Source organism: Phyllostomus hastatus, unplaced genomic scaffold (genome assembly GCF_019186645.2).
Source record: "Phyllostomus hastatus isolate PE091 unplaced genomic scaffold, TTU_PhHast_1.1 phas_contig_62, whole genome shotgun sequence".
Taxonomy (NCBI): Eukaryota; Metazoa; Chordata; class Mammalia; order Chiroptera; family Phyllostomidae; genus Phyllostomus; species Phyllostomus hastatus.
Window position 1 is genome coordinate 15,111,153 of NW_025333921.1, and position 144,179 is coordinate 15,255,331.

Here is a 144,179-nt window from a genome sequence, read left to right on the forward strand (position 1 = left end):
ATGAGAACCAGCCACGTAGGAGAGTCTTAGAATCACTGCAGCTGTTCTAGAATCCCTTCCCACCGCAGGACTCAGAACCATTCTCCTGATATTTGAGCTGGAGCTGACCCCAAATGACACCATATGTGAGCTGAGACCTAGACCCAGTTGAATCACGCAGTGGGATTCTCAGTGGGCCATCCAGCCAGCTGTGCTGTCTTGCCCAGTTATTAAATTTGGTCACAATAATACAGCCCACAGTTAAGGAGACTTGAATACTGGAGGGGACTTACTCATAGCACAACAACATGGTTTTATGGTGTTGGATAGTAAAGGGAAACTGGTAGATATTTGTATTTTATTTGTTTGATCTTTGACTTTGGATTTAAGTCCATTTCCATCATTGAGAAATTCCCACCTTATGAGTCTCAGTATGAGGCAGTGCTGATGATGCCCAATGCTCACCTTCCCAGCATCCCTCGGAGTCGGCACAGTTAGGTGCCCAGGACCTGGCACTGGACCAGTTCTCAGACATGGTTTGGCTGCGTAGCCTTGAGACATCTTCCCAGTGACTCCATGAGCTTCCTAATATTTTTTTCAATAAACGACCTTACTTCTTAAATCAGACAACTATTCTTGTAGCTGAACTCTTTGGTTAATATTATATAAATAATTTCCAAGGGGAAGTAGCCAAGTTTCATTCTAACTTTTGGAAGAGTGACCCCAGAAGCAGGGCCACCCACTGAGAGTTCTGGGCACAGAGTGGGTTGAAGTGAAATGAACAATCACTGTGCGCAGCTATGAAATGCTCTTGAATGAGTCTGCTTCTGGTATCAATTTGCCGCCTCCTTGGTGAGCTCTTTGAATCCTCTGCCTTTAATCTCGCCTTTCAAATGGCCTGTCTTCCAGTCACTATTGTAGAGGCAGGAGAGGAGCTCTGATATCCGCAGCAGCCCCATTCTCCCCTGTGTTTTTTGCCAGCTTTGTTCATGCACATAAGCGAGAGCTGACTGCATCTCAGCAAAGGGGAGGGGTGAATGGACATGCATGTGAGCACACGTATATCTCAACCAAACTTAGTGTCAACAAAAGCAACCCCGAAATTCACAATTCAGAGAAAACAGCAGGAACCTGATGGGTCCATATGCCAAAACAGACAACGACCACCCCACAAACGGAACCTCATAAAACTTTGGTGCTCAGAAGTAATTTTGTAATAATCGAAGCCTCTCTCTTTCTTATCAGGTCTAGATACTAGAATTCAGTTATTTATCTGAGGTCACACCCATTCTCAGGAACATGCCCAGGTGCCAGGACCAAATCTTGCTCACAGCTATACATTTCACAAAACCTTATAAATTCTCATCATTAAAGATGTCCTGGAGGGTCCATAGATATTACCAAATGTGATCTCACATGCACATTCATTCCCATTCTCATTCTTTCTTTCCCTCTCTCTGTCTCAGTCTCCAGCAAGACAAAGAGACTTTCTACAGAAAGAAAAATCCCGACTTCCAATGAAGTGCATTCATCACTAAAGACCCTTCACTTGATTTAAAGTTAATTCCCCCTCCCCCAGGACATGAACTTCTTCTCTGGAACAGGGCCATTTTAGAATGCTCCCAGTAAGCTTTGAACTGTAGAAATTCACTGTGCTAGTTTTTCCAGCATAGGCCCTGGCTTTCCCTGCTAACCGTCACAGCCGAGGCATAAGGACAGACCAACCTCTTGAACACACCCGGCTACGAATGCAGAAGGGAGAGGACTGGCATGCGCTGCTGCTCAATGTTTTCATTGTAAAGTAGTGACAGAAAAAGCTGTCTGTTCCACACAGGTCCTAAAGGTGCCCTCCTCTGGTGTAGAGAAGTGACTCAGTGGCAAACACAAACGACTTTACAGACTTATGTTTTTCTTTGGCCTTTAGGAAGGTCAGAGCTGACTTTGCAGCCCAAGTGTAGTTATGATATGGGGAGTTTCTCCTACTTTATCTTACCCCTCAATTTTCTAATATAACTACTTTTACCTTGTGTATATATTTCTGTAAGTTATTGCTTATTTTTATAGAGTCATTGAAAGTTTTAAAGGTATTACAGAGAGGACCTGCTTACTATGTGCCTAGTTTCCCCCATTGGTTACACTACATAAATACAAGGAATTATCAGAACCAGAAACTTGATTTTGGTACAGAGGGTATGCGTAATTCTAGGTCATGTGATCACCTGAATAGATTCATATAACTATGTAACCTCACCTGCAGCCAAGATACAGAGCTCTTCCACCACCATGAAGTTCTCCTCGTGATGTTGCTTCCCGCTCATACCCACTCCCCCTAACCCTGGCAACCACTGATCTGCTCTTCACTGTCATTTTGTCATTTTGAGGATGTTAGATGTTCTTTTTTAAAAAAAGATTTTATTTATTTATTTTTAGAGAGGGAAGGGAGGGAGATAGAGATAGAGAGAGAGAGAGAGAGAGAGAGAGAGAGAGAGAGAGAAACATCAATGTGCGGTTGCTGGGGGTTCTGGCCTGCAACTCAGGAATGTACCCTGGCTGGGAATCGAACCTGGGACACTTTGGTTCCCAGCCCGCGCTCAATCCATTGAGCTACGCCAGCCAGGAGATGTTCTTGAAGTACATTTACTTGCCCACTCAACTCTCTTCTTTAGATCGTTTTCATCTGCTGTTTTTTTGTACATTCGCTTTTTCACGTGGAAGTCTCTGGGCTAGGGCAGCCAGTTCCGGAGAGAGCCAAAGTTTTCTAAGCACCCCTACAGTCAGTAGCTTTTAATTTGGCTTAGGAGATTTAGAAACAAAACCAAGTAAAACAGATTTTGGAGTTCTGGCTTCCAGAACAGTGACAGAATAAATTCTATTGCTTCAAGCCACCATATTTGTGGTAGTTTGTTACAGCAACCATAGGAAACTAATACAGTCCCCAACAATCAGGACACGCCTTTCTGATACAAGGTATCTTTTGCAAACTTCTCTGAGTTCAGAATAAAAGTAAAACTCTCCCAAAAGAGAATCTCTTGCCACATGGCTGTGCTTTGATTTTGAAAACTGACCTGTTGTCATCAATAGTAAAATATTAATGAGTAAAGAAGGCTGCACAGAAGTAGAATTTGAGTTGTTCCTTGAAGAATTAGGTGAACTGTGGTAGGAAGGAATGGGGTGAGAGATGGCTTCAGGTGGTGGGAATAAAGGGGTCTAAGCAAGGAGGCTGGAAAGCCTCGGACTGTGAGGTCATGACACGGGTCCAGTGTGGCTGGGAGAGAAGAGGGTCCTTATCGGGAAAAGCGGGAAAAGCACTTAGTACAAATGCCTTGGCTCCCTCCTTTATCAGTCCAGGCATGGGTTTTCACTAGCTTCCCTCCTATACGAGTGACCCCAGCAGTGTTGGAAACTCCTACACATTATTTTTCTAAGATCTGAGCCTAAAGAGTGGTGTTCTGTGGTTTGCTGTAAATCCCACCTAAGTGAGTCCTGTCGACTCCCGTGCCAGGAAGCTATTTGGATCCTAGTAGGATAGAAGCTTTCTCCTCCTCTGGGAAATGGCTCCGTGAATTACTGACCACCTGTTTATCACTGTCTTAGTTATCACTCTGTGATAGTTCTCACAGTCCAGTTTGGGGTGGGTGCGATAATTCACAAAGCAAGCTGATGGACTTGTCATCTGTCTCCAAGGACCCTGCCACTCACTTCAGTCCCATGAGCCAAGAAGAAAAATATGGTGAAGTCTGTTTTACCCAGTATTCTGCTCAAGCCGTTAATGAGCACATCCGCAGCATGACGATGGTATCCGCGGTGTTGATGAAGACCCTGCAATGACATGTGGTCTTGACAGGACTTGTGAATTCTCAAAGGCAAAGTAAATTGCTTTAATACAGTTGCTTATTTACAAAAAATCTGCATTAGCCAGAATGTTGAATTCCCTGCCCACAATAAAGAAAAAACTCGGTTCTTCACAATCAATCCCCAATGGGCAAGTTCCCCCCAAATCCCTGCCTATTTATCCAAGACTGTCATTTGTTTTCTTACAAGAAATTGCAGGAAGATTTGGAATTTGAAAGACTACGTAGGTTTTGAAGCAGAGGGAGGAGCTGCGTAGACCCATGGAACACAGTGAAGAGTCAAAAACCAGCCTGGGACACATACAGGAGTTTAGTACATCTCAATGTGGCATTACACATCAGTGGAGAAAACAAAGACTTTTGATTTAAAGATAAAGGATAATTGATTAATTAGACAATCTGGCTAACAATGTGGACAGTAATCAGACTGAACCTGCACCTTACATGATACCATAAAAACAAATTCCAAATGGATTATTTGTTTAATATAAGTAATAAGATAATAAAAGCACTAGTAAAATATAGATACACATGTTGGGGAAAATGTGTATGGTATGACACCAATGCACAAACCACAAAGGTCTGACAAATTTTATTCTCTACAACATTGAACCTTCTGAATTAAAGAAAAAATGAAGTTAAAGGACAAATAAGAAAATCAGAGGGAAACACTTGCCACTTATATGGCAAAGAGTTAACATCCTTTATAGCTGATTCTTAAATTAGCTACAAGGGTTAAGAGCAATTCTTGCCCACAGAGTCCAATTCAATCAAGCACTCAACTCTCTTTAAAAAGAAAAAAAAGGTAGGAAGCCTATTTATTGGATTTCCTGAACAGAGAAGGAAGTGGCCCAACATCCTGTGCCATAACCTTCTAAGGACAGGCTTCCTTGGAAGGGATGCATGCAGTGTTATTGAAAAATACACACCAAGCATTAACAGCTATATGTAGGTTTGGGGTAAATTATTTTTTTTCTTTTTCCCATCTATATTTTCTAAAAGTTTCTAAATTGAATATTCTTTGCTTCGAAGTAAAGGGAAATACGTATATCAGCCCATGTTCTTAATTGCAAGTGAGAAACTTCTGGCTGTTTAAGCAAACAGAGGGTGTGTTAAGAAAACACTGGGTAGCTCACTGAATCACAGAGAAGCTGGGAAACCAGGTGTAGACCTCAGTAGACAGGAAAGGCTTCCAAATGCTACTTGAAAGTCTCTCTTTTCGGAAACAGCAGCTGCCCCATCAAACATTAGATGCTAACCTTTGGGCCACCTCCATTTTTTCAGCAGGAACTTGGTTTTGGAGCACATCCAAGCGCCCCTGTTTTGGGAGAGAAAGGTCAGTACCACGTCTGTGTGGGCCCTGAGAAAGAAGATACCTACTAAGAAGGGTTCCTGGTGGCTAACTGGGCCCAAATTTTTAAAAACCAAGCCTGGCAGCTACTTCTACACAGGGGCCTCTCGCACAAACTTCACCTCAAGGACAAGCCTGCACTGAGCTGCCTGCCTGCCTGCACTGTGTTTCTGCCATCTGAACCAGCCCTTGTAGAGGAGTTCCTGGAGTCCTATTTCAACCAATAGGACTGAGACTTTCCCCCTCCAGTCAGAGCTGTGCAGCTATATCCCCCATCAACATCTTCATGGAACAATCAGCAGCTCCATTCTGACCACACAAGACAATGCTTTTTGGACCAATCAACTGTGAAGATTTGGAGCTCTCATTTGCATGAAGAGGGACCAACTGGAGACCAGGGGTGGGGATTTCTGTCTATATAAGCCAGTTCCCCACGGGCTCTAGGAGTACACTTTCTCTTTCCACATGAAGACTGAAGATTGTGTTTTCCTGGCTGCACTGAAACAGCAAAGGTGTGTCACTGGAACAGAGCGGAGCCAGCACATCAGAGCGGAGCAGAGTCCAGGGCAAAGCAGACCAGCACGGAGCAGAGCAGAGCTATCCAACTCTAGGGGCCTGGCCCCAGGGCTGCCTCACCAACGTGCTGTATCACAGCTGAGCTGTTTTGCACTGAATACAGTTTTCTTCTTCACCACACCTCAAACTGGAGATTTGTGTTGGCTTTGAATTGGCACCAACAACCACTGGTTGACATCTGCCTCTTACTGTCACTTCTTCCCCTAGTCAAAGTCAAGGGCACTGATGGCAAAATGACCACCTCTGGGTCATGTGCTCACATCCCCGGATATCGGGAAAGCAAACATTGGGCATTTTCAGCCTCTATAGAGGGCAGGTGTCTGTTCCTCTCACTAACACTCATAAGGCAGAGACAGCGCTTGCAGGGAAGCCCCACGGCCGGCTAGAGTCCAAGAGCAGGAGCGTGCAGGTCCCGCTGCCGTAGCCACGCCCTCATGCCGCGGGTGCCAGCGGTCTGCTCCAGCTACCAGAACCAGAGCGCAGAGGGGCACAACATCCTCAGCAAATGGAAATTCAGCTTCTGGTCCTTCGAAACAGTAACTCACGCGAAGCTTCCAGGACCCAACCCAAGCCAGACAAGCCCAATGTTTGTTTTCCAAGCCACATATGATCATATATACAATGATCTCTTTAAGAAAGACAAAGAACTGTATCCCAGCAGGTGGCCCCTTTAAAGTCCCCAGCGTGGTTGTCTCCGGTAGGTGTGACCTGTGGAGCAGGCATCACACTGACCCCAGGTCCGGGTGTCTGTGTAAGGCGGGCGCATATGCTGAGTGTTGTGCTGAGCCTGGCACGTGCGATGCAAACATCCCCTCCTCTTACTTAAGGGAAAGTTTGTGTCCCTGATGCTGCTTGGACAGTGGAAGGGCTGGAGCCATTTGGGGCAGCGAGCAGGCTTGTAGGTCGTACAGACGTAAACATGATGTCCACATTGACAAAGTCAGGGGAAGGTTCTGACAGGATACCACACAGCTTAGAAGGGGGCGTGGCGGAATGCGCAGAATTCCATTTCTTTTCACACTGTGGGGCTGCCTACTTTCCTTTGCAGGCAGGTGTGTGCCTGGATGTGTGGTATGGTGTGCACTGATACACACGTGGGCCGGTTGCCTCACACACCTCTGGGGATATGTTGGATCTGCTACTTAAGACTCCTGAAAGGAAAGGTACTTTTAAACAGATTTTTAGCAAAGTGACACCAGGTTGTATAAGGTTAAGATAATCATTGCCCGGGTTTTGCCCATGCACTTGATCACTGGGTGCTGCTTCGAAACTCCCAGGCTTGCCATTGTTACCGTGAGGGACCACGGTCCTCAGGGTGGGGCTTGATCATACTCAGGTGAATGACGCCAAATGGAAAACTTGGTCTTCACGTTGTCACACTTGCAATTTTTTTTTTTAAAGATTTTATTTATTTATTTTTCGAGAGGGGAGGGAGGGAGAGAGAGAGAAAGAGAAACATCAATGTGCGGTTGCTGGGGGTTATGGCCTGCAACCCAGGAATGTACCCTGGCTGGGAATCGAACCTGGGACACTTTGGTTCCCAGCCCGCGCTCAATCCACTGAGCTACGCCAGCCAGGGCTACACTTGCAATTTTTAATAAACTACTAAGTTTTCTGTAAAAAAAGGATTCATAGGCAGAGAATTCCCTAAACATAGAGAGGTGGTTGATATGTTGTGTGGTTATGGCTCACGGCATAACACTTTTTTTAAAAAAAGAGAGTTCTATCAAAAATACAGAGGGAAGGGGAAATCTGTGAAAAGCAACAATAGTTTAGAGGGAATTGTGAATTCAGGGTGGGCGGATATAATTCATGCAGAATTGATGCCTCCACTTGTTGCAAATTATCATCCCCTGAAAATACGGTTTTAACTCTTGATTAATACATCATTGGGGGTTAACATGCTTTTTTTAAATGAAAATTCATTCGTAATAGTTAACATGCTATAATTTACAACTGTTATAAATTAACCTGGTGAACTGTTTTCTAATTCCTGTCTCGGGAAACTACAGCGTTTTCTGTCCTGGAATGGAGGCGAGGGCAGTGCGAGCACCCGCAGGCCCAGACTCGGAGGTGCGCGGGGCGGAGGGGGCGGGGCCCTGAGGTGCGGTGAGAGCACTGGAGGCCTGCAGGGACACAGGAAACAGAACGCAACAGAGAGGAAGGAAGGCAGAAACTACCCAAGATAAACATGTGCCTTTTAACAACCTGTTTGAAACATCTATACACCAAGAATAAGGCAGGAGAAAAAAAAAAAGTTCTTCATGGACCCAAAGGACTCAAAATGTGGACTACCATTAGTCTGAGTTCAATGATCTCATAGGCTACAAATTAGTCCAAAATAAAATTATTTAAAAACTAGCTTAAGCCTCTTGCCATCAAGTCTGACAGAAGTGTTTGGGAAGATGCCCCTGTTCTTGCACGGCCCACGTCCTGGAGGGCGTGCACGCTCCAGCAAGAAGTGTCCTGACTGCTGGGCTGGGGCCACAGGCCATGTTGGCCGCCTCGGAACCAGGGTCCCTGTGCTCTTACTAACGGATGCTGGGCTTCGAGTGTGGGATGCCCTCTGCCTGGCACTGGCTGCTGGGAAATTGAGTCAAATTGAGGTCAGCTGCAGAAAAGTAACCAGAATACTTGATGTTCACGGTATGTTTTCTGCATCCCCAGCTGCTGCTTGTTTTTCCTGTCCTTTTAGTATTTACCATCTCCCTCCCCCCGCCTTATTAATGAAAAATTGCATGTCGCCTTAATTTACAATCCTTTCTGCAATGAGGTAAGGTGAAAACACTAAATATGCATATTGACATTCACTTGGGAACCTAGAATATAAGTTCCAGGCGCTAGCTCCTTTTTCTCATTAGCATCAGATCACAATTGAAATTACCTCAAATTCTCTGTTGTCCTGGTAACTGCTCTCTACTTAGAGAACACAGAGGCCGAAATTGCCTGAAAGGGTCTGGAAGAAAGCAAGGGCTTATTAAGGAATGCTTCCTGATGTTCATAAGCAACGCAGCAAGCTGAGCCAGATGGTGGCACGCAGTCAGAGAAAAGCCCTCCTCACGGTCATCCCAGTTGCTGTGATGTATTGGGCTTTGCCACTGTTAAGAGGCTATGCACATTATAATAACAAGATTGGCTATGGCACAGCAAAAATATTGACAATGAATAGTATTTTGGATCATCACAGATTGCAAATCCTCTTAAACACTTTCAACTCTAACAGATATATTTAGGCTTCGAGGAACAGTAGCTGGGGGAATTTCTTAAAGTGTCAATTGGTGTGAATGAATAGAGATGGTTTTAGAAGAACTATATTGCTTAGGGATTAGGGCCAACTGGAATAATTCACTTTAAAAAAAAAATAAGAGCCTCAGAGCTCCAGGGAGCAGCTCCCCTCCATGTGACTGAGGCAGGCACACTTCTGTCCTCAGGGCTGTGCTTGCAAGCCCTTCGGTGCTTTGCCGGCCGGTCCCCCCTCCATCCCACAGAGAACAGTCTGTAGTGATGCATTGTGCATACATGGCAGCTTGAAACTCCTGTAAGTGAGACAATGTTTCTAGCAACAACAGAGAGGAAAAAATTTAGGTAGCAGTCATTTTTATTTTGGCTCAACGGATTTTTAGCAGGAATACTCTGCATATGAATTGGCTTCATTTTTAAATCCTGAAGAGAATTTCTGAAGAAGCCCATAAGGTGCCACTTTACTCAGAGGCAATTTTTAAAAAGCCTAGAATAGCCAGAAAGAAAATCACAAAATTTGTTTGGACATTGTAGGGGAAAAGTTACAAATTATAACACTATTCCTTCCCACATGCTCCGGGTCTATGTGCCTTTATCCTCCTACGTAACACTGGCCCCCCAGTTTCTGGAGGTGGGAATGGGATGGGAGGCATAATGAAAACAGCAAGAAAAGTCTATGTTAAGGTGTTGCTCGTCATGTTTTAACTGCAACTATGAAAAGTGTGTTACCAGCACTTAATAAGCAGCACGGTGCATACGTTCCCCCCACAGGTGAGTGGCTGTTCTGCGCGTGGAATTCCAGTCCTTTCTGGATTGTTGGGGTATCACTAGTAAAAGCAACACTCATTAGAAGTAACTTCTCTTCAGGTCTTTCCCCACCATGGTCTTTAAAGACCACTGGAGTAGGCATTTTCAAACTCAAATTCTTTACAATATAGAGTGATCTGATGAAAACTAAGAGACATGTGGTGTCTCAAAATGAAGTATCAACAGAGGGGTCCCGGCTGCTTGGATCTCCTGCAGGCACCACTTTTAAAGGGGCCTTCGCCACATTCTTCTAGCCTGTAAGAAAGCAACTTAATGATGCATAAAACTAGTTATTATAAAATAACTAGTGAATCTGCACAGTAGCTATTCACAATGTGGACAATGACACTCCTTCACGGCCTATTTTCTTTTACACGCATGCCCCCTCCCCACCCTTAATGCAGTCTGTATACGTAAAGCAAATACTCCGTGCAGCGGGGCCTGGGCCTTAAAACCACATAAAAGAGTCCTGTAGTTTAATGGTCCTTAAATGCTCAACATCTTTTTCACTTAATGTAAAATCCATCTGATCTAATAGCCGTGACTGAATTATAGATATATAATTTTTTTCTATTAAATGTTAATCTTCTGACTTGGCAGAGCAATAGAAGTCTTCTAAATTATTAAGAAGGCAATAACCTCTCTACACTCCTTCCCGATTTCAGAATATTCCCAGGACTGTTATCTCAAAAAAATTGCAAACCTGTTTAAAATATAAAATTCAGGCCCAGTAAGTACAAGTTGATGCTAAATATCAATTATAAGGGGCACGTTTTCACTGATGCCTCATGTCACTGAATGGGACACACACACACACACACACACACACACACACACACACACACGATGGGGAAGGCAGCCCTCACAGCCTTGGCTCCATCTCACCTACATATGACACTTTTGTAACCTTCCCTTTGGTTGAATTCATTCATCATCAGTGTTTGTTCATGCAGATGTAAATAATGAAAATGCCCTCTAATGAGTAAGTGATGCCACATGCCCAATTATGTTACATACAAGTGCGCTCACTGCTGAGGGGGTCTTACTGGAATGCCATCTCTGCTGCTTCATCTTAAAAAGAAATCTCTGCATTCATGACTCTTGCCAGCCAAAGGCCCCCATGTGCTATAAGAAACAGAGGTGATGCTAAGAAGCAGATTAGTATGTACCTGGAGAGGTCGGTCTAGAAGGCCTTGTTTCAAATAGCCAAGGCCCAAAACACAGGCAAGAATTTCCAACAATGAAGTGTCAGCTCCAGTTCGGGGGGAACAGTGGAGCAAGAGCAGGACTGCCTAGTGTCCATTCTGTATTGTGTGCACGATGCATTCTGAGCATGATGCATTCTATGGTGCCATTCCTATTTTTCTTTCTGAAAATTATTCACAACATTTAGCAGCCAGGAGTAAGGTCCACGTTCTTTTTTTCTGCCAGATGTGAGCAGCCACACTCTGCATGCTCATCACAGGCAGTCTTCTTTCAACCCTCATTTTAGCACCAGAGGTATGTCATTACTTAGATGAACAGAATGTGCAAGAGGAAAAAAGATCATCACAAGGCTGAAGAATCCAGTGATGAGGAAAACACAGAGGCAGTGAGAAGTCATTTTCCTCCACCGTGGTGAAGCAGACATAACCACTGCTGGCTAACGGCTGGCATCCGTGTAAGCAGTCACCATGGACACCAACAGCTCATCTGAACCTCTGCCCTATTCTATCTTGAAACAAGTGAACCAAGAGCACGCCCTTCAGACAGGTAAGAAGCGTGTGTATACGAGAACAGCACTTACATCCCCGTTAACAGACAGCTGGGACCACTCGGGAAATAGGGGATCACCTTCTAAAGCTGCAAGATTTTTAAAGCAGCAATAATCCCATGCCTTTAGAATAACAGAAAATTTTAAACTACAACATTTGGTTGGGAACAAGAGAAAAGGTTAAAATAAAAACCAAGCCATCAGAAAGATTAAACTAATTTAATCTGTAGTTTTAGAACAACACAGGTATAGTGAAAGATTAGTCACTGTAATGTGAAAACTTAAGATGTTCATCGGATGAATGTTTGATTTTATGTGAATAGTTCTTTACAACACTGATGCTCTGTGGAAAGGAACAAGCTTTTCTGATGAACCAGGAGCGACAATAAAGACTAAACAATGGAAGTGTAATAGAGCTTTCCACAGACGGGACCGCACTCCACAGGAGCTCGGCAGTCCTTCCAGAGAGCACTCACGTCTTAGACAGCAACACTTCTTCTCTCTCTTGGCCAGGAATTCAGACCTCACAGTCCTTCTGAGCACAGGGCAGCAGAGATCAGCATCACCCGTTTTGTATGTTCCACTCACTTACTGTCTAAAAACATCAGCTGTCAGTGTTGTAAATGCAGTCTCTGCCTTTGATATCACAAGATGAGCGAATGAGTGGTTGGGACGAGTTCAAGAGTACCTGGTGCTTCCTTCACTCTACACAGCAGCTGCAAATGGGTATCACCAGCTGTACTTTGAACCCCATGGATCTCTACACCAAATTCTCCAAAGATAGTAAATAGACTTTGGTTCCTCACAAGGATGCTGAAAACAATATTCCACAGAAAACACTTTATTGATGGTTGAAGACAAAATAAAATACAAATAAAGTTCCCTTTCCAGCCCTAATACGAACAACACAGCACCGAGATGTGACTATTCAGTTAGGAACTTACTCCACTGTGGGGCTTCGGCAGGAGACCTGACACTCGTGAGACAGAACCCAGGCTGTACAACGGGGTCCCCAACCTCCGGGCCCGTTAGGAACAGGCCACACAGCAGGAGGTGAGCTGGAATGTAACATGCTTGAATCATCCCGAAACCATCCACCCCCTACCCCAGGTCCATGGAAAAATTGTCTTTCACAAAACCGGTCCCTGGTGCCAGAAAGGTTGGGACATTAAATATAAAAATTAAAGAATCCAAATATTGCTTATGTAAACCCTGCACTTCCACCTAAAGAGCTAAGAGTAAATCCTGTCCTGACCTTTCACTGTTGTCTCCACACGGAAGAACCTCGATGACTCCTTTGGTGGGAAAAGCTACCCCGACGGTCCTGTGCCCTCGTTATCACACCAGAGTGGGGCCTGACATTCCAAGATGATTGCTAATGTACGTTTTGCAATTGAAAAAACTGGCAGAAATAATTCATTTGTTCAGTTTATTTGCTAATAGTCAAATTAGTAATTTTCAATGTGAATGGTAAACAAAATTCATAAAAATATCAAAACATATAAACTTTAATGAGATGTAGTTAATAAAAATGGTTGGTTACAACAGAGTATTTACTATAAACATGTCCAATTTTATTTATTATTTTCTTGCTAACTACATTCTTAAAGTTTACTATATTATTGCACTTTTGTCTAAAATCTTAAAGATCTATTTTCATGCTCTTTTGCAAAAAAGTTGCATTTCACATTATTAATTTCATTAGTGCAATTTTCCTATAAATAAGCACAAACATTTGGTGGATGCATGTGTAACGAATGCTTGGTTATTACAGTTGCAAATATCAACATAAATGAGCTAAAATTTTTGACTCTGAAATATCTAGCATACCACTTATACTTCTCTAAATACTGCAGCAAGAACAGTCACCACAAGTGAAAATCAAGGTACTGTTGTGGAGATTACGAGGCAATTTTATTATAAATTCCTGATATATTCCACCCTGGCCTGTTCTTAATCTAAATGTAATTTAGCACTGCAAACCATTATGAAAAGAAATTTATTTTAAAAGGCATAAAAGTTACTTGTGTAAGAAAAAAATCTGTAATTCCAAAAGAAGTCAAAGGCACTCAAGTTACTTCAGTAAAAATGAACTTGGCCAGCCAAGTTACAACGCATTCCTTGAAACTGCATCAGTCTCATGGCTCAGACTGAAAATCTGAGAGATCTTTTGATCCACTTGAAAGTGGCCACCGACCAAATTAATTTCTCTGAGAGAAATCTTTAAGCAATTTTTTCAGCCTAACCCCTCTTCAACCCCACTCAGACGGCTCATGTTTTATCAGGGATGCAAGGTTTGAACGTACATGGCCAGTCCAGGGCAAAGCGTTATACTGTTTGCCTAACTGTAAAACTAACACATGTGGAAGATAAGATTGGAACTGATATTAAAAAAACTCAATAACATACTCATCTAATTTTTAAAAACCTATTGATGGAATAAAATATATTTTATTTCAATTATACTAGTACAGAAAGGCTCAGAAAGGCCACGCAGCTGCAAGAGAACACTCAGCACCAGAGGGTGAGGCGGACGCCGTGGGTCAGCGCTGACCCTAGCACACGAGCCCCTGCCGCATCTGTATGATCTGGAGCAAGGCTGCCTGCACATCCGCGTCCATGTGACCCTTGAGACAAAGAAGAAAGGGGAGAAATAGTTCGTGTCATCTTCATTTACACAAGAGTTCGAATGAAAGACTAAGGCTTTATAATAGGGCGCAACTGGCTGTGATTTACCAAATGCCAAAACCTTACCACCTTGGTTATATTCTAAAGGATTTACTGGAAAATGGAGTAGAGCTCTATCATGGAAACAAAGAAACTCATTTAAAAGTTGTGCACACCAGTTGCTCTTAACATCTATTATCAGAAAACAGACACACTTTTCTTTTATAACAGCTTGGATAATAAGGCACAGCGTGAGTTATAAATGAGCAAAGTAAACTGCAAGGAAATTTTTATTCTTGCTCCTGCTGAGAGGTTTTTATTTTAATTAGAAAGGTTATTAATGAAAAAATCCCCATATTTATATATTTTACATAAATAGAATCATACATGTAATTTTGCAACTTGCTTTTCAGCTGGTGTCATAGAAATCTATCCCAAGTTATTCCCCTAATTACTTCAAAATATTGTATAACATACCAGTATATGGCTATATCATAACTTCTTTACCCATTCCCCCAGTGATGGGTATTTTAAGATGTTTGCAATATTTATGAGCAGATTCCTAGAAAACAAATTGATGGGTCAAAAAGCAAGCTCAGCCCTGGCCGGGTGGCTCAGTTATTTGGAGCACTGTCCTGTGCACCAAAAGGTTGTGGGTTCAACCCCTGGTCAGGACACATACCTAGATTGGGGGTTCAACCCCTGGTTGGGGTGCATATGGGAGACAACCAACTGATGTCTCTCTCTCTCTCTCTCTCTCTCTCTCTCTCAAATCAATAAGCAGGTCCTCAGGTGAGAACTTTTTTTAAAAAAGCAAGCTCAATTTTTAATTTTGCTAAGTACTACAAAGTTTCCTTCTATAGAGATTGTAACAGTTTACACTCCCACCAACAGGGAATAAATGCCTACCTCTCACAAAGCCCTGCCCAACAAACACTACAGCCCGGCACCTTGTTTAACATTTACCAATCCCGTAAGAGAGAAATGACACCTCCTTGTTTATTTCCATTTCCCCCATTACTGGTGAGGTTGAGATCCTCTTAGGCATTTACTCACATATTTAGAAACACTTTAAACTTAAAAAGATGGCAAGCAGGTTGATTAAATGCAAGTCAGTATGTGAGTTTATTACAGTTCCCCCTCCTTTTACTTGCTGGAGTACTTGAATAGGTTTCAGCATAATGCTTCCTATTAATATAAAAAGTTTTGCTTCCAAAATCTGTTTCTATAACAGCAGGGTGTTTAAATTTCAAACATTAGCCATAGTTGACTAAACTGAATTTCTTAGTTAACTTTATGATGCCAGAAGGTAAGACTATTTCAGATGCCAGCTGCTTTTGTTATGTTTCATTAGGAGTCAGTGGAACAGTTTCAGAAGCTTGTTAGTTTGCAGCGTCTCTTGGGAGAGCATGCTCTTCCTCCCTCTCTAATACAGATCTATACACTTTCCTGCTATTTCCCCTCCTAAACTTCCCGTCCTGGTCCCTCAACAGCCTTCTCCAGTAACTGTAGCACACTTTCCAATTCCAGCTTACCTTCTACCCACTCAAGAGAAGGCAGCCCGAGGCATTTTCTTTTATCATCGCAGTCATTCTCTCCCATTGGTTTCCCATTCACCTCTTATAGGACCAGCCAGCCTTTTTCTTTTAAGAATTCTATGTCGTGGTTTCTTCCTTTTTATTATTTTATCCAGTTCTTTTTTAAAAATGACTTTTCTTTGACCTTTGCTCTGAATCCATGCTTTTGTTTCTTTTAACAGTGTGGCCTGACACACTTCAAATCCTAAACAATCCACTTATGTCTCACCTGCTATTCTAACATAGTCTCTTTTAGTACATATTCCTGAAAAACCTATCATGAGAATCTTGGAGATGCTGATCATAGGGTTTCTCCAGAGCATTAAGGATAGTATCTTTCATGTGTTAAACAATTTCTTAGTGAGATTTATTTTTTTAAATAGAGCTTTCTCATGAACCCAAAGAAGGGAATTCTTAATCGTATGCTTCACTGAGTTTAAGACTCAATACATAAGTATTATTGATAATCTCCTAACAGAATCAAATTTTTTCCTTAAATTATTATAATTCTGGGCACATCTTACTTGTCATTTTTTACTCTTATAGTGCTCTCTACATTTCAGAGAAATGCTCCCGCGCTACCAAGAGACAAGGAAGTCTGTCCCACTCTCCTCGTTACGCCACGTGTGGCCGTCAAGGCACCATCTCTGGCCAGCAACACCAGTAGCGTGTGCTGCTGTCGTGTGCTGCAAAACTGTGTAGAACACGGGTGATGAGCAGATGGTGATAACACTAAATTTAAGACGCTGTGTTGCCATATAGCTTTGTAAATTTCCCTGGGAGATGTGCAAGCCATGGTTAAAAGAAACACAATTATTTTTAACTAAGCATATGGGGCACAACTACTTTAAACATGACTTTCACATACATTTACTTGAACATAAAAAATTATTTTCTCTAAAATAATATCCTTTGAAAAGGAGAAACTGCTCTTTACCTGTGCAGCACTAAGAAGGTGTGTCCGATAAATTGCAATTACTTCTTGGTGCTGTCTGTCAGCATCCTAGAAATGTGGAAAGACAGGCAGATCAGAATTATCAGCATTCATGTTTTCAGACACATGGAGGCTTGTGACACTGCTGCCCTTGGGCCTGAGGCTACAAAACAGCAGTATTATTAAAGTGCTGCTGCTGCTGCTTGTAACAAACCACCTAGGACCCACCATACACAACTCCACAGCATAACAATAGTGTGAACTTTTCTCATGGCTCTATGGGAACATCCATAGTGAAAGCAACACTATTTATCCCAAGTCACATGAAATTACTGCTTTAGTTCATGCCTAATGCCGCTAAATAATATGAATGCTTAACAACTTATGCTTTAGATTACTGCAAAGTTTCTCTTGTCCCCATCTCTAGACTTTACTCCCTATCATGCTTTAGAGATAGAGGCAGATCTTTCCTCATATCATGTTTGGCTTAAAAACCTTGGGTGATACCTCATTACATATAAGAGAGAATCTAAAATCATCAGCTTAGTTCTCAATAGGCTCCATGATTTGGCTGCAAATACAGCTCCTGGTACTGGCCAGGCCCATCGGCCTTTTACTGCTCCGGGCCATGCCACTAGCATTCCACCTCCATGCCTTGCTTCACACTACTGCCTTTGCCTGGAAGGTTCTGTTTCCCTTGCACCTACCAAAACACCATCTGTCTTACAAGTTCAGCCCTTCCTCTTTGAAACTAGCTCCTGCCATACCAGTAATCATTCCTTCCTGGGACTTGATTATCACTTAGAATCTGGGACTGTATTCACAATTCTATATTTGGTATTTTTTGTCATTACTTTACTTTTGTTGGATCTATATTTTGCCCCTAAAACTACCCAGAACTCCTTGGGGATCAGACTGTATACTCTTTTTCCCTGACAGTGTTTAGCACAATGTCATCATGAACATAATAAATAACAAGCACATATTTCCAGTTATTGAAGGGACTACCATATCATATCCCTTTGATAAGACCCAAATCAGCAATTTTAACAAGGTGCTATAGGCCTACAGTGTTATAAAGTGAACACTTAAAAAATAACTTTTTTCTATTAAAAAATAATTCAGTCAATTCCTATAGAGTAGGAAAATATTAGCAACAATTTACATTTGATTGGACTATGTTTCACTTAGTGCTTCCATGCATATAATTTCATTCCATTAAAAAGCAAACAAACAAACAAGCAACCAATTCTTCTTGTCCTATTTTTATGGATGAAGAAGCCAAGTGCAAAGGGTAATGTCCCATGTCACTTGCTTTTAAAAGGTAAGGCTTAGAACTGAGCTCCCATCTTCAGCTCTAAATCCAGATGTTTCCTTTAATATATAAAGGAGATATATATCCTTATAGATATTTATATGGATATAGGTACCTATATGAATATATATATCCAGATATTTTCTTTTAATATATAACGATATAAGGTATAACACCACAGGAATGCCTATCTTTACTCATAAAGATAAAAGGGTGTAAGAAAACTTCCTTTTAGTTGAGTGGACTGATACTTTAGAGAGTGTGCCGCAGCTGGAAAAACACCAGATTTGGAGTCAGTGCGTCCCAGGATCGAATCCTAGCCATAAGGCTCCAGGCATTAAGTATCTTCATCTTTGTTTTCTTAACATGGAATGTTAAATGAGGGGAATAAAGCCTTGTAAGGCTGTGATGAGGATAAAGTTTAAAGTATGTAAAATGTGTAGTGTAGTGCCTGGCAGATAGTAGGCACCAAATAAAGTATATTATACCACTAGTGTAAGTAACTTTTAGCAAAAACGATTACATTCTTGGATCTGAACATAGCCACAAGTCCATCTGATTTCTCAATTGGCTCTTATAAACCAACAAGCTACTGTGACCTGCGCTGGCAGCCCGAGGCCCTGCGGGTCTGGTACTCACAGCCAGCTGCTGCTGCAGGGACCGCACTTGCTGCTGCAGAGTGTCAATCAGTTGGCTCTGTCTCTTGCTCGGACTTCCGCTCGTGTAGGTAAGTTGTGAGAGGCCATTCAGTGCCTGTTTTAGTCTTTCTACATCATTAAGCAGCTCAGTTATCTTATTAAAAAAAGAAAACAAGTTGTGGGAGAAATATATATTACTCATTTACAATGAACATCTTTACGTAGTATATACAAACATATTTAATTTCTTGAATTATACTCATCAGGAATTCCTTACAAAAGCATTACAAAATTAATAACGAATATGGTATATGCCCTGAGATTTGAGTGTGACCCCAGTGTTCTTATTTTTAGATAACACACAAGTACCTGTGAATTTATACAGACTATCTTCCAGGTTGTTTGAAATAAAGGAAGGTAGAGGTTTTCCCCAACAATGTTTGAAAGTAAAAAACCTGGCTCATGTACCTCCAGCACTAACTTATGTGCCTTGTTCCTCTCAAGAATGTAGGGTTTTACGCTGCTTTGTCTTAAAGAGGGAAAAATCAGGGAGGCTGTTTAGAATAGTACAGAGTATAGGCTTTAAGGCTTTAAATTAGGCAGATCTGATGTTTATCAGCTGTGTGAACTCAGTTGATTGATTTTCTTTCTTTTTCTAAGCCTTAATTTCATTATCAGTGAAACAGGGAAAATTTGTTATAATTAAGAAAATCAAACATTATCATAAAGATATGCATGTCTGGTACATAATACACACTCAATTAATGGCAACGATTCTAAGTAGAAATTAATAACTTGCTGTTATAATGATATATTATTATATTCATAACTGCCTTCCAAACAAACAGGGAGCATCAAATTCTGGGCCGTCGGTGCAGCTGTGTCGGGCTAGTACTTGCACCTACCCAAGGGCTGGGGCTGTGTCTGCTCTCCTCAGGGCTGCGTCCCCAGCACTGAGCACGGCACCTAGCATGTAGAAGGCATTTAACAATTATCTGCCAAACTGATAAAACTGCACTCAGTCTCCCTGAATTCTCATCTTCACTGTACATCCTTTATGCAACTACCACTTCTGAAAATACTGTTGAGCACTTATTCTGTAAACTATACCATGAGAATGGATGATAAAAAGAAAAGGTAAGTTATATTTTTCTCTTAGCTGGTTGGGAAGATTGACCACATAATTCTGACACTGTAAAATGTATGTTTTAAGTGGACGGCATAGCCAAAAGAAAACATGCATTTTGGAAGAGGGACGGTTTACTGTGGACTAGACTGGACAGTGAAGGCTTCAGGAAGGAGGACAAGTACTGACATGAGCACTAAGGAGAAATGAACAGAATCTGTACAAAGGAAGGGCAGCACATTCTGGATAATGGGACCAGTCTGTGGAAAGAGGTGGGGAGAGAATGTACAGTGGAGAGCTTGGTGTGCTGGTATGGGTGAGTGCCAAGATTATGTGTGGGTGCTCCCCAGCGTCCTTGGTTTCTTGCAGCCCAGAAACATAGTTTTTTCCTTTTTGTCCTTCACTGTTCTTCAGGTACCCTGAAACCCACTGGACCCACTATGAGGTACATGACCCCTGCATCTCCTCATCTTTCCTCAATTCCTGGCTGTACCAGCTGAGGAAACAAAACTCAAAATGCTTTTGATTTTCCTGTGACTATGCTTTTTTATTCAATTCCAAATTTTCTTGCATACCAGTAGTTAAATAGGAGGATGGCATTTAATGGTCACTACGTTAGTGCTTTTGTTAACCTGCCTGCAGGATGCTGAAAAAGTCCCTGTCTGCTCTGCGGTTTCTAATGCAAAGGCACACAGACTACACAGAGCCTACCTTATTATCTTTCGCTTCGATCTGCTTAGCAGATTCATGTATTCTTCTCTGTAACTCTGTGATAGTTGACAGTGATTTATCGCACCGCTCCTGCTGATCCTTGATTTCTTGCTCAATGCTGAAATGGAGTAATTCTTTCTCATCCTTTGCAGATAGTTCCTTCTTTTTTGCATGCGAAACCTCCTCACACACTTCCTCATACTTTCTATTCAGATTGGCCAGTTTTTCATTTAAGTTGGAAATCTGTGTCTCCAAATCACTTTTCGTTGCTTTATATTTAGACAAATCAACCACCTCTCTGGTCTCTAATTTTTTTAGTGCTTGTTTACTATTCTGAACCTCTGACTGGAGTTTGGAGACTTCTTCAGTTTTCTGTTGGTTTTCTTCTTCCTTGGCTCTCAAGCTAGCTTTCAGGATCCCAAGCTCTTTCTCAAAGGCTTCCTTCACCTGCAAGTGCTCTGCCAGTGGCACAGAGGCGCTCCTTTGGTTCTCAAGCAACTGATGCAGGGTGGTCACTGTCTGCTGCTCCTTCTCATAACACTGCTGCTTATTCTTCAGTTCTTCCTTTAGCTTCTCAATTGTACCATTGAGAGACTTTTTCAGGGCCTCCACCTGTTCTGATGGAACATACTGCTTTTGCAAAAGTGTCTGTGCTGTAAGCATGTCAGAAGTCTGTTTGGCATTTTCTTCTACTAGTCTCTCCTTCTCGTTCTTCACCTCCATGTATTTCTGTGACAGGTCTTTTAACTGTCTGTTCAGCTCTTCTGTCTTTCTGCTTAATGCTCTTTCTGCTTCGTGAGAATTCTCAATGAGAGCATTCTTATCCTTCAACTCCTTCTGAAGAGTGCAGATCTCCTTCTTTAACTTGTCATTCTCCTGTTTGCACCTCTTGTTCTCCCCGTCCCTGACATTACACTTTTGTGTCTGCTCTGATAACTGTTCTTTTAGTTCTTTCTCTATTGCCTTAAATTTCCTCTCACACTCTTCAAAGCTGACAATTGGAGCATATTTTAGTTTAATGCATTCCTGTATCGTGTCGAGTTCTTTTTTCTGGGCTTCAATTTCACTCTGCAGTGTCACAATCTCTTCTTGGCCTTTCCGGTAGCTGGCCAGGATTTCAGCACTGTCATCCAGCGCCTTCCTCGCACTCTCACTGACCACGCGCACCTCTTCCTCGTGCTCTCGAAGGCTGATGTACTCAGCTTTTATTTGGTTCTGAGTGTTCTCCAGGTTTCTTTTTAATATTTCATTCTCATCTTTCAGTTTCATAAATTCTTGATTTACGTGTTCAAATTTTTTCTTCATGTCTAATAATTCTCTGTTAGTTTTATCTAATGTGCTACTCAGTGCAGTTTTAATCTCTTCATGGGTTTTAACTGGCACATACTGATTACTCATAGTCTTTTTCAATGCAGTGTTTTCAGACATGAGTGAATATACTTTCTCTTGGTCTTCACCACATTTCCTATTAAGTTCAGACAGCTGTTTGTTAAGTTCACTGATACTGGATTTCAGAGCCATTATCTCTTTTTCATGTTTCTCAGGAGGTATGAACACAGTTTCCAGGCGGCTAACATTTTTACTTAAACTGTCATTTTCCATCAGCAATTTCTCCATCTCCAACTTCTTCTCTGTGTATTTTTGTGTTACCTCTAAAAGCTTTTTATTCAAATCACCAACAATTATATCATGTGACTTTTTCATTTCTTCACTCACTTTTAAAGGAACATAATGATTTTTCATTTCAGTTGTTAAGTTATGCACTTGCTGGTTGAGGAGTTTATTATCCAGATAAGTCTTTTCAATTTCCTTTTGTAAGGCTTGATTTTTCGACGTTAACTCAGTGACCTTCTTCCCAAGTTCTCCTGATCTTTGTTCCAACCTGCTCTTGAGCTGCTCATGTTCCTCTGGCTTGACATGATGAGAAAGCTTGGCCTTACTATTCTCAAGTTCTCTCTTTAACTGTCTAATTTCACTGAGTGACTTTTCATATTCTCTTTCCATATCAATTAACTTTTTTGTCTTCTCATTTACTTCGTTCGATAATAAGCTCTTCATGCTTTCAAATTTTTCTGCTGGCACGGAAAGGGCCAACTTTGCTAGCAATTCTTTTAACTGGACTTCCATCTCTGTGACCTTCTTACCTTTCTTCTCTCGCTCCATTTCACACATACTGAATTCCTTCTGCAGTCTCTTATTTTCGTCTTTCAACTTGCCTTCATCCCGCTTAAACTCTTCGACTAACATCTCATTTTGTTTGATTTGGTTTCTTAATTTTCCCACTTCTGCTGAAGCACCTTCATATTTCGCTTTCATGTCTTTCAGCTGATCCTTCAGTTCCTCTGTTAGCCTGTGATTCCCTGTAGCTGCTTCACTTGTAAGATGCTCTTTAAGGGCAAGAAAATGCGTCTGCATTTGTTTCACTTTCCCTTCTGACTCATACATTCTCTTCTGCACATCTTTTAAAGCATCTTCTAGCTGCTTTATCTGTTCATCCGAGTCCTCCTTGACCCTCTCGCATTCGAGTGCTAGCGCTTTGCACTCAGCCACCTTGTGTGCCAGTTCGTTTTGGAGCTTGAGTCGGTCCTGTTTTGCTGAATCGCAGAAAGTTCTCATTGCTTCTAACTCTTTCTTTAAAATTTCATTTTCAGAATATGAGGTTTGATTGGGTAAGGACAGCTCCAACGGTCTTAACATAGATCTACTTTGCATATGAGCTGGCATACCTGTGGAAGTACACTGAAAAGGGCGGGAAAGGTATCAATCACAAAAGCCAAAGACACTTACTTATTTGCCAAACTTACACAGTATCCAGAACATCAGTAGTCAAAAGGTTTTCAGACAAGTATTTTGGAAAAATATAGTACTGATGTTTGAGGTAAGAAAAACAGTTTTGGGTATGATTTCCTTAATACACACTTAAGCAGTGACATTCTGGAAGTCTGTTCACTTACGTGTATTTCTAACAGAACAAAGAAACCAGTTGTGGGCTCTGGAAACTGTCGTAACTTTCCCCATTCACAATACCTGCCCCACACATGACTATTAGCTCAATCAATACACATTCATTACCTCTATATTTTACGACATATAATGTGCTTAGAACTTCCAATTCTGAAGCCATCAGAACCCTTGAAAAAAAGTTAAAAATTATTTAATTTCTAAAACAAATCTGACTTCTGACTATCCTCATTGTTAACTCCAAGACAATGTTAAGTTATAAAAATAACACCAAAGTAAACCTAGCTAGTATGAGAGTAGTCAAGAGAATGATGTTAATCAACCTGTAAAAAATCAACAAGTTTTCTCCTCTCAAATAGAAAGATAAATTAGAACTTTGCATTCAATCTTACTACAATATTTGATTGATATCTTGTTCCCTTCTAGTAAATGCTGAAGTATAATTAAACTTGTCAGTGAAACTTATAATCATGAAAGACTAAATTTAACAATTTATATTTTTTCCCACATAGCCTATTACAATAAGGGCTCTTTACAAGTACCAATTCATTGATAAAAGCCATGTGTTATGCGTACATTCCACTATTTTATTTTATTTCTGTTATGTGAAATACAACTTTATTCAGATTCTAAATGAAAAGGAATGAGAATGACAGGAACAAACAAGGTTTCACCACTAAATATTGTGATACACCTGCAGCAGTCTTATATTTGAAACTCAATAAGGAAGCAACTGCATTCCAAAACAGCTAAATATGCAGGTCCAAAAAATGAAGGTATTTTTAAACTGCCACATTCAGTCCAAAGTCCGTTCATTTCCTTCAGCATCCCGAAGATCAAGCACAGGTTCTGCTTAGCAATATAATAAAGTGGCAAATACGCTGCACCACTGACATCACAGAACAGCTGCCTATAAAACTAAACTTCTGATGCTGGGCTCCGGCTTCCCTTTCTCACAAGGTGTCATCCTCATCTGGGGGAGCAGTGGTCTGAGTAACCTCAAGGTCATGTCATACTCAGACTCTACTACCAAAGCTGGGTCCATGACAAGCAAGAGCAGGCATGGAGACAAATTTCAAGTTAGGGTCTCTAATTAGTTTCTTTCTTTAAAATATTTTATTTATTTCTTTGTGGAGAGGGGGAAGGGAGGGAGAAAGAGAGGAAAAGAAACATCAGTGTGTGGTTGCCTCTCACATGCACCCAACTGGGTGCGTGGCCTGCAACCCAAGCATGTGCCCTGACTGGGAATGGAACCCACAACACTTAGGTTCACAGGCTGGCACTCAATCCACTGAGGCACCAGCCAGGGCTCCAATTAGTTTTCTAATGAGCCAGAGGGAGGGCTTTTCAAAGTTGTAGTTACTTCTGGCAGAAATGTTGTAGTACTGAAAATTATTCTTTCAGTGGAAGACAATTGATTTTGCCTTAACTTTCCTGTCCTTAACATCCACTTTGTTGTCACACAAGATGATGGGGATGCTTTCACACACTCGTACCAGATCTCCATGCCAGGTAGACACATTCTTGAAGTGACATCAAACATTATAATGGCACACTGGGTTTGGATGTTAGTAGTCATCTCTCAGCCTGCCAACTTCTCCTGGCCCACTGTGTCTCATGCGTTGAACTTGATGGACCCTCTGTTGGTGTGGAACACCAGAGAGGCAGACCTCCACGCTCAGGGTGGCTACATACTTCTCAAATTCACCTGTCAGACTGACATTGCACAATGTGGTTTTCCCAGTCCCACCATCGCCAACCAATAAAAGTTTGAACTGAACTTCGGGTTCTCTTTGGGCGGCCATGGGGATGTGACTTTCAGAATGCCTTCCAGTCCATATGACAGAGAGCTGGAAAGATGGCAGAACTGCAATTCAATCACCTGGAGACGCAGCTGACCCATTCTACTATTTTAGCATCGTGTGCAGTTCAAGCTACACTACCCTTCCCTGGATTAAGAAGAAAATTTACAACATGGGATAATTTCCCAGCCTCAGTCTGCTTCTAATTACCTTTCAACCTATCGATTATCTTTAGATTAAGACTACTATAATTTACCAACAAGTTACTTACACAGCTTCCGAATTTCCATACTTGTTTTACTATGATCAAATATTATCTAATCTTCTTATATATCATTCAGTTGATTGATATCCATTTTCTCACCTTAGTAGTTTCCAGCTTCAAGTGATTTTAGACATCATGTACACTAATTCACTGTGTCTACAGATGAAGGCACATAAAAAGGCCCCTAAAGCCCAAATATTTGTCAGTTCTGAAGTCCATAAGAGGCATTAGGAATGTAAACCTTGTTACTACTGGAAACTAAAAGTGAGGAACAGATAAACAAGTAAGAAAATCAGACACCACTACCTTCTTGGAAGCTTTATTTATTTTGAGGTGAATTTCTAAAACACAGTATATTTGAAAGCAAGGAAATATACATATATATTTCAAGGTCAAAACAAATGGCTCTTTAATTATTCATACATGTTTTCCTCTTTTTATGGGAAAATATGAAGAGTTAACCACTGCTGTAATAGAGGCTTACTATAAAGACCATGCAATTGTTCATTCAAATCTCTTCTTTAAGCCACTGTCATCACACACACACTAGGGGGCACCAGAGACAGCAGTATCTGCTAAAGAATGCAAGACCAACTTCATTTTTTATCACGAAAGCTGTATTCAGCATATATAATTTTGATAAACACAAAAATTATTCTTTTTAAAGACAGATATATTTTTTATAATTTTTGTATTAAAAAGTAGTATTACCTGTGAGTCTGTCATGTACATTTGACCTTGTTTAAGAAGCATATCTTCTTTTCCTAAATAAATCCAAATAAATGGTATTAACTTCAATATCCATACCAAAGTAGGCTAAATATTAATTTGGTTGTTATTATCTCTCCTTTACTTTTCAAACAAAAGAGAAGCATGAGTTATAGTATAAAATTCTCTGTTCTAAGATATCCATTCTTTTCCTTTTTTCTTTGTATATAAGGAAAGTATATTCTTCTGAATAGATTTTAAGTTTGCTTTTAGAAATATATAACACTGTTAAATTAAATAAGCTCCACAATTATTATATATGTACCTTGTAATCAGTCAAAATAAAAATGGTGTTATTGCAATTTACTGGATAAATATTAATACTCAATGAGAAGCAAAAGATGTTCTAGAGAAATTGTTTAAAATTGAAAAACAAGAAACAAAAGTGAAGATTAATTATGTATACTCTAAAATAAATGTTTATGGAGCTTGTAAACTAATTTTAAAATCATTACCTGAATTTAGACTATATCCATAGATTTCTCCAAATCAGAAAACCATGTATATTTCCACAAAAAACAAGCCCCAAATATCACAAGATAAATGTCTACTAACCAACAAGGCAAACTTGGTAATGCATACCATATACAATTTTTAAAATATGTGCTATGGAGAGCCAGAGTCTCAGTGATGACCAGATTTTACGTTAGAGGCTACACAGTTCCATGTGTTGAGGTAGGTAACATACAAGCAGTTGGATGAAGTTCAGCAACAGGAGTAACACATACAGTTACACAAAAAATACGCATAAACATTCTTTGCTTAAACTGGGTGAACTGTAATGATAATCTACATTTTTACACTTACGGTTACTGAAATGACTTCCTGATCCAACATGATCACTCTGAAATCAAAAGTATAAATTTAAACATTTTAGGTGAATACTGGTTCCTTTTGTTATATTTTGTATCTAATTTATCTCCAAACGATCCAGTCATTAAAGCCACATTTTAAACATTCCTTGTTTCTCCTGAGTATTATTATTCTGCTAGAACCCACGAAGACCCAGCACCAGCAACAATCAGCAGGGAATAAATTACTTCACTAAGCATTTTAATAACAGCAGCCAAGTGTTCAAGGAAAAACTTTATTGTGCAACAGAAAAAAAAAGAGCTCCAAATGAACTGAAATAATTTTCAATGCATATTCTTTGCTGCTTCTTTTCCTCAAAAGGAAGGAAATGTCACATTTGCACCATATTACTTTAAGTTCCCACTGCCAGGAGTGGGAACCCTGCCTCACCAACTGTGAAATATTAGTATTAACCTCTTCTTTCAGAATTTATAGACCCATTATTTTTGAAGGCACAAGGAGACAGAGAACAGGAAATGAAATTGAGGCAAAAACCGACACTCATTAATACACCTATCAGTGCATCAGGAAAAGGAGAAGAGAGAAACTTTACTCTGAATAAAATATATTTGGGTTGCTCCTTTTTTCAAGTAAGCCAAATACAAAGAATCTAACATGTAAGTTTAAAACATTATACCTTCAAGAGGGAAGATATGGATATGTAAGTTAATGTTTGTGTATTTGTGTGTATTAGAACTCTGATGTAGGTAACCACAATAAAAAAGGGTCTATGGTTCTCTAACTAAATTAATGCTACCTCCACCAATTCTTATTGCCCCAAAGGTATGGAAATATGCCTGCGAACTTAGTTAAGCTCTTTGTTCTATGTAATATTTAATAGTAGAGTTTGAAAAAGCTACCAAATGGAGTTATAAATGTGTAGGTGGGGGAGGCCTATGAACATAAGTGTTTCAAAAAACTTAGTTTGGGTTTATTACCTTTCCTTAATTATGCAAATGAAACAAATGCTTTTATCATAACAAAATTAGCCTCATTCTAAAATATTCATATTTTCTCATATTTTTCTATAAACATAAGAGAAATACCTACATATTAAATATTACACATGATACAGCAATTGTTTGAAGTTTATGAAGATTTTTATCCATGTGAGATAATACAGTAGAGATGAATTCTTAGTTGTAAATGGCTGCTTTATAAATACTAAGTCACATACAAAGTGGACTCTATAATTTTCTTTTTGAAAGTAAAAAATCTTTTCTAGTGTAAAAATTGACCATAATGAATATGTATTAACTGGACAGAATGACACCCACAAAAGAGAATGCACAATATTCCCACGACTAAATATGTGTGAGGCACAGGAGGAGGTCTGAGAGGGCGCCAGCCAGGTGCTAAGAGCGCCAGATGGCAGGAATGCTTACTTTCCGCTTTTAGTTTAACTACATTTTCTAATTTTTCTAAAATAAGTATGTATTTTATAAGAAAAAATGTTATTTTTGTATATTTTATTATAACCTCATTGAAAGTTACAGACTTGCTTTAATTTCATCTAAAATTACATAAAACCATTTTATTCTCAACACATGAGGGGCTGCTATTAGAAAAAAAGTAATACATAAACGGTACCCAATTATAGGTGCCAAACTTTGATGGACACTTCAAAGGGCCCATATGCACATCTGTATTTTCTTATCCAAGCTCTTCCGAGTGTGGCACTGGTATAGTAGTTAAGAGCACAGAGGAGCCATTCTACCTGGGGTCAAGTTCTGGCTCTGCCACTCCCTCTTTGTGAAACCCCTCATGATAGATCACTCTGCGCCTCAATAGCCTCACTTATGAAGTGGGGATAATAATAACACCTACCACATCTATTCCATGTCTTTATTAAATGCAAGTAAAGTGCACAGAGAGGCTTCTGGCACCTTGCTGGAATTATGAAATGTTAGGTACTAATAGGTTCACTACTAACATTAAACTATCTTCAAATGTGGAAAAGATAGAGGCCATCATACTAGATAATTCTTTAGCTTATAAAACTGTGTTTCTAAATAATCTTCAGAATTCAGTCACATAAATAAAATTACAATTTTTATTTTTTTAAATGTATCAAGGCATAGCTCACTTGCAATAAAGTACACAAATACTCAGCGTACAGTGCAATGAAGTGTTGCGTATCTCTACTTTGTGCAATCCCAACCCTGATCAAGATGTCCATTTCCAGCACCATCACAACTTCTTCCTGCACATACTCGTCAGTAACCCCTTGCCAGAGACAGCCTCTATTCTAATGGCCATTACCATGGATTAGTTTTGTCTAATTCTGAACTTCACAAAAGTATAATCATGTATTGTATACTCTTTGTGTCTGATTTCTTCCATGCGACATTATGTCTGTGAGATTCATCCATGTTTTTACATTCTTTTTCAAAGCTATACACTTATTTTTTTTTATATTTACAAAGAAAAAAATTATTGATTAGTCATGGAGGAATCCAAGAAGGGAGTAGGTGGAAGTTGCACTTAGCTCCTCCCATGACCATATCAAAATTACAATTAAATTATGGAACAATAAACCTGAATAACCATTGCAAGACTATCTGAACAGAAGACCTATAACTAAGCATTTGCCAAAGAAACTACATAGAGATTGGTGGGGGGCTGGAGACATGAAATGGGCTGGCCCTGTACCTAGCCCATTGGGTGTGGTGGTGGTGAATCAGGAGGGATGTCTCAGCTGCAAAGGTTCCCCCTGAAGAGCAAGAGGCCTCCCCAGCCGGGACCACCAGTGCCAGGAAGAGGAGCCCACAAAACATCTGGCTGTGAAAATCAGTGAAGTTCCATCCACCAGGGTGAGATGGAAGGCTGCTGGAAACCCAGGCATCTCTTGCAGGGCCAGTGCACAAATGCTCACTTCCAGGCACTCACCTTGGGCTCCAGCAGTCATACAGAGAGAGACTAATTTGTGTGGCTTCAGGGTAAGGGCTGGAGGGACTGCCACCCATGTCTTTAGTGTTGAGTTCTCCTCCTGCCCAGCCCAAGGCTGCTACCTTTCCTGGGTTGGACCCCCCCCAAACATGGCATCAGCCTGGTGAGCTAATGCCATGTTTGGGGACTCCTCTAGCTCCATCTTGACGACTCCCTCCGGCCCCACCCTGCCCAGCTTGCCTACCACCTAAGGCTCTGTCTGCTGCAACCAGCCTGGGCTTGCATGCAATCTGTCAAAAAACTCTCAAGAAATTTCAATCAAGCTCTGGGAGTGCTGAGACACAGAGGGAGAAACTGAGTCACATCACTTCAAGGCAAAGGCCACCTTTCTTTTGTTGAGCCCTCCTTCTACCCAGCCAAATCTTAATCTGCATTTGCCTGTGAACTCTACTAGCGCCAACCTATCAACACCTTGAGATCCCACTGCAAAGGTCCACAGGTCCCAGGCAGGTGATGGCTGGCCTTGATGTGCCCTGAGACTTATATTGAGTGGCCTCAGATCCAGCAAACTGCAAAATCTGAATCTGTTTCAATCTGGTGAATACTACTTGCACCACCCAGGTGACTCACTGAGAAATGCCTCACCCAACTTGAGTACCACCCTAGGCTCTTTCAGTGGTTGGGCCTTGCAGATAGCCAACAGGCGGCAGAAGGTCTTAGAGTACCAGTACCTTGTGCCTTTTGCTGACCTGATCCAGGCCTGGTACTGGTGGCAGCTAGCCTCAGTTCACAGCTCAGCACCTTCCACATGCACCCAGGCCCAGCATAAGCAGCTACCAACCGTGGACCACTTTGTAACTCCTAACAAGTAGCCCCAGGCTTGGTCACAGACAGCATCTGATATTAATCTGCACTGGAGTTCTTCCCCAAAGGCCCCCAGGACCAACACACCACGTGATGACTCCAGACACTGCTGTGGCAAACTCCATTCCGTGGGGTCAGCCCCATGTAACAGCTCGTACACTGTCGTCATGACCAATTCTCATAGCCAGCCAGCCCTCAGGAGGGTCAACCACCACCCACGAATGTGCCAACAGCAACCAATACTCAGCTACACAGTAGGAAACACATGACCAGCGTACCTCAAGCACCTGGATCAGGTGATCAGAAAGACTAGGTCACCGGAGCCCACAGCATACCTACTACATAAGGCCAACCTGCCAAGACTGGGAACCATAACAGATCTACCTGATACATAGAAACAAACACAGAGAGGCAGGAAAAATGGGGAGGCAAATAAACATGTCCCAAATGGAAAACAAGAAATCTCCAAAGGAAGAACTAAATAAAATGGAGGCAGGGCTACCAGACAGAGAGTTCAAAACAATGGTTATAAGGATGGTCAAAAAACTCAGAGAAAACTTCAACAAAAAGATAGATAACAGGCATAAAAAAGGGCACAGAAACCATAAAAAAAGAACCAGTTGGAATGGAGAATACAATAACCAAAATAAAGACGACACTAGAAGGAATCAACAGCAGAACAGATTAAGCAGAGGATTTAAAATACATGGGAGTGGAAAACACCCACTCGGAGCAGTAAAACAGTAAAACAAAAAGTTTTAAAAATGAGAGAAATAAAGACAGTTTAAGGGCTCTTGGGACAACATCGAGCACAACAGCATCTGCATCACAGGGATACCAGAAAGAAAAGAGAGAGAACAAGGGATTAAGAACTTATTTGAAGAAATAATGATTCAAAATTTCCCAAACCTGGTGGAAAAAAACACACGCACACAAGAACAAGAAAGCACACAGGATCCCAAACAAGATGAACTAAAAGAGGACCACAGCAACACACACCATAATTAAAATGACAAAGGTTAAAAACAAAGAGAGAATCTTAAAAGCAACAATAGAAAGACAGTTAGTTATCTACAAGAGAGCACCCATAAGACTGTCAGCTGGTTTCTCAACAAAAAATTTTCAGGCTAGAAGAAATGGGCACAAAATTCAAAGTGATGAAAAGCAGGGACCTACAGCCAAGTCTACTTTAACCAAGGCTATGATTTAAAATTGAAGGTAAGATAAAGTGTTTCACAGACAAGAAGAGCTAAAGGAGTTCATAATCACCAAAACAGCATTAGAAGAAATGTTAAAAGTACTTAAGAATAAAAAGGAAAAAATAACATAAATATGGATAATAAAATGTCAACAACTACATACCTAACAATAATCACTTTAAATGCAAATGGCTAAATCCTCCAATCAAGTAACATAGGACAGCTGAACTGATACAAAAGCAAGACCCATATATATGCTGTCTATAAGAAACCCACTCCAAATCAAAAGACACACACAGAATGAAAGTAAAGGATAGAAAAAGATATTTCATGCAAATAGAAACAAAGAAAGTGGGGGTCACAATACTTATATCAGACAAAATAGACTTTAAACAAAGGCAATAGTAAGAGACAAAGATGGATATTACATAAACAATAAAGGAATCAATCCAACGAGAATAAACTCTTGTAAACATTCATGCATACAACAAAGGAGCACCTAAATGTGTAAAGCAAATCTTCATGAACATAAAGGGAGAGACTGACAGTAGTACAGTTATAGTAGGGGACTTTCATACCCCATTGACATCAATGCATAGTTCTTCCTGACAAAAAATATCAACAAGAAAACAGCAGCCTTAAATGACACATTAGAACAGATGGATTTAATTGATATTTTTGGAGCATTTCATTCCCTTGCAGCAGAGTACACATTCTTTTCAAGTGCACATAGAACATTTTTCAGGATAAACCAGAAACTAGGCCACAATACAAGTCTCAATAAATTAAGAAGAATAAAATCAAATCAAGCATCTTCTCTGACCACAATGGTATGAAGCTAGAAATCAATTAAAAGAAAAAACTGAAAACACACAAACACACGGAGACTAAGTAACATGTTACCGAATAATGAATGGGTCAACAATGAAATCAAAGAAGTCAAAAGATACTTTGAAAAACAAATGAAAATGAACACACAACACAAAATCTATGGGACACAGTGAAAGCAGTCCTGAGAGGGGAGTTCATTGCAATGTAGGTCTACCTCAAGAAACAAAAAAAATGTCAAATTAACAATTTACTCTTACATCTAAAGAAACTAGGAAAAGAACAACAAACAAAGCCAAAGGGAGTAGAAGCAAGAAAATAATAAAGATCAAAGTGGAAATAAAATAGAGTCTAAAAAAAAACACAAGAGATTAATGAAACCAGGAACTGGTTTTTGAAAAGATAAACAAGACTGATAAACCTTTAGCAAGACTCATCAAGAAAAAAGGATGGAGAACCCAAATAAATAAAATCAGAAATAAGAACAAGTTACAACTGATACCACAGAAATATAAAGGATTATAAGAAGATACTATGAATAACTATATGCCCACAAACTGGACAATCTGGAAGAAATGGATAAATTCTAAGAAACATACAATCTTTCAAGATTGAATCAAGAAGAAACAGAAAATCTGAACAGACTAATTACAGCAAACACAATCAAAGCAGTAATCAAAAAACTCCCAACAAGCAAAAGTCCTGGACTGAATGTAAACTTCACAGGTGAGTTTACCAAACATAAAAAGGAACTCACACCTACCCTTCTTAAACTATTAAAAAACTTCAAGAGAAAGAAAAGCTCCTGAGCTCATTTTATGAGGCCAATATTATCCTGATTCTAAAACAAAACAAACACATTATAAAAAATCATTATAAGCCAACATCCCTTATGAACATTGATGCAAAAATCCTCAACAATATATTAGCAAACTGAAACCAGCAATACATTAAAAAGATCATACACCACGATCAAGTGAGATTTATTTGTGGGATGCACAGATGATTCAATAACTGTAAATCAATTGTGATATACCACATTACCAAAATAATGAAAATCATGGTATCAATAAATGCAGAAAAAGAATTTGACAAAATCTAGCATGTATTTATGACAAAAGTGCTCAACAAAGTGGGATAAGAGGGACTATACCTCAACATAAGACCATATATGACAAACACACAGTTAACATCATACTCAATGGGGAAAAGCTAAAAATATTTTCCTTAAGATCAGGAACAAGAGATGTCCACTTTCACCACTTTTATTCAACATAGTATTGAAAGTCCTCACCACAGCAATCAGACAAGAAAAAGAAATAAAAGACACCCAATTGGGAAAACAGAAGTAAAACTGTCATTATTTGCACATGACATTATACTATATAGAGAGAACCCTAAAGATTCCACCAGAAAACTACTAAAACTGATAAATTATTTAGTAAAGTAGCAAGATACAAAATAAACATTTAGAAGTTGACTGCACTTTTATTCACCGATAATGATCAGAAAGAAAAAATAAAAAACAATCCCATTTATGGTTGAATCAAAAAAAAACCTAGGAGTAAAGTTAACCAAAGATGTAAAAGACATGTACTTGAACATTACAAGCCACTGAAGAAAGAAACTGAATAAAATACAAGTAAATGGATGTATATACCATGTTCATGATAGGAAGAATTAACATCATTAAAATGGACTATTCAAAGCAATCTGTAGATTTAACGCAATCCCTATCAAAATACCAATGGCATTTTTCACAGAACTAGGACAGCTCAAAATTTTATATGAAACCAGAGAAGATCCTAAATAGCCACAGAACCTTGAAAAAGAATAACACCTGGCTGGCGTAGCTCAGTGGATTGAGCACAGGCTGCGAACCAAAGTGTCGCAGGTTTGATTCCCAGTCAGGGTACATGCCTGGGTTGCAGGCCACGGCCCCCAGCAACTGCACATTGATGTTTCTCTCTCTCTCTTTCTCCCTCCCTTCCCTCTCTAAAAATAAATAAATAAAATCTTAAAAAAAAAAGAATAACAAAGTAGAAGGTGTCATGCAACCTAATATCAAACTACACTACAAGGCCACAGTAATCAAAACAGCATGGTACTGGCATAAAAAGGGACACATAGATCAATGGAACAGAATAGAGAGCCCAGAAATAAACCCACATGCACGTGGTCAATTAATATATGGCAAAAAAGACAAGAACACACAATGGGTAAAGACAGTCTTATTCAATAAGTGGTGTTCAGAATATTGGACAGATACATGCCAAAAAAAGAAAAAAACAAAAAAAGAAACTAGACTATCTTCATACACCACACGCAAGAATAAACTCAAATGGATTAAAGACTTAAATGCAAGACTCAAAAGCATAAAACTCCTAGAAGAAAACACAGGCAATAAACTCTCTGACATTTCTCTTAGCAGTATTTTTTTCTGATATATCTTCCCAGGCAAGGGAAACCAAAAAAATAATAATAGTAAAGAAATGGGACTACATTACACTAAAAAGGTTTTACCCAGCAAAGGAAACTATCGATAAAATAAAAAGACAACCAACTGAATGGAAGAAAATATTTGCCAATGATATATCAGGTAAGGGGTTAATATCGAAAATTGATAAAGAATTCATACAACTCAGCCCTGGCTGGCGTAGCTCAGTGGATTGAGCACAGGCTGCGAACCAAAGTGTCACAGGTTCGATTCCCAGTCAGGGTACATGCCTGGGTTGCAGGTCATGACACCCAGCAACCGCACATTGATGTTTCTCTCTCTTTCTACCTCCCTCCCTTCCCTGTCTAAAAGTAAATAAATAAATAAATAAATCTTTAAAAAAAAAGAATTCATACAACTCAACACCAAAGACATACACAATCCAATTAAAAAATGGGCAGAGGACCTGAATAGACATTTCTCCAAAGAGGACACACAGATGGCCAATAGACATATGAAAAGGACAGCAACATCAGTAGAGAAATGCACAAACTAAAACTATGAGATACTACTTTATGACTGTCAGAATGCTTATCATCAATAATTCAACAAACAAGTGTTGGCAAGGATACAAAGAAAAGGGAATCTTCATGCACTGTTGGTGAGAATGACGACTGGTACAGCCACTATGGAAAACAGCATGCAGAAATTAAAAACAGAACTATTTTATGACCCAGTGACTCCACTTCTGAGTATATGTCCAAAGGCACCCCAAACACTAATTTGAAAAGATATATGCACCCCTATGTTCATTGTGTGTTATTTACAATAGCCATGATATGGAAGCAACCAATCAGTAGATGAGCGGATCAAGAAGATGTAGTACATACGTACAATGGAATATAACTAATAATGTAACAAAGAATAAAATTTCACCATCTGTAACAATGTGGATGGAACCAGAGGGTATTGTGCTAAGTGAACTATGTCAGAGAAAGACAAATACCAAATCATTTCACTTATCTGTGGAATCTAAAGAGCAAAATAAAAGAACATGAACTAGAAATAGAGTCACAGATACAGAGAACAAACTCATTGTTCCAGAGAGGAAGGGGGTTGGGACGCTGAGGGGAAAGGCAAAGAGATAAGAACCAACTGGTAGTAACAAAACAGTCATGGGGATATAAAGCACAGCATAGGGAATACAGTCAGTAATACTGTAAAAACCGTGTATGGTGCCAGGTGGGTACTTAAATTATCATAGGGACCACTTCGTAAATTATACAATTGTCTAACAACTATGCTATATACCTGAAACTGATATAAAGTAATATTGAGTGTGAACTGTAACTGAAAATCAAAATTTAAAAAATTACTTTTGTTATGTACTTTAGAGGAACTGTATTTTTCAGACCATAAGACACACCTAGGTTTTAGAGGAGGAAAATAGGAAAAAAAATTTTGAAGCAAAAAATGTGGTAAAACATTTAATAACATAAATAACATAATATTTCACCAATGTAAATATAAACACAACTCAACAGCAACATTTATGACCATTATTCGTCCCAAATGGGGGGGAGGTATGTCTTATGGTCCGAATAATACGGTATATTCCCCAATAAGGATAAAGAATGACACTGAATAATCCACCCTCTTCAGTGATCCCCAGTGATGAATGACATTTATAAAACACATATTATGTCCTTGCACAATGAATCTATGCAGTTAAAAGTCAGGAGAGTGGTCACCCTTGGCACAGAGAGCATGAGTACTGACAGGAGACAAGTGTGAGGAGCTTTGGATACTGATAGTGCTGTTTCTTGACTGGGTATGTTCAATTTGTGAAAATTTTTCAACTAATACTCTTGAGCATGTGTACTTTTTAATATTTCAATGCAATTTTTTTTAGAAAAACATAGCCTTGGAGAAACTAGAAGTTAATTGATCCAAACAAAGATGAGTATATGATCTGAGCCTTCTTAACACCCTATTCTTCATCAAACCATGTGTTCTACTTAATCTAGGTAGGTACGAAATTTCTCCTGAGACAATCCTGGAAATACCACTATTCATTGATATAATGCCTTGTTATTACTGCCATCATAATCATTGCAAATTTACAGGTAAAAAAAACTTTTTTAAATGGTAAGAATGGACAATGAGGAAGGTTGGGGATGAGAAACTGGAACTAAACTAAATGTCAGTTACATGCTAGTCAATATCAATTATCTCCTTTATCCTTTACAACAACTTGGGGGAAAGGCACAATAACTCCGATTTTGCAAAAGGTAACAAGCTCAGAAATTTTAAATAAAAAACTGCCCAAGGTCAATGTACTTAAACTAAAGAAAAGAATGATAACACAAATTCACATCTGACTCCAAGCCCTTTAACACTACCCATTATGAGTTATATGAAATAATTTATGTAAGCTTTCTATACCTCAAAATATTTATATCTATTTTTCAGAGCCTCAATAGTTCTCAAACTTTCTTCATGTTGCTTTTCTTTAGCCGCCAAAAGGGACTTCAGCTTTTCTTTCTGAAGTAGAAAGGAATAAATACAGAACAAAATCACACTGTGCTTAAAATTGAGTTCAAAATGTTTTAGGAAACGAGAGTTCGAATTACTTTGAGGGCTGCAGTTAACAAAATCTCTAGCATAGTGGATTTTTAACTATTAGCAGAGTTAAAAATTTCTTTAAATATACTAATAAAATATATAATATATACAAACAATATTATGAAAAACTCAAAATTTCTGTTTGTCTTAAATATTTTCATATATTTTATTTAAAATGTTTAGAATTGTACATCTTTTCATGAAAAACATCACAGAAACTGAGATATTCTCAGAGGTGATAACAACAAAATATCAACGGTAATCCATGCCACTATATTCAAAATGCTCTTTTACAGTCACATGTAAGTTTTTTTTCCCTTTGAGCGATAACCAGAAATAGAATCCTGGTCTCCATCTCAATTCAAGATTTAAACCTCTACTGAAATATCATCAATTTGCATAACATTTCACAGCTTTAAAGTAGAACTTATCATCCTACCTCATTTTCCAGATCATCAGCAACCATTACTTCCTAAATTGAAAAAAAGAAAAAAGACATGCATTTTCATTCCTGGAAGTTCATTTTAAAAGTCTTAAGCATGGCAAATATCCTTTAAAAAGACCAGCAAGTATCTTTAAGAGTGGGAACCAGAATGCCCCACTCTTCATGTCCACCCGATTCTGCTGAGTTGTCATTCCTTCTTCTCACTCTCCAGGTTCAGAAGCACCTTTGATTCTTCTGGAAACCCATCAATTATCACCCCCTACCTGCTCTTCCTCCTCACATTTCTGTCTGCCCCTTCCTCCTAATCCTACAGTCCCAACTATAATTAAGTCCTTTGTTACTGCTACATACCAACATTATTTTCTGTTCTTGTGAAGGGGTGATCCCCCTCCAAACAGAATTTATTTATAAAAAATTGTGTATTTATTCTTACATGTTTAAACTTCCATCACCTTCAAAGTACTCTTCATTTTATGCAATACACCTATCGAGACTTTTTTCCATTGCTCAAAACAGGTTTTGAACTCATCAATTTTGATGCCTTTTTAGTGCTTCTGCTGTTTTTTTGTTTAATCTCTTCCATATCAGCAAAACGTTTCCCTTTAAGGACTTTTTTCATCCGGGGAAACAACAAAAAAAATTGCTTGGGCAATCAGGTGAACAGAGAGGATGGGGCATGGGGGTCATGCTGTTTTTGGTCAAAAACTGCTGAACACTCAGTGAGGTGTGGGCAGGTTCTTGTAAATCACTCATCATGAAATAGGAAAATGTGTTGAAAGAGTCTTCAAAAAAATTGACTCAAGCTAAACGCAGCCTATCACAACAACACCAGCTGGCACACTGGTACAGATGGGTTCCTAGAACACTCACCTAGTGGGAGAAGCCTGTACTACAAGGGGCCCATCCTCCGAAGATAATTCTGCTTTTATTGGGTTCCCCCTCATATATCAAACATTAAAAGCTTCATGTAAAGGTCTCAGTGAGACAGAACTTCCCTCAGAGCAATGACCAAATTTTAGCTTTTTAAGCACATAGTATCTGACTTGATTTGACAGGTGGTTATTAACAATTTATTATTAATGGTAATTACTGATAGCAAAATAGTTTGGATTTTTTAATATGCAGATTATTTACCTCATTTAGCTGTAGTTGTAAACCATTGACTTTATCCAATAATATTCTCTGTTCTTGCTGAATTTTTCTCAACCTGTCTTTCAAATCTCCGTTTTCAAGCTCCAATTCCTTAAATAGTAAAGATAACAAGTGCTAGGTAGACCAACCTTAAAAGACCAATTCTTATAAAAGAAAATTTTTTAAAGTTTGCAATCATATAATGATATATATGTATATAAAAGAGCTTTAACATAAAGATATAATTTCAATGACTTTCAAATGATATAAATCCATAGATTGGAAATAAAAAAGAAAATTATAGTCTTATGATATCAGTGAATACAAGTACATACAAGACAGCAAACCATCATGATTCTAATAAAAAGTAAAAGGATCATCTATCTAGAAATGGAAAATAGCAGAAGAATATGCCATTTTAACTTAACACCTCTCAAATTTACAAGACTATTCTAATTCTTTTGTTAAACTAATCATCACTTCAGTGCTATGAAAAAAAATGTTTAAGTCTCCAATTTAAGGCTATATATTTCAGTTTCTTAATACTACACAGTACACTATAAAACTCAAATAAAATACTTTTGCTTTAGCATATGGAAAACAGCTATTCAATTTATATTTTAATGGTACTTCAGTCATAAGATAAACTATTTAATTATGGGATCTTCTTCTAATATAACCCACATAACAATTACTTTTTGAACCCTTTCACAAATATAAAAGGTAAAAAGTGCTGTGTGTTTAACAAAATTATTTTTCTGAATCAAAATAAAACTACTCTCAGAAAAAGTTCAGATTTTATTTTACTTACATTAACAAGCATCGTTTTATCATTATAATTAATTATGTACAATGAATAGCAATTTATTATTTATGGCCCAAAGGGATACTTTTAAATGAACAAAAAGTCGTGTAAAGTTGTTAAATTATTTGCTTCCTAATATGCACTAAAACAACACTTTGTGTAAGATAATACTGACCCAAACATGCATATCGAAAGTAAATTCTTTCTGAAGGGACTGGATAAGAAAACGGAGGCACAAAACGCAACAAGCCACCTTTGCTTCCCCTGCTCATTTCCTCCACAGTTTTGCTCCCTCTCTTTTCCCCCTACCCCACTACCAAAAAACAAAAACAAAAACAAAAAACACTGGAATTCTTTGCAAAAAAGATGATAATATTTTTTTTACCTGAATGCTTTGATGTTCCCTCTGATTTGACTTCATATTTACATCATCTAGCATGTGTGTCAAATTTCGCTTTGGTAAAACAAAAGAGAGCAGAGGTTAGCAAGTATGAGAATACAGAAATATACATTGTCCTCAACAGGCAATAAACCCAATTAGTGATTTTTCAGTTTATCCAACATTAACTTTTGGTGTACATAACACAAGGTAGCAATGTTTGTTTCCATTTAAAACTCCAAATGGAAATCATATTTAAGGATATTGATTTTAAATAATCAAGTATAACTTATTTCAAAATGCTAAAAAGAAACGCAACTTAAAATACTTATTGTTAAGGATTTGTTTTAACCAAAGTAACCAAATTCTGAAAGACAGAATTTGTACTAGACAGAAAACTAAAGTTGTGCCATAAGGCATCATCAACCATTCCCAAAGGAAGAATTTAGTCTTTAAAACAAGGAGGAGGGGAGATACATGTTGAAAGAAAAATATGGAAATTATTTCTTTCTTTGAGCACTGATGAAATAAAATACCAAGGGGTTGCGGTAAGGGACAGACAATCCTCTGACCAGAGCTATATAAAGGATCTCTCAAGACTTGGTTGGGTATGTGTTGTCTAGTACACTTACTGCTTTGGAACCTTATTCCAGCTTAGAGATCTGCTTTAATAAAAACAGAATTATTAAACAAGAGAGCAAACAACCTTTTTTCACCCAGACTGACCTTTAAATCTACACAATAATTTAGAAAGCTATTTCTTTCTTCCTATTTGAAAGCAAAAAAAAAAAAAGAAAGAAAGAAAAAGCAGCTACTGTTTTAATTCTCCAAGATAATAATTTTTTAGGTTTTGTATTATTTGTCAAGTTTCATTTAACCAAGTGTTTAACGAGTTTGAATTTAGAATTCGAGGGGCAAGTTCCCATTAAGAAGATATTCTGTATCTACAATATGGCCCAAACTATATTTCTAGCCTCTCTCCTTCTACCAAAGGATTGTTCTTATGTGGAATCTGACCAGTCTCACACTACTTTCACACCTCTTCCTTTTTTGCAGAGGGTCCCTCATAATCTGGCACTGGGTTACCAGTCCCATCACTTCTCCTGCCCCACGAAGTGCATCTCTCTCCTGCCACTGTGGCCTTGTTAAACATGCTCCCTCACAGGAGCGTGCACTTCCCTTTCCTCTCTCATAAGGCATCTCCCACAGATGCCCGTGGCTTCCTTCTCACTTCCTTCAGATCTCTGCTCCAATGTCACACCCTGGGAGAGGCCTTTGCTGACCACACAATCTAGAACAACTTCTTGTCCTCTCCCTCTTCATTTCCTAATCCTGTTCACTGTTCTTCAAAGATTCTGCTATAATCTTAATTAAGTATTCATCTACCTGCTGAACATCTCTCTCACTAGTTTGGGAGTTAGTTCCATCACTTCAATGACTCAGAAACTTTGAACACTAAGATCTCCCCAGTAGCTAGAACAGTAATTGGCATATAATAGGTGCTCTACAGATATCTGTGAAGCAAACTGAGTAAGCTTTATTTTTTAAACTATAATGTAGTCTTCTTAACAGGAATTATATGTCCTTTAGTACTAGAAAATATCCTAGTTACAGAATATATTTTAATGTTTTTAATAAATAATGGAAACAAGTGAGTTTTACAGTTTCTAGCAGAATATTAACTCCATGTATTCTTTTAAATAACACTAAGCAGAATACCATTCCCATATTGATATTCAATAATAGTTCCTTAAATATCTATATGTTTTAGAAATTATTTTTCTCTGACTCCATGTGAGATGGCTGGTATAGACACAATAGTGTCTGTTTTATTTCACTCCACCCCCCACTTAAATTATCTGAGGAACGAGAGAGGAGGTTCAAACAGTTGCTCCGGATGGAAAAGCAAAATGACAGCAGATATGATCCATGCATAAATGTATTACTTAATTCTGACAGATTAAAATGGAAAATATGCTTTAATATAGCTTTCAGGTGTAAGGTGAAAGGTGGAGAAATGATGCAGAATGATGATCAGAACTGCTCAGAAAGTACCTGATTACTTTCTCTTCAGGGTTTGGAAGTGCTCAGATTCCTTTTGCTAGAGAAAAGCTGAAAGCCTGGAAGGAAACAGCCACAGAAGAGGAAGCTGCCTACACTAGCTTGTGGCAAGATGGACAGAGTGCAGTAAACCAACCCCTGTAACTTGAAGAAATTGGGGAATATAAGACATTTACTGAGACTAGATCACAAAATCTGGGTTAAATGGTGACTTGATAATAAAATTAGTGCAAGGCATAAACTATTTCATGTATTGTGGGTTTTTTTTTTTTGTAAAGAAAGTCCTCATTAAATTAAACACACACAGAAAAAAAAGGGAATCAAAACATTAACAGTGGTATTGAAATCACAATACATAATCAATTTTGAGTTCTGTTTTCTTCATTTCTTATTGTGTAGGAATAATTTTCCCATAACAGTAAATATCTGATCTGTTATTAAGGAAGAATAGGAAAACCAGTCCATGACTTGCCAGGCCAAAATTCATTATTCAAGAATCTCAACAAGGTGCAATATCTCATACTGGAAAGGGCTGGATGTTCAAGGTTGGCAATCAGGAGGCTATTTCTCATTGGATACATTCACTGCAGTAAAAATCCATTGGCTTAGGCTGAGCAACAGCATTTAGATAAAGCCTCCAGATCTTAATACCTAGGTTCTACATGGGCACAATTAACTGAGCAGAGAGAGGAGCATTCATTTAAACTCAGTTATGTATAATCATTAACCACATTTATTAAGTACTTTACTTAAATTGAATAATACGAAGGTCTGTCCAGAAAAAAGGTCCAGCCATTGTTAATATAATGAGAATGGTTTGTACGACATGGATGTAACCTGGCAGCCAAGGAGAGTGGACTGGGATGCACATGTGTGAACAATGATGACTTCACTGTACTAGTCAGTGGGGGCAGTAGACGCCAATGAGTGAGCATGTGTACTGTGTGGTCATCCCATTCAAAATGACTGAGCAAGTAGAGCAATTAATCTGCATCAAATTTTATGTTAAAATTGAACATTCCTCCATGGAAACTATTAGGATGATTCAGAAGGTCATAGCTATGGGTAACTGATGACTGGCAGCTTCATCATGACAACACATCTGCTCATACACCACGTCTTGTTCAGAAATTTTTGGCAAAACATCAAATCATCCAGGTGACTCAGTCCCCCGACAGCCCAAGTTTGGCACCCTGTGACTTCTGGCTTTTCCCAAAACTAAAATCACCTTTGAAAGGGAAGAGATTTCAGACCAGCAATAAGATTCAGGAAAATACAACAGGGCAGCTGATGGCAATTGAGAGAATGGTATGAGGTCCCAAGCTGCCTACTTTGAAGGCGGCTGTGGCATCATTGCCCTATGTTCAATGTTTCTTGTATCTTGTATGTTCTTCAATAAATGTCTATTTTTCAAATTACATGGCTGGATACCTTCTGGGCAGACCTTAAACATATAATTTTTCAAATTAAAATTAATATCTACCTGTTGTAATGATGGTCCTTTCTTCCAAAGTTCTCTCCCTGAAGATTTAAAGAGATAAGGAAGAAGACTAGTGAAACAGCTGGTTAACTTGAGTAGCTATGAACTTCCTAACTACACAATTGAGTCAATATAAAAAAAATAAATTTTAAAGTTGCCTCTCAATCTTACTACTTTAAAGTTAAAATAACAGTAAAATATCATTTTTGCATTTCTAATTGGCAATATTTTTTTGCTATGATAATATCCAGGTAGATAATATTCAATGGTAAGGAGAAGACAGGTGAAAATTCAATATTTAAAACACTCCTAAATTGAAAGGTAACTTATCAATAATATACAGGATCTGGAAGAAATAATGCCTGCTTCAGTATGGTTGGCAGGGTAATAATATGGGCATAATAATTTACAGTTTTAATTTGAACATTTCACCTAAAATGTCACATGGTATGCTTGAATGTGATATTGTTATGTTACAAAAGTACATCCTTGTGATTTTATAATAAAAGATCTTGTAATAAAAGGGGCACTATTTGTGCCAGACCCTGTATATTGAAAGCTTAAAGATATATGCATACCCTGAAACTCCATGATTCCACTTCTAAGAACTAATCCTAAGGGTATAATAAAAATATGCTGAAATAGTTATGTATAAGGACAGTCACTAAATTGCTATTTATATTAGTAAAAACTATAAACAAATTGACACTTATAGAAAATTGCTTAATTAAACTTAAATAGTTGGAATTTTAAGCATCAATAAAAATATCATAAAAAAACATTTATTTATAATGGAAAGGCCTACAAAATCTATTACACAAAAAGTAATCTACAGCTCATTCCAGGTAACCTAGATTTCATACATAGGGAGAAGACTGGAAGGATATTTCTCAAAATGTTAACAGAGGCTCATCAGTAGTCAGATGACTGACAAATTTTATTTGTTGTACTTTTCTATATTCTCCAATTTCTCTTTAAAAAACATAGCAAAATACTTGGCACATATACTCAATAAATATTGAATATTATATGCGCAGGTTTGAACAATGATTCTTTAAAACTGTAAATATAAAAGTTAAGAGTTTCACCCCTGCCATCAAAAAATATACTACTAAAATGCTTGATCTGACTCCTTCTACTCAGTTCTTAAATTACTCCACAGTACAGTAGGGTTTACTGATAAATTAGACAATATATGCTACACTCACTTCCTCAAAACAAGTGGCAATGGGAGTTCCGGCCAAGATGGAGGCTTCGCTTCCTCGCACAACCAAAAGGAGGACAACAACCAATCTAAAATCAATAAACAACCAGAAGTGCCAGAAAATCAAACTGCATAGAACTCCGATAACCATGGAATTAAAGAAAAAATCAACCAGACCAATCAGACTGGTAAGACGGACCATGCAGGAAAACGGTGGCAAGGCGGCTGAGGGGTGAGGCTGACTTCCAAGCTCTGGGGGCTGCTCAGGGAGACACTGACATAAGGGGAAAACTGAGACCTAGAGCTGACTGTGGGCTAAAGCTGGGTTGCCACAAGGGGAGATACTTCTGGTCTAACACGAGAGTCTATTGGAAGTTAGCTAGAGACAAACAAGCAAGCTGCACTGTTCCCTCTCTGGCCCCTCCCACACAGGCAACACAGCAAGGAGGGTTGCCCTGCCTGGGTGAATAATTAAGGCCCCACCCCTTACAACTTACCAGCTGTGCCAAGACAAAGAAATATGGCCCCAAGAAAAGAATAGAGCAAAACCTCAGAACTAACCCATGAGGAGATTGCCAACCTATCTGATGGAGAATTTAAAGCCCTGGTAATCAAAATGTTCACAGATCTGATTGATCTTGGTCAAAAAATAAGAAGAACAAATGGAAGATACCCAATATGAATAAAAGCAAAATACACAGGAAGCCAACAGTGACAAGACGGAAACAAGGATTCAAAGCAATGATTTGGAACAAAAGGAAGAAATAAACATCCAACTGGATCAGAATGAAGAAACAAGAATCCAAAAAACTGAAGAAAGGCTGAGGATTCTCTGGGACAACCTGAAACATTCCAATATCCGAATTATAGGGCTGACAGAAGGAGAAGAACAACAGAAAGAAATTGAAAACTTATTTGAACAAATAATGAAGGAAAACTTCCCAATATGGTGAAGGAAATAGACTTCCAGGAAGTCCAGGAAGCCCAGAGAATCCCAAAGAAGTTGGACCCAAAGAGGAACACACCAAGAAACATCATCATTAAGTTACCCAAGATGAAAGGCAAAGAGAAAATCCTAAAAGCAGCAAGAGAAAAGGAGACAATTACTTACAAAGGAGTTCCCATAAGGCTATCAGCTGATTTCTCAAAAGAAACCTTATAGGCAAGAAGAGGCTGGAAAGGAGTATTTGAAGTCATGAAAGGCAAGGACCTACATCCAAGATTACTCTATCCAGCAAAGCTTTCCTTTAGAATGGAAGGGCAGATAAAGTGCTTCCCAGATAAGGTCAAGTTAAAGGAGTTCATCATCACCAAGCCATTATTATATGAAATATTAAAGGAACTTATCTAAGAAAAAGAAGATAAAAAATATGAACAATAAAATGACAACAAACTCACAACTATTAACAAATGAACCTAAAAGAAAAGAAAAACAATGAAAACAAAAACTAAGCAAACAGCCAGAACAGGAACAGAATCAGAGGAATGGACATCACACAGAGGGAGTTCAGTGGGGAGGGCGAAGAGGGGAATATGGGGGAAAAGGTACAGGGAATAAGAAGCATAATTAGTAGGCATAAAATAGATGGGGAAAGATAAAAATGGTATAGGAAACAGAGGACTCAAAGAACTTATATGTACAACCCATGGATATGAACTAAGGAGGAAGAATGCTGGAGGGTTGGGGGGCAGGGCGGAGGGGGGATAAAGGGGAAAAATTAGGAAAACTGTAATAGCATAATCAATAACAAATAATTAAAAAAAACAGGTGACAATTTAAATACACAAATCCATGGTATAAAGGAAGATAAACCAACACTGTTCATCAGTAACAAGTATTTTGCTTTTTAAAAACTGTAGTTCTGCCCTGGCTGGCGTAGTTCAGTGGATTGAGCACGGGCTGCGAACCAAAGCATTGCAGGTTTGATTCCCAGTCAGGGCACATACCTGGGTTGCAGGCCACAGCCCCCAGCAACCGCACATTGATGTTTCTCTCTCTCTCTCTCTCTCTCTCTCTCTCTCTCTCTCTCTCTCTCTTTCCCCCCCTCCCTTCCCTCTCTAAAAATAAATAAATAAAATCTTTAAAAAAAAAAAACTGTAGTCCTACCATCTAAATCTTTAAAAACTGTTCCTTATTAACCTAGACTTCTCTAGTTACAGAAAACTTCTGGTACCTCTGTTGGTATTTTCCGATGCAGTCTTCAATAAAGCTAGAATGTCCAGGTTGTCACCAATTCTTGCATAGTAAGAACTATCATGTCCAAGAGCATCCAGCAAGCTTACATCAGCACCATTTTTAATTAGGACTTCTACGGCATCTTTGCAACCATACTCGCAACCTAGCATGAGAGCAGTTCTAAAAGGGAAGACAGAAGAATAAAAGACCTTGAGAAATATCCAAGAAAATACTTCAGAAATCTTCCAGAACCCCCATTTTTAAAGAACAAATATTACTTTAAAAAGTCATACTGATTACAGATTCAAATTTTACTCTAAGTTTTAATCTCGTATTTTAACATCAAAGCATTTATAAAAACATTTGCTTTGTTTCTTAGTTTGCAGAGCTAAAATCTTTTATCACTTTATATGCATTATTTACTTCTAATACCAAACTAACTCCCTTTATTCGGGTCCTACTATGTCCGACAAGCAAATGGCCAGAAATCTTCCACAACTGACACTGTCACCCCACCTGCTCAAAGCCTACAAACCCGAACTACCCAAGCCCCTTCGTGAGCTCAATCACAGCATGCAAACCTCCCCAATGAGTCCCTTCCACTCTAAACAAAACAAGAATTAAATTCCTGTTTATATCAACAAGTAGTAATAATGCAGCAAAACAATGAAATCATTATGAAAATTCAGAAGGATCCTGGTGATCATTTTGCCCAATTCTCTATTTTTATTGCTGAGGAAACTAATACCTCATGAAATAAAGTGACTTATCCTGTATCTAACTCTGTCTTCAAATGTGTACATTAGATTTTATAAGGAAACTGATTCCTGATTTACTCTGCTATGTATGTTCTATTTTTCTTTTATACTCTGCAATAGTTACTGGCATATAATTTTATATAAAACAGGAATTAACAAAGTTTTTAATATTGGGGAAAATGCTATATATAGGTAGAACAGGGAACAAAAAGAAACAAATACAGTATTAGAACCTAAGATTTTATTTATTTTTTTTTTCAAGTTTAAGATGTTTTTTTTTAAAGATTTTTTATTTATTTATTTTTAGGGAGGGAAGGGAGGGAGACAGATACAGAGCGAGAGAGAGAGAGAGAAACATCAATGTGCGGTTGCTGGGGGTTATGGCCTGCAACCCAGGAATGTACCCTGGCTGGGAATCGAACTTGGGACACTTTGGGAACCTAAGATTTTACTTTTAAAACCATCTGCTATCTACTCTATATAATACACATTGCACTACCTCACTGATTTTTTTGTTTAATTCCAGTGGGAAAAAAACATGCTTGAAAAAAATATAAGATCAGTTTTCAAAAATGAGGCATGATACATGGATCAACCAGCTCATTGCCCTCTGATACTGATATTTATTTTTAAATCAAATTCATCAGTAATGCTTGGAACCAGATTATATCTGCAAAAACAAAGTAATACAAAAAGCCACTTTCTTAATACATCAATGATTTAACTGCTTAAGAATTTCTTCCTTTGAAATGCCTGAACAATAAAAGCAATTAGAGCCATAAAAATCTAACACCTAAAGACTATTATACTTCCTACTTCCAATGAATTACAAAAAATAGGATACATTTTAAAAAATAAAAGAAATCAACTTCACTCATAATCATCTATAAAACTCTAGAAATTTGTTATAAATTACTGCAATGCTTCAACTAGTGGAGGGGCTATATTTCAGATACTTTGTTGTCAGATTCCTTCTGACTATAAATACTAGAATTATAATATAGCAAGTGCCATGATACACTAGACCTAGAAAAAGGGAAAGGAAAAATCATAGATAGAAATTATAAGTGCAACCAATTTATAATTGGCATGAAGTAGAAAAGCAAAAATAAATGAACAGAAACCTAGGACGGGGAATGAACCCGGTTTCAGAGCAGGAGGCAGCATGGTGCCTGGGCAGGGTGAGGAGAGGAAACACCTTAAGAAAATCTGGACTGAAACCTGTGAGTCGCCAGGACAGCCAAGGACCAAAGGACTCACTAACGAAGAAGTGAACTGCAGGTGTAATTTTTTATTCTTCTTCCTTATACCTTATTTGAGCCCATTTCATTAAACATTCTCTTATAGCTTATAAATAACTGGGACTCCCTTTCTTTAATTCTTCAACTCCAACACAGGCCCTAATCATTGTGTGTATTTTGCATTTACCCGCCACCTTCCCCTGTGTGCCTCTCTCCATCCTTCTTCAGCCAACTCTGAGGAAAAATACGAAGTGCTAATTCCAAGGAAGGGGAGAACCAAAGGGGATGGAAAGACCAAGTCACAGCAGCAGTTTCAGAACCACTGTGCCTCCAGCTGGTGTGGGGAGCTGTGATTTAAAAAAAAAAAACAACACATTTACCTGTTTTGTTTGTCCCTGGAATTAATATCCGCTCCTCTATCTATCAGCAGTTGACATATCGCTGGCCTACACATCTGAGTGGCCAGAACAAGTGGTGTCCGCCCATCCTAAGCAATGAGAAAAATAAAGCAGCATAAGACAACAAATCTCCCAAAACAAAAAAGTCTGAACACATGAGTTGAAATGAGAATAAACATAAGTTGACTTACTACATCTTTGGCATTCACTGAGGCCCCGTGATCACAAAGCAGCTGTATGCTAGAAGGACAGTCTGCCATAGCTTTGGGGACAAAAGGAAAATGATAAATGGTGAACACCTGTTGGTAAGACATGTGGTATTTTGCTAGGTCCATTTAAGTGATAAATTCTTCATTTTCTAAACTACCAAGCTTCGCATCATTCACTCTCAGGTTAGCATTATAAGCGTCAATTTTCTATCAGAAAATGGAATAGACAAGACCATCTTATAAATCTCCCTATAATTTTTAAGCAACAACAAATTTTATTACCCTACAGAAGGCAAGAATATACTGCTCTTCTAAGGATAAACACAGATAATAAAAATCCAGTTTAAATTTTCTTTTATAGTATATTTTTAAACATGGCTATAACTGGCTTGATCCCTGAAGTATTAGCTGAGTTTTTTATTAAAGAACCATATTCACTTTCTTATAAAAGAGCCACAGGAGATAAAGTATGACTCATACAATTCATATTACCTTTCCAAAGCAGAGATTGCAATGTCTGCCCTTAATGACACAAAGCATGGTCATTTTGCTAAAAACCATAAAATTGCACGATGTGTCTTCTCTGACCAACACTAGAATACATATTTGTATTATGAAAAAACATTGTTAAATTCATAAAACAGAATTGTGTTTATACTGCCATGAACTATTTAAAGCCTATGCATTAATCCTAGATTATCAGCACAAAAAGTACTAACAAAGTCAACATCCTTTTGTCTGTGGTGTATAATTCAATAGAACAAAACCAAGCATACATGAGATCAAGTAAATGTTCATTTCTGGATGTCTTTAATTCAGCAAGTCTTTTATATAAAATATATAAACTTAAAAAAAAGGTAAACTGAAACTGAATACATTAATTCAAAAATAAAATTAAAAACCATGAGGCCCAATTAAAAATAAAAATTAAAAATGTAAAGCATGATAAATTTCAGAGTGATGAGACAGTGAACAAGTACAGTCACTATTAAAGGTGCTACAGTGGAGAGTGGCATCTGATCACCAAACTCTGGTCGTCTTTCTTCTAGGGCAGTGAAGTTGTGCTGGGGACATGGTGGCTCGCCTAGAGACCACAGTTCCCAGTGTCCCTTGCGTGTATGTATGACCACATGAGTTAGATCATGCCTATGAACCCTGACAAGAGTGATGTGTGCCACTTTCTAGTCTAGGGCTCAAAGCAGTGGTTTTACATTTCTGGACGATCTTTCTCCTTCCTGTTAGAAGGAAAACAGAGGTGCTGCCACCAGCTCCAGTCTTAAAGATGTGGACAAGGCCCTGGGCAATGGTAAAAGTGCAAAATGGGAGAAATCTGGATCCCTGGATGACCATATAGAGCAGAGGTACAAGCCAATGTGAAAACCAGGACTCTAACATGAAAGAAATTAATTCTGGAGTACTGTCCATGCCCTGCTAAAGAAGCTAAGGCCATCATCAGATTGGGAATATTTAAGTGAACAGAAAACTGTTTCAGCAATGCAGACAATTAAATGAGTTTTGGGCTATGGTACCATTGGTAAAATATGTCTCCTGATACCCTACATATCAAACACATTTCCATCTGAGTACGTACTGTTTCCAGTAACTATGCTGTCACAGTTATGATTGGTGGAGAGCCATATACTCTTGGACTTTGTGATACTGCAGGGGAAGAGGAGTATGACTACCACCATGGAGTTATATACAAATAGATGTATTTCTAGTTTGCTTTTCAGTGGTCTCTCCACTCTGCTTTGAAAATGTGAAAGAAAAGTAGGTACCTGAGATAACTCACCACTGTCTGAAGACTCCTTTCTTGCTGTTGGGACCCAAACTGATATGAGAGATGACCCCTCTCCTATTGAGAAACTTTTCAAGAATAAACAGAACACTATCGCTCCAGAGACTGCTGAACAGCTGGCCCGTGACCTGAAGGCCATCAAGTATGTGGAGTGTTCCGTGCTCACACAGACAGGCTTAAAGAATGCATTTGACAAAGCAGTACTGGCTACCCTGGAGCCTCCAGAAATGAAGAGCCACAGGTGGACATTGCTCCAGCATCCTTCTGCACAGCTGGTATCAGCATCATATTAAAAGCAATGTTTAAATCAAACAAAAAATTAAAAATTATAATTTGTTTTTGCAATAATGAGACATGTTCTACACTCAGCCACATGCACTCATGTGAGACAAAGCCCATAGGTAGGTATGGCCCTTTCCCCTGCTCACTGTTCGTTAACTCTGAGTAACTGCGCATTGTCAGAAAAGTGATCAGTACTAGTTTTTGTTCTGTTGTTTCAAAAAATTTTATATTATTTTTGTTTAAAAGCAAGACATACTTGTGATGCCTCTGCAACAGTCTAATTCAAGTTGTTAAAGCTGTTCCCAGGTTCCACTCTGGAGAGTGAGCTGGGATATCTAGATTTTTATCTTTTTGTGGGAGGGTAGGGTCTGTGTGGAAGGGACTTGTTTTTGTTGAGTCATTTTTTAAAAAAATTCATTAACCATGGGTCAGCACTTAAGGAGGATGGAGTGATTCCACAATCACTTCCAAATTCAGTTTAGAAAACATGTTCCCCACCTGGTGCTCTTAAGAAGGTATATGGTAAATGCCTCATTTAATAACATACTCCTTTTTGGAAGTTGCCTTTTCTCTCCACCCTTGAGCAGGTCCAGTGTTCAATGAAACCCATGATAGCAAGAAGGACCTGTCTCGTCCCTCCTCTTTTCCAGATGCACTACATATGTGACTGTGACTTTCAAGGAAATTTGTTAGCCATTTGCTGATTTTTTGAAATTAATGTCTAACTTCTTTCACAGACAAATGAAGAAAAGTACTGTACCTTCTGAAATACACCAAATGTATTGTGTACATAACTTTTAAAAAAACAAACCTTTCCCCCATCAGTCATTATCTTACATGCTTAGCACAGACATGTAGCTCAATGTGTACAACATGGTGACCCTAGAACATAGCTGAAAACCTGGTATACATGAGGGGTGGTACTGGGAGACAGATGTCTATGGAACAATTCACATCCTCTTTTGTGCTATGAGGGTGGAAACGTGCTTCATTAAGAAGCTAGGGGTGGGGTGGAGTGGGGAGAACATTTAACAATCTGGAGACCAGCCAGGGGACCCCCCTTGTTTATGTTTTACATGAGGAACCCTAGAGCAGCTGATTGAGGATCTCTTGTTTAATAAAAAATCACAAAGAAAGTCTAATGAAGACTCTTTATAAGTGTTAATAGAGACTTTATCAGCTTATTTTGATTGCAGATTACAGTTTTTAAAAATGTTCAGATAATCTCCACCTCTCCTAAATCCTAATTCTTGTAGATTCACTAGTGTTGAACCAATGCTTTCTGTCTCAATTCTGTGTTGTATATGCATTCTGTTTAGATGTATTAAACAAACAAACAATGCTTCACAAGCCAAAACAAGAAAAAGAAATAAGTTAATTCTGTGGGGTGTTTTTTAAAGCCAATGTTACTTTACAGTGCCTTGGTCACAGCAGCCTAGTCTTACCCCTGATTCAAACAGACAATGTCGCTATCTGAAAACAGGTGCTGCCGTAGCAAACACCCAAACTGCAGGCACTAGTTTAGTGGTTGGGTACTAGGTGGAAAGTAAATATGTTTCAGGCTAGAAACCTTGTGGTTTTTCTTATGCTGTGGGAAAACATTTCATAGAACTACCATCTATGATCATTTAGAAGGTACCCCATGTGACTATAGAGGCTTTCTAGATAAAACAATAGAAAGAGCCAAAATTTTAGTGCATATGGGCATCTGCTTACTGCTTTAATAAGGTATTTAGAAGAGATGAGGTCAAGCAAGAATTAGCCAATTTACGAACACAGATGGAAGGAAACAGAGAATGTCCAGATATTTGGACCTTCACAGCTGTGGACAGACAATTGTTTCTCTATATCAAACAACAGGTTGTAAAACTATTCTAGGTCACAAATTTCCTCAAAGAACTCCCAATAAAGAAAAAAGAAAAAAAGATCCAGTTCTGGATAAACATTAGATTAAGGATATTATATTCCCGTTCAAGACTATTATTTCAGACAGCTTTGAGGTAGCAGCCATTAAAAGTACGACTCATGAGTCTAGAAATAAAAAAAAAACAAGGAATAGAGGAGGGTTAAGAACTGTATGTCCAGAAAATAACTTTGGAGATGGTTCTGGACATAATGAAGTGGCTGGCAACAAAGAGACTAGAAATGTACCAAAGTCTGGGGGAATTATACTACCTGAGGCCCCAGAAGCCCAGCTGGCTACAACTCATGATTGCTCCAGCTCTTGAGCTGCCTCTACAGAGGGCGTACCCTTCAACATCAATTTATCTGTGGTCTTGGAGGGCAATGGACAAATAAGAACCTCCTACAAAGCACAGCTAGGGCCCACAGAAGATGATGGACACAGGATTTCCACCAGAAAACAGAACCAAGGGGGCACCCAGAGGAGCGAACCAAGAAATTTACTCCAAGACCTCGGTAGGAAGTTTGCAAGCTTTGCTCAGCAGCATCTGATATCTGCTATTGACTAGTAACTGCAATGTGTTTTTGGGTTCTCCCTTTTCTGAAAGAGACTTTGTCTTTCATTTATCCTGTTCTTGCTCCATAACTACATATTGTGGGGAGCAGACCTCTTCTCTTTGAGTTTACAGATTGCTGAACCATGAAGAGCCACATCAGAACAACAATAAAAAAAAGTCCACTGCCCAGGAATCCTAGAATTTGAGCAAGCAGCAATAACTGGGTTGGCTTGTGTATCCTCTCCCTTGGGGAGGAGGTAAAGAGTTCTGTGTGGGGAAAGTAGGGGCTGCAGCAATATCTAGAAGGCCAGAGGGTTGGACTGTGGCAGAAAATGCAATTTGCTACCAAAATCTTTTCTTCCCTTCTACAGTATAGCAGCTCAGCCATGACTGGCGACCTAGAAACTACATTACTGAGCCTTCCTTGAAGATAGATGCAGCTTATTCCCTTTGCTTTTATTGATGGAATATCAATAGACGGCTATCATAGACTTCCAAATCTGGGCCGTAGAATTTAGGCATGTGCTTCTTCATGCTCTCTTTCCCCTTCCTACTCACTGGAACACAGATATGACTGCAACTCTGCTTCAACCATGTAGCTGAGGAAGACACTCAGAGGAAGTAGAGCAATAAGATGGAAAGAATTCAGTTCATGAATGACCTTGAGCCATCTGCCAACCTCTACCACTTAACAATTTTTTTATAAGCAGCTGAATTGAAGTTCTTTTATCACATCAACTTCATTCTAGCTTCATCCGTACCACTACTGAACAAATGTTAAGATTTCAATTGGTTAAGTTGGACCAGTTTTAAATAACAGGGGTAATAAAATCTATAGCACACAAAAAAATCACACATGTTTAACATATACATTTTGATGAGTTTGGATATATGCATACATGGTGAAACTATTACCACACTCAGGTACTAAACAAATATCCTCATCACATCCAAAAATGTCGTCATCATGTGTGTGTGTTTTGTTTTTGGTTGTTTTTACTCTTTGTATGGTAAAAACACAACCTGAGATCCAACCCCTTATTATATTTTAAAGAGCATGTTAATTACGTATTAATTATGTGCAATTTTTTCATATAATTACACCTCAAAAGGCACTAAAAAATAAAAACAACTGGAGAAAACAGAACATTGACTTGACAACATTGAAAACATTTTCAAATGCATTAAGTATAATAATGGTATTATACTTAGCTTACAAAATAAAATCATTATCTTTCAGAGATACAAACTAAATTATTTATGGATAAAGTTATATCATGTCTTGAATTTAATATAAAATAAGCCAGCGGAGAGGAAGAATAATGTGTGGTGGTATAGATAAACCCAAATTGGCCATATGTTAACAACTGTCTAAGCTGAGTGAAGAGTATAGGTATTTTAATATAATATTCTAACTTTATGTGTGTTTAAAATTATCCATAATAAGTAGTTAAAAACAAATTTTTAAAAGTGATTATTAATAATGTGGGATTTTTAAAACTGGGAAAAAGTGGTAGGAGAACAGAAATATCATGTGTCACATATTTATACTTCAGTAAGAGGCAAAATCATTTTCAAAATTCCATCGAACACTGCAAATTAGTATTATAAATATAAACTGTATTTTTAATGGTTTTAAATTTAATTTGTAAACATGTCTTGATGATTCCATAACTGTAGAAGCTTGATAAGCACATCACTTATAAATCTAGGCTTACATTTTATTTAAGTAGCAATACAAAACTATCATCAAAAATAAAATCTCACAGGGGCACTGTGAGACTGAAGTTATAATGTATGTTAAAATACTTTGAAAATAATATTATTCTATACAAATATAAAAGAAAAATGCATTGTGTAAAAAATTAAACTATCATAAAAGCACATAAAATATAAAAAGAAAATTAAAGTATACGAAGTTTGAAGAAAATTTGTAGTACAATCCATGTCTAACACAAACAGCTTTAATCTATTACAGACAGTCCACATATGTGAGAAGAGAGGATAAGTGATTTTTTTTCTTTCCTTTGGCCTTCTAATAAACTGAAGGATGGTCAGGCCTAGAAGAGTCAGGCCACTGGTCAGATATTACATTCCAAAAATATTTAACATCCAACTTTTTTCTGAGTATTTTAAGACACCTAAGGAATAATACAGGTAAGTTTAAATATGTAGCCCTGAGTAATAAAGTCTGTGAAATTATTAGTATAAATCTTTTTTAAAATCTAGCACATTACAGTGATATGAAATTCAGCACTGACACCTCTAACTAAACAGCCACCACCACCCTTAATTAAGAAATTACTACATGCCAGGCACTGCTTATGATTTAATTGTAAACACTTATTGCAGTAGTATTAACTTCATTTTGAAGATGAGAAAAATGAAGTTCAGACATGTTAAATAGGTAAATGTAGTTTTCAAGAAAGAAAAGTCTTCCTCCCTCCCATTTCTCCTGCCAATTCCCAAACTAACTCACTAACTTACTAAATCTCTCTCGGCCTTTCCCTTCCTCCATCCCTCCCTCCCTCCTTCCTTGCAAGCTCTTGAGAGCAGGTTACAGTTTATTCATTTTTGGATTTTCAGTATCTAGCAAACTGGAAAGTAAATATTGGCTGAACAAACCTTTTTAAGCTGTACAATCTAAAAAAAATTCAAATTCAAGAAATTTGTAATACTGTATTTCTCCATGAATCATATAAATACATGCATGTTAAAACTTTAAAATGAATGTAAGTGCCTAGCCACTTAACAAGTATTTGTTTCTGTCCAAGTGCAACCTGAGCTTACCAGCGTCGTGGAGTGCGGTTCTCCCCTGCAGGTCTGCGTGTTCAGTGGGGCAGCTGTACTGTTAAAACACAGAAACCTAGTCATCTGAGAGTTTCATTTTATAATTAAACATCTAAATTACAATGAATAGCTGCCATTTAATCTTTAAATATTCCATTTATTGAAAAACAAGGACTACTAGACAGGCCACTAAAATATTTTGACATGAAACAAATATAATAACTTTATGCTGTAAATTTAACAATATTTCATCAAACAGGAAACATATGGTGCATTACAATTGCCTGGGATATAGAAACTATGTTATTGTTTGGTTGTATTTTTTTCCCCCATCATAGGTTAAAACTTGAACAACTGAATCAGAAAAACCAATGAGTCCTACTGTTAAACTTAGTTGTGAAAATGTTTATGGTAATAGATGACTGGACCCTTTAACTGAAAATTCAGCCCACTAAATCATAGAATTTTGTGGCTGCCTGATTACATGCTTAAGTAATGGTTAATATTATTTAGTGTAGGTTTTACTGATGTTTATTAGACATGCACAGATTCTATGCTGCCTCGCTTTATCTTATGTCATGTGCCAGACAACAGAGAATTCCAATCTCCAGCTAATGTCAACAGGAAGGTCACATCTTTGTTATTTATTTTTAATACACCGAGTTATGCAATTCACTTCCCTCAGAGTTTGTGCTCTTTATTGTTCACAGTCTTTCACAAACTATGAAAAAATATTATGTAAACTATTAGAGTTAGCCTATTATTTTCTTTTATCTCAAATTCTGAAAACATATTAAAAACACATCTATTATTTTGCAGTCAAAATAATAAAGCCAAATATTAACCACTTTTACTACCTGTAGAAGTTTTTGTAGGCACAATGCATGTCCATACTTTGCAGCCAGGTGAAGAGCATTTCTCCCTATAAGAGTTTAAAATATATGTGAATTTTCCATAGAAATGTGATTAATTTTTTCAAAATGAATTGACAGGCTACTTAATTTGTAAGCATGTTTTCTAAGATATTTCTAAGATATAGAAAGAGTTTCTAAGATATTTCACCTGGATGGATATTTTAATAAGATATAATTGCACACATCAAAACAACAAAGGCGGGAAGAAAAATTATGCACGTGAATACACAGACAGCAAGCACTTTGTCTCATTTGATCTGTACCTACAATACCTATAGCAGAGCCTCAGACAGTGAGTAATTACACACCAGCACAGCAAAGAAGGCAGGGAGAGAGGGAGAGAAGAGAGAAGGAAAAAGAAAATGAGGAAGAGAGAAAAGGAAAGATACCTAGATTTCTCATAACATTTCCAAGTCAGCAGCATGTATACTAAAATGAAGTAAATTAAGAGGTATGTCAAAGAAAAGGTATTCTCTAATTTCTATATTCCAACTAAAATTCAAAGTTCATTAAGAAACTGTCTTGGCCCTGGCTGGCATAGCTCAGTGGATTGAGCATGGACTGAGAACCAAAGTGTCACAGGTTCGATTCCCAGTCAGGGAACATACCTGGGTTGCAGGCCACGGCCCCCAGCAACCGCACATTGATGTTTCTCTCTCTCTTTCTCCCTCCCTTCCCTCTCTAAAAATAAATAAATAAAATCTTAAAAAAAAAAGAAATTGTCTCTTAAAATCAGTCTTGTTCACCTATGAGGAGAGGGGAGGAGAGAGGGGAGGGGGGAAGAGGGGAGGGGAGGGTATAAAGTGGAATGGTGGAATAATCCCTGGTGTTCAACAAAATGTCACAGACACTCGGTCACGTAAAAATGTCAAGTCAGGTATTTTGTTGGCCAAATTCAGATCCAGCCACTTAAGACAGGGCACTAAAAGTCAAGAAAATATCAGATTTATAGTGGTTTACCACTATAAATTATAGTAAACGTTCATACCTGGTAAGACCCAAGTCACAAATACACCAAAACCACACTAACTTGAAATCTAGTTATTTTCAATATACTTTCATATTGCTTGCAAATAAAGAAATTAAGATCAAATAAAGTTTTTTAATCCAACTTTATCAAATATCCACATTTGGATTATAACAAATAATACAACAAGTGAAACAAGGTCCTTGTCCTCAGAAAAGACAACTCTAAGGACAAACATAATAAAACAGAGAAAATAAAAGTATGACTAAACAACAGCAAAAACAAAAGACCAGGTTAAGCAGGTATGCTGAAACAGAGTATATGAAATGATTTCTTCTGAGCTTGAGGAAGCTGGGCAAAAGTTACTGATTGGCCACTAGGCAAAAACATCCAGATCAGAAAGGACACAGACAAAACCAAGAAAGATACTTGAATCAGTAATAAATTTTAAAAGTCTTAAGAGTTCTAAAAAGGTATAGTTAGTTCAAATTTCTAAAAATAAATATTCCCCTGCATCAATGGAAGGCATATATAATAGACCCATTCTTTTGTTCTTTCAAAGGTGGCAGATAGTTTGGTCTTCAACTTAGAATTTGATACACATTTAGGTAAAGATTTTCCTCATTAACTCAATTGTGATCCCTCTTCCTCTCCCTCCTTCCATTTCTAAACAAAGAGCTAGTTAACAGTAATGTATTTATTTGTCCACACATGGCCTCGTAGAACAAAACATTGAAGCTGGTAAGAAAATTCTCTGTTCTAGGTTACCTCCTATTTAATTGAATAACAAAGTAGAACCGCAGAGAAACAAACTGTCAAGAGTCCCAGAGAACTGAGAATGGTTATCCTGATGAACAGAAAACTAACACACTCATTGAAGTAAAGCAATAGTTGTGTTCAAATACTTAAAGGTTGACCTTGTGACATGCACTCAGGCTTATGTTGAAAGATTTTAAAAGACAGACAGAGGTACAACTAAATGTAAGCAGAAAACATAGTAATGGATAGACCCTAACTATCTATAATAATTTTTTAAAATTTAGTTAACCAAACACAGAACAGATTTCCTTGTGAGGCACAATAATTAAGAACACAGACTCTGCCAGTGACGCATCCACGGAAGGACCCAGTGCCTCATGGCCTCATCGGGGTGATGTAGCAATGAAAGGAGTCAGCAAGTATGTAGCACTCAGATGTCATGGAAGTGTCAGCTATTCTTGTTGTGACCATTACTGGTAGTGTTGTTGTCACAAGGCTGTTAGTTTCCTATCACAAGGTATGTCCAACCAAATGCCAAATGACCTTACAACATAAAGGATCCATATACTGAACAGAATATGAGTATAAACTAAATGGCCCCTAATAGTTCTTCAAAATCTGAGATTTTAGGATCCTGTAACACCACTATGACCACCACTAGACTTGAGACCCTCAACTGATCATCAGTTCAGTAATCCTTTCTACTAAGTTTCCTATTCCTGACCTCTCCCTGACAAAACCTCAGAAATAAACCTTTCTCAACTACTTAAAAACAGAAAATTAAGGATTTCTCTTTTTAAATCACATTTATATCTGCATAAGAACATTAATAGTGGATATGTTTGTATCTCCTTTTGGTTTTGTAATTGACTGTTGAGGCAAACATACCTGCAGTGTCACTGGTTGTAATATCAACTCCATGTATAAGGATGGCATTCAAACATTCAAGATTCCCCTTTGAGGCCACCACATGGAAGCTGAACAAAAAGAAAATATTTGTTATGCCATGGAAACTACCAAAGGTCAACTGAAATGCTACAGTAACATCACTCTTTATTCAATAGACACACACATTTTAAAAGCTGGCATATCTATGCATTTAGTAGAAGAAAAAAGAAATCTGTCCCATGTTACTGAAAAACTCATTTAAACCCAAACATACATAAGGGGCCAATTCTTTCTAGAAATACCTCCTTAGAACCAATGGAATATTCCAATAATCAATAGTCACTGGTAGAAATTTTATACTATAAGAGGTCTGTCCGGAAAAAGTCTAACCATCATTAACATAACAAGAACAGTTTGTACCACATCGATGTTACCCGGCAGCCAAGGAGAGTGGACTGGGATGTACATGTGTGAACAATGATGACTTCACTGTACTGGTCAGTGGGGGTGGTAGATGCTGTTGAGTGAGCATGTGTGCTGTGAGGACATCACAATCAAAATGACTGAGCAAGTAGAGCAATGAATCTGCACCAAATTTTGCATTAAGCTTGAACATTCCTCTGCAGAAACTATTCAGATGATTCAGAAGGCTGCAACTATGGATAACTGATCAACTATCCCAACTGAAGGGATAGTATCAAAATACTATCCCTTCTTTTTTAGATTTATCAAATTAAACCTAACATAGATAAGTCTTCAAAAACAACCAACTAAACTACACCTGAAAGCCATAAAAGAACTGGCATCAACTTCTCTAAAAGTAAAAATGATTACCACCTAATTCTTCCTTTCACTCATGGACTGGTACAACTGGTTGAAATTTCACATAAACAGACATAATTGAACAATTTTCCATAAGGCAAGTAAAGCCTACTTAAAAAGTAGTTTTAAACCATCAAGTATTCCAGACATGAAATGAAAAACCCCATTGTTTCTTTGATCATCAAACACTTTATTAATCAACAAGTATTTACAGAAACTTTTTGCGTGCAGTAAGAACTGACACTGACTATACTCCATCAAATCCAAACAGGTAAGTACAGAAGGACTTGTTGGCAAAGGATGTAGAACTCAGGTTGAGACAGAACTGAGGCCCTAAACAAGTACAATAACCACTGTGAGGATGGAGGGAGATAAAGGGTGTGCATGTGCTCAGCAAGGTGCCTGGACGCTGATGCACTCTGTATCACATTGGCAGAAGGGGTCCTTCCTGACCCCTTCACGTAAACGTTTGACATTTCCCCATTCCCCAAAACCTCAGTAGTCCAGTTCCCATCCTTGCCTTTATTATTCTACATAGAATTGTGCATTTCCTAACATAATATGTAAATTCAGGATTTATTTTCTTCATAGCCTATCAATCCCTTCCCACTCAACTATAAATTCATAAAAGCAAGGATTTTTGTCCATTTGGCTTCCTATTATGTTCCCAGAACCAATCTAAATACTAGTCAGATGATGGACCCTAAGATATTTGAATAACTGAATGCTTAAGGACAAAATCTGGAGATACCTTACAAATTCATTCTCACATATTACAAAATTCAGCCATGCATCTCTATGAAGGACATAAGTGCAAACTAGAGACAAAGCACTACTAATTGAAGTTAAACAGACTTGGTATAATTTGAATTAGAAAGAAAGAGACATTTCTGATAAAAGGAATATAGTGTTCTTAAAAGTTAGATAAATTCTACTTATAGTAGAATTAAAATAGTGTAAGATTGAGGGTATCAGTCTCTCTGCAACAGTGAAGTGGAGAATTATACCATGCAAGGTGTATCTTTACACCATTAGAATCTTTGGAGGAATGGTAGTTTCCTTTGAGCACAGGGTTTATTCTCCCAGCAATCTTAGAGCTATTTCTTGTTTGCTTGTTTTCATTTCTTAGCTCACAAAATTTGGAAGACTTCTTTCTTGAAAATAAATCATCATTATATACTAATGATGTACTAAAGGGCGGAAATCACAACAATATTCAATGCATTATTAATGCTGGTGTGCTATAAATAGATGTGCTTCAGAAACAAGATATAGCAATCATTAAATTGTATGCTAAGAGTTGTAAAGGAAATTTGAACAACTGCATTATAGAAATACTCATTTGCAATTAAAAAATCAATACATTTTGTTTTTTTAATACATTTTCTTTTTTAAACAAGACATGTACTACTACTTCCATAACAGAAATGCAAATAATTTGGACAATACCTACCCTGTAAGAACAATCCCAGTCCCTGAAGAACAACTAGAAAAGCTGCATAAAATATAAGACATATATTTGGCCCTGGCTGGGTAGCTCAGTTACTTAGAGCATCATCCCAATAGGCCAAAGTTGTGGGTTTGATCTCTGATCAGGGCACATACAAGAATCAATCAGTGAATGCATACATAAATGGAACAACAAATTGATGTTTCTCTCTCTGATTTATTTAGCAATAAAATATTTTAAAAATATATAAGGCATATGTTTGAAATCATCAGTGAGCTAACAAGATAGTGAAAAATTAAAAAGGCAAGATGCAAGAAAAGACAGAGGTCCAGAGAGGTGAGCTTGGTGTTTGAGGCCATTTTTGTCTAGGAGCAATTATTGATTCCAGAGAAAATAGCTGGGAAGTTGAACCTCTGACAGCTTTAGGGATGGGAGATGGGAATTGGAATCCACAATTCTCCAAGAGGTAGGGGGATTTCTTGATGGATCTGCCCCATTTTGCATTGGCAAAAAAGACTGCAACCTAAGAGAGAGGTGAACAGGAAGAAAATAGATCCTTGCAGTGACTACAGCCAAGATCCAAATATTTCATTTTTGAAATTGGGATTGAACTCAAGGACCACTTGTTACTTTTGTCTTAAATTTCCAAATTAACCACCCCCCATCTTCAAAAATAAATTTATTCTTATAATTATAGATAATACAGAAAATATATTTGTAACAGGTTATGTATTTGATGAATTATAAAATGCTTTAGTTAAGGGAGAATACAGCTTGTGTGTAACAAAATGAAAATATTTTATCTTATAAATCCCAGAAAGAATTCTGCCTCCTATAATGAACACCTCAAAGACTAGTTACACTCAAATATTTCACAAAATAAAGTTCATAGTTCATCAAATTACATTATATTTTTACAACTCTGACCATTAACACAAATAATTTCACTCAAAATTGAACCCTAGCTCAAAAGAATCTAAACAAAAACTCAGCAACCATTCATTCAAAACATTCAAAACATGGATGGGCAGAACTGAAGAAAGAAGGGTTTCAATGAAGATTTTCAATCCTGAAGAAGATTCCTTTATATCTTTTTAATATTTTAGTGTTTGGGAGAAAAGAAACATGAGAAGCAAAGTCACTTCTAGATATTAAATTTTCACTATTTATGCTATGAGTCCTATTAATAGCTTAAAATTTACCTAAAATAGGAGCAGGACTCAAAATAACCAATGTGTCTGTAGCTATCAAATTTCCAACTTGATAAAATTAAAATAGTATAGAAAAACTGGAACTTTTTAAACTTTATTGCTCCTAAAAACTATTTAATTTATAAGTTTTATTTTGTTATTTTTACTATTCTTAAATATCGAAGCATCCTAAGGTAGTCAAACATTTACTATTCACTTCTTAATATTCATCTCTATATTTAGTATCTGGTTTCCAGTTATGATAGTCTAAATAAATTCACGCTAGTATAATACTGAGAGGAATTTCAGGAAATGAGACTTTTCACCTCTAACTTTGGAAGGTTTCCCAGATGTGGTTTTAACTGCTATAATTATAGATGATAGTAACAGAACCTAGATCTTACCCTTTAACTCAACAGATCCCCATCCTGAACTGGAAGGGAAGTGATGGCTGGGGAAGGTGGGAGAAAAGATAAATGTGTAAACAAGCCAGAGGCCTCAGTGACACAAAAACTAAAGGGAAGGATCACTATCGATGACTCCCTGAGCCACACAAGTTATTCTGCCTCCCTTTCTGCTAAAAACATTCTCATTTAAACTAAACATGTCTCATTTACCCAAATATACAAATGAATTGGGGGTAGAGAGGAAAACACAGTGCAATTTACAGAACTGGAGACATAGAACTTGAGTTCCTATCCTAGCTCCATAACTTTTGGTGAGATTAGAACAAATTATTTAACCTCTGTAAATTTTTCCTATTTCTTTTAGAGGGCCACTGCAAGGATTAAATAGGAGAAGGAATATGAAGAAGCTTCTAAAGGAAACGCACCAAATAACGCAGTCTGTGGCGTGCCATAGGACGTGAAGAACTAGATCACTGCTGGTACTTGAACATTCTCTCTCTAGCTTGGAAATCTTTCAAGTTAGGTACAATTATTAGTCCAGAATGTTTAAAAGTAATGTTTGAAACATTTTAAATGTGAGTTTTGATAAAGATTTTCCCTTTTAAAAGATGATAAGCACAATTCACAAGCTACATTTGTATCCCAAGGGTCTTCCCAAATTCCCCTTAGGATATCATCAGTAATACTTACGCAGATCTGCCTTCCACATCTAGCTTGCCTGGATTGACCCCTTTTTTGGCAAGGATTGAGGACACTTTTTCTACATCTCCCCTTTCTGCTGCTTTCATCAATCGGTCATCATATTTGTTCCAATCTGCAGCATGCTACAAAAGTGGAAAAAAAGTAAACATAGCATATTATATATACTATACTAGCAAGACTTTCTAAAGAAGAAAGGAAAAACATTATTGCATACCATATCATTCCATTTCCAATTACATCCCAAATTTCCTTCTTCCTGTTGTGCTAATTTCACAAAGAGAACCTTTCAAAAACACATGATATGCAGGAAATATTTCAAATCGTACTTTTGAGAAAAAGCATGCTTCCCATGTTCTCTGCTCTGTTTTCTTTGCTTTCAGAACAAAGAAAGTAAATTAATAATTGTTGAACACCTACCCTGTGCCAGGCATGAATTACTCAAACAACCCTAGTATGCTAAAATTATTATCCCCAATTAACAGATGAGAAAAGTCAAGGCTCCAAAAACATTAAATGATTGAAGTGGCCAAGCCCAACCATAACTTCTCATGATTTCCAAAATCAGTGTGCTTCTCCTATCCTCTAACTCATGCTTTGAGACTTGGCTCTGGTTACATATCTCTAAACACCTTTAGATGCAGTGAAATTCTGCACACATTTTTTAAAAACCGCTCTCTCCTGCGCTTGGAAATATACTTATGGAGGCAAATCACACACACACACACACACACACACACACACACACCCACACACACACCTAAATAGAGAAAGCAATTCATTATACGTATATTAGGATAAAAAGAAACTTCTACAGAGAAAACATTTTAAAAAGGACTCTGAAGTATTAACTACTTAAAAATCCTAAGATAACAGGACTATAAGTGATGTTCATTTTCTTCATTTTTACATTCAACATATATTGTTTTTATTAAAAAGACTTTTAATTTTAACAAAAGCTCAGTGCACATGTATTTAAAAGAGCAAAGGCAATTTTTAAAGTATGTTTTAACTGTATCAAGGCTATCTTTTAGCTTCGAATGGAGAAAATACAGTCTCAATATTCTGAAGCCAATAACTTGGATCTTAGTAAGCAGAAATGTAGAACCCAGAACTGAAATATATATTATTTTAGCCTTTTAAAATATTATATAGTAAGCTTATTGCTAAATTTTGTGTTAAGTCCAGTATTATTTCTAGAGCAAAAAAAGATTTACATAATTTTGAATTAACTGACAAAGCAATTCCTACGTTCACAAATACCATAACAAATTTCTGGGGGGAAAATGAATCACTTACATGAAGCATATCCTCTAAATGTTTGACCAGTATGATTATTTTATATACTATCCCCTCCAAACCAAAAGAAAAAAATTGCCATTTTTCTAGCTATATAAGCAATGTATTTATTAAATACTTGAAGTAAAAAATAAATATGAAAGTTCAATATGAAAATTCAATATGAAAAAAGATGAATACATTAAAATTTTGACCCACTGCTGAAATGTAGTATTTCAGTGGAATCTAGTTCAGGTATCTACACAGGCTTCAGAATTGTTGTCTCTAAAGTCATCAAATTTGGAGATAACCCCCTTCCTTCTGACTTCAACAATTCAAACTGACCACCATGAGTAGAGACAGCCCTACTTATTGGCTCAGTCTACCCTACTTATTGGCTCAGTCTAAACTACATGTTAGGTACCCCCTTTCTTTAGCTTTAAAGCAAAACAAAGGGTTTAGCAACTTAGAGAGTGGTAGGAGATGCAGGTTTAGGAGACTGTTTTCAAATGCCTAAGGGATTAAGTCACACAAATACTAGATCTAAATTGATTAACTTATTCTTGCAGTTAAAACAATCTTAACTTTAAATCCAAGTAAATTTGCTGGGGGAGAAAGAAGCTATTTAAAACACTAAAAAAGGTAAAATCCAAAAGTAAGGCTGTTTAAAAAATAATTAGAGGTGACTGTAGTCTCTTATTATCACGTGGTTTTCACTTCTACTCTACCAAGCAGGTTTTCCACACTGCTCCACTGTCCGTTAACAGAAATACGGCTGAATTATTAAGATTCTATCATAAGCTTTTTAAACCTAGAAAAAGAAAGAAGAAATTTTGTTTTCTAATATGAACACCAATCTGTTAATCGGATAAATCAAAAACAATATCGTAAGACAAAGAAACCAAAGTTAATAAAACAGTAGTACGCTTTAAACAAATACAATTCAGAAAGCCTAAAAGAGAAATCTTGTTAGACTGGATGGCACGGATACCCACTCTGTTCTTAGGAGCACAAGAAAACCAGCAGTTCATCATAGACAGGATTTAGTTTCTTTTGCTAACACTAAACGACTTCGCATTAAGTTACAAATCTCCGTGGCTCACAAAGCAAGCCTGCAAACTCCTAACTAGTGCCTCGTCCCTCTCTTTACGACTCTTCCTGTTCTACACTCCTCATGCTGTGCTGTACTTAGCTTGGATCTCTAACGATATTTTCTTCATCTTCAGGATCCTTCTCCGCCTTCATAATGCTTGAAAACTATCTTCTTCACTGAGCAGAACTTGAATAAGAGCAGCCCCAAGTCAGGTACTGTAACTCCTCCTATTTCTTATTCTTCAGAGGCTGTCTTTCAAAGCTGTTCCCTTTCAGGGACTCCGGTGGAAAATTTGAAGTGCACTCTACATCCTGCTGCCTCAAAACTGCAGCACCGACGCTGTGGTGCATGATAAAACAGTCCACATCCGAATCATCAGTAAACAGTGTGGAGACTGTCTCCCATTGGTCAGGTTCTATTTCAGATTCCATAGGACTTGGCAGCTGAGTGACAGAAAGCAGCAGCTAAGAATATACTGTAAATGCATGCTTCTCCTCTGAGTAATACATTTCAGGTCTACTGGGGGACCAATGATTCAAACATATTATAAAATATGCTTATTGTATCAAAACAACAATGTGTGTGACATTATGACAATATTTTTAAGAGTCAAATTTGGTTATTCCACAAAATGATATTTAAAACCAGTTTCAGCCTTAGGACCATCCATAGTGAACTTATAATAGCCTTGATACACAGAATATAAAATTCTATTTTAAGCAAATGTGTCACACTTTAATTTAAGAAAACACACACACGGTAACACTTTCAAATTTTCGCCATTTTCCTTCCTAGCCCATCAGTCTCCCACACACAACCAGGTTCAGTTTACAACTGCTGCCAGTCTGTCTCCTGACACGTTAAATGAGAAGAGCCGGAGGTGCTGCCAAGACATTAAATAGACTGCATTATGATGAATATGCTTCAACAAATTTTATATTTAACTCAGTACTCTTAATTTCCAAGTTTAGCATCCTGCCTGATATGACAAGTAAATATTTTATCAGTGGACAATGAAATTATCAGGATTCAAGGATTAAAAAACAAACTGATTAAATAGTAAAAGAGACCAATGTATATTAAACACTGAGCTGGACTGTAAATAAAACTCCACTTGGAGACAAAGCAGATAACTCCTCCACATTCTCGATGATGTTTAGAATACTCGTACCAACATTCCTTGTATTATCAGGGACCGGAACGAACACCTGCAAGCTCCAGGGTGTTTTTACCTTTTAATTGCCACAACACATGAGAATAATTTATACTTCCTCCAAAAAGACAGATTTTGGAAAAATGTTTCACAGGAATGCAAAACTTTCCAACACAACAGTACAGGAAGAAGCTAACTGCTATGCTAGAGATCATGCTGCTAGTTAAAACTGTTACAAACTTCATCAAGAAATCCATTTCACACTATTTAAATTTAAAGTATTGGGTATATATTCTAATTATAAAATATATATAAGGTCATACACATAATGTATTATTTCTGAAACAATGATTTTTTTTCTCAAATCCCATTAGACATCAAAATGAATTCTTGGCTGGACCCAGAGACTCCACCCACTGTGTTTCACCCTTCTTCAAAGGAAATCTGGAATAGAACTCAGGCTCTGTCCTTCTGTTAACAAAGCAAGCACATTCTTTCTACAAATAGGACAGCAACGGCAAAGGAAACAAGAAAAGGGGAAACCTGTAACAAGTATTCAAAACCATATAAGGAGCTGTCCGTGCTAAGGTGACAATTTTCATGCTCTCCTATACTGCAGATGTCCTGACCTCCCCAGCCTCTGTGACTTAATCTCCTACTCCTACTCTCACAACCTCCTTCCCAGATATGTCCCAAAAACTCTAGGTAAACTCCCACCTTTGCTGTCTCCAGTACCCGTGAGGTTCTTCCTTCACCTTTATTCAGGCTCTTCCCAAACGTCACTTCCTTAGAAGGCTTCTCAAGTCTCTGTATCAAAACAGTCCCAGCCCATTCTACCCCTGCCACTCTTTATCTTCCTGCACTGCTTTACTTTTCTTCATAATACTTACCAGTATCTGCCATTGTAGCATATGTTTGCCTGTTCATTAGCTCACTGCCCATGTCTAATTCTTGCTTCAAAATAATGAATTCAACAGCACATTAAAAGCATTATACACCATGACCAAATGAGATTTTATTTACATACGAAAATCGCAATGCAATATACCACACTAACAGAATTAAGGATGAAAATCATATGATTATCTCAATTAATATAGGAAAAGTATTATACAAGATTTAACAAAAAAAACACTCAACAAACAAGAAATAGAAGAAAATTATCTCAACAAAATGAATGCCATATATGAGAAGCACACAGCTAAAATCATGTTCAATAGTGAGAAACTGGAATTTTTTCTCTAAGGTCAGAAACAAGGCAAGGAAGCTTGACTCTCACTTCTTTTATTCAGCATAGTATTGGAAGTCCTAACCTGAGCAATTAGGCAAGAAAAGTAAATAAAGGCATCCAAAGTAAAACTATCTGTTTGTGGATGATCTGATCTTATGTGTATACAGAAAACCCTAAAAATTCCACAAGAAAAAAAACTGTTAAAACAAATAAATGAATTCAGCAAAGTTGTAGCACACAAAATCAACTCACAAAAATCAACTGTTTCCATGTGCTTACAATAAATACTCCAAAAACAAAATTAAGAAAACAATTTAACTTACAGTAGCATCAAAAAAATATAATTGGGACTATAACTAACCAAGTAGATGAAAGGCTGTACACCAAAACTAAAAAACATTGTTGAAAGAAATTAGAAAAGACACAAATAAATGAAAAGACATTGTGTTCATAAATTGGCAGACTTAATATTGTTAATATTTCAATACTACCTAAAGTGATCACATAGATTCAACAGTCCTTATCAAAATTCCAATTTTCATTTTTTTGCTGAAATAGAAAAATCTATCCTAAAATTCATATTGAATCTCAAGGGGATCCAAACAGCCAAATACCCTAGAAAAACAAAAGCAAAGTCGAATGACTTCAAAATCACTTCTTTTTTTAAAAAAGATTTTATTTATTTATTTTTAGAGAGGGAAGGGAGGGAGAAAGAGAGAGAGAGAGAAACATCAATGTGCGGTTGCTGGGGGCTGTGGCCTGCAACCCAGGCATGTGCCCTGACTGGGAATCGAACCTGCGATGCTTTGGTTCACAGCCCGCGCTCAATCCACTGAGCTACGCCAGCCAGGGCCAAAATCACTTCTTGATTTCAAAACATCTTACAAAGGCATAGTAATTAAAACAGTGTGGCACTAGCATAAAGAAGCTACATGAATCTGTGAAAAAAAAATAGAGAGCCCAAAGATAAACCCTCATATATATGGTCAAATGATCTTCAACAGAAGTGCTAAAGCCACTCAATGGGGGAAGGATAGTCTCTTCAACATATGGTGCTGGGAAACTGTATATTCACACACACAAGAGTGAAGCTGTCTTATACCATACACAAAATAATTCAAAATGATTAAAGACCTAAATTTATTATTTTTTAAACTGATTTTATTTCCTTTGTTTTAAAGATTTTATTTATTTATTTTTAGACAGAGGAGAAGGAAGGAAGAAAGAGAGGAAGAGAAACATTAATGTGTGGTTACCTCTCACATGCCCCCCACAGGGGACCTGACCTGCAACCCAGGCATGTGCCCTGATTGGGAATCAAATCAGTGACCCTTTGCTCCACAGGCCAGAACTCAATTCACTGAGCTACACCAGCCAGGGCAAGACCTAAATTTAAGATCCAATTATAAAACTCCTAAAAGAAAATATAGGGAAAAGCTTCATGACATTGGATTTGACAGTGATTTCTTAGATGTAACACCAAAAGCAAAAGCAAAAATGGACACATGGAACATCATCAAGGTAATCAAAAGATGTAACTAACATAGTGAAAAGGCAACTTATGTAATGGGAGAAAATATCTCTCCCATTACATAAGGGCTAGTATGCAGAATATATAAAGGACTCTAACAACTGAATAACAGAGAAACAACCCAATTTAAAAATGGACAAAGGCCTTGAATAGACATTTCTTCAAAGATGACATCCAAGTGGCCAACAAGCATATAAAAAGATGATTAACATCATTAATTATAAGAAAAATGCAAATCAAAATCATAACAAGTTATCACTTTACACTCATTAGGATGGCTACTATAACAAAAAAAAAAACAAAAAACAGAAAATATTAAGGGTTGCTAAGGATGTGGAGAAAATTGGAACCCTTGTGCACTGTTGGCAGGAATAAAATATGGTACAGCTACTATAAAAAACAGGATGGCAGTTCCTTAAAAAGTTAAAAATAGAATCATCATATGATCCAGCAATCCCTCTTTGGGGTATATATCTGAAAGAACTGAAAGCAGGGTCTTAAACAGGCACTTGCATACTCAGGTCCACAGCAACATATTTACAATAACCAAGAACTGGCAGCAATCTAAGTGTGTCAGTTGATAGATGACGAGATAAACAAAATGTGGTATATACATCTAATGGAATAGTATTGAGCTATAAAAAAGAAAGGAAATTCTGTTACGTGCTACAACATGAGTGTATGTTGAGGACAGTGAAATGCACTAGTCCCAAAATCACAAATAGTGTATGGTTCCACCTATATGATATATCTGAATGTCAAATTCATAGAAACAAAAGGGAGAATGGTGGTTACCAGGCACTCGGGTAAGAGGGAAATGGTGAGTTGTTGTTTAACGGGTATAGCATTTCAGGTTTGCAAGATCAAAAAAACCTGGTGATCAACTGTACAATATGAACATGCTGTAGTTAACACTACTGAACTGTACAACTAAAAATGGTTAAAATGGTAACCTGTATGTTTTTACCACAATTAAAAATAAAAATAATGAGTCCTAGCTGGAGTAGCTCAGTGGGTTGATCACTGACCTGTGAACCAAAAGGTCACTGGTTCAATTCCCAGTCAGGACAAACACCTGAGTTGCAAGCCAGGTCCCTAGTTGGGGGTGTGCGAGAGACAACCAATTGATGTTTCTCTTGCACACTGATGGTTCTCTCCCTTTCTCCCTTTCCCCTCTCTCTAAGAATGGGTAAATAAAATCCTTTAAAAAATGAAACAAAAGAAATATAATCTCTCATAGTATCGTTAGCGTAATTAATATGAGTTAACAATTTTTAAACACAATCAAGTAGGTCAGGGTATACATGAAATAAGGTTAGCCATAGGTTAATAATTGTTAAAGCTGAGTTACAGGTTCATCAGGGATCATTTACTAAATTACTCTCTCCCCTTCTGTATATTTCATGCACTTTTGATATGTGGTCCAATAAATCTGGTTGATGTATAAAATGTTAAACTACATTACATGCTTATCACCAAGGCCCGTCACTGACTCATTTATATAGCAGGAAATGCAACAGGATGTGCTCAATTCTCTCTGGATTAGAATGAAGCTAATGACATTTCAACATATCTTGGTGAGTCCACAATCATGTACTTGTAAGATAAGCCCATGGTAGCTAGTGAAAACATTCTAAAAAGAAGCAGTAAGATTTTTAAGGAGCATTAATGTATACTATTTATTATAATGAATATACTTCTATACTAGGACATTGCATTAGTTTGAAAAGGAGATATTCATCAAACTCAGAATGCAGCAAGCCAAAGTACCTTTGGTAAGACTCAAAATACAGCCCTAGTTGATGTGGCTCAAGTGAGCTGAGCACCGGCCTGTAAACTGAAAGGCTGCTGGTTCACTTCCCAAGCAGAGCACATGCCTGGGTGGTACGCTGCACCCCAACTGGCTGGGCCCCCAGTTGGGGACATGCGACAAGCAACCAACTGATGTTTCTCTCATATATCAGTGTTTCTCTCCCTCTCTTTCTCCCTCCCTTCCCATCACTCTAATAAATAAACAAAATATTTCTTTAAAAGAGAGTCAAAATATAGATTTTTCTAGAGAATAAATATAACATTCTAACATAAAGTAATTATTTCACTAGGTAGAGACCTAACTGGATGTTAACTTTAAACACTAAATCAACATAAAGGAAATACTTAAAAAATTTAACAGTGATAACTCATATTAACATCAATTATAAATTCATAACTTTTTCAGAAAAAAGGAAATTTAAAAAATTCAAAAGTAATTCATGTTCAGTGCAGAAAAACTGCAATGTATTTAAATTTATACATGAAAAGAGATGAACTATAGTTCCACCATGCAGAAGACTATTATTAAAAATTTTGTGTATTAACCTCTAATCTCTTTTCTGTTAAAAGGTCTAATCAAGATTTTTTTTAAACCTAAATGAGTCCAACAGTTGCTTCACTTATTCAATATTTAGATTAGGTTTCATGAGGAGAAATTTATTGATGCAAAAAACAGGCAGACTTTAAAAATACATGCAAATACATATAAAACACTATGTTTAAAGGATGGACTCAACAGATCACAGCTAAAATGATTTGATGACCAGTTTTAGCCCAAAGTCAACTTTTGATACATTATCTATCTATCTATATCTATATCTATATATATATATGTATATATACACACGCACACAAGATGACAGCAAAAATTTCACAGAAAACTGTTTAAAACCAAAAGGAATCATGCTGAACAAAAGTATCTGACTCACAGATCTTAATAATTTTGGTACCATGGGCCCCATCAAGAATCTGATGAAAACAATGGACCCTCTTTTTAAAATTATATATGAGTACAAATATTATGACAAATTTACATTTATTTTTAGGGTGTTCAGTGATCTCTCTCAAATATAAAGTCCATGAATGAACACCAAGATAAAAGACCCTTAATATAGCTAAAGAGAAGCAGCAAGAGACCTTTGTCTTTTACATAATGTTAATAAAATAAGTAATAAACAACAGCGAGACAATTGGAAAATTTGTTCAATAAATATAAAAATTCACTGAACATCTATGTGTAAAGGGATAGAAATACTTCACTCAACATTCATATACGCACAATCTTTTGGTATGGGTGTGTCACATGTTGGGTATCACATGTTGGGTGTGGATATACCACAGGAAACAAAGCAGACATGAGACCTGGCCTAAGGCAGCTCACAGGAATAAAACCCAGCCACCTTCTTCCAACTGAGCTCGCAGTTTAAAAAGACAGACAGATGTACACAAACATGCACATAATCATAATACACTGCGATAATACCATGATCATTACATGTAAGGGATGGAAGTAGTTCAAAAAAGAGAAAATCAGAAAAGTTTTATAGAAAAAAATGAGTAAAACATCTAAGAGATGAGTAGAAAATCACCAAGTTTGAAATAGCACCAAAAATTATGAAACTACAAACACAAGCCACAGCCCTTTATGATTTACAAAGCACTTCACATTCATGTTCATGCATGTCCGTTAAAAATCTATACACGAATGACTCACATACATCTGCAACCCAGACTTCTCTGAGGTCCAGGCCCATGTGTTCAATTACCTTATTGACAATTCATCTTTAGTGTCCTAAAAGTATCTCCATGTCCCAAAACAAAAACATGTTCTTCCTCCTGAAATCTGATCCTTTTCCAAATTTCACCAACATAGCAAATGACACCATGATCCATCTAGTTGTACAAGACAGAAACCTGGAAATCAGTCTTCTTGGTCTTCTGTCACTGAGTCCTGGTGATTCCACCTCCCCATTATTACTCAAATCCATCTGCTCAGCTCCACCCCCATCCACATTACTCTGTTTCAAGTTAGCACCATCCCTCATCAGGATGACTGCATTAATCTACTGAAGTTCCTGTCCATATACCTTCCAGCCCCTTGCCCTATGTTCTCCACAAAGCAGCCAGAGTGATTTGTCCAAAATGGGAACCCAATCACACCGCCACCACTACCACTCGCTTCCTGTCCCACCTCACTTAAAATCTTTTGGTAGTTTTTCTTGCAGGATAAAGAGTAATTGCTTAACAGGGTCTACAGTCTCTGAACAGTGTTGCCCCACTATCGCACAAACATTAACATCATTTCTCATGCACTATAGGCTGAAACTTAATCGCTAGGAGATTATGGAACTTGGTCCACTATAAGGCAATTAGAGTTAGTGGCAGAATAATTAGAGAATGCTGTTGTTATGATTTCTTGTCCAGTGCCTTGCACTAATTAAGCTGTTTCCCACTAATCAAGCCATTTCCATTTTTCTAATCATCTGAAAATAAATCTTTACTATAAAAATGCACATATCTTTAAAATATTTAAACACCATAAACAGATGTCCTTTACATCAAAAGAAAAAAAAAAGAATGAAAACTTACACATTTGCATATGCAAACTTTTATGAAGCACCTACTACGTGTCTTGTATGTCACTGGGGATATAGTAATGAACAAGACAGCCAAAGTCTCTTTTCATAAACAACTTCACTGAGACGGGTTTGACATGTAAAAAGCTGTACTTACATTGATACAGTGAGTTTGGGGATGAGTACATACCAGTGAAACCATCACCACCATCAAGGCCATATACAAACATAATGGAATTTGGTGTTCTGATGGGGAAATGATAGGGTGAAGACTAAGAAAAACTATCAGGTGAGACTAGGGGAGACATTGTGGGAAGACTGGGGATAAACTGTTAGGTTGCATAACCTGGAAAGCTCTAAGAGAGTGATACTGATCATTGTATTTGCTTAAAAAGGAAGAGCCAGCCAGTGAAAATTTACATTGCAGAGGGAACTAGTGAAAAGAGGCTGGCATGCTTGAGAGAAGGTCAGCACAGCTGACACATAAGGAGTCTGAAGGACCACAAAATATGATGAGGGTGTGGAGAGGCTGGCACTAAACTGTGGGATTTCCCAGTTTTCTCATAAAAACATTTCAAAAGGTACTTCTTCGGGAACTAAGGCAGCTTTTCCTCATAAGGTTCTTTTGGCCACTTTAGAATTAAGTCTAAAAAAAGTATTCATCTCAACATACTATTCTGCTTTTGTTTCTAAAAATTTACATTGAGCCCCAGCTGGTGTGGCTCAGTAGATTGAGCACTGACCTGCGAACCAAAGGGTCACCAGTTCAATTCCCAGTCGGGGCACACGCCTGGGTTGCAGGCCAGGTTCCCTGGTGGTATGGGGCGTGTAAGAAGCAACCAAATATTGATGTTTGTCTCCCTCTCTTCCCCTCTGTCTAAAAATAAATAAATAAAATATTTTAAAAATTTACATTGAATAATAAGTACTAAATCTTAACTTGCCTTGAAATATTTATAAAATTAATTTTACCATAATATATATCATAATCTCCATCACATTCCTCAGACCTAAAGATCTGAGCAAACTTTGCAATGAACTACACTTAAAAATCTACCTTAAAAGAAAAATAGCACTCCAAGAAGAACAGAATTTCACAATTACATCCTCAAGATAAGCCTCTTCAAGAAAAAGAATGAATCTTTTCCAAGGGGAAAAAAATCCTAAATAAAAACTAAACAACATGTATGTTTAGGCAAATTCCTTGAACACCTAATTGAAACAAAGTATTACAACAGGCTTCTACAGTACCCTACAATTATCAACATCCCCCATTATTAAACAAGAGACAAGCTCTACCACAACTGAAAACTGGGCAAAGAGCAGAAAGCAAAGCTCACCAAGCATACACATTCCTTGAAGATTAGGCTCCACAATTAAGAACTGTTCAACAGTTCACTGGATTGTTGGTAATTAGAAATAGTTGCCCCATTCCACTTCGTCCAAAGGTTATTTATTCCTCCCTCTTATATAACAGCAAATTTGAACTTACGTAATAGAAAAAGAAAAATGTTAAAATAAACCAGGAAAACAAAAGCTGTTCAACCAGCTTCTTTCTCACCAACATTTGACTTTTCCCTGTTTTTTCCTTATCCTTTTTAATTTTGCCCCATCCACTCCTCTTATCCTCTCAAGCCTTCCACTTTATGATCAGAAGGCATGTAGTTAGCATCCAATGGACAAATAGAGGAAAGGGCAAATTATATTGCATCAATCATCTTTCTGACCAAAACAGTAAAAGGCTTCATCCCATTTTACTGTATTTCTCTCTATAAAAATGTCAAGGACAAAAAGATAATAATGATGATGATGATGATGATGATGATGATGATGATTTAAATAATTAATCTAACATCTTCAGGACAGAAGGTAGCTATGAAATCTGAAAAAAAAAACTTCATAAAGAACTGGGGTCGGAAAGACTCAGAAAGCACTGTTTTACTAAGACTTCCTAGCCATCCAATCTGCTGCTATTCTAGTCTGTTGTAGAATACCAGACTGTCTGACCTCCCTAGTGCAGGTATTTGTTCCTTTATTAGATCTGTCTAGACACCAAAGGAGTTTATTAAAAATATAGACAGGAAATGGTCTCTCCAATTTTAATGTCTCATTTTTCTGTAATATTACTAATTTCACCTTCCTCGCTAGAAGCAGCAGTAAATTCCAAAGTGAATATACACATGGGTCTTAAACACAACAAATTATAATGTGTATCACACAAGAACAGCCCTCTCAGGCTGGATAAGTAAGATTTCATTTAATATCCCCTTTAAAATGTTAAGCAATCAGTTATTTGGGAAAAAATAAATATAAGATTTATCCTTAGAATATTTTATAGAAAAAAAGTATTCAAATTAGAGTTCTTAAAATACCTAAATGTCAGCAGTAAAATTTTTAAAATACAAAGGTAAAAATGAAGGCGGGTCTGTTACATTTGTACCCCACCCGACATCATACACCAATGAACAGAATACTTTTCATGAATTTTAACAAACATTTTTGCCAATGTCTGACACACACATACCTCAATACAGAACAGATTTAGGAAGCCTTCCATGTTCCCGACAATGCAAAAACAGATACGCTTATAAATGACCACAATAAAAAAGTAAGAGATATTTTTGTTCCTTTGACTTTCTATTTTTTCTTGGCTTTGAAAAAAACTAACTAAACAAAAATATGTTTGCTAGGACTCAAAAGACTCTTCAAGAATTAAACTGATAACAAACCTTACACTACAAGCTAATAATCTTTACATTTTTAAATGGAAAATATAAAGATATGTGTATAAAAACAGAGGGTTATAGGAAAATGTACATTTCTATAAAGACATTAAAAGTTAATTGCTGCTCTTCTTTGTACTTATTACATGAAGAATAGGTGTGCACAGATGTATGACTCTTCTCACACAGCCGTTCTACACATTTCCTTCCAGTCAGTCTTAATAAGTTAAAACTACTTGGCCAAATTAATAAGAAGAAAAAATTCATACTCTTATGCTACTTAGGTGTATAACAAACAGAAATTAAAATCAGAATTCAATTTCAGAATTAAGAAATGCTTCTAAGTACTTTATATACATAATTGTTAAACGATAAGAAGAACTCTTTAAGTCATATTGCTATTTCTACTTTCCAACGGGGCATAAAGAAACTGAGCAATTTATGGAGGTGCGCTGCACAGCTGCTATTAATTCTTTTCACTCCTGTAAGTCCATCACTTTGCAATGTGACTGCCGCGCCTGCTACCAAAAGACGGCGTTTATTTCCTCATCCGTTAAATCTGGGATGGCCCTGTAACTTATTTTGACAAAGAGAATACAGGAGTGTTATTGTAGGACTTCTGAGGATAGGTGTGAGCATCCTCTTGGGACAGTGTTGCACAGCATGAACAAGCTAGCTAACTAGACATTAGAGATCTTGAAAGAGAAAGAGCTCAGCCAGTAGGCTGCGCCAGCGAGCATAAAGTGCCAGATATAAGAGTGTGGCCACCTGAAACCACCCAACCCTAGAGGAGCTACCAGCTGACAGAGACATAGGAGTAACCTCAAACAAGACCAGAGGAACAACCAACAACAGAGCCCAGACCAAACTGCTAACCCATGAAGGTAGCACCAAATAAAATAGCTGTTGTTTTAAGCCACTAAATTAAAACCTAGGACTGTCTGAATCCACAGCCTAGACTCCCTCCATTAACTAAACCTGCAATTTATTCTTTGGTTAGAAAACAAATACATTTTATAGTCTAATTCAATTTTATAGACATACAAGAGCAATCAAATTGAGAAATAAGTTTACATATTTTATTCATTATCTAAAAAGTGAAATATACTTTTTATTGCCTCAAAGGACAATAGACACATACATTGAAATCTGTAATTGTAACAACTGAAAGCTGATAAAACATTATAGAAAAAGTACTCTCTTCATTCCCAAAGATATATAAGTATTCATTTAAAAATTAATAATATTCATATATATTTTATCCACCACAAAGACAATGAAATAGACAACAGGCTGACAGTGTCTAGAAGGGAGAGGGGAGGGAATTTCAGGGGAATTTCAGGGGAAAAGGGGAAGAGTTTACAGGAACAAGTGTAAAGGACACATGGACAAAAACTAGGGGTGGATAGAAATGGGAGGAAGGTGGGGAGGGCTGGGTGGGTGGGCTGGGATGGGAGTAAAAATTAGAAAATTGTACTTGAACAACAATTAAAAATAAAATTTTAAAAAAAGAAAAGTATTTTATCCACCAAAACAGAACGCACGGTGACTAAAAGAAAATCTGAATAGCTACGCAATAAAAAAATGAAGACATTATTAATTTTTATGAATCTAATACAATTTATGGCTTTAAACAATAAAACATTGCTATTGTAATATTTAATGAGTATACATCCATATTTAAATGGAAACACTAAGCCAGAACAATGACAGAGTAAGAACCACAAGTGCCTTTTCTATGTATTCTTTGAGGGCTGGCAAACAGTCTCTGAAAAGGGTTAGAAAAATAAATATTTTAGGATTTGCAGGTCATGTGATCTCTATTTCAGCTACTCAACTCTGTTGTAACTATTCTGCCACTGTAGAATGAAAACTGCTGTAAACAAAAAATATAAAAAGTAAGCAAGGCTATGTTCCAATACAGTTATATCTATAAAAACAGGCAGTGGGTCATAGTTTGCCAATCCTTGTTTTAGATGCTTAATTATCTGTAGCCAAAATATACCTAGTTTAGTAGTTGTGATCAAGCAAATTTTCTGCCTCACTATGACACTTATTAGAAAGTACTCTCTGTATTTACAGCCTACTATCTGCAAAATAATGCTATGTATACATGATGGAAAATTTTATGTCAACTTAACTCAGCTATGCAACCCAGTTTTTTGGTCAAACATGAGCTAGATGTTGCTATGAAAACATTTTGTAGATATGATTAACATATAAAATCATATGACTTTAAATAAAGGAGATTACCCTTGATAAAGTGAGTAGGACTCATCAAATCACTTGAAGACTTTAAGAGCAAAACCTGAAGTTTCCCAAAGAAGAAACAATTCTGCCTCATGACTGTAACAATCTGCCTTACAAATTTCAGGTTTGCCAGGCCCCAAAATACGTACGGTAAGCAATTCCTTAAAGTATATATCTTTTTCACAGGTGCAGCTATATAGGCCTATTAATATGTACTTTAATGTAATATGTCCTTAAATTTAAAAAGGACATACTTTGACTTTTTTATGCATTATCCGAAACTATGTGAGAAAGTTGTGGTAGGCTGTATTATTATTTGACATCATTCATTCCCTCACTTCCTTGCAAGATAACGAATATATGTATGTGTGTGTCCATGCAGTCTGCCCAGAAAGTATCCAGCCATGCACTATGAAAAATAGAGATATTTACTGAGAAGCTACAAGATACAAGAAACACTCTACATAGGACAATGATGCCTCAGTCCCCTTCAAAGTTGGCACCTGGGCACCTCACACAGTTCTCCCAACCATCATCAGCTGCCCCAACGTATTCTCTTGAATCTCATCACCTGCCTGAAATCTCTTCCCTTTTAAAGGTGATTTCAGTTTTGGGAAAAGCCAGGAGTTCCAGGGTGCCAAATCTGGGCTTTAGAGGGGCTGAGTCACCTGGGTGATTTGATGTTTTGCTGAAAACCTCTGCACTAGGCATGATGCATGAGCAGCCATGTTGTTGTGATGAAGCTGCCAATCACCAGTTGCCCATAGCTGCACCCTTCTGATTCATCCAAATAGCTTCTGTGGAGGAATGTCTAAGCTTAACACAAATTTCGATGCAGATTCATTGCTCTTCTCACTCAGTCATTTTGAATGTGAAGGCCACACAGTACACATGCTCACTCAGCTGCCATCTACCACCCCGATTCTCCAGTACAGTGAAGTTATCATTGTTCATGCATGTGCATTCCAGTCTACCCTCCTTGGCTGCCAGGTTACGTCTATGTCGGGCAAACCATATTATATTAACAATGGCTGAACTTTTTCTGGACAGACCTCGTATATCCATATGTAAACACATGACTCGTGTATATCTCACAGGGAAAGAATGGACATCCCTAAGTTATCAATTTTGGGGTCACTCTTGTGATATGCTTTGGCCGACAGAATGTGAGCAGATGTGATATATTGTTCATCACATCTGAGCAAAAACTTGTGGCAGCGATCTGAATTTGGGCCAGTCTTTCTTGCTTCAGTACTTTATCAAGAGATTGGCATACTTCATAGAAGGGCTGTTCCTTCACCCTCGGTTCTGAAGGGGAGCCACAGTCTGTTTCTACAGGGCTGACCCACGGTCTATGACATAAAGTTATTAGGAAATATAACTTTCTTATTTTAAGAAGCCACTGAAATGCACAAGCAATTACTACAACAAAGCTGAACACCACAGAAATTGGTACATAAGAGGAGGACAATGTTAACAACCACCACCTCCAAAAATAAAAAATTTTTGTGATAAAAGCTTTGGAACCAGCTGGCAGACAGCAAAGAAACTGTTATTGGAAATTGGAAAAATGGTAAACCACATATTGTAGTGGTAACTAAAACTGTTAGGTGTAAAAAATTAGATAACTTGGTAAATACCAAGACTGACTTGTGAGTGGCGTCTGAGGTGGGAGAGAGGCAGTCTTGTGGGACTGAGCTATGAACCTATGGTGTCTGAGCTAACTCTGGGTAGTGTCAGAACTGAGTTAAATTGTAGGACACCCAGTCTGTGCCAACAGAGAATTGTTTGGTGTGGAAAACCAACCCCCCACACTTGCAGTACGAAAGTACTCAGTGAGTACTGAGCAAAGGAAACGAGTGTTTTCCCTTCACCCACTGAGCCCTTTCCGGTGAAACAAAATGACTTGGAGGGGGATTCCCCACAGGAAAAGACTAAGGATGTGGTCCCACAGAAGCCCAACAAGCTCAAGATAACTGTATACAAGTCTAGAGAAAAATGCATACCCCAGAGAGTTGAGAATATAACTATAAGCAAGTGGATCTGACTGACATCAGATAGACAAAAGACAAAAGACAACTTACAAAACTACGCCTAGCTTAAGGGTCTGCTATTCTTCTAGATCACCCTTGGCCCCAGATTTCTACTGGCAAGAGGCAGGCCAGGAAAGCTGCTCAACCCTTAACCTCATTCCTCAGCCAAGGGAATATCCTCCAATCCTCTTTTCAAATATGGAAAAGGATGATATATTATAGGAAACACGCCATGGAGGGCACAGCCAAGAGTCACGGAACACAATGGACTGGGAGTTAAACACAGGAGCAAAACCAGGGCCTCCTTAAGGAACGTCCCCCTAATGCCAAAAAAATGAACCCTCGTTACATTTACGCAGCAGGATTCTCACAAGTACCAGGAACCAGTGATTGCTGTGTGCCTCCATCCTTCTCCTTTCTTAACAGGCACTGTTACTGTGGATATTCTATCTCTGCTCCATTACTGTATGTTGTAGAGAGGGAAGGTATAAGATAACTTGTCTTTGGATCACAGAAAATCTACATGTATAAAGGTGGAAATTCTAATGAGGTTCTAGACTTTAAGCCTGTGACTGAAATTCTTGAGGTATTTTCCTTGAGGAAATGCATTTTGTATGCAGAAGGGAGAAAAAGTTAATAGTTTTGATCAAAAGGACAGATTGTGGTAGATTATACTATTGTTCACTATTTACCACCCCCATCCTCAGAAGAGGTTTATACATCCCCACCCACTGATTTATAACTTGGCTATACCTCCAGTGTGAAGAGTATTTCCCCCTGTGCCTTACTAACTTTGAGCCTAGCCATGTCACATGCCTTGGAAGTCATGAAGCATTCCACACCTGAGGAGAAGCTTTCAGAGGTACCACAAATTTCAGCCAGCCCTGAGTCCTCAATATTATGCAAATAGCAGGTCCAGATAAAGGCTGCTCCTTGAGTCTGGGTCTCAGAAAAAACAACAACACGTGGAGCCCTGACTGCTCTGGCTCAGTTGGTTGGGCACTGTCCCACAAAGCAAAAGGTCACCAGTTCGATTCCCAGTCAGGGCACATCCCAGTCAGGATTCATATGCATGAGCAGCCATGTTGTTGTGATGAAGCTGCCAATCACCAGTTGCCCATAGCTGTGGCCTTCTGAACCATCTGGATAGTTTCCACAGAGGAATGTCCAAGCTTAATGCAAAATTGGATGCAAATCATTGCTCTTCACACTCAGTCATTTTGAATGTGATGGCCACACAATACACATGCTCACTCACCAGCATCTACCTCCCTCATTGACTAGTTTCATTGTTCACACATGTGCATTCCAGTCCACTCTCCTTAGCTGCCAGGTTACACTGATGTTGGGCAAACCATTCTCATTATATTAACGACGGCTAGACTTTTTCTGGACAGACCTTGTATACAATATGTGCCATATCTTCTTTATCTAGTCCTCTTCCAAAACACTTTGCCTGTCCATGTCTTGGCCACTGTGAATGATGCTGCAATGAACATAGGGTGCATATATCTTTGCAAATAAATGTTTTCAAATTTTTCAGGTAGATAACCAGAAAAGGGATTGCTGGGTCATATGATAACCCTATTCTTAATTTTTTGAGGAGCCTCCATGCTGTTTTTCAAAGTGGCTATACCAGTTTACATTCCCACCAGCAGTAAATGAGGACTTCTTTTTCTCCACACCTCTCCAACACTTGTTATTAACTGTCTTGTTGATAACAGCCATTCTAACAGGTGTGAGGTGTTACCACACTGTAGTTTTGATTTGCATTCCCCTAAAGCTAGTTAAATTGAAGACTAATTTTTCAACTGTTTTTCTGTATCATGCTGTCAACCAAAGTACAGATTATTTAGTAACAGTTCTATAAAAGTAATAATTTAACTGTATACTATTTACCAATTCTACAAGACAGATGCAAGAACATGCTGATACCATGAACTCAGTTCTAAGTCTGAATCCTATTAAATATATTGTTCATAATGAATTTTTCTCATACTCTAAAATGTTCTTATTAATGTAACAAGAATCTAAAACAATTTTATTTCTAAATGTTCTTAAATTTCAACTATACTGATTGAGAATTTTAAAGATTCAGATAAGTGATGACCTAAATTTACCTTGTCAATATGAAAAAGACTTCCTAAGCAAGTTAGTTATTTCCTGATGCATTAATTATTAATATTAATGCATTTTAGACTATAACAACAAATATTTTAAACAGTTTATAAACCATTTACTAGCCCTTACATGGCTCATGTAGACTACAAATAAAAATTATTTTTATTACATAATAAATATTAATAGAAAAATTAGGCAAGACTAACAAATACTCAAAAAAGTAGGAAAAGACAACCTCGTAAAACCACCGTTAAGTGGTAACAGTAACTTCATCTTTTGTTACATGTCTTTCTAGACTTCTTTTCAACACCTAGATACACATGTACTTTATATCAAAATAACATATTACAAGGTACATACATATTTCATTTAATGATTATGCTTAACATGAGTTCAACAGAATTACTTAAGAAAGAAGATTCCCAACTTAGAAAATTCCAAAGCTTATTAATCTTTCTGGCTCCCTCTGCTGGTAACTAAGAGAAGCTTTTTTTAAATTCAATTTGGTTTGAAAAACCAAACTCAGGCACTAATTTATCACTAAAAACCTCTTTAGGTACAATTGTACATCTAAAATTGTACAAGATGCACAATTTTGCCAGAAAGTGTACAGTGGACAATTCTTTAGTGAATTCCTATTAGCCAGCAAAGATTTGGCATCAGAAAAACCTGGACTGAGTTCCCAGCTTCATCACTTATTTGCTAAGGACCTGGGTGGGTCAAATTACTTAATCCTTCTGAGCTTCATTTTCCTTATCTGTAAAATAAAGCTAATCTCAACTTCCTCACGAGTTGTAAGAGTAGAGTTAATGTATTTATACTTGGGTATACTCTAAAGCACTGATACAGAGTAAGTACAAAATAAACCCCTACAAAGATGCTGAGTTGTGGTTAGAAGGCATAACTACTAAAGAATTACTATAGAGCTACTAAATTCAAATAGGTTAACTTCTAGAATATAAACTTACTGTACTTAATACTCTTTTAATAACTTCCTATTGCTCAAGATCAAGATCGTTAATATGACTTCTAAAATTCTTCACAGTCTAGCCCTTACTGACCTCTGAAGTGTTGTCTTTAAGTTGGTCACCCTCCCTCCAGCTCTCCAATCATTTTTCATAGTGAAGTTCTTCAAAAGTACCAAGTTCCCTCACAGGGTGCCTAGGAACAGCATGCCTTTCCCCTATGCTATTTAACAATAACTTTTTTTTTAGAACTTAGCTCAATTTTTTCAGGGAAATGTTCTCTGACTTCCCAGACCAAGTCAGCCCTTCTCTATGACATATTCTGGTATCCCTTCCCTTCACACAGCTTATTACATAGAGCTGCAGCTTCATCTTTAAATGTGTTAGCATGGTAATACTCTCTCCTCCATTTGGCTGTCCACAAATTGCTCAAGAGCAGGGAAGTACTGAAAACACTGTATCCTCATAATCTAGCCACTTGTCTGCATGGAGTAGGCACTTAAGCATCTGTTCAGTAGCTGAACAAACTGAAATTAACACATATGAAATTAAAGAATTCTTTCTAAACATGACTACTTCACTTCAAGGTGGCCTATAAAATATAAAATAACATTACAAATATTTTGCTTTGTACTCTTTATTAGGCTAGCTGGTGTTCATAAAGTCTGATAAAAAATCATACACAGAAATATCTTTAACATTAACTCACTGAAAAAGTTGTGCTCTTCAAAAAAAAAAAAAAAAAACACCCTTAAGAGGACAGAAACCTAAATATATGGTAGTCCACTTAACACTTCTGATTTAAACTTTAAAAAATTTTATCGTGTGTGTGGTTTGGTTTTGTAACAAATATTCAAACGAAAATTTGTCTGACACTGAGTGTTTTATACTGTAGTAGAGTTCTATTTTTCCAGGAAATCTGTGGTAAATAAATTAGCAGAGCTAATGATGACCAGCTAAAAGGTATGCCTCATGGTTTCTTTGGGAAGTATGCAACCTGCATTTCTTTAAACCAAAGCATACCTATGATTGCCTTAAAGCATGTGCACTTGAAGAGCATAAACTCATTTTTATATAGTAAGCATTCCCAAGTACATAGTAAGTTTTGGCCTCAATAGCTTTTCCTCTACTCACTTATACCAAACCAAAAAAAAGCACCAAAGTTTACAACACATCTCTTAGAATCAAATCTTTATTTGCTAGGATATCTAAAGACTTTTGATAGATTTTTAGTTATTGGCAGATTTGTAACAAATCCTATGATTTTAAAAAAGCAACTGTCATTTTCCCCAAAAGCTGCATGCTGCATTAAAAAATTAAAATTTTATTTTTCCTTTGTTATTTTAAAGGAAATTAAATTTTAAACTACATCTTCTATAGAATAGAAACAAGCCCTTTGAGGATCATCCTGTCCAGGAATGGGAAATACTTAGCATTATATGTGTCCACTCCCATAGTGAATATGGATAAATCAATCTTAGCGTTTTCCTTTTCACCAAGGAGAATGTTCACAGATCTCCTGGTTCCTAAGGACGAGGCAGTAATGTAAGAAACTCAGGGTCATTTTCATTGCCACAGGGAACTTTATGCAAGGGAGTAGCCACAACTGGTAAACATCCTCCTCCCTGACGGAAATGGAAATCTGTCCATTTTTACAATGTCGTTCCAACCTTAAGGAGGATCTCTGGTGACAGATCTCTTAAATTCCACCACAGTCCACAGAGTCAGATGGGCTGTGACCTGACTAACCAATATATTTCCTACTTTATCATTTAACCACCAAGTAGGAGCCACGAGTGAAGTACCTATAGCTGTTCCTGAAAGAGAGCAGAGGTGCATTTCAGGAGTTCTGACACTGACCATACAGGAACAATCCAAGGAAGAGGATCGGGGCACCCACTCATCAAACCACCATGGCTTGAAACATCTGAGTGCTGTCATTCACTCCCACTGATCTGATGCTAACTCCCTCATCATACATTAATAAGATGACATTTAATACCTCAGTGAACTTTCAGTGTAACTCAGCATCTTTGAATCCAATCAAGGCTGTTTCATCTTAAACAAGCCTGAAGTGAATTTATCAAGGTGACAAAAGCCCTCTCCCTGGCAACAGAGAATTGGATCTCCCCTAACAAAACTTTTAACTCTAACTTTTACAAGATATGTAATACATGAACAGCACAGAGGAAACTGTAAATACAAAGTGTAAACACCATTGATTTTCTCACTAGCTTAGAAGCATATTCTTTGCTGTTCTTTTCATGATATTAAATCTCTCCAAAATTTAAGTTTTAAAAGTACATACCCACTAAATAGTTTCTCCAATTAATCTCCTTTCACTTAGCTTTAATTTTCATCTGAACTAGAAATAAGATGACAGAGCTCAGTACAATGAAAATGCATGCAAATATTAATCATGACAATTTTAAGAAATAAACATTCGGAAAAATAATGGGAGAAAATAAAAAGTTGACAACTTACGGAATGTGGGATTACAGAAGACTTCAATTCTTCATATTTTCAAATTTTCTACAATGAATATTGTTTTGGTCAGACTTCCTTACTTGCATTCTTTGAGTTGCCTTAAAAAACATTTATCATAAAGCTATACAATGGGGTACTATGGGAATCTCACAGAAATCAAGTAATGGGACCACAGTTGAGCTGAGCCCTACAAAGTCTGGAGCTAGCAGGTGGCACTGGAGTGGATTCCGTTGTAGGAACCTCATGAAGAGCTCAGAAGCAGAGCTGCCCACCAGTGCTCCGCCTAACGCACTGCTCACCTCTCATCCATCTACATCCTTCCACTCTCCTACTCGGCTGTGAATGTTCTTTTTGCTTCCATCTTAAACTCCAAATTTCTTCCATTTTAAGTATAAGGCTGTGGTTCAGATAGAAGAAGGTTAGGAAAACAGGCAGCTTTTGCTTAAGGACTGAATTTTATTTTTTAGATTATGAATTGAATATATATGCATGGTTTTTAGAAAGATCCAACAGTATAGAGAAGGGTAAAAAAGGAAAGTCTCCCTCCTCTTTCCTGACATTTTTTGGGGGGAAGTAATCTATAAAAGAAAAATATTTATGTTTCTAGAAATCAGAAATATATTACTTAACAAAGCACAATAGCTATAAAGTTTTTCCTTCATTTTATTATTAAAAAATTATTGTATAAAACTACAAAATGTACATAATCAAAACAAATAGGACACTTTAAAATTATCTGATATCATATCACATAGAAATAATATGAAGCACTCTGGTTGGTTCTATTTTATGTTTTTAAATATATTTTATTGATTATGCTATTAGAGTTGTCCCGATTTTTCCCCTTTTGCCCCCCTCTGCTCAGTACCTCCACTCCCTCCAGCAAGCCCCACCCTTAGTTCATGTCCATGGGTCATGCATATAAGTTCTTTGGATTCTCCATTTCCTATACTATTCTTAACATCCCCTGTATGTTTGGTACTTACAAATTTGCACTTCTTAATCCCTGCACCTTTCCCCCAAATTCTCCCCCTCCTTCCTCTCCCAGATGATAACCTTCCAAGTGATCTCCATATCTGTGATTGTTTCTGTTCTGCTTGTTTGCTTACTGCACTTTTTGGACCATAAGACACACCTAGGCCCTGGCTGATGTAGCTCAATGGATTGAGCGGGGGCTGTGAACCAAAGTGTCACAGGTTTGATTCCCAGTCAGGCCACATACCTGGGTTGCAGGCCACGGCCCCCAGCAACCGCACATTGATGTTTCTCTATCTCCTTCTCCCTCTCTTCCCTCTCTAAAAATAAATAAATAAAATCTTTAAAAAAAAAAAGACACACCTAGATTTTAGAGGAAGAAAACAGGAAAAAAATTTTGAAGCAAAAAATGTGGTAAAATATTTAATAACATATATAACATATTTCACCAATGTAAATGTAAACAGAACTCAATAATGACATTAACAACCATTATTCCTCCCAAATTTGGGGGGGGGGTGCATCTTATAGTCCAAAAAATGTGGGTAGTTTGCTTTTTAAATTCAGTTGTTGATAGTTGTGAATTTATTGCCATTTTAATGTACATAGTTTTGATCTTTTTCTTATAGAATTCCCTTTAACATTTCATATAATAATGGCTTGATGATAATGAACTCCTTTAGTTTTACCACATCTGGGAAGCCCTTTGATTCTAAATGGTAGCTTTGCTGGATAGAGTAGTCTAGGTTGTAGGTCCTTGCTTTTCATCACTTTGATTACTTCTTGCCAGTCCCTTCTTACCTGCAAGGTTTCTTTGAGAAATCAGCTGATAGTATTGTGGGAACTCCTTTGTGGGTATATATCTGCTTTCCTCTTGTTGCTTTTAAGGTTCTCTCTTCATCTTTAACCTTTGGCATTTTAATTACGATGTGTCTTGATGTCATCCTCTTTAGGTCCAACTTCTATAGGATTCTCTGTGCTTCCTGAACTTGTATGTCTATTTCCTTCAGCAAATTAGGGAAGTTTTCTTTCATTATTTTTTCAAATAAGTTTTCAATTTCTTGGTCTTCCCCTTCCCCTTCTGGTACCCCTATGATTCGATGTTGGTACATTTGAAGATGTCCCTGAGGCTCTTTAGTCTGTCCTTGTTTTTTTTTTTTAATTCTTTTTTCTTCTTGCTGTTCTGATTGAATGCATATTTCTTATGCTCCAAATCATTGACTTGACTCTCAGTTTCATCCCCTCCATTGTTGGTTCCCTGTAGATTATTCAGTATTTCACTTAATGTAACCTTCATTTCTGCCTAGGTTTTTTTTAATGCTGTTGCATAAAATAATTTCTTTGAGCATCCTGATAAGCAGTGTTTTGAACTCTGCATCTGATAAGTTATCTCCATTTCATTTAGTTCTTTTTCTGGAGTTCTGTTTCACTTGGGCCATATTTCTTTGTCTCCTCAATCTGGCAATTCCCTGTGTTTGTTTCTGTCTATTAGGTAGACCTGCTCTGACCCCGTCTTAGTAGTGTAGCCTACTACACTACTTGTAGAAAAGTGCACCTGTAAGTTGGATGGGACAGAGCCTCAGGTAATCGCCAGGGCAACCCATGTCACAGCTCTGGGCTCTGTGTGGGGAAGGGCTCAGGGAGGGGACAATGCTGCTGCCTGGCCTCTGGAGATTTGTCCAGGAGGAAGCTGTCTCCCGGCACTCATCCTGTTCCCAGTCACTTCACTTTCTCCCCAAATGCCACTGGTGCCCTTCCACCTATTGCCCTGGTGCTGAATCCCGGAGGCGGCAGGTCTGCTTAAGTCCTAAAACTATTGTGGGCCCCTTAGGAGGAATATCCTGAGAATCCTTCAGTTTCTTCTGCCACTCCAACCCCTACTAGCTTTTACAGCCAGAAGTTATGGAGACTTATCTTACTGGTGCTGGAACCCTGGCCTGGGTGGTCTGATCTGGGGCTGGGATCCCTCACTCCCAAGGTAACCCTTCTGATTTTTATCCACCTCACATTAATGTGGCTACCTGTTCAGCATCTCCATGCCTCTCCATGCCACCTCAAGTCTCTGCCCCTCCCAGCCATCTGGATGAATGTGGCTTCTTCAAATCCTTGGTTGTTGGACTTCCATATAGTTCAATTTTCTGACAGATCTGGGTGATATTTGTTTTGTAGTCTAGCTGTAATTGTTGCTGTAGGTGTGTTAGGAGGCAAATAATGTTTACCTGTGCCTCCATCTTGACCAGAAGGTTGGTTCTATCTTAAATAGACATTTTTTTTCTGAACTTTACCATCCAAAGAGCAGAAAAATTTAGATGGGCAACCTATTTATAAATTATTTGAAATATTCTATCATGGTGGAAATTTTTTAATTCCTACTATACACTTTTCATTTGTCCTGCTCACAGGAGAGCAGGAAAGCATTTGTCCTGTGAGCAGGACAATGACAATTGGCTAAAATAAAAACAATGGAGAAATTGTTCTCAAAAACTAAAACCACCAAATATACATAAGTTATTGATGTTTAAAATTTTACTTACTGTACACCCTCAAACTGCCCTAGAACTTCTACTTGCTAGGACAGTTATCACAGATTTTCAAATCTTTTTAATTTCAAAATTTTTCTTCAAGAAGTTCTCTGTTTGAAGGGGACTATAGCAGGAAATTGTACCATGTATAATAGCAGGGAACAATTTACATCAAAATGACCTGGTGCATGTGTTTATTCAAAACATAGACTGACACTACCCTCAAGCTTCTAAATCCATCTTGGAAAGTATGGTTCACAAATGTTTGAGAACCCCATATTTCTGCATCCCTTCAACATAGGAAACTATTTTTAACAGTTTGGTGAAGAATTTGGTGTAAATTTTCCCAATTAAAAAAAAAATCTCCACTAACAAACTGGACTAATAAACTGTCCTCCAACTTGCTTTTTCACATTACAGATATTTCTTGGATATCTTGACATGTCACATATATGTAAATATGGAAAATTTTTACATTATAAATGATAATTTCTAAAGATTTCTAATTTTCTATAATCAGAGGAAATAAATTTAAGGAATGGATAACAAATATTTTAGTTTTGCTATTTTTGTTATTTCCAGTACTTTGAATTGAATTTAGAATTAAATTTAGAATTTAATGTCAGAGATAATAATATGAATATCATACTCATAGATACCTTTATGAGAGACACCCTTGGTCTGAAGTTTGGAAGTTAACTGCTAGATTTCTAAACTAGTTAATTAAATTAGTGTTCATGTTTTAGAAATATTTAATAATTTTTAAAAGCAAATTTAGCCCTGGCTGGCGTAGCTCAGTGGATTGAGCGCGGGCTGTGAACCAAAGTGTGGCAGGTTCAATTCCCAGTCAGGGTACATGTCTGGGTTGCAGGCCATGACCCCCAGCAACCACACAGTGATGTTTCTCTCTATCTCTCTCCCTTCCCTCTCTAAAAAAATAAATAAATAAAATCTTTAAAAAAAGCAAATTTAAATGTTTTACATTATATTTTACATCAGTCAAGTAGCTGTATATGAAAAAAACTGAATTTGGTATGAATAAGTAGTTTCCATATTAATTAGTATTCTCTAAGTATTGTATTTTTATAGTCAAATTCCTATTTATAGCAAACTTCTAAAAATTATATTTTACTACACAATTGAAATTAAAATATTTTGTATTGATTTTAATAGAATGCTGACATATTCAACATGCTTTCAAATAATACTTTCTCTACTTGAGGAAAGATGGAGCTCAGTTAAAGTTCAATATCTTTATCATCACCTTATTACCTTAACAGAGGAGAGTATTGAGATGATTACTCAAATCACAGTTAATAAATGTTTATGCTTGCAACCACCTGGCTGACAGCAACAGAGCTCATACTTTTGCTAGTGGAAGCCCCAGGCTTTGTGTGTAACACATTCCAACTCACTGGTTTTCAAATGTTGACTAGTGATATTCTTAGGTACTATGATAGGTATGGGGTGTCTCTTATCCATCATATTATTTTTCTGAATTTTAAGGATGAGGAAAATGTTTAGTAATGAGCAGACGTGAAATCCAGAACAGTTGTGGTACTTTAAAATCATTACTGGCCCTGACAGGTGGCTCAATTAGTTGGAGCATCATCCAGTACATCAAAATGTTGTAGGTTCGATTCCCAGACATGTCATGTATAGGAGGAAACCAGTCAATGTTTCTTCTTCTCTCACATCAATGTGTCTTTCTCTCTGTCTCTTTCTCTCTCTCAAATCAGTAAACATGTCCTCAGGTAAGGATTAATAAGTACAATAAATGTGAAACACACCTCGCAAAGCCTCTGTAATAAATTACAAAAGTAGAAAGCATTAATTTTTTTTAAAAAAAGAGGAAAACAACAAATGAGAATATTCTCTGGACAATTAAGAAAACTAGGAAACAGCCCTGGCTGGCGTAGCTCAGTGGATTGAGCGCGAGCTGCGAACCGAAGTGTCGCAGGTTCGATTCCCAGTCAGGGTACATGCCTGGGTTGCAGGCCATGACCCCCAGCAACCGCACATTGATGTTTCTCTCTCTCTCTCTCTCTCTCTCTCTCTCTGTCTCTCTCTCCCTCCCTCCCTTCCCTCTCTAAAAATAAATAAATAAAAATATTTAAAAAAAAACAACTAGGAAACATATTGGAAAACCTAGGAGACATAGTCATGAAATACTGATTGATCTAAACTGTTTCTACAATATTTATGTTCTTGAAATGCTATATATAAATTACCGAAATCACTTCAGATGCATAAGAAATCTTGAGAATCTTTGTAAACTAAATATTTCCTACATTACAATAACTTACAAATCTGTGATAATATCAGCCAAGGACTCTCATTATGGATTCTCTGGGTGAAAAATAATAGTTTCTCCTTCAGAGAAGAGAAAATGGGGTACCGTATTTTGCTGTGTATAATGTGTACCCATGTTTTTGTGTGCATTATACATGGGTTTATTATACCCATAGTATGAAATCATTATACCCACATACAATGTGTATCCTTATTTTTCCCTAAAAAATTTACACAAAAAAGTGCACATTATACACAGCAAAATATGGTGATTTGCTAACCCAGTGATGCACCAATGTGCACAGCTGGGACCAGGGTAAGAAGAGTAAAGTGCTTAGGTCACCAAATTTAGGGAAAGACTCACTCTCAGGGCCAGGCACTGAACCAGGACATGAGGCAAGAGCCAGCTGCTTTCATCCCACTTCCAGTCCAGCAGGAAATGTACTTCACAGCAGAAAACAGCACCTAGATTTTCACATCCCCAAAGTCTGTCCTATACTAAGCCTCGACACTTACAACTTCCTCATCATCATCTGTGTCCCCTCAAAGAACCATAGGGCCTATCTGGCCTGCTAAAGTGATGGCACCAAACAGGGAATGAGGAGTCCAACAGAAAGGAAGGGTCACTACACATATACAACCAGACCACTTGCAAGTTTTTAAATTGTGACAGTGGAGAAGATGGGCATTCTAGGAACTCCACAACCCTGTCCTTTATAAAGTTGGCCTTGTGTTTAAAAATGGTTTACAAGTTTTAAATGGGCGTATTCACACTTTCAGTGGAAATGTTTTATTTTAGTCAACCTTTCCAATTATTGCTATTTAACTGAATCAGTGTTATCACCCAGGAACACTGAATAGCAAGAGTATACTATATGGTTAGGAATGTTAATTTTAATAATTCAGTTTCATATAAAAATGACTATAGGATAGGGTTTCCTCTTCATAGCACAATACTATTCCTTCCCTACTTATGGTCCTCTTTAAGGCATATGCTAAGCAGTCAGGAGCAGACACAAGGAAAGTTTATCTTACAGGTTAATACCAACAACAAACCCTACCCTACATGATAGCATTAATGAGACACTTCATTGGTCTTCAGAGTACACTCTAACATACCACCACACCCAAAAGTGTTTAGAATGGGTCCTGAATGTAATTCCTTCCTCCTTTGTGACTCAGCCTTTCCCAAGCTATCAAAACACTTCCACAGCAGGAATGTAATTAGATCTAAGCAATTAGGAAGTCTGCTGTTCTATTTCCTCGCTGTGATTAATAAAACTTACAGGACCCCTTGCAATAAGCTCTTTAAGAAGGCTAAATTACTTAAAGTGTCTTGAAAACAAGTAATAATAGGCACAAGTCCTTTAACATCTTTATTTTAAAGGCCATACATACATAAGCAACTTCCAATCTATCTTTCAAACAGCCATTCCTGGACCTCTACACAGAACCTCTTTTCAAAAAACATGCAGGCCTGAGCACTCTCCTCAACGCAGGACGGCGAAAGCTATTTCCTCAGCAAATCAGTGAAATGGTGAGTGTTAAGGAATATAGGGTTTTTCATTGATTACCTACAGATTCTTAATACCAATTATCTTAATAATATATTCAGTAATTAAGCAATTTTAGGGAAAACATTTGTTTTCTCATGTGTAACACTCGCCAGCAATAGTCTTTCAGGAGTATGAATATGCATGCTTCCAGGAATAAATTCCCACATAAAATTAAGTTCTTAGTTTAAATTAAATTTCTAGTGTTATAAATTATATTAATATAAATCTATTTTAACTATAAAAAGTAACAACATAACAAAGAAATGAAAAATAAAAATTTCATAATCCACAACTGTGATCATCTTTGTATATCCCCTATTGGTCTTTCCCTATGCATATGAATATTTTACATGGCTATATAAATACAGGTTATTTTTCATTCTGACTTTTTCATTTGTAAGAGTTCCATTTTTTTCTACAGAATTTCTTCATATGGATGTAAAATAGTCTTGCATATTAATATTCTATTACTGTGTAAAATATTACCACAAACTTAGAGGCTTAAAACAATACTTAGTTCACAGTTTTGCAGGTCATTAGTCCAGATGGAGTGGTACGGGTCCTTTTTATTTAATTTTATTTATTTATTTATTTTAGAGAGAGGAGAAGGGAGGGAGAAAAGAGAGGGAGAGAAACATCAATGTGTGGTTGCCTCTCACATGCCCCCAACTGGGGACCCAGCCAGCAACCCAGACATGTGCCCTGACTGGGAATCGAACTGGTGACACTTTGATTCACAGGCTGGTGCTCAATCCACTAAGCCACACCAGCCACAGCAGTGGGTTCTTTATTTAGGGTCTGTCAAGGCCAAAACCAAGATGCCAGCCAGGCTGGATTCTTACTTGGGAAGAATTCACTTCCAGGCTCATTCAGGTGCTTGGTAGAATTCAGTTCCCTGGAGCTATAGGGCTGAGATCTTGTCCCTGTTTTCTTTGTGGCTATTGGCACACAGCCTCTCTCTCAGCTCCTTAAGGCCAGTCACATTCCTTCTCACATGGCCCCATCCACCCTCAAGCGAGCAACAACATCCCAAGTCTTTCTTCCTTCAAACCTCTCGGGCTTTTCCCATCGTCCACTGCAAGCCAGAGAAAACTCTATTTATAAAGGGTCCGTGCACTTAGAATAGGTCCACCTGGACAATCTCCCTTTTCAGGATAACTCAAGTGACTTGTAACCTTAATTACACCCACAAAATCTCATTTACCAGGTAACATAACATAATCATGGGCATATTTTCTCATCATATTCAAAGTCCTAGGGATTAGAGTGGAAAATCACATGGGGGCGGGGCAGGGCAGGTCACACTTTTAGAATTCTGCCTATCACACCTCTACATCACAGTAGAAACTGTACATTTTTAACTGTGGGTGGTAGTCACAAAGTTCAAAGGCCATCTAGCCACTGGCCTAAAAAATTTTAAGGTCCTTTCCAATCCTAAAATGCTAAAAATTGAATAAACACATTACAGAAATAAAATGTACAATTATTTCAAAACTTGAAAAAAATATAAAACTATATGAATTTAAAGTTAGCTAAATCAAAAAGGGAACTGCTCTGACTGGTATGGCTTAGTGATTTGGGCATCGTCCAGCAACCCGAAAGTTTGCCAGTTCGATTCCTGGTCAGGGCACATGGGCACATGCCTGAGTTGTGGGCCATCTCTGGTTGGGGGCACACCAGATGCAACCAATTGGTTTCTCTACATTTCCTTCTCCCTCCCTTACCCTCTCTCTAAATATAAATAAACGAAATCTTTTTTTTTAAAAGGAAATGAACTTTCTCCTAAAGAAAAAAAGATATGTTTTTGCAAAATTGTCACCTTTTGGGGACCCAATTTTCTAGTCATAAATATTCAATAAATAAATGTTGTCGAATAAGTATAAGAGATTGTAAATGTTTGTTAGTCTTGGACTTTTACCCCCTAGACAAAGAAGATAACTCTTTCTAAATCTCAGCTACTAATGAACTAAAAACTACCAACAACCTGCCGATACACAATATGCTGACACTGGATCCAAGGTGGGGCACTCTGCAAGGGGACTGGGTAACAGTTCCTAGGAGTCACAGAAGAAAATGAAGAGAAGCACCAGGAGTGTAAGACAAAATAAAACCTGCTATATATTAGTGATCTGAATTTTGCTGAAATTGTTAGTCTCGAAGTAATTGTAACTCATACAATGGCAGATACAAAAGTAGGCACACTGTCGCTCAACAGAACTCTAAAGATAAATAAGCAAGGATTCTGCCTATTGGTATTAATCAGTAGGTAGCAAGAGCACATTAAGCAATGAATGATGCCATGAAATGAGAAGCTCATAAAAGCCGCAACTATAAAACACTAACCACAGCTTCAACTCTTCATCAAATGCACAAGCGTAATGTTTTCCACAGCTTGCAAAACACTCTTCCTCATTCATTGCTTTCTTCTGTGATAAAAATTCATTGGGGAAAAAAACATGTATTTTGTCACCTTACAAAGGATTTTTCCATCCCAACTGTGCTATATTTAGCTAATCAACTCAAAATTCCTTTGTAAAAAACAAAAGTTGTACTCTTCTTGTTCCCCATTCATGCAATCAATATCAAAAGCAATTCAAATTACAATTCAGAATATTTTTTCATTCTACATATAAACAATAAACTTTATTCTTCACCTCATAAAAATGGAAACATTTTCTATATTTTCAGAACTGGATCAGTGCAATTTTAGGCACACCTAAAAAATGTAATGGTTTAAGCAATGACAACCATCATTGCTTCGATTACTATTCATACTGTTCTACAGCTTCTAAAATGTTTTCATTCTTTTTAGTACCTAAAATCTCTGGTAGGATTGAAAGGCAAGTGGTATTATCCTCATCTTCCGAGAAGAAAAAATGAAACTCACTGAGGTAGAGTGATCTGCACAAAGTCACAGTTTTTCAGGAGAAAATGTCTGAATGCAAACCAGATTTTCTGACATCTTGTCACTCCTGATCTTTTTGCCTATTTTGCCCACTTCAATGGTACTGACACAAAGATAAAAGGTGTTACTTTTAAAATTGCAACATGATTTTCCTTTTATTTATACAGTGAAAAATAAAATAATACTTAAATGTTAAAGAAAATCACCAACTTTATAAAGAAATAAACCAATAAAGGAAAACAAAAATGGCCATGCATCGAATATTCTAAACTAGAATATTTATTTAGTAGTCAAATTAAAATATTGGACACAATCATTTCTACATTCAGATAAGCTATTCTGAATATTTAACAACTTATATGCTATTCAGAAATAGTACTGTTATTTTCTTTAGTGTAATTCCAGGTGATTTTTAAAATTTAGAGAAAAGGAATGAAAGAAAAATGAACTTCAAATAATCTTCAGTATACACTGAATAGTTTGTTTACATTACTAGGCAACACAGTACCCGGCAAACAGTACTGAAAGAATATGTGCTGACTTGTAAAAATGTACATTCTCCAATTTAAATGACTGAATAAATAATTATTTAATTAAGAACTTCAACAAATTAGCTATAAAGCAAAGTTTTAAAAACTCGATCGATCCATACACAGAAAATATTTACATAGTAGCAGAATGTTGCAATGGAACTTTTCTCAAGAGTGTGGTACATACACCACTATGCCGATGTGTAGGCCTCACTGGCACAGGCACAAACGTGGGTGACACTGTCTACTAGCAGCCCCTTCTAAGGTTCCAGACCATTTAATTTCAGCCTGCAGCAGGAATATGTGCAGCAGTGGGGCCAGGAACATGAAGTGAGAAATGTAAGAAAAAGGCCCAACAGGAGCCAACACCAAAGTCCTGGCCCCTGGCTCAACCTAGTGACAGGACCAGCAGAATGTAAGTCCTCACACACAGGCTGCAGCCATAGGCCTGCACCCAGCCTCTTGCCTCCTGCCTGCCCCACCCTTTACTACTGCCCCTTCCCTAGAGATGCTCACCTCAAAGAGATCATTTCTGCAGCTCAGACAACAACTTTTCTTCCTCTTCTTCATACAGTTCCCTTTCTAAATAAATATTGATATTTATGTATTTTTAAGTCATTTTTTAACTCTTGAGAATCTTCCTTCAAAAAAAAGGGACCTTATTTACATATTTTTAGAGAGAAAGGGAGGCAGGGGGAAAGAGAGAGAGAGACACTGATCAGTTGCCTGTCATACTACACGCCTCTACCAGGGACCAACATGCAACCTAGGCATGTGCCCTGAAGGGGAATGGAGCCCTCAACCTACCACTTCGAGGGACAATGACCAAACCACTGAGCCACACCAGTTGGGGCTTAAGTAAGTCATTTTAAAAGAATATTAACAAGCCCTGGCTGGCATAGCTCAGTGGATTGAGCACGGGCTGCAAACCAAAGTGTCACAGGTTCGATTCCCAGCCAGGGCACATGCCTGGGTTGCAGGCTATAACCCCCAGCGACCGCACACTGATGTTTCTCTCTCTCTCTATCTCCCTCCCTTCCCTCTCTAAAAATAAATAAATAAAATCTTTAAAAAAAAGAATATTAACAATTAGTACAGTGTTCCATGAATGAGACAAAAATCATGAAGATAATATATTAATATTACTGAAGTAATATTTGAAAGATAGTATTATCATGTACAGTATAAGTCACAGCAGTCTGAGGAACTAGAAAATATTATTTCTTCCAACTGTTTCATCCTCATAAATTAAATAAGACTTAAGTTTCCTCACCAATAAATACAAGTTACAGTGTAAAACATCACTATTGTATTATAGAAAGTAAAAAGATGTCTTATTCTTAAGTGAAGGATGCTATAGTATTTAAAGGTAAAATGCAGTGTCTGCCACTTCCAAAAGGTTCATTCAAAATGTGTGCACATGTATGTAGAGCAGCTACAGCAGAGTGTCAACTTTGAGATCTAAGTAGTGAGCAGGCGGATCTCAGTTCATTGTGCTATTTTTTCTCATTTTATGGATAGTTCAATTTTTCACAATAAAAAGTTGGAGAAAATAACTTAGGTATCTGCTCAAAATCTAAATCTGTGATTGTAATGATCATTAGCATAGTTAGTTAAACTTTCAAAAGTATTTTCAACCACCATTATCAGGACAATCAGGGGTTCATCCAAATTGATTACAGGTACACTTTACAACAACACAAAGTTGCTAGCCTACAAGAAGATGGAGACAGTGTTCTCTCACTTAGAACACAATGACCTCGAGTCAGGGACTGGGAGTTCCATACACTACATCAAGCCCAGGGGGCTTAGTGGGAATCACTCAGGGCTGGCAGGCAAGGGCTCTGACAACTTGTCTGTCAACTGTGTGACTTTAGCAAGTCACAACATCTCTGGGTCTCAGGTAACTCCTGCCTCTCTAACACGTGCCCTCCTCTCCATCCTTCCAACACTGCAGTGATTCAGACTCTCAATAATTTTTGCCCCTACTATTGCAGCAGCATCTCACCCCAAACAGAGCTACTGCAATAGCCTGTCTGAAAAACACACCTAACCACGCTATTCCCCATTTCTGTGTATACAGGACAAAGTCCAACACTCTTAAAACAAGGAAAACTGTAAGCCACCCCAAAATTTAGCCCCACACTCTCCTCTCCTGCCTATCTCCCATCCAAATCCCTTGCCTATTCTAGAATTCACCAGAGCTAAACTGATAATCCAACTATTCCCTCCCCACAACTCCATGACATTTCTCAACTGCAAGTCTTTGATCTTACTGTTCCCTCTAAAAGGAACTTCATCCTTTTCTGGATCACTCCAACCCACTTCTTTTTAGACCCAGATTAAGGAAGGCACCCTGCAGATCGGTGGCTGCCAGGGGCTAGAGGAAGGCGGGATGAGAAGCAACTGCTTAACAGACATAGAATTTCCTTTGGGGTGATGAAAATGTTTTGGAACTAGGTAGAGATGGTGGTTTTACAACATTATCAATATACTGTATGCTGCTGAATTACTCATTTTAAAATGATTAATTTTATGTTGTATGAATCTCACTTCAATTTTTCAAAAGAGGCTGCAGTAGCAGCTCATCCTGCAAAAATACCTGCACTGACTCCTCAGCAGCAGACTGAACTAGCACCTTATCCACTGACCTGTCACAGCAGGTCTTACTGTCTATGATGCTTATAGAGTGCCCCATAATACTTTTCATACTCTTCTCTTCCTTATCTTCTCATCCTCCAGTACTTAGGCTAAGCCCTCAAGAAATGTTTGGGTTTCTCTTAATAAATGAAAAATAGAACTACTACTTACTTCCCTTGGGGCAGGAGGCTAGAGCAGATGATACTGTGAAAATCTAGGGTATACAAAAGCCAAGGGCTTGTATCAATTGGAAAGGGAAAGATCATCAGGAAAGACTGCAGTTCATCTGGTTATAAATGACTTCTGGGGAGGTTTTTCAGTTAATAATAATAAGAACACTTATTGAGTTCTTCAATACTTTCCCATTTTCAAATGCAGAAACAAATATATTTAAGTAATTTGCCTAGAGTCACAAAGCTGGTTACTGGGAGCAGCGAGATTCAAACCCAAGTCACCTATACTGCAGAGCTTGATCCTATAACACTAAGACATCACCCTGCCCCTTCATACTGCTTAAAAGCTGTGAATGGATATTCTTTGGCCTACAATTTGCCTTTTGTAAAGCTGAGAAAACATTCCTTTTTCCGTATTTGTCTACTTATCCATCATCATGAATGCTGTTTATATATCATAAAGTACTTTCTTAAAATATGAAAAGTTAATTTTTAAAAAAAGAGATGAATCAGGCCTGGCTGGTGTAGCTCAGTGGATTGAGCACAGGCCTGTGAACCAAAGGGTCTCCGGTCTGATTCCCAGCCAGGGCACATGCCTGGGTTGCAGGCCCAGTTGGGGGCACAGAAGAGGCAAACACACATTAATGTTTCTCTCCCTGTCCCTCCTCCCTTTCCCTCTCTCTAAAAATAAATAAAATCTTTATTTAAAAAAAGAGATGAATCATAAACAAGATCTCCCATTTAAAAAAAAACCTCTCATTAAAAAGATCTCCCATTAAAACACTAAATCGGCGAGTGTTTGTGACCTATTCTCACGCACAGCTGAAAAGCTCAGAATGTGCTGGCCTTGCTAGAGCCACACCCACCTGGCTTCCCCACTGGAGACTCATTTTCATAGCACCCCAACCCCTGCACAGGGTAAACACCCTGCAGGTGAGAAAACCTGGAGCAACAACAAGCCATAGGAAATACTACACGCACACATTTTTAGTTTAGTAAGCATGATGTATATGTCCTCCCCCAACCCCATTCCTTCTTCTCTCTTAATGTCACAATCTGGAAAGAAAATAATTAACCAAAAGTCTCTAAGATGAAAAATATATATATTTGTGCACCTAGAAAGGAAAAACTTACTACAGAGGTAATGTCAAACTTTGAAAACATTATCAATAAGGTCAATTTTAAAGCATATGCCCCCCCTAAAGAAGTACGTGTATCCTTTTAGACAGACACCTAGTAAGCTGATAATTTTTAGTTTGGATTCTCAGGACCTACTTCACCTAAATGTCCTCCTAAATATCTAAAACCAAACATAATAGGGTAATATACTGGACAAACATACATATGCACACAAAAGCAAATAGGCTCCTACTTGACCAATGATGGGACAAATTTGATCACCAGTAAGATAATATATACAGCAATAGACAGAAATGTTTAAATCCATGAGTTCATAATGAGAAAGAAAGAAAGTCTAAAGAAAAAAAGAAAGAGAGAAAAAGAAAGATCACTTTTAGAAAATGCCGGGGAAACCCGACATTTATATATTCAGAAAATTAAAGTTCTGTTAATAGTCAGAAAATCAAGAGCAAGAATGAAACATCATGCTTTTTCTCAGGGTAACCAAATATTCAATGAAGGGGAGTTTTTCCTTTATAAAAGCTATTGTATCCCAGCTAAGAGATGAAGATGGGATGGTAGAATGACATGCCTCTAGATCTAACAACCATTTTACAGAAAATACAGGAGAGAGAAGAAGGGGGCATGCAATGAACAAAATTCTGACCTTGGGAAACTCTAAAGAACAAATAGCCTAGTTTCTTCAAAAATAAACTGTAAGAAGGAGAAAAAAAGGAAAACCTACAGATTAAAAGAGATTTAGGAGATATTAACCAATTGTAATGGTAGACTTCGTTTAGACCCTGATTAAATAATTGTAAAAAATAAAAGTTTATAAGACAATTGAGGAAATGGAAACACTAACTGGATACACTGTGATATTATAGAATTATTATTATAAAAGATTTAAATGTGACAATGGTATTGATGTCAGTATGTTTATAGAATGTTTTGTCTTTCAGAAAAACATTTACAAGTACACTATTTACAGATGAAATGATATGAAGTCTGGGATTTACTTCAGAATAATCTGTGATAATTTACTTCAGGTAAATTACAGGGCATATAGTTGAAATAGGATTGGTCCTGAGTTAACAATTGTTGTAACTATTGTGTTTACTTTTGTGATACTATTGTATTTTGTAAATGTTCTAAAGTTTCTATAATAAAAAAATCAAGGTTTAGTCTTCAAGAATTTATTTTTAAAGATTTTATTTTTATTTATTTTTAAAGAGGGAGGGGAGGGAGATACAGAGAGAGAGAGAGAGAGACATCAATGTGCGGTTGCTGGGGGTCATGGCCTGCAACCCAGGCATGTGTCCTGACTGGGAATCAAACCTGCAACACTTTGGTTTGCAGCTCGCGCTCAATCCACTGAGCTACGCCAGCCAGGGCGAGTCTTCAACAATTTTAAGGTTAACATCCTTCACCTCGGTCAAGTAAATCAGTTTTTAATTGGAAAAAAAAAAACTTTAGGAGAGCTAGGCATAAAATAACAGTACAATATGTTCAGAGGCATAATAGTAGTGTGCATAAATTGCCCTGGGAGCATGGGTGGGTAGGGCAGGGTCAGGGGAAAGGTAGAAAGGTAAGGCTTGATTGAGCCCGAACCAAAAGGCAGTTTGCAGGGCTTTCCAAGCAAAAGCACAGCAAGTGTAACGGTGCGGAGCTGTGAAATTACACAGCCCAGGGAGGGAGCAGAGAGGGTAGCAGCGGGGGGGGATAGTCAAAAAAAGGTTTTTCTTTCTTTCTTTCCTTCTTTTTTGTTTTTTAAATCTGAATTAAAATTGTGAATTCTGTTACAAGTTTAAACTATTGTTTAGGGAGACTGCTGACTGGCGCTGTAAAGTTGCATCTTCAGAAATCATCCTGTTAGTGAGTTAACAAGTCCATTCTTCTTTTCCCTTTCCTGCCAGAATTAGCTAACAGCCAGCAAAATTTTGTTCTCAATGCTTGGTTTGGTTCTATTCATCATCACACTCATTTATTTTCACTTAATACTTTACAAAACTTATTCTAATATTTAACTTAAACTGAGATGTGTTCACTTTTTCTAATCAGATAGGTTCTGTTTTTTTAAACCATGTATTTCTCTTTATTTTAGTGTTGTTATTTTAAGAAAAATAAAATGCTCAATTTAGCACTGCTAAAGATTTAAGTTCAAAGAGATGCTTCATGTTCCAAGTGTACAAAATGCAAACTGGCATACTGGAAGTACCAATAACTACTCTGCATCTCTAGAAGAAAAAAAAAGATTAAATTAATGAATATTAACCTCCAAGTGGGATGTGATTCTTTAGTGCAAACTAAGTGGAAAAAGTACAGGAATAAAGCTAGAAAAGTGTATCTTTTTTTCTTTTTCATTGTATTTTTTCCATTACCATTTATCCCCTTTTCATGGGAAAAGTGTATCTTTAAAGCTGAAAACATCATCTGTACCACAAATAAGTTAGTGACCTGTGCCATCACTAAATGCCATTTCTTCCAATTATTTTGAAAAATAATGTGAAACAGCCCTGGCTGATGTGGCTCAGTGGATTGAGCACCTGTGTGCAAACCAAGAGGTTGCTGGTTCAATTACCTGACAGGGTACATGCTTGGGTTGCTGGCCAGGTCCCCAGCTAGGGGCATATAAGAAGCAACCAACCCATGTTTCTCTAGGAAACATCCTTGATGTTTCTCTCTCCCTCCCTTCCTCTCTCTTTGAAAATAAATAAATATTTTTAAATGTGAAACAAAGTAATCTCTCCTTCTATGTGCTTATATTAATAAAACAAAATCGTGCTTTAATAAACATCATCAAATTATCAAACACACAACCTGAAGCTACCCCGCCCCCTTTTTTAAAAAAAAATTGGGAATGAAAGAGCCTAATTTCACGACAATTTCCTTTAAGTCCTAGCAAAATCATCCTAAAAATAGGTGGAGAGAAAGGTACAATTCTGATTTAACTCCAAAGCAGGTTAATTAGTATTCTCATAAAAAGCATACAATCATTTGGTAAAATCTATGTAAAGTATAAAGGTCCGTTTTAATTGCTCCAAATGGGCAACAGGGCAGTTCGAGCACATATCCTTTATGTTTCTGACTCTTCCAGACTTTAAAATAATGTTTATTTCAGTAATATAAAATTTTGATGATATAGCCATTCTTCTAACTTACTAAATTATCTAAATCCCAACATCTGCAGTCAGGCTGTTTCTCAAGATTTCTGTTCTCCTGCCAACTAAAAAGGGGCCCTAGTACTTCCTAGTGTGCACACTGAGGGCAGGCTCCACGTCAACACCGAATGGAGGTCTGTCCCACCGGTGAGACACGGCGCAGCAGGATAACCACCCTCCCAATTTAACCCCCACTTCCAGAGTTACCACCCATTTGGGGCTCTGTGTTTCCTACTACACCCGATTCCTTCTGCTTTGCTCAGAAATCAAACTTTCCCAGTGACAGGCAACAGAGGCCAGAACAAAACATCCACCCAGCCGCGCGGCACTCAAAACTCCGTCTCTGACTCACAGAAGGTCCGGAGTCCGGGCGGAGTCCGGGCGGGGAGGGCGGGGGCGGGTCCGCTACCCTGACCACCAGGGTACCCGATGCAAATCTCCCTCTCCGCCCGCATCCCCGGAGACTGAGGGGCGCCCTCCAGGGACCCCGCGGAGCCGGGCAGGGACCGAGAGTGCGTGGGGAGCGGGGCAAGCCCCCGGGTCGCAGGAAAAGGGCCGGAATGAAGGACAACTCAGAAACACTGGATTGAGGAGGAGCGGGCGATTCGATCCCGAAGCGCCAGGAGCTCTCTGACTTGGGGTAGAGGGGCGGGGGAGGGGCCCCGCAAGGCCCGAGGGAGGTGGGTGGGGAGGGTCTCCGATCTAACGCGGAGCCCAAACCTGAAGGGGGTGGAGTCACCGGGACGGCAGGAGCAGGGAGCTCAGAGGGAAAGCCGAGAGGAGCCGCGCTTCGGAGTAGGGGGAGGACTCCCAGGGAGGGAAGCCCGGGAGCGAGGGACGCGGGAGGGCTGCGGGACTCACCGCACAGGTGGCGGCGCCGGAGGACTGGGGGCCGGGCGCGTCCTGCCTCCTCAGGCGGGACTTGAGGCTCTTCATGGCCAAGTCAAAGCAGACCCACTCCCAGCGAGCGCAGCGCGCCTGGTTCCGTTCCACAGGCGAACCTTAAAGTCGTCGAGAAGCTGGCGCTCGCTGAGGAGCAGGCGTCCCGACCCCACCTACCGTCTGGGGGCCCCCAGGCAGCCGAGGGCACCCGGCCTGCGGTGGCGCTCCGAGTCCCCGCAGCCAATCCGCCCACAGCCCTCGGGGGGTAGGGTTGGCTACAGCCAATCGGAATTCTGGAAGAGGGAGGGACTTCCCTTCCTAACTTAATAACACCCTTCCTCTCCCTGCCGGAGGAAAAGTTTGGAACTCCAGTTAGGGGAGCGGCTGAGGTGGGTAGCTAGTAGCGGGTAGAAACGCTAGAGCCGGGCTGCAGACCTCTGGCACCTACCCATCTGGGAGGTGGAGCCTCAGGTCTGCAGAAAGCACGCGGTCCATGCAATGCCAGCTCTCCTCTTACAGGACCACCCTTTTCCCACCCGCGTGCTACTTCCCAAGTAAATTTAGTCAAGTTCCCTTCCTGCTATCTAGTCCCAGAAAGGACTTCAGGTTACCTGCACACACATACACCCTGGCTTTCCAGAGCAACTTCCCTTCCATCTGCTGATGTTTTACTACACACATCCCGGTACCTGGAAACAACTATAGGTATCCAAGACTCCACAAAAAACCTCTAAGAATAAGGTGCCAGTTGTATAGAAGGGCAAACAGTTAAGGAAAGACTTTATAGCAAATCAAAGTACAGACTGAGTGCTCAATAATAATTTGTTCAGTCAAGAACCCACTGCTTTGGAGGGAGAGATGGAATGCTAAGGCTGGGGTTGCCTTTAATAAAAAATGACCCACATAGCCAAAGTGATATAAGAGGACGTCAAAGAATAAATATTGTGGCCTTTATTTCCAAAAAAAAATTTTTTTGCTTCCTGTAAAAACACATTACAGGTAAAAGTATACAATGAAAGTATACTATCCAGAAATCTGGATGCGAATAATTTAAAGGAAGAAAGAACAAACAGGTGAGCAACACTCAACAGTTTTTTTTTCTGTTAACTTGACATCTTCAAAAGTGTTCCTTAGAGTCATTTTGCCCACCAAAATGTTTATTCTAGCATGCACCCATATGAAAAGACAAACAATCCCCATTTCTGACTAACAAAGAACTCTGTGTGGGAAAGGTCAGTGGCTTTCTTTGGAGTCTCCTTAGAGTAACTCGAGGTTTTATTCAACTACTGTAAGAAAGTTTTTAGAATTCTCTTGGACAGATAGTATCCAAAGGCTGTGTTATCACTTGACAAAATAGTAAACAATTTTCTTTTGATTAGTTCTATAGAAGGAAATTTTCTTGGACTTCTACTCCTTCCTCAAGATTCACAGCTATTCAATTTTTGTTGGCTCATTATAGTGTCTGTGAGTGGTTACTCTCTGTCCCCACCTGCCACTGCTGAGCCAAAATTGTCTCATACCTAGATATTATTGAAGCTTCCCAACCAGCCACCCAACCTCCAGTCTCACCTCTCACATTACCGATAAATTACCAACCATCATCAAATATCTTATTCCTCTTTTGTTCAGACCTTCAATGGCTGATGAACAAAATCTAACTTTTTTACCTGGCATTTACCTGGCTACAATATGGATGCAACCCCATCTGCCAGCTGACACTCCAAATTACTCTTCAGCCCATTCTTCAAGCACAGCTCTTGTCTTTTAATGTCCACATCTTTATGCATGCTGATCCCTCCTCCAGTAATTTTCTTTCTGTCTACATTCTTCTAACAAAACTCTCCTCTTCCCAAGAATGGCAGGAAGAAGCACAAGGGGGCTTCTGGAGTATTGTACTATTCTATGTGGTTACATAAACAGTGTGTTCGGTTTGTGAAAATTCAGTTAGCTTGCAGTCTTTATGATACATACACTTTTATGTGTGAATAATACTTTAATAAAATGTTTTTTTTCTAATTGTGTGTTCATTTCAAGTGCCCTCCTCTCTAACAGAGCCTTCTCTGACCAGTCAACTGCAAGTGAGTTCCCCAAGCCCCTGAAGATTTAAATGGTACCTCTTATATGATATTAACACATCTGTTCTGAACAAGCATTATTTTCCTACTAGACTTCGGACTCCTTAAAACCAGGGAAAACTGATAATATTTGAATTCTCTAGCATTCTTAACATATGTTAGGTGCTCAATAAATACTTCTGAATAGATCCATGAGTTCTTTTTGGTTATTGGAGTGAATTCTCATTGTTTATTCTCATGAAACGATTAATACTTCTCCTATTGTGAATACTGGGTGTCTGCTGTAGCATCCAAGTTCTTACAGCCGGGGTAACTGGCCCTTTTCAGTTGTTACTGGATAAAGCAAAAGCAACAGACAGAGCCACAAATACAGCTTTCATCAGTTTCCAAAAATGTTAGACAAGTTATTTTTATGAACTGTCTGCATGATGTCCCCATGGTGTCTGTGTCCAGTGGCCTTGATGAATTTTTCCAGGCTAGAAACTTGATAGCTAATGTCTACTTATTCCCATTTGAGAGCAGCTAAGTAAATAGCACTGGTTTGAATGCACAGCAAGGCTTTTTTTTTCATGTTGATCTGGAAGCCCCCTACATGAAGTAAAGTCACTATTATTAGCATTCAGCCAGACAGGTTTTTATTTTGTTGACTATTATCACTATTATTTATATTTGTCTTCCCTTTAGAACAAAAGGCACTCTTCAAACCTATATAGGTTTTTATTTGTTACCGTTCTGAATCTATATAAATTTTTTTTGTTTAAGTCTAATGTTTTACAATATAAAACCAGGAAGGGAAATACAATTTTAAAAATTGTTTTGATAAGTTACACTCTTACAATGTAAACAAACTTCAAATAATACAAAAGGTAAGAGTTAGTCTCCTTATCAGCTCTATCCTCTGGCTCCCGCTGTCAAGGAACTTGTGTTCTAGCTGGGGAAAAAAGCTAACGTATAGCTCGAGTGGAGAACAATGCTTACTGAACTGTATGGTAGGATAGTAAAAGTGGCTAGTATTCGAGAAAGAAAAAGATTAGGAAATTAGTTTGCATGAAGGGCAGGATTGGGTGGGGAGCTTCAGTGAGTGCACAGCGATGAGAAGGAACACCAAGGAGGCAGAGGTGGTCCTGGAGACCAGCCAGAGCAGATAAGAAAGCACCCTTGGGAGATATTCATAGATAACATTGTTCAATTTAACTATTCAGATCTTCAATGTGATGATAATGGCAACAAGGTGACAAAAGCATTCTTTAGGAGGAGAACAAAGAATTAACACACAAAATTATAAATTATCCCTTTCAAACAGAAAGCTCTTCCAGACCAGTTTCAGGTATGAATTCCATATCCAAAGACTTCTGTCTTCATTTTCCGAGCGTCCTACTATTCCTGGTAACTCCAATTAATCTGACCATCAAAGCCAGTCAATAATTCCATGGAGGAGCTCAAGACATCAGTCATCCTCTCCCAGCTCAGATGCCAAGGCAGATGGCTGGCAGAGCCACAAGTAGCCACGAGGTCATGAGCAAGGGCACCCACACCCACAACTCATATGGCAGCCCCCGGAATGAGAGACCTGAGAGAGTTCTCACACCCTCTTCTCTTGCCACAGTCAAAACTAAAACACATTGCATAAGAAAGCTTTTTTAAAAAATGGGTCATTTTTGACACTAAATGTGACACCATCTGCATTTCTAGTAAGGTCTCTAAGGACTCCATCCTTGAAAACTAGAGTGGGAGGAAGAAAGGTGGGAAGAGGAGATGGTTTCTGCTCCATATAACCACAGACACTTGTGTGAGTTTTCTTGGCTACTTGGCACTAAAACCTCTAGAGAGGCCAATTCCCTCTTACAGAAACTTCTTCAATCTCCCCCACTGAGAGTTGTTTTAAGCCCTGCTGTTTCCATCTTGATAACTCTATCAGTTATCTCCCAAGGAGTTCTCCTTTGCTTCTGTCTGTCCCTCTATCTTTGACCCTTTACAGACAGCCATTCACACTAAGTGTGCCATTAGTTTCAATACTGAAAGAGGAAGCAAAACAGCTGGGATGTGGTCAGGAACAAAACTAGACTTTGCTTGCAAAATTGATCTTACACATAATAGTATTTGAGATACCCACAATTATTTCTTTGAATTCAGGTTTAATGTCAAGCAAACCTAACTCATACCATTTGGTGAAAATAAAGCTTTGTTATCAAGTCTTGCTTACCCAAAGCTCCAGAAAGACCATTGGCCTTTCTTTAATGAGAAAAAGGAAAGTCCTGAGTCAGTGTGGTTCAAAGGCAGAAGCTCATGGTTGCCTCTTTTAAAACAGGCAGCTTATCCAGGAGCCCAGATAAATGCAGAGAATTTGGTTCAGGGTTCAGTAACTCTCTGACTCTGTAACAAACTTTCCTGGACTTTGGAGTTTTCTTATCTTAGGCAAAACACCAGGATATGCACCACCGAGGAGCAAAAAGACTTTCAAGACGAGCCCTGTTGGATAATTCGAGTAGAAAAGTCTCTTGCTTTTGAATTGAAATGTGGAAAATAAAGACTATCTCTATAGATTTTGAATAGTAGTTTTACTTGTGCTCCTTATCATTTTTTCCTTGCAGACCTCCAGGGGCCTTTTAAAATTCAGGCAAGGTATTAGTAAATACTCTTGATATAATAATTAAATTACCAGTAAATTATGGGACTATTATACCACCTGTTACTCCATGCCAGTCTTTGCTGTTATCCTAATGAAAAACAGTGCAGACAGAATAAGTCAAGGTAAATCTAGTGCTCAAATGCAGTAGGTAAATGACCCAAGCTTTATTATGATGCACATTCAACAATAACCTTACAGTCACTTAGGTTAAAATTACTACTATGTGGCTTAGTTATACTGAAAGGAAGGTCATAGGCCAAAAATTGGATATGTAAATGTTCTAATAAAGTTATATGCAAAAAACACAGTTTATTATGTATATTATTATATTGGATATCATATAAGATTATATATGTTTTAATGTAGTATTTGGAATTTTTTCATATATCTTTATGAATTATTACATCTTTACATAAGTCCTGATTTTTAGATTAAAAAAATCAAACCCCTGTATGGGATTGCCACACTTGTATGTGTGGGAAAAATGTATATTTTTTAAGGTTAATCTTAAAAATTATTTCCTTGCATAGCATCATAGAGGGTGTGTGTGTATGATGTGTGTATGATTGGGTTTGGTTACCAAAAGACTCAGACTTTTGCTTCCTGGAAGAGATTGCTTATAAAAGAATTTATACAAGCCCCTTCTTCAAAACTACTTGCACTAATGTTTAAATTATCATTAAAAGTTAAAATATAATCGTATCAAATTGCTAAGTAATCCTCAATTACAATGCTTATTTGAGAGAAAAATTTTAATTAAGATACAATTCCTGCATACAGTGGCATTATTCCACATTGCGGATAAGCCTTCAGGGCTATTTTGGGCTATTAAAATTCTGATCATACAGATCAAAGAGATGTGTTCACTATTATGTCCTTATGGATTAACCACATATATATTTTTGCATCATCCATATCAATTTTGTGCAAGTATCAAAAGATATGCAATAATAAAGGATCAATGTGTGCTTTTCCTGTTGCTATTTTATGAACGTTGTTGCCACAAACAAAACATATTTAAAAATTAGTAAGTTAAAATACCAACATATCCTGGACTTCTAAAGAGTTACATTTTTATTTTGCTATGCCAGGGAGAAGCATTATGTGTTATGCTCCATAAACTTCAAAAATGTTCCTAAACTTAAACATCAATGAAGAACTGTTCATTTAAATCTTAGAAGAGTATAGTCCATGAATTTGCCTAAGATCAAGGTGTAGCATTTTAAGACTAAACTAGAAGGCGTGTTTCTTCTACTACTGAGACATGGAACTCTGAAAGAATCATAAACTCTCATGAGCTAGCAACTTTTCAGCTCATAACTCTGAAGTGACATGTCAACAAAATAAGCTGGAAAACCCTAACACCCAGAAGCTTGGACTCTCATTAGGCAACTAAATCCTACCCAGAGTAACCTCTGGGGATCCCTAATATGAAGCACAGCCCATCACCTGCAGCAATAAAGGCTGCTCATGCTACTGCATAAACACAGCCAGAAAGCTCCCATCACACATCACACCGCTCCAGGTCAACACTGTCCAGCCTAGGCCAGAATATGAACACTGTAAATGCTTTTATTTAAATCACACTTCTCTCCAAAAATGAAATTGAAGTAACCTACAACAAATTTCACTGCCATAATTCTGATAACAAAAGTAAGAAACAAACCTGAGCAAGGGAGGATTTTTGTTTACTGTTAGAACAATGATTGCCCTCCTTGAATTTGAAATTTGGCTCTCAGCTTCCAAACAGCCAAAAGTAAAACAAAAATGGAAACAATCAGTGATAACTTTAACACTGGAAAAGGACAGACACAGCAAGTTCTCAAGGGAGGTAAAGTTTTCCTGACGCTGCATTCTAAATTAAATTTCTCATGTGGTGCAGCTTTATCTGTAAGACAGGGAGCAGTGTAGTAGACAATCTCCTCAACTACATTCACTGTTGTAATATTTAGAAATATCTTTGTTATATGTCTGCAATGTTCATTCATTCATGCAGCAATTGTTGTTTAGTCACAAATTATTGGGAGACATAGGTAATATATGCTATAAGTCAATATTTTCTATGCAAATATATATGTAAATACATTTGTATATAATTTATGTGTAAATGCTGGGAAAACAGCAGGGAACAAGATAGACAAAGGGTCTGCTCTCCAGGAATTTAATTCTAGCAAGAGTAGTGAGAGGTGGGAGACAAAGCACACAAAAAAATAAGTGACAAATGAAATCAAATTAGTTTATTTTGGGAGAGCAATAAATAAATAAATTCAGATAGTGAACATGAGGAAAATAAAAGGAGTAATTTTCTAAAGAACAAGAGGGAGGGGGTTACTGTAGTTTGGGTGGTCAAGCAAGGTATTCTGGAGAAAAGACTTTGAACTTGGTTCAGAATGGCAGAAAGGAGGGTGCCTGCCAAGTACCAATGTGGTGGCAGAACACTCCAGGCGGACCAAACAGCACATGCAGAGGCCCTGAGGGGAGGGTCAGCTTGCTTGTCTCAGGAAAATACTGAAGGCCAGTGTGGCTGGAGCAGAGCAAGAGAAGAATATGAGCTACATGAGTTCAGAGAGGTAGGCTGGAGCCAGCACAAGTAGGGTCTGTGGGCCAAAGGAAGGATTTTGGATCATGTTCCAATAGGAAGTTAGTTAAGTTTTTCTAATGGGAACCTAATTAAGCAGGGCACAAATGGGATCTTATTGATATAAAAAAATATCTTTCTGCTTCTGGGGAGAGAATTGATCATAAATGACAAAGGGGGAGTAGGAGGGCATGAAGAACATTGGGATGTTGTCTAGAAATAGGACTGACTTGCTGGTAGATTGGACACAGATTGAGACATTAAGCAACGAAATGTATGGTAGTACCATTTATTGACCAGGAATGACTACAGCAGCTATGTTTTGAAGGGAAAGTCAAGAGTTTTACTGTGGTCATTCTGGTTTGAACTTCCCATTGAGCGCCCAAGTAGGGATATGTTAATTAAGAAGATGGCCTAAACAGCAAGAGTAAAACTCACTGGAGATGTGGGGCTAGAGACACACATTTGGGACTCAAGGGCAAATAAGTGGAATTTAAGGCCCTGGGACAAAATGAGATCCAATATGGAAGCAGAGGGCCAAGGGCCCAGATGTGGGTACCACAACTTTTAGAAAACAAACAGAGATGTGGAACCAGCAAAGGAGACTGAGAGGAAATGGCTAGAGAGCAGGCAGAAACCAGACTGTGGTGCCACAGCTGCCAAGGGAAGATGGATTTTTTAAGCTCAGCCCTGCCAAATACTGTGGAAGGATGGAGAAGCACAAAGACAGATGAGTGACTATGGGTGGGGCACCATAATGCTACTAATAGCCTTAGCAAAACAGTTCCCATCCATCTGGGGGAAAGATGTCTGGCTAAAGTAGGTTCAAGAGAGAATGGAAGGAAATGGGACGGAAACTCTGACCAGTGTGGTGTGAAGGGGAGCAGAGAAATGCAGATAGTAGCTGGAGGGTGGCAAGAGGTCAGAAACCTTTTTATTTTAGACTGTGTGCTACTAACGTTTGTTGTAAGCTAGGAGGAGTATGATCCAGCAGAGGGAGAAGGACTGATGAAGCAGAGAAGGGGAACAGCTAAAAGAGTTAAGTACCATATTTTTCAGACTATAAGACGTAACCCCCCCCCCCCATTTGGGAGGAAAGGGGATGCATCTTATAGTCCAAATGTAGCTTGCCTGGCTCACTGTGGCGGGGAGGGGCAGTGGCCTATGTTATTTATGTTATTAAATATTTTACCACATTTTTTTGCTTCAAATTTTTTTTTCCTATTTTCCTCCTCTAAAACCTAGGTGGGTCTTATGGTCTAGTGCATCTTATAGTCCTAAAAATACGGTTACTTGAGCAGATGAAAGGGTTGTGATTCTTGAGATAAGAGCTGGGCTCTTATCATCTTAGTAACAGGAAGGAAGGCAAAAAGTACAGGTGCAGGTACACATAGGTTGGTGTATTTAATGAAAAGAAAAGAAGCTCTTATATGGATTGCTTCCATTTTCTCAGGAATCATGATTATCAGTTAAAAGTAAGATGCACAGTGAGGAAACAAGGCTTTTGAAAGTTTCAGGAGAAACAAGAAGGTAATAACTGGCCAATGTTTTTCAGTCTTTCAACTCTAAAATATTTATTTGGTGTACCTGATCTAGTAAATCCCCAGTGTTATTTTGACAGCATGAAGATAATTTCTTATTTATATCTTTCTACCCACAAAGGGATCAGCTCAGATAAGGACCCCCAAGAACTAAACACCAAGCATTGGTTAATTTGTGTTTCTAAACTATATAGGGACCAGTCAAAATAGTTATATACCAAAGCACTGTGTCTCACACTTTTGCTGTGTGTAGCCCATAGTACAAAGTGCTAATATTACTATACAATAACTAAAATTTATTGAGATACTGCCATATGCCAAGCACTGTGCTAAGTTCTTTACATGTCTAATTTCTTTTAATACTTACTTCCAGCAACTAAATGAGAAGCATGTACTATTATTATCCCAGTTTCATAAATGATGAAGCTGAAGCTTATGAAGGCTAAATTACAGCAACATTAGAGACCATGAAGTTGTTATGAGGTGGAAGGACAGAGTCAGCATGTAGTTATGAATGGAGTTGTGTAAATAAATGTAAAGCCAGGTTTAATAAGGTATTCATGCTTATAAATAATTTGTCCATAGGAAAATAAAACTATAAAGCCAAAACTTAAATAAAATGATATATACTTGTAAATGATTCACACAGAAAGCTAAAGTACTTCAGATAGAAAATCTAAAAGTAAAAAATGGGAATTTAGAAACCCCTGTTGACATAACAAAGTTTGTTGAAGGAGAGACTCCATCACTGGGTACCGGGAAAGTGTTCAAAAGCTGGCTTTTGGGGGTATTGGGGAATGCCTGGTTTGTGGTAATTGCTAATTTCTGTGGTGTAAATACTTCCACCACAGAGTTCAAGTTAACAATGTGATGTCAACCAGCTCACAAAAATTCTTTACAAACTACCAATTCACTCTTGTTGATGAGCTCCAGCACGCCACAGGAATAAGCCAGAATGACTGCTTCTGGTGCCACCAGACCTCTTGTTCCCTTAGGTACATCCACCAAGGACAACTTTGAAATCGTAGAACTTCAGCGGGTCTGAGATCATAGCCCCTTTCCTATGGGCCAAGAGACTAAAATAAAAAGGGAACTCTAGCCATGAATTCTACTGGTTCTAATGTATTTTTGATATTAAGGTTAAGAATAGGTGTCTGTATTTTCTCCCTTTTCCCCCAAATTATTGAAAAAATTAAGTGAATAAGATAAAATCACATACAGAGATTCAGAGAGGTCACTTCCCATGTTTCAACACGTCTATGCAATTCCAGGCCTTATGTTCTTAAGCAGTAGTTACACAGCTTGAGACTCAAGTAAGTGGCTGAGAAGTTGGTGTTGATTTATTGGATAATGTAAATGACTTTGTTTCCTGTATGAAAACAATTCACACACAGAGATTTAGCTTAATGCCATCTTAAACAAAGGATTCATTGACCTTCTAGTTTCAAGTTTAAGATTATGAGTACTCACCAAAGTAGTGCATTTACAAAGTCATGGTTGATTGTCATGTGAACTTTCAGAACTATGCCTTTCCAGTTCCATTTCTGATTCATGTATGGCTTATAGTCTAGGGTTGAAACGGAACTTTAGGGTGGAATCAAGTTTTCTTTTCCATGTGATTGCTAGATTTTTTTAATGTCAATGTTCCTGGTATTATAGGAACACTAAATTATTTTGTCATTTTAAATAAACATTTATTTGAAATTGGGATTCTAGATAAATTTCTCAAAAAAACAAGAGAAGTAACAAACAATATTATTTGGAAAGGGAGAATTACGCAACATGTGATCCTGTGACTGACAAAATGTATTCATTCATTCATTAAATTTTTATTGAGTACCCATTAAGTTCCAGGCATTGTTCAGACTTGCTGAGATTAATCACTGTTCCTAAAGTACAAAGATCAGAAACTAAGTGCCCATGTGGTGGGAACAAAGTGAGAAAGGGCAAGAGATGGTGGACATGACCTGACAGATGTAAGGGGAGCAGAGATCCAGATCACGTGTTGCCTGGTAGGATATCGTAAGGGCTCAAGACTGTTCTCTGGGGCACATGGGAAAAATATATCAGGGTTTCTTAGTAGCCCAGGCAAGAATCACTGGTGACCAGACCAGGATAGTAGCAATAGAGAAGTGGTCAGATTCTGGATATATTTTGAAGGTTGAGCCAATAAAAAATTCCTGATGGGCTGATGTGAAATGTCAGAGAGTCAATTATGAATCAAGTTCCTGGAAGGATACAGTTGTCATCCACTGAGGTGAGGAAGGCTTTGGGAAGGGCTTAGGGAAGATCAGAAGTTCAGTATGGGATGTGGTTAGTACAGGATGTCTATTATTGTGCACATTTAAGTGGTGATGGCAAGTAGGAGGCTGGATGGATGCAACTGGAGTCCAAGAGAGAAGTCTGGAATGGAGAGATACACTTGGGGGTCATCAGCAGACAGCTGATACAAGACTGTATGACATCACCAAAAGAGGAAATATAAAGAAAAGGGGACCAAAGCCCGAGCTCTGGGACACTCTATTGTTAACATGCTGGGAGAAGTGGCATGCAGGGAAAGAGGAAAGCCCAGAGTGTGGAGTCCCGGGAATCAAACAAAGGGATTGTATCAAGGAGGAGGACATGGCTGGCTGTGCCAGTGCTGCTCACTAGTTGTACCTGTGAGGACCAAAAATCACCACTGGGTTAAGTATCATGGAGGTTATTGGTGACCTGGACCGCAGGCAAAGCAATATGAAGTACTGGGTACAATGGCCTGACTGCAGTGGCTTTAAGAGGAAATGGGAGGAGGAGATTGGAAACTACAACAAATGTAATTCCGTCTAGCAGTTTTGGTGCAAAGGGGAGTGAGAAAATGGGGCATTAGCTGGTGGAGAAAATAAAATCAAGAAAAGCTTTTCTTAGATGGCAGAGATTAATAGGACATCTCCAAATTAATTGTATACACATAGCTCCACGTACACACTCTAATCTTTGCACTTTTATTATACTATTTACATATCTCCCTCCCCCAATAAGTTGTGAGTTTCATGAGGCCAGGGACCTTGTTTTATTCAACTTTAATGCACATAGGCTAACAGGGTATATTGGTTTTCTATCGCTGCTGTAACAAATTACCACAACTTTAGTGGCTTAAAACAACACAGCTCTCTAAATTAGAAATCTGACGCAAGCCACTGGGCTAAAATGAAGGTGTCAGCAGAGTGTCTGTTTCTTTGCTTTTCCCAGCTTCTAGAAGCTGCCTGCATTTCTTGGCTCACAGCCCCTCCTCCATTTCAACACCAGCATGTCTGCACCTTCCTGATGCCGTCCCCATAGTCACCTCTCCCTCTGACTCAGAAATCAACTGCAAACGGTTCTCTCTGACTGTAAGGAGGCATGTAATTAGATTGGGCCTACCAGGCTATCCCAGACAACATCTCCATTTCAGAGTCCTTAGTTTAATCGCATCTGCAAGATCCTTCTACTATGTAAAGTAATGTATTCACAGGCTCTGAGGACTAAGACATGGGCATCTACCCATGTCATTATTCTGCCTAGCACACCCAGTGACTGACATGTAGATAAATAAGCATTAAGAATGTAAAACATTCGTTTTTCCTTTTGACATTGGTCATACTGCATTATAAAGGCCTGAATTCCCTAAAAGACTACAATCTTTCTGAGAGCAGAAACTGCTTCACTTTTGTTCTTCACCCTATTCTGGGCCCTTAGCCCAGGGCATGAAGTAGGTGTTGAAGAAATAGTTGTTGAACAACGGAATGAATAAATAGATTTGAGCACTCCAGTTCTTTCTTGGAAGCTGCTTTAGGAGAATTCCCTTCTTTGGGCACAACAGATGACATCTAATCCCTTCAAGCGAGGTGGAACACCCTCTCAGGGAGCAGGGTCAGGTCCTCTTCCTCACCCCTCCTTCGGTCTAATCTAACAGGATTATGCAAGATCTAACTTTACACAGACACAACTCTTTTACATGAGAATGGGAGCATCCCAAGACAAACTTCTACTCCTTCTATTTTTCGACAATGCCAATCTTTCCAACAGCTGCTTAGTGTGTTATTAAGTAGAGCTTCACCAACTTATTAAACCTTTAGATACAGGGCCCTAAAGTGGCAACTCAAAAGTGTGGTAGAATTTCAGGCCTTCAAGGAAGAGCGAATGCGACTGGTCCTGTGTGGAAAAAAATGGTGGGAACCATGGTGTGTAGATTAGGCATCCAGAAGCCCAGACATGTGTCACAACAAATCTTAAGGAAAGCAATGTAGACAGGGCTGCAACAGCCAGAAGGCCACTGAACAAATTCAGTTGCCGGAAGAGGGAAGCCCAAGAGAGCAGAAGGAATGGGCGTTCAGGGCCGTTCGCAGACCATGCCCACCCAACCCATCCAGGTGCATCTTCCTCTACTTCCCTCAGTGCCACATCCCTCAGAGCAGGTGTGAGTGCTCCTCCAGCTCCCCTCCCTCCCAAGCACATTCCCGCAGCTTTGCTCACATCCTCCTGCTTGCCTGGATGCATTGAACCCATTGCCCGCGCTCTCCTTCCTGAGCTCTCACCTGCCCAGTGTCCTGAGTCACCTTGCCCTACTGGTATTCCTGCTACCTCTCTGAACTTGCTTTGATTTTCTCTGGATCCCATTTTCTATTAGTTGCCTAGGGCTGCTGCAACAAGTACCACAAACTTTGTGTCTGGAAACAACAGAAACATATTGCATCACAATTCTGGAGGCTGGAAGTTCGAAATCAATAGGGACACAATTCAACCTGTACCACTGTCCTATAAAGCAGGTATCTACAAAGTGGAGTGAGAACCCCACAGAGTACACAAGATAATCCTTAGAAAAGGAAAGAAAGTACTGAAATTTTTATTTCTACTTATTTTTTTCTAAAAAAAATAAGAGAGAAATTAAGTGTTACCAGCATTTACTAGGTGGACCGACGCAGGTGACATCCCTTGTAGTCCCTCTGTCAGAGCCCATGTCACACGCCGTGAGTGCCAGATCCCGAGGGAATGGCAGACTCTCCTTAGTGCAGGGGGCCGAGGGAGATGCCCTGCTTCTTATTGGACTTCCATGTACTTCTGCATAACTCATTTGTGTGCTTTAAGATACCGTCAATGTAGCTGCTTTTGTGTGAACAGGACCTTTAACTAGTATAATCATTACAACACTTTGTACTAAGGCAGAGCATGACTGTGGAAAGATCTAAATTCTAACCAAAAGATGAGATTGCACTTTATTTTACAACATTACAAGTTTTCCAGTTTTGCTAAAATTTTGATGATGACAAATAACAATAAGTAGTATGTCATCTACCAGATATACTGGGGAGAAAATGAAAGAGTAGGAGCTGAAACTGGGGAACCCTCTTAAAGCTGGGTCTTCCGTGGAAGGGTGCACTGGAAGATCTCCATTCTCCAGCACAGAAACCCCTGGGGACATGTGTCAGAGTCAGCCTGGTCTTCAGGTGTGGGCAAGGAAGTCTCCACATGGATTTTTAAGCCTGCGTCTGGCCTCATGTCATTTGAGGGGGTTCGAACTGTACTAATTACATGGAGTAGGTAGCTTGAAGCCAAGAAATCTGCATTAAAAATTATTCTTAAGCCACTGACACCCGTGGCAGAAGCAAACCAAAACCAATTCGGAGGACCCTCCCTCAGCCTAGATCTGGCAGGATTCTTCTTAACATATTTTTTAGTAAGTAAACTATTTGCATGATTAAAACCCATTTAAAAGGCTGTGGTAGTACAGGTTAGAGGTTCCAGCATTATGAACTAGAGGGGAGTGGAAGAGATAATTGGTAGGCTTTGATGACTGATTTAGAGGTGATAGGTGAAGGAATGGAAAGTTAAGGATGACTCCCTGGTCTCTAACTTGCAAACCTGAGTGAAATAATGTTGCCCTTTACTAAAACGGCACAGAGGAGCAACAACAGGTTTGTAGGGTAAGGAAGTTTGCTCAGCTTGGCTTGTGTGGAGCTAGAGTCACCTATAATGCATCCACATCCATCAGCAGGGAGGCTGTTCCAGCCTGGAGCTGAAGATAAAAACTCCAATGCTGTCAGCATATGTAAATGGAATTTTAGCCACAGCAATGGATTAAAAAGCCCAGGAAGTGTACAGAGTGACGCAAGCCTAGGACAGAGCCTGAAGAACAACAGCTTTAAGAGGATGGGTGGAGAAACAAGCCAGCCAAGTCTAGGGTCACAGAGGCTAAATGTTAGTAAATATCAAGTGCAAGTGATATTGACAGGGGTCAACAGCCAGTTTCCTTTAGTCATCCTCACACAAAGCACAGCTTGTCCAAACACTCAGAACACTTCTGAGCCACACCTCTGCTCAATCTTCATTCATGAGAGAATAAATAAACTTAAGGCACCCAACACAGCAATGCTGTATTTGCCCAGTTGATCACATTTACTTGGGACATTTGTTTGTCTTCTTTCTTGGTATTGTATTTCACTATTTCAATAAAACAATATGCAGAGCTGAAGTTGCGTATAACAGCAATAAATCCTCTACACTAGGAAATTCTCTGATACGATCTCCTATCAACCCACTAATGTGAGAACCACGGGTTTATTTAAATGGTAAATTGTATAATGCTGTTTCCTTGAAGGAGGCTGTCAGGGATCCAGTGACTCAGAGGCCCTCCTCTGCTGGTCTCACTGGTATCTGTCTGAGATGCATTACACATTCTTTGCCACTGACTGGCTTCGTTCGAATGCTGGGCTAGCAAAATTTGGGGTCACGAGACCAGTTAGTCCATTTCTCATTCTGTAGCCATATCTTGGCTACTTCCCTTTGTACTTGATGTATGACTTCTGCCTGTTACTCAACATTCCCCTCAGATTTGGCTGCTATCACAAATCTTTCCTTGAACATTTCAGCCTATGGGTCTTTTTCCTTCCTATGAACTTTTATCACATTTTCTGTCACTCACCTGGTTCTTGATAATTTCTGGTTTGAAATTAACTTCACTAGATCTTATTTTTCCTCTGAGTTTATTTGCTGTCATTAGGAAAGGTATTGAAAGACTTGACATATTTTATTCATTCCCTTGGAAGCTCAGACCCTCCTTTATCCTTGGCATAGGTATTACTAATAACTAATTACTGATTATATATAAAATATGGACATATTTATAATCACATATAAACTGATTATGGCACGGTTCATTCTGAAATGATTCATTCCTTACTGAGGACCAGAGGTGAAGGAGGCATAGAAGAATAGGCTAAGATCATATCTAGGCTAGGTACAATACAAGTGATTCATTTATTTCATATTTACTTATTTTAATTTTAATGTTAAAATTGAGTGAATTGAAAAACCATATGTTATAGAATGGTAATGTGTCAGTTACTGATCTGTTGCTTCTCATCTCGAAATCTGCCCTTCATTGCCAGTGTGTGGTACTAGAACTAGAGCTGGATCTGTAACCATCCTCTTACCTGGTAGCATTCCTAAGCTTTGTCTGGAGGGTACTGCAGGACAGCAGGAGAAAGGGAGTTATCTCCCAGTTCTGGTGTGCTTTGTTTGCTTCTTACCCCTGTGGCTTTTCTGTGGCAGAGGACAAGGTGGGGGGCACACTCACCTTGAGCTTCAGCAGCGCCCCACAGGCAGCCTCTGTGGGGTCAGTGCACATGCACCCGTGCTGGCTTCCAGTGAGACCAGCAGCACTCCCGCGGGCAGCTTCTCAACAACTCTTTCCAGCGCCCCAGTGGATGACTCCAGCCTGCCAGCCCCAGCCTGCAACCCCTCCAAGAATTTTTGTGCCATTCATTGAGTCATGGTTGTAAGATCTTTATTTCAGTCTTGGGGGTGGGGACTCTTTGAATTTGTCCCTCCCTTGAGTCTTCTGCCTCAGCCCTAGCGTAGGCCCTAGGCTGCTCTGTCTGCTATTCCAATATTCTTCAGAGTTCATGCTACCCCTGAGTAGTTAGTTCTCTGTTATTAGTTCCAAGTACTGTGTGGTTTCTCCTATCTGGACCCTGAATAATACAGATGGAATGAAATGGGATCATTTCATTCAACTTCCTTACTTTACAGTTGAGGAGATTGGATCAGAGAGACCAGGAAAGGAAATGCCTTTTCCAAGTCACAGCTAGTGAGCAGTGGAATTAGAGATGGAAGCCACATCACCTACTGGTCATTTTAAGTAGTGATGGCACTACATTAACCCTGGATGATACATAGGTGTTGAGTGAAGGAGTTAATGACTAAAGGCTCTGAGAGCAAGGCTTCACTGGGCAAGGCCCAGGAGTCTTTGATAGTGGTGATGAAAGTTATCACTATGTGCTAGAAAAGCACCTACTAGGCGAGGCCAAGACCTCTTAGCAAAGAAATTGCCAATTACACCACAATGGAACGGGCTAAACCAATAGCTCTACTTCAGCCCACAGATGGCCAGGGGGGTGGGTGTGGGGTAACTTCTAGGGACATTTGCTTGCCACGATCCTGAGCCTTGAGCAACTTTGGCCAGAAAACATGTCTGTGTATCCCAGTGCCCACCCACCAACTCTTCAGATCACCCAGGCTGCCCAAATATTCACCAGATGGTGGCAGCTTCTCTGGAAGGGTCCCAACCTAATTGTAGCATCCAGAGGAGGTAGCCCTTTGTTGTGGCTGAAAACTAATGGCAGTGGAGAGGATGCCTCCTAAACAACCGCCATCACCCACCCACGTTCATGAGAGTCCCACAACCCACAAAGCAGTGGTTTGGATTTTGTAATTAATAGTTTTTCTTTTACTAGGATGGTTTTGGCACATGGGGGGGCCAATATACAGTCTCTTTGAAGCATTGGCCTGGGCCCAGCAATTGCTTCTGATTTCTAATTAGGGCATGTTTACATAGCAAGAGAAGAAAGGCCAGTCTAGCAGCAGTGATTAGAATTAGGAAGGTTGTGGGAAGGGTTAGCCTCAGGCAAACTCACTTCAGACAAGTTCATTAAAGGAGAGGGAATTCCAGCCGAAGAACATAGAGTAGAAAGAATATTAGGCTTGAAGTTCAGCACCCAGAGGTCAAGTCCCAGCTCTGCTACTAGTAGTTGTTATGATTCTGGACCCCAGTAATAGCATTCCAAGAATTGGGGAAGGAATTAGGAAAGCACCTCTTCTTTTCACCCACTGCTCCCCTCAATAAATTGACTCCTGTGTGTTTCAGAAAAAATACTATTCTTTAAAAGAATGAGGGTTTCACTTTGTACCTGTCTGGGGCCAAATGGCCCAACGTGCATTTCTTATGCATGCATCCATCCAGGTACCCTCTGCACACCTTCCGGGTCTTTCAGGTTCACACTCAGAGCCCTCCTCTACAGAGCTTCCCTGCTCGCTGGCACACTTGAAGGCCTTTCAACTAATTTCACAATTAATCCTATAACCTGTAGACCTTAGCCAATAAATTGTTACTTTATTTGTCAAGACTTACTCTCAGAAATTTAATTCATCAATCCATTAACCCATTTCTTGCCCATAGACTTGTAGACAAATCCACCAATTTGCTGTGTCTCTATAACCAGGCTGTGGGCTCTCAAGGGTACGAACTGGCCCTTACACTTTGTAACTTCCACAGATTCAAGCACAGTGTCCTGCATACTGTGTTAGTGTTCAATTAATGATCCTTAATCGATTGGTCCATTAGCACCGTGGTTGTACAAAGGCATGTAAGTAAAAGTTCTTGTCGCAGGAAGGATTCAGTCTGACTGAGGGATGTAGTCCAACCCGAGGAGGTAAGGGACAACATAAGAAGCAGCCCTGGCCTGTGACTCACTGTAAGTAAACGCAATAGGCCAGTGGGTCCCAAACTTCCGGCCTTGGATCATTTCTTGTCCATGAGTTGTTCTAAGTACCACAAATCCTTACATTTATAAGAAACTCAGCCAATCCCAGAAGATGCATATACTTATTTTTGAAATGTATATTGTGATTGGAAAAGTATAGAGCCACTTAAAAGCCTAGGAGTTCATGCTTTGCTTTGGTCATCACGAAATTTTAAAATAGTATTAAAAGATAATTATTGTCATGTGGGTTCTGTGAACATTTTTTGAAGTTAAAAATTATCATAATCAAATAGGGTTATTCAAACCACTGGCATAGACAGCTGAAATATACAAAAGAAAGTGGACACTTTAGCCTAGATAAGTCAAAGGATCAAAGAATTTTTTTTTCCTTAAGGAGATCGGATTTGAATTGAGCTTTGAGTAATAAGTTCTTAACAGCGGGTCATAGCTGCAGTTCAACTCATTTCAGGTGTTTCAATGTATTTGCCAGGATAAAGGCCACAAGACTCATACCTTCATGCCACCATTCTCTCTGCAAAGTGTCATGATACTTCAAAAGCAGAAGGTACGCCGATGAATTGGAGCACAGGTGGAAGGAATCCTCAGGTTAATTAACTTCCTTTACAAGCATCCAGGTTATTCACAAAGACTTAAGAAACCATTCACCCTACGAATGTACACCAATCAGTCAAGAGACTCTGAAACTTATTTGATCAGGTTTTTTTTTTATTTCTTCTAAGCACTACATCAACTGTGAACATCTGTCACACCCTCAAAACTAAACAAACAAAACGTTGTATGAGTATGCCTGTGTACGAGGAATCATGTATATGAGGACCGTGCATTCAGATGAGGTGCAATGGTTTTTATTTGTCATGTGATGTGGAGATGTGGACATTAGTCCAAGATGGACCACAGACTCCCCCTGTACAGTTTCTTGGGCAAGTCACTTTATTTTTTTTCTAGCCTTTGATCAGAAAATAAGGGGTAGTAGCAAAGAACCTGTAAGGTCTCCTCTACTGGCATGTTTCTGCTTTTTGGATGGTTGCTGTGGTGGGACAAGCCCCACCTCTGTCCCCAGGGGATCTGGCTGGTACCACTGCTCAGCCCTCTGACTCAGAAGACATGCACAGGGAGTTGCTCAGGGGGAGAGCAGAGAGAAGGCAGATGACTTCCCCATTCCATCTAGAAAAAGTCCCAGTAGGCTCTCATTCCTATAAAGCTTTCTGCAAAAGTAACAACTCTGCAGAGAAGTAACACTTTACCGTCTCTGGTTCTGACATTTCTCTTTAGGCTAAAATTTGTCAGTGAATCCAATTTTTGTCTTCCTTTGAACTTGATTTCAGTAACATAAAAATGATGCCTATTCACTCCACCGCACTGCCTGGGGGAGATCATGTAAGACACAGGTGGCAAACACAAGGCCTGCGGGCCAAATCCGGCCCTCCACCTTGTTTTATCCGGCCTAGCACCTTGTTTCTACCTGGTGGCAGTGCCGAGCTCCTTGCCCCTAGTTAAGGAGTACTTATATTTATACAGTCCTAAAATTACATTCGGCCCTTTGAAGGCAACCGCGAGGCTGATGTGGACCCCGGTTAAAGTGAGTTTGACACCCCTGATAAGATGACACAGCTCCTTTGCATAAACATTTCAGCAGGAAGGATCACAATGCTTCAAAATATTCATACCCTTTTATCTTATAATTCCTTCCAGAAATCTACCTTAAGGAAGTAATTCTAAGCATTTAAAATCCAGTCATAAAGATGTTCACCATCAAATTATATAATTTACAATTGAAAAAAATGGAAGCAAACTAAATGCCTGGGATAAGGGAATGGTTAAGTAAGTCATAGTTTACGAAAACAGTGAAATGTTGTGTTAATAAATTGTCTTAAAGAGTTTGAAATAACAAGTTGGAGACTGCTTAGTTTACAAAATGATAGAGAGTGATACAAAACTGGCTGAGAAAATATAAATGGAAAAATATTGAAAAGTGCCCTGGCTGGCGTAGCTCAGTGGATTGAGCGCGGGCTGCGAACCAAAGTGTCGCAGGTTCGATTCCCAGTCAGGGTACATGCCTGGGTTGCAGGCCATGACCCCCAGCAACCGCACATTGATGTTTCTCTCTCTCTCTCCCCCTCCCTTCCCTCTCTAAAAAATAAATAAATAAAATCTTTAAAAAAAAGAAAAATATTGAAAAGCAATACAGCAAAATGTTAACTGATATTTCTGAATGCTGGGATCCTTTGTTGATCATGCTCATCTATTTTTATTGATAAGCTTTTATTATTATCAAAATAAAAATATGGTTCAAATAAAAAGGAACACACCTGAACAAAATATTAACAATAAAACTTCTCAGTGAAGGAATACAAATATTATTTTCTTCTTTATATTTTTCTTCATTTTTCAAATTATATACTATTTATATAACCAAAGCAAAAAAATTCAGAAAGCCCACAGTTCAGGAGATCATACCAGGACAATTATCACAGGGCTCCCACGCACCCCCAACCCCCAGGGTAGCCCTGATGAGTTGGTGCAGCTCAGTAGCCTGCCAACGTGACCCAGTCAAAAGGTGCTCTACTGTGCTTGTCACTACATTTAGACTACAGGTGGCAGGAGGAAGGAGAATGATCCAAGGGGCAGCTGCCTAGGATGTCTTAGGAACCCCAATCTGGGTTGTACTATTGAATGGTAACACCACTTTCAAAAGTCCCAAACAGCCATCGATGTCCTGTTTGTCCTGAGAACTCAGGGCACACTCACTTGTCCCCACAAATGCGCAGCCCGTGCACCGCCAGCAGGAGATAGTCAGGGCAGGGAGCCAACTGAACAGGGGACTCCACTAGAGACTTTAGGGTGTGCTCCACTGCTTCCCTCTGTTGCCCTAAAGGCTGGCAGACTCCAGCTGCTGGGAGGTCAGATTCCAGCAGATTACAGGCTGGAAAAATCCCGGGAAACAACTAGGAGTTCTTCCCTTCATTTCAAACATTTGGCATCAAGACGAACTATGAGAGTCACATTGTTTTCCAGCTCTTCCACTCACTAGCTGAGGAACCGTGGATAAGCTGCTTGACCTGTGCCTCAGTTTCCCCATTTAGCATTGCTCATAGGACATGGATGCTGGATACACGGTGATGAATGAAGGACAAAGAGTGAGATAGGGAGGGTTTCATGAAGCATGCCCAGGAAGGCTCACAGGGATTTCTCCCCTTTGGGAAGAAGCAAGTAGTTCTCCCTCCCCTTCCACGCCCCGCTTATCTCAGACAAATTCCCTTCTGCCCAGCACAGGCTTTTCCTGGCTTTCCTCTTGGTTGGGGACACAAATCTACAATCCAGTCCGTGACTAGGTGTTACTCAGTCTCATCTCCAGTGTCACCCAGGACAAGTTCATTCAACATCTATTTAAATGCTTGTTAAAGAAATGGGTAATATCTGCTCTTCCATTCTAAATGAGAGCTTTGCTGGGTAGAGCAATCTTGGATTTAGGTCCTTGCCTTTCATGATTTTGAATACTTCTTTCCAGTCCCTTCTTCCCTGTAAGGTTTCCCCATTACATGAAATGTTCAATGGACTTATCTAAGAAAAAGAAGATCAAACCTATGAACAGTAAAATGACAACAAACTTACAGCTATTAACAACTGTACCTAAAAATAACAAAACAAAAACAAACTAAGCAAACAACTAGAACAGGAACAGAATCACGGAAATGGAGATCACATGGAGGGTTATCAGTAGCAGAGTGGGAGGGGGAGAGGAGGAAAAGTTATAGAGAATAAGGAGCATAAATAGTTGGTACAAAATAGACAGGGGGAGGTTTAGAATAGTGTAGGAAATGGAGAAGCCAAAGAACTTATATGTATGACCCATACTAAAGGGGGGGGAATGCAGGGTGTGCAGGGCAGAGAGGAATAAAGAGGGGGAAATGGGACAACTGTAATAGCATAATCAATAAAATATATTAAGAAAAGAAATAAGTAAGAAGTGGAGCTAGAAACAGACATTGAAGACCATGTTCTGGCCCTCACCAAGTTCACTGTTTAGCCATGGGAGAGAGAACTGGTTGTGGTTCACAATGTTAGCTGTAAAGTAGAAGTCTATATCAAGTGCTTCCTGGGCTCTCATATTAGGGAGCCCAGGAAAAAGATGGGGAGGGTGAGGCAAATCTTCACCTTCGAACTGATGTTGAGGAGGAACAACTTGCCTGAAGGATGGTAGGTGTTCAGAGTTGAATGAGAGCTGAAGAGAGAAGGATGGTGCCCAGGCTTCAGAGGAAGGGGTGAGTCTGCTGCATATAAGAAACGGGAAAGTGAAAAGATGTGGGGGCAGAAACAGAGGGTCCTCAAAGTCAGCAGGAGAGTGTGTGGTGGGTGGGAAGGGGAATCCTGGGAACAGTGCTTGCCCAGGAGATCCGCACAGGAGCTACCTAGCTCCTTATTGCAGAGATGCTGTTTGGAATGATGGAGGGCAGAGGTTAGCCTCTGTGTTGTCGTGGGTTAAACTGAGACACAAGACAAGAAGGATTGCAGGTGCTGGGAACAGAAGCAATCTGTGGGAAATCAGCCCCTGGACTCAGGAAATCACAGAGGGAGCGTTGTCACAGGCAAGGGATGGTTAAGGGCTAAGCCAGGGAGTGCCTAGTGGCCGGGTTGGGCACAGCAGAGTTCCACCATTGGCTGGTGGGGCAGTGGGAGCCACTGTTTTCCATCTGTCTCACAATTGAGCTTCCTCTGACATATTTCTATATTAGTCTTAGCCATGATTGTATATTATCTTTAAAAACATGGAAAAGCCCCCAACCCCCATTTCCCACCACCCCTACCCGGCTGCACTGCTGTGGTCACACACAGTGGAGTCCAGGCTGGAGCCCAGTATAACCAGCCCACAAGGGTCAAGGGCGCCCCAGGGGATCTTAAACATAAAAGGGAAAATAACAGCACATCAAGGCAGTCCCAAAGGGCCAGCCAAGTGAATGTTGAAGCCCACGCACACTCCTCTTAATGTTGGCACTGCAGGAAGAGCTTCCCGTGGGTGGGTCCCGGGGGAAAGATAAACAAAGGAAAATGAGCATTCAGAGGAGAGGGAGAGAAGAGAGGCCCCCAAATGCAGCTAGTGTGAGTACGTGCGTAACGTGGTTTGATCGGCCCAACTGCTGCTCCCACAGTTGGGGATTTGGGGTGTCCTCTGAGAGGCCAGTGGAGCTAATTTAAGTCATCTGTCTGCTGGAATTTAGTTGAAATGAGGTTTTAGTAGGATTCTTCCTGTGGATACTGTGGTTAAACAGAAATTCCTTTTAAATGATGTCTGAAGAGTGAGTCAAAGTGAAGCCAGGAAGCTCGAGATGAGTAACTCCGCCCCGGCAGCGCAGGAGCGCACAGGGGAGAAGCCTTCGGAGGGAGGAGCTGCTTCCCCTCACGCGGGGCGTGGCCTTTCCACTCCTCCCACCTCACCTGGGTTTTAGAAGGAGCAGCTTTTCCTTACAGAATTCTTTTAGCATGATTGAACTTCAATAATCATAGTCAACACCACCTGATTTTATCAAAATAAAGTTTCTTTTATTGCTTTCTCTTATTAAAAAGTACCACTGTTCATTACAGGAAAACTAGTATATATAGGTAAGTACAAAGAACAAATAGCAAAATATTCATAATCTCATCTACTTCATAGAATCACTAATAACACCATGGTAGATAATTAAAATACCCTCCTAAGTAAATATATATTTGTGATAAACAGAATATATTATACATAATATAATACACATGATACATATAATATATATTACATACACACAAATGTACCTTTCTTCAAACAAAAATGGGTTAATCCTGTATATATTTTGTGATTTCTTTCCTTCTTTTACCTGACATTTTCTGTGGCTTTAGATACATTTCTCAACATCATTTTGAGGCCTTCATACCATCCTATTACCTGAAGTACTAAGTTTATTTAACCAGTCCCCTCCTGCTGAACACTTAGGTTATTACAACTTTTTCTCTGTTAATAATAGTGCTATAATGAACATCTATGCAGCTAAATATTTGCATGAATTCTTAGTGCTTTTTTGGCGAGGATACATTCCCAGAAGCCAAATTGCTTACAGTTCCTTGATTTTCATGTGTTAGGAAAATGAACTTCAGAGACGGGCCCAAAGACTGCACAAACAGTAGAAGCTGGCGGGGCAGGAGAATGGACAGCCCGGAGCCAGAGCCCAGGCCCACTGGCTCAGGTGCAGTGCTCTTTGCACTGTGCAAGGTGAGGAAGGGACTCACCAGATTCCTCTTACCATTGGAAACACCAGCTGTGAATATGGGAGCCACAATTATAATACGACTTCTTGTAAAAGCCAGGACTCTTAGGTCAAAGTCGTCTGTGAGAGCTCCTCATGTCCTGGAGCCTCAGGTCTGGGGTATAGCTGGAACCCGTGCTGCATGCATCAGCCCTGTTGGTGAGCACCTGTCTTCAGCATGCTTGGGCATTGCATGTCTATACCTCTTTCTCCTCTAGGCCACAGGCGAATTGGTATGTAAATGTTTTTTGAAGTTCTATAAGAATGTCCTGGACCATTATTACACAGTGCTTACTTCTCACTTAACATCTCTGCCCTGAGTGCTTTTGGAGAACATTCCAAAAGCCTTGGAACAGAAACACAAATTGCTGTATTTATTATAAAGCAGGGCAAGACTCCTCTCACCCACCATGCCCCACCGTGCCCTGTAGTACCATTTAAATTCAGCCACCTAGTAGCTGAATCTACTTACTCATAGTCTGCACCCAAGGAGGTAGTATCGGGATGGGGAAGGGGTGCTGGGACAGGCAGTAGATTTATAGAGGAATACAAGTTGGGGGTGTGGAAATAAGGGGAGGGTGTGCAGTGAAGTTCAAGGCATGTTGGCCTGGGAGTGAGGAAACTGGGCTCCAGCTCTGCCAGTGTGCTCTGTGGTTTTGAGGAAGCTGCTTTCCTACTCTGGTCCTGTTTCTTCATCAGTTAACCAGGGGCCCCAAATCAGATGAGCTCCACTGTCCCTTTCTGCTTTCTCTGCTCTGTTTTCCTCGCTCATTTGATAAGTTTGTTTTGTAACATGGTTCAGAGAATTCTTTTTGTGACTTTTGATACTCTTTTTTGCTTTTTTGAGTATTATAAATAAGTTGCCCATAACTGATGCTATGTTAATGCTTTCAAAAAAAAAAAAAAAAACCTCTAATGCAAGTTTTGAAGTGCTGATGGCCAGTGTCAAAGGCTCTCAGTCACCTCTCCCATAGCAACAAGCTCTCATTTATAGTTGTCCATGCCACTTGTGTTTTTTTAAGCCTTCTATTTTCTAAAAGAATTTTTAAAATTATAGTTAATGTACAATACTATATTAGCTTCAGGTGTCCAACCCAGTGATTAGGCATTACATAACTTACAAAGTGATCACCCGAAAAATCTGGTACCCATATGGCACCAGACATAGTTATTACAATATTATTGACTATATTCCCTATGCTGAACTTTACGTCCCCAAGACTGTTCTGAAACTACCAACTTAATCCCTCCACTTTTTTCAACCATCCTTCCCAACCTTCCTCCCATCTGGCAACCATCAATAAGTTCTCTGTATCTATGAGTCTGTTCCTGTTTTGCTTGTTTATTTTATGCTTTAGATTTCACATATAAGTGAATCATATGGTATTTATCTTTCTTCATCTGACTTGTTTCATTCAGCATCCACTAGGTCCTTCCATGTTGCTGCCAATGGCAAGATTTCATTCTTCTTATGGCTGAGTCATATTCCATTGTACATTTGTACCACTTCTTCTTTATCTATTTGTCTACTGATGGACACTTAAATTACTTCAATGTCTTGGCTATTGTAAATAATGCTGAAATGAACATATGGATGCATATGCCTTTTTGGTTCAATGTTCTGATTTCTTCAAATAAATACCCTGAAGTGGAATTGTTATGTTATTTTGTGTCTTTTGCTACAGGCTTTGTTTTAAAGTATTGCTACCCCAGCTTTCTTTGTTATTTTGATTTTAATGAAGTATATTTTTCCATTCCTTTACTTTTAATTTGTGTGTGTCTTTCAGTCTAAAGTGAGTCCCTTGTAGACAACAAATATATATGGGTCTTGTTTTTGTTTTTTTTTTAATCCATACAGCCACTCTGTGTCTTTTGACTGGAGCATTTAATCCATTTATATTTAAATTAATTTTTGATAGAGATGTATTTATTGCCATTTCATTATTTATATCTTTTATCTTTTTTCTTATTCTTAAAGATGACCCTTTAACATTTTTCATAATTCTAATTTAGTGATAATAAACTCCTTTAGTTTTTTGTTATATGGGAAGTTCCTTATCTCTCCTTTGATTCTAAATAATAGCTTTGCTGGAGAGTAATCTTGGTTGTAGGTCATTGCTTTTCATCACTTCGAATATTTCATGCCAATCCTTTCTGGCCTGCAAAGTTTCTGTTGAGAAATCAGTTAGTAGTCTTATGGGAGCTCCCTTGTAGATAACTAACTGCTTTCCTCTTCCTGCTTTTAGGATTCTGTCTTTGTCTTTAACCTTGGCATTTTAATTGTGATGTGTGTCAGTGTGAGCCCCTTTGGATTCATCTTGTTTGGGATGCTGAGCTTCCTGGACTTGTGTGTTTATTTCTTTTGCCAAGTTGGAAGTTTTCTGACATTATTTTTTTCAGATAAATTTTCAATTCCTTGCTCCCTCTCTTCTTCTTCTGGCACCCCACTGATGTGAATGTTGGCACATTTGGTGCTATCCCAGGCGCCACTTAAACTATCCCCATTTTTATGGATTCTATTTTCTTTTTGCTGTTCTGATTGAGTATTTTCTGCTACCGTCTAAATCACTGATTTGATCCTCTGCTTCACCTAATCTACTGTTGATTTAATCTAGTGTATTCTTCATTTCAGTTATTCATTTCTGACTGGTCCCATTTTTTTAAGGTTTCTGTCTCTATTTTTATGTTTCCTATCTCTTTATTGAAGTTCTCACTGAGTTGATCTGTTCCTTTTCTAAGTTTATTGAGCATCCTTAAAACCAGTGTTTTAAACTCTTATAGATAACTTATTTCCATTTTGTTTAAGTTCTTTTTTCAGTTGGGACATATTTTTTATCTCCTTATTTTGGCTGTTTCCCTGTGCTTGTTTCCATGTATTAGGTAGAGCTCCTACATCTCCCAGTCTTGGTAGAGCATCCTTATGTAGTAGGTGTCTTGTGGGGCCCAGTGGCACAGCCTCCCTAGACACCGAAGAGGGATGATCCAGGTGCATTGTTCCCCCCACACACTGGTGTGGGCTGTGTGCATACTCCTGCTATAGTTGAGCGTTGACTGCTGTTGGCATATCAATGAAAAAGATAAACCCCCAGACCCATCAGCTCTGAGGACTAGCTGAAACAATAGTAGAGGAGCTGCAGGGGCCCACCTCATGGAGCAGGACTCACTTCATTGAGGCTCTGGTGCTTACTGAGTCTACCTCGTGAGTGTGCTACTCATGGAGAAGGTTGAGTGGTGCTTCCACATGGTCTGAAGCTGTCCAAGCTGGTGCTCTGGGGCCTTCTGGGAGGTGCAGGAAAAGTAAGCTGCTGCCTGTGCCCTGCCCAAGGCCACGCAGTATGAGCTACAGAGCTACCTGCAGATGGTTGCCTCTTGTCCTTGGCTTGGAGATGCCCAGGAGGGCACGCTGAGTCCAGGTGCTATTTATTTGTAGTTTTGGGGCCTTTGAGAAATTATTAGGGAAGTCCAAAGCAGGAGCCAAGACAGGCCTTTTGTATGGAAATGGTACTGGAAGTGGCTTGGAAGGGCTTGAAATTTGGGTGGAGCAGGGTCTCAGAGAATCACTAAGGCTGGGTGAATGGTGTTAGCCAGGTGGATGGAGACTCAGATATGGTGTCCACCTGTGCCAGAAGTGGGAGGGCTCATCAATGGAACAATGGCCTCTGTCAACACTTCTTTCTGGGAGAAGGCTGCCTCCCAGCTCTCATCCTGATGCCAGACAATTCAGTTTCTCCCCATATGTCCCTGGTGACTTTCAAGCTGCTGCCCCAGTGCTGAAGCTCAGGGCAAGTGAGTCTCAGTAAGCCTGTGCATGGGCCCTTTAAGAGGAATGCCTGGGACTCCAGAAGCTCTTTGTCTCAGTTAGCCACATTCCTGGTTGGTTTTCACAATCAGAAGTTATGGGAACTTCTCTTCCTAATATTGGAACCCTGGGCTGGGGAGCTGGTGTGGGGTTGGGACCGCTCACTGCTCAAGGGAGACCTCTGCAGCCCAGATATTCCTCTTGATTTTTAACCACTGCATGTGGGTGTGGGACCAACTTATTCCCATCTCTGCCCCTCCTACCAGTCACCACATGGCTCCTTCTGTTATATCCTTAGTTATAGGACTTCTGTTCAGCTACACCTCATGTGGTTCTCATGATGGCTGCTTTCTAATTTAGTTGTAATTTTCATGTGGTTATAGGAAGAGGTGAGTAGTGCATTTACCTTCTCTGTCATCTGATCAGAAGCCCATGCCTCATTGTATTTAAAGCCTAGAAGATGGAGGCCTCCAGGAACCAGGAATGCCCAGCTCATACATGCCTGGAACATTCTGCATTTCTGCCTACTCTCCATAGGCCTTTGGGTCAGCAGGGACTACAGAGTGGGCAGGGAGATTTTGTCCAGCATGCTAGCCCAGTCAAGTGGTGGTAGCTGCCTCAAGGGTTATAGTAAAAAGGACTCTAAGCCACTGCAATTCTCGATGAGAAAGATTGTCATGTCTACCACAAGCAAGGAATGTGGGACAGCATCACCATTTCTCACTCTCTGTAACCTACACTATGAGAATCAAGATGTTTACTCTAGTTCCAGCTTTCCAATGGGTTCTTATGCTCCAGGATAGTGATACAGAAAATCATCTCTCTCAAGGAAGATGAGTCAGGGTAGAAGGAGGTGACTGCATCTCACCTCAAACCTTCCAGCTGCGTGGAGGCAGGGCGTCTCCTGTCATTCATACACAGGACTTCCTCAGATTGCATTTTTCTCTCAGGTGGTACCTTATCCTCTCCAAGACTTTTCTCTACATTAACTTTAAATTTTCTCCTGTAACACATTTCGTTTGGAGGAAGTCCATTGGGTACTTACAGGGAAATTAGCTCTGGGCCTTGTGCTGACCGGTGGCTCAGTTGGTTGGAGTGTCATCCCATACACCAAAAGGATGAAGGTTCAATTCCCGGTCAGGGTACATACCTAGGTTGTGGGTTCAATCCCTGGTCAAGGTGCATGCAGGAGGCAACCAATCAATGTTTTTCTCTTACATTGCTGTTTTTCTCCCTCTCTTCCTCTTTCTCTAAAACTAATAAGCATATCCTCTGGTGAGGACTAAAAAATCAGCTCTGGGCCTCTGTTTTCCATCAGGAGGATGCTGACTGGCTCATTTATGGGCTGGAAGTGAGAACTTCAAAGAGAATCCACTATCTTCTAGCAACAAAAGACTTAGAAACCAACACCCAGGGAAATATTTGATGTTTCCCCTCATTCTTTTCAAGTGAATGCAAAATAGAGCAAGTTTAAAATGGTTATTCATGGAACTGTAAGGTGGGGAATAGCAAACCCCAGAAGAGTTTTAAAAGCAGGCTTCCTAGAACTGGGGACAGCACACAACTCTGTCTATGGCAATGTGGTCTACTGGACGAGCCAGGATCTGAAATCAGGAAGCTGGAGCTCTGCTTTCAGCCTTATCACTCACTGGGAAGTCACTTGTCCTTGCTGGGCCTCAGTTTCCCCATCTGTTACCTTCCCTACCCACCTCAAAGGGTTTGGGGATAATCCAATGAGAGAAAGATGTGAATATACTTTGAAAAGAAGTCTTAAGAGCTGTATAAATGGAAGGAATGATTGTTTGTTTTTATAAGTGGAGTTGTCTCTTTGCCATCACTGTTGGAGAGGCTATTTGGACCATAAGTATTTGCCCTCTGAACTTTCACTCTGGACTGGAGCAGCTGTGGGTGGCAGGAATGTAGGGAGGGAGGAAATAATCAGCTAGCAAGCATGAGCCTGAGTCTCAGAGTTGGCCAGGTTTCCAGGGGGAAAAAAGTCTCAAGTAGCTCTTTGTGGTCACAAAGAATACACTTATGTGATTATTTTGAATGTTTCAGAGTCTGGAGAAAAGCTTTAAGGGACATATCACAATGGATAACAATAGAGTTACTCGTTCAACTTAGGCTGCACAAATCTACAAGAAATGGAGAATAAATAATTCAACATCCTTCTTCCTTTCTCACATATATACACACACATACACACTGAATCATCCAGTGATTCAGATACTGGTTTCAATTCTTCCCTCTTTGTACCTAAGTAGAGCACTTACAATCTTCAAAGTTCTTCCCAGTTCTTTTGTCATTTTATACTCAGTGCTGGCTATAGTATCTGGATCCTAATAGATACTCAGGAAGGTTCTGATCAATGAAACACCACCTAATCTAGAGTATATTGTTATAGAAATGGCTGCAAACGAATCATGCCTTTGTGCATCCATGTCCTTGTATAGCCCCTTTCACGTTGACTCTGGGCTTATCCCATTTGCTTTGGTTAATAGGACCTTAGCAAGGACTTGAAAAGCACTTCAGAACATGCACTTCATATGTAGATGCCTGGGCCAGCCTTCTGAAGACTGTGGTATAGTCAACAGCCAACTCCACCTACCAGTCAACTGAATGAGGTCATTTCAGCCTTTCCAGCCCCATCAAGCCACCGGATGACTACAGCCAGCCAAAGTCAGCAGAATTGTCCAGCCTAGCTCAGCCCAAGCTATTGGCCCACAGAATCATGAGAAAATATAATTGTAGTTTGAAGCCACTGAATTTTGGCTTGGCATGTTATACAGTAATAGATAATTGAGATACTACTTCATTTTTAAAAAATGTATAGACTCCTTTAGTCCAGGAATGGCAAATATGTTACATTTTGCCTGTCAACTTTAATTGATTGGTAGGGTCTTCATGGGGGGCTGTGTTGAAAAGAATTTGAAAGTCACATTAATGGAAAAGAAAGACATAATTTGTCAATACTGTATGCAGAGAACATGGGCAGGAATAGTAGCAGTATGTTGCCTTATATTTGCCATCCTTCTTCCATATTATCAATTAGAGGTCAATGAATAAGAAAAGCAGAATCATTAAATGTTAAATGGGCCAGTTGGTGAGAGGATTTTCCCAAGAGTTAGGTGACATTTCCCAGGAAAAGCGATAGTAAGGGCAGAACTCCTTCGGTGAACTCAGCCAGACATTATTTGTGTCCCTGGGGAGCACAGTTCTGTGACTGAGGAGTCCCACAACTTAGAACTCCAGTTGGCTCCCCAGGCTCATGCGGGGCAGTGCCCGGTGGGCTTGCTGTGGTCTGGTCTTCAGCTTCACAGGCCGAGAGGCTCAGTGTCGTTGGTGCACCCAGAGCCAACTGGGCTCTTGGGAACAGACGTACAGGAATCACATTCATGAGATACTGACAGTAAAATTAAATCTGAGGACTTTCCCAGGATACAACCAGTCTTACTTGCTCCCTAGACTAACTTAGTCATTAAGAAGCCTCGGTCCCATGAAGAGGATGGAATAAAAAGAAAGGAAGTAGGAAGGTTCAGAAAGAATATTTTACATGAATCAGAAAAGGCCGATAAAAACTCTCTGTCAGACAACAGTGCCCTCTCTCCAGTAACCCCTGACCTCAGGCCCAGCACGTGTCTCCCTTGGGAAGAACTTGAGGCTCACCGACCACTAATGGACATTGATTCTTCTTCTAACATCTCTGCCAAACCCATTTCTTCTGGGAGACATGCTTCCTTGGATACATTAATATAATTGATTAGGCCATTGTTACTTTTCTGTTCAGAAGCACTTCTGGGGATTTTACCTTAATAAGAGTTTGTTTCCCCCAAGTTCCTGACTGTCCATTACCACTTGATTTACATGGCATTTTATCCTTTCAAAGATTTCTACATAACGTATTGATGTCCATCCACCCATCCACCACCCACCTACCCACCCATCCATCATTTCTCCTATTTATTCTGTGAATAAGTATTCACTCAGTTGGTGCTAGAGGACACAAAGAGAAATAAGGCATGGGTTCTGCCCTTAGGGAGGCCCAAAAGTGAGAAAGGAGACAAGATTCAGGTGGGAAACTGGTCCTAGACAAGTCTAGGGAAGAAATAAGAGTGCTCAGACTAAGGATGAACAGAGGTGTTAGGGAAGAAAGGGCAGACATCAGAGCAAGAGAATATTAAAGAAATAAAATGGACTGTGATTGCCTATTGGTTGGGCAGTCGGGGAGAAGGAGGAGACCTGGATAAGAAAATGACTGTTAACTAAAATTCATTAGTGTCATCATCATTATTACTAATAGTTGGCGTTTACTAAGCATACCCACCATGTCAGTATTATTCCAAGCCCTTTGTATACCTGAATTTGTTTAGTCCTCAAAACCCAGAATGTCTGGTACTGCCATTTCACTAATATTTCAGGTGAGGAAGTGAAGGCACAGAGAGAGAAGTAATGTCCAAGGTGACACAGCTAGGGAGTGATAAGAATGGATGATCCTCAGGTGTCCAGTTCAGTGTCTAAGTTGGTGCCTCCCACAGAGATGGGAAATGTAGAAGATACACAGCACAGTTATTTTAGAACTGTACAATTTGGGATGCCTGGGACCACCCCAGGGGACTACCCCAGTGGGAGCTTCAGGAGGGAGCTACAGGTATGGGATGGAGGCCAAGGAGAACGCCTGTGCTGGAAACATCAGCTTAGACCCCACAGTGTCCATAGGTGGTGGTGAAAGCCACAGGCCTGGTGTGAAATGTCAAGGGCAGGACCAAGGGCAGGACCTGGGAGAAGGCCCAAGAGTGAGAGGCATTTGGAGAAAGAGGAGCCAGGTAAGGGGTAAAGAGTATGGAGATGAGTGATTTGGAGAGTTAGGAGCTGAGAACAAGTGTCACAGAGGGTTTCTGGAAAGGGGGCTGCTCCGGTGGGAGCATCCCACATAGCACCAAAGGGAGCAAACGAGTCAGACCTAAAAGCAGCCACTAAAGTAGACATTCGGGAAGTTTGACAACCAGAAACTTTGACAAGCAGTGTTGGTGGTGTGAACTTCCACTCCCAAAGTGCCTGGGTCAGTGGTTCTCCAACTCTGGTGCAGAAGAATCTCTGATAATTTACTAAAATATAGGTTCCTGCAACTGCCTCCAGGGACTGGCTTGATAAAGCTTGAGTTGGGGCCCAGAAGCCTGAATTTTTACAAGCCCCCTCTTCGCTCAGGTGATTCTGATGCAGGTGGCTGGCAAACTATATTTTGATAAGCAATGCCCTGAAGACACGAGCATTCCCCCTCCCACTTGCCCCAGGTTCTGGTTGCCTGTTAAGTGATCCACAACCTCCTGTGGGAAATCAGCACTGTGAGTGACCAACCTTTCCAGTCCGCCCTCCTGCCTCCAGCCCTGGTGACTCAATCATATTTTAATACAATTAGTAAGACATTCATACAGGCCACACACACACACACACACACACACGTGTATACACACACACTCCATGCACACACAGAATAGGAGAGAAAGCCATTCATCCCAGAGATAAACCCCAGAGGAAAAGTAGAGAAATATAAATGCACATGACTAATCCAGCAAGGGAAAAGGAGGCTAGAACAATACAAAAAAAGGCAATGCACAAAGTGAGTCAAATAGCACCAGAGAGAGCATGTAAGAGGTTCTGAACCATTAAGAGTAAATATAAACACACTGTATTTACCCTAAGGGAAAAAGTACAAAGGAATACAAAGGAAGGAATAACAAATTCAGGTCTGAGGCACTGGTGAAGGCATCCCCAAGAAAGTGATGTCTGAGATACTCATGTAAGATTTCCCTGGGGCAGAGACAGGAAAAAGAGGAACTGCAGTGTCAGAGGGCAGAGGCACAGGCTCCCAATGTTTCCAAGACAGACAAGAAGTGTAGCAGGGCTGGAATAGAGGACGTGGGGTGGAGGGAGGTGGCAGCAGATGGAATAACAATGAGCAAGGCTGGAAAGCTACCTTGGGGAGCCTCTGATGCGTGTGGAGGGAATTGGACTTCTTCCTGAAGAAGTGGAGAGCTCGGGTGGGCTGTTAAGTGTGGGCTGCGGCGTCTTCTGTTTCAGGGAGCCTAGCATGTGACAGTGGGGAAGCTGGCAGGTCGCTGCCCCTCAGTGACACAGCACCCAGGAGACAGGGAACCTCCAGCAGAGACAGACCCTGAATATACTCGGTGTTTGCAGACACAGCTTTTCAGATTTTCTTCTAAGCTGTGGAATCTGAAGACTATCGTTTGGTAAATAAACCACGGGGAATGACGGGGGAGAGAACAAGGGAGAGAAATAACACTCAAATGAACAGAGGGAGTATAACATCTCCCTGTCTCAACATGGATTTAAAATAAGTACAAAAAATCAAGTTTTGGTTTTGCAGGGTGGACTAGGGGAAGAGAACCAAAACTGACTAAAGAACAACAAGGGAGAGAAAACAGTATTGGAGAAAAGAATATAAAAACAGGAAATCAGCAGGCAGCAATTCCCCATGAGGTCACGGGCAAATGCCCTAGGGGCCGATTCTTTGCAGGTCATGGGGGTAGGGGAGGGAAAGCTGGGGTACAGCCCTGGGCACTAGCAGGAGGTCAATGCCAGGAAATTCAGAAATGGTTTCTATCCGGGATGAGGAGGGGCAGTCTCTTGGCTGCCCAGCTGGGCCCTGGGGGCGAAGTAGAGAGCAGCAGCTAATTCTGAGGCCCGCGTCTGGGTCTGTGTGACTCTGACCGAAGGCCTCTGCCTCTCTGGGCCTGTTTGCTCACGTGGGGTTTAGTGTGGTTGGCCGGCCTCCGTGCCTGCGTGGCCAAGGGGAACATCAACATGCAGCTGTGCACTCTGGCACAAGTGGTGACCAGGAAGAAAGAATGCTTTATTTTTCAAATTTTCACCAGAACATTTTTCTGCCAGCCAAACCCAGAGCCCACAAGGCTGTGACCTCTTAGAGAGGTGCATTTCTCTTATCTGTACACAGGAGCTCCATGGGCTAATGGGGGCCTTGTAGGGGGACCATGGCGGTGCAGTGGACTAGGTTGAAAAAATAGGCTGAGTCTCCACCCTATGAGGCGTCTTGGATGCCAAGTTAAGGAACTTGGACTTGCCCTTGAAGGAAATGGAAAGTCAGACACACTTGAGCCCACTTGCTTCCCCCCATGCTCTTGTCCTGGCCCCGCTCAATGGAGAGCCTCCGAGGCCCTGCCACCCACCTCCTGACACAGCAGGCTGTCTCAGCCACCCTGGGCAGAGTGCTGACTTTGGCATGACCTTTATTATGCCCCTGTGGTCGGAGCGACTGAAACAGCTCTAGCACCTGTGTCCAACCCGACCTGGACCCACTGAGGCCGGTCCCATTGCTGCCCAGAGGGCCCAGGTACACCCAGAAGTATGGGGGAGTACATGCCCCATGGGGTGAATTTTGACCAACTTCACTTCCCCTTTCTCTCATGGTCACTGCCCTGGGATTGACTCCACTTCCCATCAGCTTCCCCTCTTGTTTTTAGGGAGGTGGGGCTTAGACAGAGTGTTCTCAGTAATAACTGACTCTGGCCATCCTGCTGACCCCAGCAAATGAGGGCTCACCACATTGGTAAAAGGACTTTTCTTGCCCTGGCCAGAGTGACTCTGTTTGTTTGGTGTTGTCCTGCAGACCAAAAGATCACAGATTCCATTCCTGGTCAGGACACATGCCTGGTTTGCAGGTTCGGTTCCCAGTTGGTGCACGTGCAGGAGGCAACTGATCAATGGCTCTCTCTCA

At 39.0% G+C, this 144,179-nt stretch overlaps 1 protein-coding gene and 2 pseudogenes across 3 annotated transcripts; 1 reads left to right on the plus strand and 2 right to left on the minus strand.

The window, feature by feature from the left end:
- Positions 1 to 13,974: 13,974 nt before the first annotated feature.
- UACA (uveal autoantigen with coiled-coil domains and ankyrin repeats) lies at positions 13,975 to 107,971 on the minus strand. 3 transcript variants are annotated; one of them, XM_045848516.1, is made up of 19 exons: positions 107,715 to 107,971; positions 65,719 to 65,852; positions 61,160 to 61,248; positions 58,489 to 58,553; positions 57,632 to 57,689; positions 50,285 to 50,355; positions 50,076 to 50,182; positions 47,695 to 47,876; positions 44,320 to 44,357; positions 40,782 to 40,850; positions 39,595 to 39,702; positions 38,455 to 38,487; positions 37,836 to 37,934; positions 27,129 to 27,165; positions 26,265 to 26,317; positions 20,526 to 23,264; positions 18,690 to 18,842; positions 16,739 to 16,804; positions 13,975 to 14,184 (listed from the first exon to the last, which is right to left on the minus strand). In XM_045848516.1, the coding sequence occupies exons 1-19, from the start codon at positions 107,787 to 107,789 to the stop codon at positions 14,113 to 14,115; spliced, it is 4,248 nt and encodes a 1,415-aa protein (XP_045704472.1). In that variant the 5' UTR covers positions 107,790 to 107,971; the 3' UTR covers positions 13,975 to 14,112. The 3 variants fall into 3 exon arrangements, with proteins under 3 accessions (XP_045704472.1, XP_045704474.1, XP_045704473.1); XM_045848518.1 differs by lacking the exon at positions 107,715 to 107,971 and adding an exon at positions 77,145 to 77,163; XM_045848517.1 differs by lacking the exon at positions 107,715 to 107,971 and adding an exon at positions 68,001 to 68,407.
- Positions 24,503 to 25,291, minus strand: LOC123825111 (annotated as a pseudogene).
- LOC123825112 lies at positions 51,797 to 52,393 on the plus strand (annotated as a pseudogene).
- Positions 107,972 to 144,179: the final 36,208 nt, after the last annotated feature.

Excerpts from the sequence above, each read along its gene's own strand:
- UACA (XM_045848516.1), bottom strand. The coding sequence starts at position 107,789 with ATGAAGAGCCTCAAGTCCCGCCTGAGGAGGCAGGACGCGCCCGGCCCC. Across the intron at positions 58,554-61,159 it reads TACAACCAGTGACACTGCAG|GGAGAAATGCTCTTCACCTG; the intron begins GTATGTTTGCCT and ends AAACTCTTATAG. Across the intron at positions 14,185-16,738 it reads ACCTTCTTAGTGCTGCACAG|GGTCACATGGACGCGGATGT; the intron begins GTAAAGAGCAGT and ends CTTTGTCTCAAG.